Here is a 144,179-nt window from a genome sequence, read left to right as displayed (position 1 = left end):
TCCAAAGCTCGATTCCTTTCTTTACCTCACTCCATCCCAGTGCTTGGCCCCCAGGAGGTTTAAGTAATGCCATTCATCCTCATCTCTGTCGCTCTCTCCCTGACTTTCTATCTCGCTTTTTCTCCCTCATGTTCTGTCTCCTTTTCCTGGGTTCCCTGTCTCTCGCTGGCACTCTACCTCTCTGTCCCTGGCATTCTGTCTCTTCTTCCCTCTTGCTCTGTTTCTCTCTACATCTCTTTCTCTCTCCCCTCAGATTCTGTCTTTCCCTGGTTTTCTGTTTCTGCCTAGCTCTCTGGTTCTCTCTCCCCCGGCTCGCTGTCTCCACCTGGTTTTCAGTCTCTCTTTCCCCTGGCTCAATCTCTCTCTCTCTCTCTCTCTCTCTCTCTCTCTCTCTCTCTCTCTCTCCCCCTCCCCCCCCCCCCCCCTCAGGTTTTCTCTCTCTCTTCCTGGTTTTCTATTTCTCACTGCCTGGTTCTCTGGCTTTCTCTCCCCTTGGCTCACTGTCGCTTCTTGGTTTTCTATCTCTTCCCCCCCGACTCAATATTTTTCTCTCTCTCTCTTCTCAGCTTCTGTCTCTCTCTCATTAGGTTTCTGTTTATGCCTGGCTCTCTGTCTCTCCCCCTGGATCATTGTCTCTCCCTGGTTTTCTGTCTCTCCCCCCGGATCATTGTCTCTCCCTGGTTTTCTGTCTCTCTCTCCCCCTGGATCATTGTCTCTCCTGGTTTTCTGTCTCTCTTCCCCCTGGATCACTGTCTCTCCCTGGCTTTCCATATCTCTCTCTCTCTCTCTCTCTTTCTCGCTCTCTCCCTCCTTCCACATTACACCATGAGCAGAAATTACAGTGGGTAAAGTCATCCGTCATTCAGCTGATGACAATGAGGAGAGTCAGATGGGTGGAATGCCGTGCCAGGCAAAATCAGGGGAGTCAAAGAGTGGATGGGGGTAAACAGGGGCTTCTACCATGCCTGAGCCCCCTCAGGGAAAACTCCAGGTTAGCCCTGGTCAATGCTTAGGCAGGAGAATGAGGAAACCCAGCAGAGCCCAGAGGCTTCTCTCAAGGTGTGAGAAGGTAGGACTAAGGGGATGGAACAGTTGAAGATGTGAAGGATTTTCAGAATGGTGGTTCAAATGCCAAGATCACTGATGATGCAAAAGAGTGGAATCAAATTTCAATCAATCGGTATTTATTGAGCCCATACTACGTGCAGAGCACTGTACTAAGTGCTTGGGAAATGCAATACAACAGAATTGATAGACACAGTCCTTGCCCACAGGAAGCTTGCAATGTATAGGGGGAGAGAGACATTAAAATAATTTAGGGAAGGGGGAAGTGCTGACTATCCATGGGCTTTTCAGTTGAAGTTTCCAAAAGAGGAGAACTGTCAATGAAGACCCCATTTCCCAAGAAAGAGGAATCAGGTGATTTTTTTCACCACGAATGGAATGGTTTATTTTTTTGGATACCTATTGCCAAAAAAAAACCTCACCATACAGGAGGTGAGTTTCAGGTCAATTTCCCTTAACAGGTTGTGGAGATCTACGTTGACTGTTTGTATATCCATGGCCATCTCAAAAGAAGGTAGATTTTGGTCTGCAGCAGGAAGCTTTGTCTCTGCATTGGTGTTGATTCTTCAGTAACCCACGGTAGATTCCTTGGGAGCCCTCTCCAAGTGGAGAGCAGATGGGGAGGAAAGTGGAGGCAGAGGAAATGAGCATTTCTGGCCTTCCTGGATAAAGAGAGAGAAGAATAGAGACACAGAAAAAAAGCTTAAGTACAAACACACATACACACACATGCAAACATGCAGAGAAATTCAGAGAGACTCCAACTGACACATGCAGGGAGAGGCCTAGTCAATAATCATAATAATGATGGTATCAATTAAGCTTTTACTATGAGCCAAGCACTGTGTTAAATGCAGGGGTAGATTCAAAACAGAGAGGACACAATCCCTGTCCTACACAGGGCTCACTGTCTAAGGGTTAGGGAGAACTTGCATCTTACCTCCCTTTCATAGATAAGGAAACTGAAGCTCAGAGTGATGAAGTGACTGGCCCAAGGTCACACAGCAGGTAGGTGGGAAAGCCAGGATAAGAACCAGTGTCCTGACTTCGAGATCGCTGCCCCGCTAGACTGTAAGCTTGCTGTGGGCAGGGAATGTATCTGTTTATTGTTGTATCGCACTCTCCCAAGCACTTTGTACAGTGCTCTGCACTCAGTAAGTGCTCAATAATTATGATTGACTGACTAAGTTCCATGAGGAGACTGTGTCTGAACCTCTAATCAGTGACTTCTGGAAGGACAGGAGCACCCCTCCAGGGAATGCAGATGGGAGAGCAAGGACTTGAGAGAAGCAGCATAGCTTTGTGGATAGAGCACAGGCCTGGGACTCAGAAGGTCCTGGTTCCTAATCCCAGCTCTTCCAGTTGTCTATTATGTGACCTTGGTCAAGTCCCTTCAGTTTTCTGTGCCTTAGTTACCTCATCTGAAAAATGGGGATTAGGAGTGTGAACCCCATGTGCGACAGGGACTGTGTCCAATGTGATCAACTTGTAACTACCCCAGCGCTTGGATCAGTGCTTGGCATATACTAAGTGTTTAACAAGTACAATAATAATAATAGTAATTAATGCCAAAGAGCCAAGTTCCAGCAGCCAGTGAATATAGAGTTCCTGACACAAGAATTCAGTCCCATCACCTGGTCACTAAGCAGAATAAAGGAAGCAGCGTGGCCTAGTGGAAGAGCATAGGCTTAGGAGTCAGAGGTCATGGGTTCTAATCCTGGCTCCGCTGTGTATCAGCTGTGTGACTTTGGGCAAGTCACTTAACTTCTCTGTGCCTCAGTTACCTTTGCTCCCATTGTTGACACATTGGCAAGGTGGGCCCCTTGAGGCCCTGGCTGGCCCCACCGGAATTAGCTGTGGCCAGAAGCTGCATGGCTTAGTGGAAAGAGCCCAGGCTTTGGAGTCAGAGGTCAAGGGTTCAAATCCCAGCTCCGCCAATTGTCAGCTGTGTGACTTTGGGCAAGTCACTTAACTTCTCTGGGCCTCAGTTACCTCATCTGTAAAATGGGGATTAAGACTGTGAGCCCCACGTGGGACCACCTGATTACCTTGTATCACCCCAGTGCTTAGAACCGTGCTTGGCACATAGTAAGCGCTTAACAAATACTATTATTATTATTATTATTATTATTATTATTATTATTATTATTATTATTATTATTATTATTATTATTACAAAGAGCAGGTGGTTTGGCTGGGAGGAGGCTGAAAAATAATTATCTGAGACCTCATGAACCCTCATCCTATTTCCCACCGACTCAGTGGCTCCTAAGATGTGGTTTCATTGGACAGAGTGTTTACCAAGTATACATCAAACACCATTGTTCTAGGAAGTTTTATGATGGGCAACTGGGATGCTCTACTTATTGGCAGCTCACCAAAGCAGGCATTACAAACAGTGAAGCTCTGGAATGTCAGTTTTGAAGTTATAATAATAATAATAATAATGGCATTTATTAAGCGCTTACTACATGCAAAGCACTGTTCTAAGCACTGGGGAGGTTACAAGGTGATCAGGTTGTCCCACGTGGGGCTCACAGTCTTAATCCCCATTTTCCAGATGAGGTAAATGAAGCCCAGAGAAGTTAAGTGACTTGCCCAAGGTCACACAGCTGACAATTGGTGGAGCCGGGATTTGAACCCATGACCTTTGACTCCAAAGCCCGGGCTCTTTCCACTGAGCCATGCTGCTTCTCTTATGCTCACCTTAATGCAGTGGGCTGGGTGGAAGGAGAATGAGTGACAGCAGGAGACCCAAACAGCTGCTGGATGAAGAGCTGAAGTTGGGAAGATGAAAGCAAGGAGGGCAGAGGAAGCATTTTAAGGACAAGGTAAAACAAAGGCTCAGACAATGCTGCATCCCAGATGCGAATGGGCAGTCAGTTGCTGAGGTCAGCCTGCACGGCACAGTGCCATCGAGAAGGGATTGTCTCTACTTAACCAAAAGCTTCATATGGAAAGAGAGACATGGAGGCAAAAGAGAGAACAGTGCCTGCTGTGAACCTTAAGTGCAACAATACAGCAAAGGACAACCCTTTTGTGAGCCCGCTGTGGCCGGAACTGTGGGTTCCGCCTTGGCATTTTTCAACCACGCACACACATTCATTGGTGAACTTCATGGAGAGTGGATTTTTCTTTGAATACAAAGGACAAATATATATATATATATATATATATATATATGTATATATACATATATACACAAACACACACACATATATAAAATATATTTATGTGTGTATTCATTCATTCAATCATATTTATTGAGCGCTTACTGTGTGCAGAGCACCGTACTATGCACTTGGGAAGTACAAGTTGGCAACATATATAAATATACCCATGTACATGCATATATCTTCACACATAAATATATAAATCTTTCAGATATTTATTAATCAATCCAGTGGGAATTAATGCACCTTGTGTGTCACCTTATATCTCATCTGGTAGGTTTCAGAAACCATCTATAGGTATTTCTTCCAGTTGGCTAATTTGCACCAAAGACTCCATCTGTAGAAAATCTTCTTGACTAGTTACGACTAGACCTCTCATCTTGGTTATAATAGACAAAAATGGGTCTAAACCTCACAGGTTAGCTAGCACCTTTTGGGGAGTACTTTAATCCTTCCTTACTGGAAATTTAGGAATTGGCTGTTGTCCCAGCCCTGCTGTCAGTCCAGTGGAAAGACACTGGCGTTTCTAGGAATAAGGAGACCTGGGTTGTAGTCCCAATTCTGCCTGCTGGGACCTTGGAGAAGGTATCAATTTCAAGAATCCCCTGGAGCGTTCCGCCCAGCAGTGGTGGACAAGAGGGTGGCAAGGCTCAAACCATCAGCACTGCAATCACTTCCTCCATGCAGATTCTCTGTCCTGAGGTCTCAGGCCCAAAGCTCATCCGTCATCCGTGGGAGACTCCATAGTTATGAACTGAATCGGCACCTCAGTGGAGGCCTGAGGTTGGCATTGTCAAATCTTACCCAAGGATGCCCACTTGTCCACCAGAGAGAGCTGGCCCGACCAGGTCCGCCCCTCTCCAGGCTGGGCCCCACCCCAAGACTCCCTTTCGGCCTCATTTTTAAAGAGCTGGTGAATATATATCTGTTGAAAGAGTTCTCTGCTAGGGCCAGGGGGAAACGCGGAGCCATCGGTGGGGAGCTTGCAGTTCCCTGCTATTCTCCATGGGCTTGCTGATGGATTGGGAGGTACCAGAAGAGGTGTTAATCCTGCGCCTGCTGCGGAGAAGACCTAATTGATCAGTTTAAGCATCCAAACATGGGAGAGGGCTGGCCCTCTTTAGGATCGGCTCAATGCTTTCATCAGCACGAGGGGTGAATTACACAGACGGGGTGGAGGTTTATTTGTTCCTATTATGGACCACGGTGCATGCTCTGGAAAGCCTTTATTTACTGCTCCTATGAAACCCAATTAATTGTTAATGACGAGTAAGCCTCCAGCGCCTCGTTTCGGCAGCATCATTTCTGATGGATATCCTATGTTTACTTTGCACATACAGACCCCCTTGATTAAGAATTTATGCAAAAAGCTATAATTCATGCAAATAAATGATGTTCCATTAGGAGTAATTATGACAGCCATGAAATCACCAAAAGGGTATTGATAAAAAGTTAATTATGACTGAGTTATAGAAGTCAGCGGGGCTCTGGTTCTAGGGAGACAAAGAACCGAAGGTGTCTTTACGCAACGAGGGAGGGAAGTCAGGAGATAGCCCTGTTTGAATCACATCTCCTCCAAGAGGCCTTCCCTCTCTAAGCCCTCATTTCCCCTACTACCTCTCCCTTCTGCTTCATCTGTGCACTTGGATCTGTACCCCCTAATCGCTTGATATTCAGCCCACAGCACTTACGTGCATATCTGTAATTTGTTTTAATGTCTGTCTCCCCCCCTAGACTGTAGGCTCTTTCGGGGCTGTGTCTATCAGCTCTGTTGTATTGTTCTCTCACAAGCGCATAAAGAGCTCAGTAAATACCACTGATTGACTGGGAAGAGAAGCTACTGGGCTCCTCGGAGTGACGTTTCCTTCTTTTCTTTTTCTAAAATGGTGGTCGCTCCCAGAGCTAGACTGGATTGGAAAAATGCAGCTGGGAAATCACTCCTGCGGTTTGCTGCTTGAGGGTGGAGGCAGGTATGAAGAAAGGAATTTTCAACCATTGTTCTGAGGTCCAGGCGGAGAGGCTGCCCACGGGTCTGTTCCCAGACCAGCCCCGCTCCGCCCATAGATGCTGACCAGGCTGGTACCCCCAGGCACTGGCCCACCAGGACTTTCCCAAGGTCCTAGTAGGCCGGTTGTTCCCAGAGTGCACTGCTGGGGATAAACTTTATGTGGTCCTGGCCCCCCATAGTGGATCTAATTGTTTTTCTCGCTCTGCCAATTTCCTGCCTAGTTTCTCCCCTCCTAACCTGGCCTGTGGGTCAGGAATCAAACATGTGTCTGTGTTTGACAAGGTCCCTGAAATGGCTGGACACTTCTGCATTTGGGCAATCTGGTCATCGCCCCCTTCACCCTGAGCCCTTCCATCAGCTGTTGCAAAATTCAGGCCGGCCTCCCTGCCCCCACCCTGGCCCCAGGGTCTGGGCCTTCCTTTGCAGGATCTCACCACCTTTCAAAGATGGCTCTGTGAGCATGCTCCAGCATAATAATAATAATGGCATTTATTAAGCGCTTACTATGTGCAAATCACTGTTCTAAGCGCTGGGGAGGTAAGAAGCCGATCAGGATGTCCCACAGGGGGCTCACAGTCTTAATCCCCATTTTACAGACGAGGTAACAGGCCCAGAGAAGTTAAGTGACTTGCCCAAAGTCACACAGCTGACAATTGGCAGAGCAGGGATTTGAGCCCATGACCTCTGACTCCAAAGCCCAGGCTCTTTCCACTGAGCCACACTACTTCTCTAGCCTAGCATAGCCTATCCTTCCCTGGCAAGGACATGCACGTATTCCCATAATGCTGTTCTTGAAACAAGCCAATCAATCAATCAGTCACTTGGCCTAATGGAAAGAGCACTGGCCTGGGAGTTAGAGGATCTGGGTTCTAATCCCGGCTCCACCACTCAGCTACTGTGTCTACAAGTCACTTAACTTCTCTGTGCTTCAGTTCCCTCAACTGCAAAATGGGGATTCAATACCTGTTCTCCCTCCTATTTAGATTGTGAGCCCATGTGGAACCTGATTATCCTGTATTTAACCCAGCGCTGAGCACAGTGTTTAGCATAGAGTAAGCACTTAATGAACACTATTATTATTATTCAGTCATTCAATCGTATTTACTGAGCGCTTACTGTGTGCAGAGCACTGTACCAAGCACTTAGGAGAGTGAAATATAAACAGAGTTGGTAGACATGTTCCCTGTTTTCCAGGAGCTTACAGTCTAGAGGAGGAGACAGACATTAAACTGAATTACAGATATGTACATAAGTGCTGTGGGACTGAGGGTGAAGGTCTTCCCAGACTAAGCCCCCCTTTTCCTCAGCTCCCCTTTCCCACCCCATCACCCCAACTCACTTCATTTTCTCTACCCCCATCCCTGCCCCACAGCACTTGTGTATATATGTACATATCTATAATTCTATTTATTTATATTAATGCCTGTTTACTTGTTTTGATGTGTGTATATATAGCTATAATTCTATTTTTTATTGTTGCTATTGATGCCTGTTTACTTGTTTTGATGTCTGTCCCCCACCTTCTAGACTGTGAGCCCATTGTGGGTAGGCATTGTCTCTCCTTGTAGCTCGATTGTACTTTCCAACCGCTTAAACCAGTGCTCCGTACACAGTAAGTGCTCAATAAATACGATTGATTGAATGAATGAATGAAGTGACTTGAAGGGTACAAATCCAAGGGCAAGCGTAACACGGAAGAGAGAGGGAGCAAGGGAAATTGAGGGCTTAGTTGGGGAAAGCCTCTTGGAGGAACTGTGATTTTAATAAGGTTTTGAAGACTAGACTGTAAGCTTGTTGTGGGAAGGGAATGAGTCTACCAACTCTTTTATATTGTCCTCTCCCAGTGCTCTGCACACAGTAAGTGCTCAGTAAATATGATGGATTGATTTGAAAGTGGGGAGAGTGGTGATAAGCTTGTTATGGGCAGGGATGTGTCTGTCATATTGTTACTTTGTATTCTCCCAAGCACTTAGTACTCTGCACATGGTAAGTGCTCAATAAATATGATTGCCTGACTGACTGTTGGTCTGTCGGCTATGAAGGGGGAGGGAGCCAGGTGACTGGAGAGCTGGGCTTGGGGGAGTGTCTGGAGCAGGTGGGCTTCAAGTGATGATGAGAAGCAGCGTGGCTCATTGGAAAGAGCATGGGCTTGGGAGTCAGAGGTCATGGGTTCTAATCCCGGGTCCACCACTTATCAGCTGTGTGACTTTGGGCAAGTCACTTCACTTCTCTGGGCCTCAGTTATCTCATCTGTAAAATGGGGTTGAAGTGTGTGAGCCCCACGTGGGACAACCTTGATTACCTTGTATCTTCCCAGCACTTAGAACGGTGCTTGGCACATAGTAAGCGCTTAACAAATACCAACATTATTATTATGATCACAGGAGGCCATTGGTCGGGGAGTGGAGACAGGTGGTGGCTCGAGGCTACAGCGTATGGTTAAAAATGGGCAATTTCCCATCCATGAGAAGGGGTGCTTTGGTGCAAAGGAACCGGGGAGGGGAAGCAAGGGGCACTGAATTTTTCCCAGACTCATCCCAGCTAAATATCTGAATCTGACTTAGGTCAGAAGGACAACTGTTGAGATGTGTTTTGGTGGGGGTGGGGACAAGCAGCAGCATGAACATGTCAGGGGAAGCAGGGGAGAGCCCTTCCTCCACCCCAGGATGTGATTCTGGTCCAGCACAGGCTCCGGGGGCTCTTCTCCTCCCAGGTTTCCCTAATACAACTGGTTCTCTCGATACCTGTGGGGAGAGAGGGGCAGACCAGGGCAGAGGGATGGAGCAGAGAGGGGAAGCAATGTGGCCCAGTGGAAAGAGCACGGACCCAGGAGTCAGAGGACCCAGGTTCTAATCTCAGTTCTGCCAATTGCTTGCTGTGTGACCTTAGGCAAGTCACTTAACTTCTCTGGGCCTCAGTTTCCTCAACTGTAAAATGGAGATGTTCTTCCTCGTGCTTAGACGGTGAGCCCCATGCGGGACAGGGACTGCATCCAGCCTAATTAACTTGTACCTGTCCTTGCGCTTAGAACAGTGTTTAACACATGGTAAGTGCTTAACAAATACCATAAAAAGATACTCTTGGTGCATATGTGTCTCTCTTTTTATCTTCCTGTAGCCTGTGTGTCTCTGTGGGTCTGTGGGTCTCACCATCTAAGTAGAAGGGAGAACAGGTGTCAAATCCCCATTTTACAGGCGTGGAAACTTAGGCACAGAGAAATGAAGTGAATTGTCCAAAGACGCACAGCAGGAAAGTGGTGGAGCCGGCATTAGAACCCAGGTCCTGTGATTCTCAAGCTTGTGCTCTTTCCATCAGACAGTACTGCCAGTCCACGACACAGCCTTGTCAAACTGCTCTTTGGGGCCAGTGTAAAATTCTGCTTGTTTTACCTGAGTCCATGGGGTCAAAGCTGGCCTTCTTCCGGGCTGTCGAACAGATGGAGTTTGATCACACCGAGTCCGTGTGGAGAGGTGAGTGACTGAGGACCACTTAACCACTGGAGGCTGTTCCTGGGAAAGAGCAAGATCAAAGGCTCAGAGATGATTCAATCTTCCTTGGTAAAAAGGGGCCATAGGAGAGCATGGTGGTATTTAATTATCTCAAAATGAAGTGCTTCTATTGAAACAGCCGGGGACATCTTGATTCCAACTCCCCACAGTTTAAAGCAAACACCGAGCTTTGCACATGAATTTACCAAGCCGGACTGATTGCGGAGCTGGAATGCTGTCCACAGCTATATTCCTGAGGCAAGATCCCGGCCGCTGGTCCATTAGAAAGAGTACCTTTCGGAGTACCGCAAGACTTGAGTTCTAGACCCGGTTCTGCCTGGCAGGCTTTTACAACTTTGGCTTTCCTTCTGTGGTGTGGGGCCCAGCAGGAGTCATGGAAAGGAGCTAGCTGACATGGCTAGCAAGTCAACCACCTTCAGGGTCATAGTACCATGGCACTGCACTAATGGGGTCACTTTGGCTGCAGTGGTTTCCGAAATGAAAAGGAAAAAAAAAAAGCTGTACACATTTCACAGTGTCCTGCCCTCCCGCCAGCTCCTCATTCACTGTACTCTGTGTCTCAGCGGGAACACGACTAATGGGGCTAAGTAGCGGTAGACAAGTCACCGGCCCTGTAACTGATTCCTCTGTACAGATTCCCATTCCTGAAGCTGAGAAGCAGCATGGCCTAGTGGAAAGAGTACTGGGGCAGTCGGAAGACCTGGGTTAATAAAAATAATAATAATTGTGGTATTTGTTAAGAGCTTACTGTGTGCCAGGCACTGTGCTAAGCGCTGGGTTGGATACAAGCAAATAGGGTTGGACACAGCCCTTGTCCCATGTGGGACTCATGGTCTCAATCCCCATTTTGTAGATGAGGTAACTGAGGAAAAGGGAAGTGAAGTGACTTACCCAGGGCCTCACAGCAGACAAATGTGGATCTGGGATTAGAACTCATGACTTTCTAACTCCCAGGCCGATACTCTATCCACTATACCAAACTGCTTCCCATCTTTACCATTTGCCTGCTGGATGACTCTGGGCAAGTCACTTAGTAATAATGATAATAATAATAATGGCATTTTTTAAGCACTTACTATGTGCAAAGCACTGTTCTAAGTCTGGGTGGGGGGATACGAGGTGATCAGATTGTTTCATGTGGGGGTCACAGTCTTAATCCCCATTTTACAGATGAGGTAACTGAAGCTCAGAGAAGTTAAGTGACTTGCCCAAGGTCACACAGCAGACATGTGGCAGAGTTGGGATTCGAATCCATGACCTCTGACTCCCAAGCCTGGGCTCTTTCCACTGAGTCACGCTGCTTCTCTGTAGATGTCTCTGAGCCTCAGTTCCTTCATCTGTAAAATGGGGAATCAATACGTGTTCTCCCTCCTACTTAGATGGGGAGCCTCATGAAGGACAAGGGCTGTGCATGACCTGACTATCTTGTATGTACCTCAGTGCTTGACACACAGAAAGTACTTAAAGACCACAACTGTTATTAGGCTTCAGGGCTGAAGTTTCTCCATCATTCACAGGAGACTCACTCATCAATGCAGAAATGGCTAATAGCTGACCCTCTTCCAGCCCCCATGACCCGGGAAGGAATTGGGGAAGTTGGGGAAAGTGCTGGCCAGGGGGAATCCTTGGGGAGGAGCAGCAGAAGGGCCAAGGAGAGGCTGGGATTGGTATTCCCAATTTACAAATGAGGAAACTGAGGTGCAGTGGGGTGGAGCTGGCCTAGAGTCCAGATTTCCTGCCTCCCAGCTTGGACCATACTGTTAAAAAAAAAAATAGCGTCATTGTCCGGGAGGCCTGCGGCCACCCCAGGTTAGTAGTCCTGGGTCCTAGCAGAACATTGACCCTCCCCACCAGGTAAACCCAAGCTTCTTCTTCCCGATGGGTCACTGCGGGCATTGAAAGGCACAGCACTTGAATCCCCAGGCAATCTTCCTGTTAGCGACCCTCTGACCCAGCCTGCTTCCCTCAGGTCCTGGCCTCCATCCATCCGCCCCTCCTCCCCTGCCTGGGACATTCATTTATAAGTTCTATGATATTCACTGAGTGCTTACTGTGTGCGGAGCATTGTACAAAGCACTTGGGAGCATATGATACCTTATGATACCTTAGAGCTGGTAGACCCAGATCTCTGCCCTCGAGGACCCTGCCCTCCTCCATCTCCAGCTTTGGTGAAGCAAACTGATGGGGAGACATCAAGAGGAACCCATACTGACAATAATAATACAGTGGTATTTGTTCAGGGCTTACTCTGGGCCACTCCCTGTGCTATGCATTAGAGTATGAACAATACATCAGCTCAGACGCAATCCCTGTCCGGAGCAAGGTAGCAGGACACAGGAATCACCGAACAGGGCACACAGGGCCTGGGGCATGTGATACGAGGCAGGGGGCACATGGCATCGCCAGTGGCTGCCAGTCAACCTATGCATCAAGCAAAACCTCCTCACTCTCGACTTCAAGGCTATCCATCACCTCGACCCCTCCTACCTCACCTCCCTTCTCTCCTTCTACAGCCCAGCCCGCACCCTCTGCTCCTCTACCGCTAACCTCCTCACTGTACCTCGTTCTCGCCTGTCCCGCCGTTGACCCCCGGCCCACGTCCTCCCCCTGGCCTGGAATGCCCTCCCTCCGCAGAGCCACCAAGCTAGCTCTCTTCCTCCCTTCAAAGCCCTACTGAGAGCTCACCTCCTCCAGGAGGCCTTCCCAGACTGAGCCCCCTTTTTCCTCTCCTCCTCCCCATCCCCCCACCCTACCTCCTTCCCCTCCCCACAGCACCTGTATACATGTTTGTACAGATTTATTACTCTATTTGACTTGTACATATTTACTATTCTATTTATTTTGTTAATGATGTGCATCTAGCTTTATTTCTATTTATTCTGATAACTTGACATCTATCCACATGTTTTGTTGTCTGTCTCCCCCTTCCAGACTGTGAGCCCGTCGTTGGGTAGGGACTGTATATGTCGCCAACTTGTACTTCCCAAGCGCTTAGTACAGTGCTCTGCACACAGTAAGCGCTCAGTAAATATGATTGAATGAATGGCATGGGGTAGGCGGCACAGGGCAGGGCGCACTGTGTAGGGGACAGGAAGCGTGGGGGGCTGTTGTGTATTCTAGCCATGCCCTGGCTAATTGGTGCTGGTGGTGGAAGTGGCAGCAGGGGGCCGAGCAGGGGCTCCTGCCTTGGCTGGCAGCAGGAAGGCACGGGGTGGGCTGGCTCTGGGAGAGTGACGGGCCCACAGGCACGTATCGCCGGGCCCCAGGTGCACCAGCCCAGTCCCATCTCCCGGAGGAAATGCAATTATGGCCTCTTATTTCCCAGGCCTGATCTTTATCCCCTCTGTCCTCGCGGGCTCCACCGAGGAAGGAGAGGTTCACTCGGCTGCCCGAGGAACAGGTTAACCCTTGTGGGCCCGCGACGACTTCAGCACGGTCGGTGCTCCCACCCCTTTCCCTGCCCCGATGTCCAGGCAAGCACCTGGCCCGAGCCCATTGGGTGCAACCAGGGCAAGGATACCCCCTGGCGCTGCTCCAAGGGCCCTGCCACTCCCCCGGCCCAAACGGAGGGGCTGTGGGCTGCAGGACTGCCAGGCCACACTACTCTCAGAGACTCCCTGACTCAGCTGCAACTCCCAAACCTCGTCCGCTTGCACCATATGCTGGAGTGGCTGGGGCCAGAGCTGAGCATCCCAGTGCCATGGGGAGAAGCCAAGCTGAATTAGCTGACAGTGAGGGAGCCCGGAACTCAGGGCAACACGGTGTCCCATCTCTCTGCCCTAGATCCCCAGCCAGACCGGAACCTCCTTGAGGGCAGGGATTGGGTCTACTAGCTCTAAGGTATTGTATGCTCCCAAGTCCTTTGTACAGTGCTCTGCATGCAGTAAGCACTCAATGAATACCATTAATTGATTAACCATTCACCCAGGAGCCACCCCCGCCCCCACCAGACCATCTCTTCTCTTGTTTTAGCTCAGAGAGAATGCCTAATCCCACCTCACAGACAGTGCCATGGCCACACCCTCCTCCCAAGGGCTTCTGAGGTCTTGTGGGCATTTGCACCCCTCAGCCTAGAGGTGGTGCCCATTCTGCAATGACCCCATCTCAGCTTGCCAATTAAATATACAACCTCAATCCGGTTCAACCTTCACAACATTGCTAAAATCCACCCTTTCCTCTCCAGCCAAACTGCTACTACATTAATCCTAGCACTTATCCTATCCTGCCTTGATTACCGCGTGGCCTAGTGGAATGATCATGGGCCTGGTGGGGGTCAGGACACCGAGCTCCTAATCCCAGCTCTGCCACTGACCTACTCTGGTGGCCTTGGGCACATTACTTAACTTCTCTGGGCCTCATTTTCCCCAACTGTAAAATGGGGATTAAATACCTGGCCTCCACTCCACTTAGATTACAAGCCTCATGTGGAACAGGGACGGTTTATTCAATTATCTTGTATCAACCCCAGTATGTAGCCCAGTGCCTGCCACATAGTAAGTGCTTAACAAATAATAAAGGTATGATTGTATGCTTTAGCTTCCTGTCTTGGGGTGGGGAGAGGGTGATCATCTTTATTGTTCCTTGTGGGCAGGGATTGCACCTACCAACTCTGTTCTGCTGTATTTTCCCAAGCATTTAGTAAAGTGTTCTGCACAAAGTAAGTGCTCAAATACCATTAATTGATTTATCTGTTCTCTCTGGGAAAGTTAAGTCATTGCCCATGGATTTTCTCTGTGGATTTGTCCCAGGGCTCTGTTTCCCAGGGGGTGGAAAAAGATCCCAGGACCATTTTTACTGAAGAACCATGGAAAGTTCTGCCTCTCCTGCAACTCTTGCATCTGTCCCCTTCCCCCATCCCTATACACACCTGGGCAACAAAGCACATCACCCCTCCCCAGGAGAACCAGGAACCAGTGCCATTTTCTACTTGCTTAGTAACTAGCCTAGGATGGAGACTACTCAACACCCCAGGTTGGCAGCTTTGGGTTTCCTTGCATCTAAACCAGCTCTCTCTTGCTGTAATTTAAGATGCCTCTCCTCTGGCTTATTTCTTGTTCAAGATGGAAAATGGATCCCTCCCTCCTCCCTCTGCCTCCACCGCCTCCCAGAAACCCTTGGTCTAAAAGAACGGAGACAGCAGTGAAGGCCCCGTAACCATCTCCTCTCCAGGCAAAGCTGGCTGGTAAATGAAGGGCGCCTGCTTCGAGATCCTTCCGTGACCCCATGTCTCCGGGCAAGGTAAGCACACCCGGCTGGAACGAGAGGCGTGGGAGGGCCAGGCAGGAGGGGAGACTGACCGCAGAAAGGGCAGGAGAGGCCACCCTGCTTGGCATGGAACATGAGGGCAGCTACCTATTTGCACAGGGACTTTTCATCGGAGGTAGTTTTCCAGCCTGCCTCTCCTCCACGGCGGCCACAATTAAGCAGAGAAGGAGACACACAGCCCCCCAAGGCCTATGTGGGGAAAACATGCTGAAATTCAAGCTCATTCTGAAATGGTTTCATTTGTAGTCAGGCGCCTTCAACAGCCCTTGAGTGGGAAATCTTTTGCTTCCCACCTCTGGTTTCTTCCATTCACTTCCTTCTGGCAATAATACAGGTTTATTTCCTGCCCTCCACCAAAACCAGGCTGATTTCCTCTCCCCAAGTCTGATTTCTTCTCCCCGACTCCCAGTCTGATTCCTCTCCTTCCCCACCTCCAGTCTGATTGCCTCCCCTCTCCTCACCCCCAACCTAATTTCTTCCCCTCCCCCAAACCCGGCACCCCCAATCCTACTTCCTCCCCTCTTGGTGCAGAAGAGGGGACTAGATTGAAGCTGTGTATTTGGTTGACTGTAGGAGACGGCCAATGGAAGATTGTTCTGGAGACGTTTCCGCAGCTGCACCTTGATTTTGCCACTCCCTTAGTGAGGCGGTCCCTGGCTCCTTTCTCTCCGGGGAGCTCACTGATTCTCGGCTCTGAGAGAGACTGGCTCTCCACTTCGGGCCTGGGTTCTTGCATTGTAGCTCATTAGCTTCCGGATAGGGCAGCCGATCGTATTTGTTCCTTTGATCGTCTTCAGTGTCCTCCTCCTCCTCCTGCTTCTTCCAACCCTTATCATATTCTAATTAGCCTCGCACCTGCCGAATTCCCCTCCTGATTATTTAAAAAGTATTCAGGACAAAAGGACAGCATATGGAGCCCGGAATCTCCCAGGATGCCATGTGCAAAGTGTTTGGGGGTGCCTGGCCCACTTTTCTCTCCCTGAGGGCAGAACGCTTGGGTTCTGTTTCTGGTTCATTCCAGACAGATTGAATATCATCATTTGCTCTGTGCTTGGGTGCCTCTCCCCTGAGCCAAATGCACCATCAGCAGGGACTTTGTTCTGGATTGGAGTGGTTCAAATGCCCAAGATGTCAAAGTGGGACCTGAGCTCTTCTTGTCCATCCCTTTGCCTCAGGACAGCATTGCACCAAGTGGATGGATTGTGTGTCTCACTGAAGAACATTTTCAAGGCGAGACCCTACACATCTGCCTTGCTATTCATTTACCTTTTTCGTATCCTTCATTCAGGAAGTTTATCCTTACATGTAACCTTCTGTCTCCTGCTGCAGTTAAAGTTGAGGAGATCAGGGGAAAAATGTGGTTGAGCTTCTTTTTGATCAGTAACCTGATAGCTGTCAGGTTTCTCTCTCTCCTAAAGCTTTTTTAATGGTATTTGTTAGGCACTTAGTATGTGCCAAGCACTGGGGTACATATAAACTAATTAAGTTGAACACAATCCCTGTTCCATGTGGGGTTTATAGTCTTAAACCCCATTTTATAGATGAGGTAACTGAAGCACGAAGAAGTGACTTGGCCAGGGCCACACAGCAGACTTGTGGCAGAACTGGGATTAGAAGCCAGGTCTTCTGACTTTAATGTCCATGATTTTCCTCTATGCCATGCTGTTTCTTATAACTTTCAAGCCCAGAAGGGAAAGAAGGGGTCAATCCATACTTTCCTCTTTCTGTCCTGCCCACTCAAACCTCTCCTTCCTCCAGTGTTATTTATTAACTTCTACTGTGTGTGGAACATTGTACCAAATGCTTTGGAGAGTACACCAGAAGCAAAAGACAGAATCCCCAACCTCAAAGAGCTAGGAATCAAATCGGGGGAAGACAGGCATACAAATCAGTTCCAAACAGAGGAAGCAGGAGGGAGAAAGAGGATTTAACAGGTAATAGTGTATTTTAGGATGAAAAAGCTGAATAGATAACCAAATACAGAGAAATCCCAAGGATGCATATAAATTCCAAGTATTCAGGGCGCCTGTTTGGTTGATACAACCTGAGAAGTTGGAAAGGAATCAGGGGAGCCTTTCTTGGAGGAGGTGGGATTTCAAGAGGGTTTTGAAAATGAAGAGAACTATATATAGCTAGGCAGATTGGGGAGGAAAGGAAGTTCCAGACAGAGAGAAGAGAGTTGGCAAGGGATTGGAAGCAGGTGAATTGAGAGTGAGATTCAGTTAGAAGGTGTTCTCCAATCAGCGGAGGCCCCTCCTCTATATACACCAGCCTTGGAGCAGCTAACTCCCTGTGTTATCTTATTTTAGTAGGTTTGCCTTTAGCCTGATGTAGCCATAATTCAAGATGCTGCGCCTTTGTTCTGTTCTTCTATTTTGGGAGTTTCAAGAGCAGAACTTAAATTTATTGAGGCCAAGAGGGATTTGGGAGGGTGGAGGTGGTGGTGGTAGGGTTATGGGGTGGGATGGGCATGGATAGGAAGTCATGGAAGCCAAAGTTGTATTATCATGCTTTTAATTAGAAATGTGATTGTTCTGTTGGTATGAGGGGACTAAAAACTTCCAATGGCTCCCCATTCATTCATTCAATTGTATTTATTGAGCACTTACTGTGTACCGAGCACTGCGCTGAGTACTCTTCCTCTTATTATTCCTCTTCCTCCATAGAGGAAAAAAATATGTCTTCTCTCAGAGCCATGCACACACTCACAGCCAGGCTAGGTCTCCTAGATCAATTCTTGTGTATGTCTGTATGCCTAATTCCATTTCCTCATCTCTGCCAAGTAAGTGATTGCCCCACTAATAGGATTGGTGATTGGTTTTTTTACGTGGCTTTCTAGCACAATGCCTTGATTGTTGAAGTGGCTTTCAGAGAGGTTGGAGGAAAAACCGGATGTAACATAATGTATCTTAACACTGTTGGGTTTAGAGATGGTTATCGGTGAGATAGATGGTCTCACCGCTTTGCTCTGTTTCAAGTCCTCACCACCCCATCCTGGCTCTTCTGCAAAGAGGCGGCTGCTGACGGGCTGGTGGGATGAATGATACTCCATCTCCTCTGCTCTTGTCAGTGTCAGCATTTGCTGACTAGGAAGAGGATAGAGATGGAAGCCAACTTACCTTGATCCGTCTCTTCAGGGCAGGAATCAGGTCTGTAAATTCTAGTGTGCTCAGCTACGCTCTTAGTACAGTGCTCTGAACTGAATAAGTGGTCAATAAATACCATGTGTTTGTTATTAATTCTGATCCTGACTTGTCTCCCCATGTGGATCCATCTTCAGAGAGCAGGTCCTGAGGCAGAGATGTATGGCTCTCAGTCTTGAGTTTGTATTGGCTGCCTCACCACAGCCTGGGTGCATTATAATTCAGCTGAGGTGAGCCTGGGCCTCCTCAAAAGTGACCTGTGTTAGCCTGTGTGCTGGTGGAAGGCAGTTAATTAGCTCTGTATAGCTCCTGGAGCCTTATATATGTGGTGACTACTTCATAGAATCCCTTGGCCTCTAATATTTGTCTGTCACCAGCCTTCCTCTCTCCCTCCTTCTTATTCTTAGGTGGTGAGAACCTTCCCCAGTGATGAGTAGAATGAATGAAGAAATATTGAATATTAGAAGATGTCCAAGACCACAGAGAAGGTCAGAATTGAGTAGCAGATCTTTTTTCTTTACTTACAATGGAACAAAGCTACCCCTTCCATCAGATGGTCTCCTCTTGGATTTTTAGTTCTGGCTTCTTGGGAAGCCAGGTCCGAATCTTTGCCCTCTTTTCTTCCCTTTTCTGTATTGTATTCTCCCAAGAGTTTAGTACAGTACTCTGCACACTGTGAGCAATCAATAAATACCATTGTCTATGATGATGGTGATCCCCAGGGAAAAGAGCTGTTCTTAAGGGTGTCTCTCTTCCTCTTCAGTTTCCTCTCTCTGATCTATAGGCACAGGGCACGAGTCAAAAGTTTTCAGGAGATGAAGGGGAGAATGTGGACTATTGAGGCAGCTTCTCCCACAAGTCTCTCTGGAGGTTGCTTTCACTCGTTTGAGCCAGCCGGGGACGGGGTGCACAGAACATTCAGTGGCAGCGCAGACTGGCTCAGCACCCTGGACAGAACTGGGCATCTGAGAGAAAGATGCAGGACCCAGCAGAGCAGCATCAGCAGAGACCTCAAATAAAATTTCTGTCTGCTGGAGACTGGAGAATGCTGAGAGGGCAGGCTAACGTGAAAGGCTCTCTAGACATTGCCTGGCCCCAAACAGCATTGGTGTCCTGCATGATGGGTTGCTTCTTGGAAGAAGGAAGTTGAAAATACCAAGCCAGCAGAACCTCCTGCTTGATTTTTGCTATATTAAATTTTAAGATCCCACCTTATGAGCCGGGGCAACTATGGAGCCCTTGGATGCTTTTTTCCTTGCCAGAAAGGAAGCCAGTCTAATTCACTCTGGGGGCCTGAGCAGATCTGTGTATTCATTTTTTTTGCACCACACTCTTCAATCAATCATGATATTTATTAAGCGCCTACCATGTGCAGAGCACTGTACTAACCACTTTTTAAAATGGTATTTGTTTAGCGCTTATATGCTAGGCAGTGTTCTAAATGCTGGGGTAGATATGAGGTAATCAGGTTGGACACAGCCCATGTCCTGCATGGGCTCACCATCTTAATCCCCATTTTACAGATGAGGTACTGAGGCCAGAGAAGTGAAGTGACTTGCTCAAGGCCATAAAGCAGACAAGTGGAAGAGTAGGCGTTAGAAACCAGGCCCTTCTGACTCTCAGACCCGTGCTCTATCCACTTAGCCAAACTCCTTCTCACCTGAGAGAGTACATAGACATATTCCCTGACCACAACAAGCTTACAGACTCTAGGGGAAGACAGACTTTAATATAAACAATTTACAGATGTATACATGAACGCTGAGGGGATGAGGGTGAGGTGATTGGAAAATGCCCAAAGCGTTCAGAACTAAGTGGATAAAAGATGCAGAAGGGAGAGGAAGTTGGGATAAAGAGGGCTTAATCAGGGAAAGCTTTGGGAGGAGATGTGACCTTAATAAGGCTTTGAAGGTGGGAAGAATGACAGTCTGGATGCATGGAGGGGGAGGGAGTTCCAAGGTAGAGGGAGGAAGTGGGAAAGGAGTCAGTGGCGTAATCAATCAATCAATCAATGGCATTTATAGAGAGCTTATGATGTGCAGAGCACTGTTCTAGGTGCTTGGGAGAGTACAATACAGCAAGAATTAGTAGACACCTTCCCTGCCCATAATGAGCTTACAGTCTAGAGGGTGAGATGGAAATTAATATAAATAATATATAAAAATAATTCAAAGATATGATAGATGAGATGAGCTCTGGGCCCAGTGACCAAGCTGGTGCAGGAGGAGTGAAGTGTGTGGGCTGGGCTATAGTAGAATATCATTGAGGTTGGAGGGGGAAAGGTGATTGAATGCCTTAAAGCTGATGGTAAGGAGTTTCTGTTCATTACAGAGGTAGATGTACAACCACTGGAAGTTCTTGAGGAGCAGGGAGATGTGGACTCAATGTTTTTTTTTTCTTCAGAAAAAATGATCCAGTCAGCAGAGTGAAGTGTGGACTAGAGTGGGGAGAGGCAGGGAGGTCAGCATTTGGGTTTCAGTTTCTTGGGATCTACCTGCATCTTCATAGGCTAGACATGAATTGAGTTCTAGGTCGCTGGCCATAAAGAAAAATAAACCATAACACCAGGCTGCTGATCTTTGAGATAACTGAGCTAGAGGATGCATTTGTCCTAAATTAGAAACCTGACAATGAGCTCTGAACACAGCTCCGGAGGCAGGGGTGGAACTACATGGCGGAACCCAAAGGAACCTCCCTGGATTTCAGGGACTCATCCTTCCTGGAAGAGGCTTATCTAAAGTCCTTTGGGGCCCAGCCCCTGGCTCTGGAATAAATGTTCAGAGTCTCCGGAAATACTTTCATTTTCATTCTTGGAGAAAGCTTTCAACTTTTTTTAGGCAGCGATCATCTCGTGAACTGCTTGTTGTATCTCCCAAGCTTTTAGTGGCGTGCTCTATTTTCAACAGGTGCCCAGTAAGCATCACTACTATTTCTCACTTTACTGCTGGGAGGTCTCATTGTACATGCTCTAAACTATGGCACTTCAATTCCCAGGAGTATTTGGGGGGTTTAAGGGTATTCTTTCCCTCCCCCCACCCCCATGACCAGCCACTGCTCACTGCTGAGAAGGGACAGCCCACAAAATAGAATCTGGCTCAGGAGTGCTGAAGTGTTTCTTTGTCCCTTTGGGTCAAAAACACTTTCCCCTTACACTCACATACATATACAATTTCCAAGAACATTGCTATAGAATGGATAAATTCATTGGCATAAGGAGAGGGAATAAAGTGAATGGAAGAATAAGGAGAGAAAGGAGAGAATAGACCTGAAATACAGTTTCATCTGGACTAGGCAGGAGACACAAGTTTGCTTCCTGATTCCACCCCTGAGTGCTTTTTGAGGGCAAAGTATAATAGCAATAATAATAATCATCATCATCTAGTACATGTTTTTGCTCTGCCGCAATGTGGAATTTCCCTCCTTTGACATTTGGGAATTCAGAATTTGCACTAGAACATTTCTGGTTGTTGTAGATGGGCCTGGTGGGTCGTAGGTGGGCCCTTGATAGGACACCAAACTGTGTCACCTTTAGAATGTTTCTAATGGTGCTACCACAGATAGTAAAATCAAGTAGCTGATGGTTGCAGCATGTACACATTTATCCTGAAATATCAGCTCATCATCTAAAGCACTCACTAATCCCTTTCCATAGCCATAACCCCTGCCCCATCCTCAACTCAAACCCTAATGTGTTTTTAGGGGGAATTGATCTTACTGATGATTGACCTTGGATTTTTTTAAAATTATGGTATTTGTTAAGTGCTTACTATGTGCCAGGCTCTGCACTAAAAGCTGGGGTGGATGCAAAATAATCAGGTTGGACACAGTCCATGTCTCACATGGTGCTCATGGTCTTAATAAACATTTTTACGGGGGAGGTCCTGAGTCACAGAGAAGTTAAGTGATTTGTCCAAGGTCACACAGCAGACACATGGTGAAGCTGGGATTAGAACCCAGGGCCTTCTGACTCCCAGGCCATACCGCTTCCCTGTTGATTGTTGAGGAAATGTACTTTTCAATTCTTGACCATTACCTAGTTGGTCTTGGGTTAATTGAATGGCTGTAAGCTTTAACTGAATTAAATTTAGAACACCTCAGCAAATTTCACCTCAAGATAAAGCATTTTTTTTTACTTCCTGAAGCAAAGCCACCCCAGGGGGAGTGAACAAATTTACTGCCTTTAGTGAGGATGGGGGTCTTCCTATATGATACCTCAAGCACAGCTCCTACCCTCAAGGTGCTTTCAGTCTAATGGTCTTGTCAGGGTAGCAAGCTAAAGTGGCATGTTAGAAATGCTTGACACTGAGGGGGTGGTAGTGTGTGGGTGGAAGGGACGGGAGAATGACAGAATGAGGAATCTGGTGGAGAGAGTTTTACTTCATTCTTGCTTTTCATTTCCCGTAGCCATGGGCATCCCTTGCATGGGGTTTCAGGAAAGATAATTGGTCCAGTGCTGCCGCAGGAGCCCCTCTGTTCTTCTGCAAAGTCTTAGTCAGATGGGAACTTGTTTATGGTGCTCTGCGCCTCCACAGGAAGAGGATTAATGTTCAGATCTGCTGCTCTCCAGTGAGCCTGACAGCCACCACACTTCTTCCACAGCTCTTCAGCCTTGGCGGAGAGAGAAAGCCCAGAGCTTGGGCTGGGAGCTGGCCGGCTCCCCCGCCACCCCCAGAGCTGAATATAAGCAGATGGGCTAGGAATCAGCTGTGGCTAGGCTTCTCACTCAATCTTAGATCCAGTAGTGGGAGAAGTAATCTAAAACAGGATTTCCTTCCTGTATTTTGGGACAGAGAAACTTTTTCCAAAACCAACACATCATTTTAAAATACCCACAAAATAAAATGCACTAGCCTCATGTATTAGCTTTCACCATCTGGCGTGGTCATAGGAAGAGTCACCTCAGGCTCACCAGTGGTCTGCCTTTGCAGCTTGCTGACCTCTCAGGGGTGCGAAGGAGAGCACTGTGGGATGTGGTTACAGGAGAAGAAGTGTGGCTCAGTGGAAAGAGCACGGGCTTTGGAGTCAGAGGTCTTGGGTTCAAATCCCACCTCCACCAGTTGTCAGCTGTGTGACTTTGGGCAGGTCACTTAACTTCTCTGTGCCTCAGTTACCTCATCTGTAAAATGGGGATTAAGACTGTGAGCCCCCCATGGGACAACCTGATCACCTTGTAACCTCCCCAGTGCTTAGAACAGTGCTTTGCACATAGAAATGCCATCATTATTATCATTATTATTATATGGCTCCATAGAGCCTTGGGGCCTGCACAGACCTCGAAGGATCATCTGATCCTCCCTTACTTTCCTGAAGGAACTCACTTAAACTATCCCCTGAAACAAGTGAAAATGTGTTCTATTTATATATCCATAATTAATTTATTAAAATCTGTAATTTATTATATGTGTAATTTATGTTAATCCAGCACTTTGAACAGTGCTTTGCACAAAGTAAGCACTTAACAAATGCCATCATCATCATCATTATTATTATTAATGTCTCTTTTACCCCTCTAGACTTAAGCTCATTGTGGGCAGGGAATTTATCTACCAACTCTGTTATACTGAACTCTTCCAAGCACTTAGTACAGTGCTCTACAGACAGTAAGCACTCACTGATGGATTGATATTTTCAAGTCTGTCAGGGGAAGCTTTCTTGGCCACCGTTCCCGGGTTAACAGGGTCCATTTTAAGGAAGTTCCTCCTTAGATCTATTCTAAGTTAGTCTTGCTGCAGTATAAACACATTTCTCTTTGTCCTGTACTTTGTTCTTCCTGTTTGAAAGAATATCTAGCTACAAGGTTTCAGTCATTAGCAAGGGCACATTTCTCTATCCACAACATAGACAAAACCCCCTTCCTTCTCTCTTGCTTTTATCTGTTGTTTTTAAATTAGAAAATTTCTTTCTATATGCCTAGCATGACAGTGACACATCCTCTCAATAAACCGAGGAAATTTGCAGCATCTATTTATCCCAGCAGACATGAGCCTCTTAACCACCGTGCTGTGTCTGGCAAGTAGAGGGGATTAATTGCGAGCTGCCATAATGCCTGAGCCATCACATTTAGCTAGAGTGTGCTAATAAAAGGATTATTATTTAACCATTCAGCCACAGTAAGCTCACTTCTCTCCCTCCTCCCTGGGTCAGTAGAAGAATCTGCAAGCTAGAACTAAAACTGCTTTAACTTTTCCTGCTCCGAGCACTTAAATTTGCAAAGAGATGTAGAAATATGTGTGTGACTAGAGGATCTGGACTGGTTCAGTGATCTAGAAGCAATTTAGATGGAGAGAAGAAGAGCTACAGATATCCGCATCCTGTAACTTTTCTGATTTCTGGAGGCAGGGCACTGGACCAGATGATCTCTTGCAGGCTCTTTAGATATGTTTAGATAATTTTGTGAACTTCAGAGTTTTAAAAGAAAGATTCCTCTCTGACTGCAAGCTCAATTATGGTCAGGGAATGTGAGTGCTAATTCTGTTATATTGTACTCTCAAGTGCTTAGTACAGTGCTCTGCACATAGTAAGCCCTCAATAAATGCCACTGATTGATTAGTAACACCTATAGAATCTTTGACTGTAAGCTCCTTGTGGGTAGGAATCATGTCTGTTCATTGTTATATTGTACTTTCTCAAATGCTTAGTACAGCACTTTGCACACAGTAAGTGTGCAATAAATACAATTGAATGAACTATTTATTTTTTAATTCCAAATTGCAGACAGGCTCAAGGCACGACTAGAGCATTTGCAATCCCTCTTCCAGAACCTTGGAGAGAGCCAAGAATTCCCAAGGTTTCTCAGTCCTGCTGTTTCCCCTCAGGTGGTCTTTCTTAATTTCAATTTTTTTTTTAAATTAATGAATATTTCATTTCCTTTGGGGCAAAGACAGCAGTAACCGCCAGCCCTCTGATCTTTTCCTTCCTATTAGAAATGTCTCTCAGGCCAGTTGATCCTTGCTGCAGGAAAGAGAGGAGTGGCATTTTGGGGGGTTACTGGATCACCTGAGGTTTTGGGAGAGCCCTTGACCGAGAAGAGAGGATGAGGAGGGTGACATCAGCACCCAGGAAAAGAAGGTTCTGGACATGGCCCCGAAACTCGATCTGGCCCCAGTGAGGGCCGATGGGGGTGATGAGAGAGTCTCACTGTGGATCCCTAGACCCAAAGGAGTAGGGGGAAGTCCTGGGACTCTTTTTTTATGGCATTTGTTAAGCACTTACTATGTACTAGGCACCACACTCGGCACTAGGATAGGTACAGAGTAATCAGGTTGGACAAAGTCCATGTCCCACATAGGGCTCACTTTCTTAATTCCCATTTTACTGATGAGTCAACTGAGGCACAGAGAAGTGAAGTGACTTGCCTGAGGTCACATAGCAGATGAGTGGCAGAGTCAAGATTAAAACCCACACCCTTCTAGGTCCCAGGCCTGTGCTCTATCCACTAGGCCAAGCTGCACACTCAGATGCAGTAAGGAGAAACAGCAATGTTTGGATTGGCTGGTCCCACCGACACTGAAGAGCTAACTGGAACACACACTGCTGTGCTTATGGGGTGGAGTCTGACCCCTGTCACCTGTGTCTGCAGCTGGTTCAAGGATTCTTCTCAGCACCTGCTTCTCTGTCTGTTCCCTCTCCTTGCTGCACAGTTGGACTATGTGTTGTGTGCAGGAATGGACTTCCTCCTTCCTCCTTCCTCTGGAGGCCTCACAATTTTCAGACACTCCATTGTTTCTGAAAAGGCTCTTCATTCATTCATTCAATCGTATTTATTGAGTGCTTACTGTGTGCAGAGCACTGTACTAAGCGCTTGGGAAGTACAAGTCGGCAACATTATAGAGACGGTCCCTACCCAACAACGGGCTCACAGTCTAGAAGCGGGCTCACAGTCTAGAAAGTCTTCAGAAGTCACTAAATCTCTCCTCTTGCTTCTAGTCTGGGCAGAAATGATTTAATGATATTGATACTAAGCCCTTATTTGCTCTACACCCGCTTCCTTCTGTATCACCCATGGATTTGGCTTTTTACCCTTTTTCACCCCACCCTCAGCCCCTCAGCACTTATTTGTGTATCCATATTTTTTAAATTAATGTTTGTTTCCATTTATAGACAGCAAGCTCACTGAGGACAGGGAACGTCTCTACCAACTCTGCAATATTGTACACTCTGCATACAGTAAGCGCTCAATAAATATGATTGATTAATTTACCTTCCCACTCTCCTCTTTCTTGCTCAGATGTTCTGTATTTAGGAAGTGGTAGCAGGCTGTTTTGTTGTTATCATATTTATTAAGTGCTTACTATGTTCCAGGCACCATACTAAGCACTGGGATAGATATACGTTAATCAGGTTGGATGCAGTCCATTTCCCACGTGGGGCTCCCAGTCTTAATCCTTACTTTACAGATGAGGTAACTGCGGCATAGAGAAGTTAAGTGACTTGCCCAGGGTCACACAGCAGTCACGTGGTGGAGCTGGGATTAGAAACCAGATCCTTCTGACTCCCAGGTTCTATCAACTGGGCGAGACTACTTCTCTACTGACTCCATCCTCTCTTTCCTCTCCATCCAAACGGGTACCACATTAATACAATCACTCATTCCATCCCACCTGGATTACTGAATCAGCCTCCTTGCTGACCTATCAGCCTCCTGTCTCTCCCCACTCCAGTCCCTACTTCATTCTGCTGCCCAGATCATTTTTCTACAGAAACGTTCAGGACATGTCACCTTGCTCCTCAAAAAACTCCAGTGGTTATCTGTCCACCTCCACATCAAACAGAAACTCCTCACCATTGGCTTTAAAACACTTCACCACCTTGCCCCCTCCTACCTCACCTTGTTTCTCCCCTTCTATAACCCAGCCCCCACACTTCACTCCTCTAGTGCTAACCTTCTCACTGTGTTTCGATCTCACCTGTCTCGCCACCGACGCCTAGCTCACGTCCTGCCTCTGGCCTGGAACACCCTTCCTTCTCAAATCCAGCAGACAACTGCTCTCCTGCAACCCTTCAAAGCCTTGTTGAAGGCACGTCTCCTCCAGGAGGTCTTCCCAGCCTAAGCCCCACCTTTTCTCATCTCCCATTCCCTTCTGCATGGCTCTGACTTGGTGCCTTTGCTCTTACTCCCTCCCAGCCCCACAGCATTTATGTACATAACTGTAATTTGATTTATTTGTATTTATGTCTGGCTCCCCTCCTCTAGACTGTAAATTCATTGTGGGTGGGGAATGTGACTATTTATTGTTGTACTCTGCCAAAGTGCTTAGTACAGTGCTCTGCACACAGTAAGCACTCACTAACTACTACTGAATGAAAGACTGTGAGCCCCCTGTTGGGTAGGGACTGTCTCTATATGTTGCCAATTTGTACTTCCCAAGCGCTTAGTACAGTGCTCTGCACATAGTAAGCACTCAATAAATACGATTGATTGATTGATTGAATGAATGTTCCTTGCATAAAACAGAAACTCCTAACTCTGGGTTCTGTGACTATCCACCAGCTCTCCCTTCCTCTCACCAGCCCTCATTCTTTACTCCTCCAAAGTAAATTTTCTAATTGCACCTCACTCAGGTCTCTCTACCACTGGACACACCTTTCCTCCTAACCAGAATTACTTCTTACATCAGTTCCTCCAAACTGCAGACACCTCCTCTTTCAAAGCCACCCCTATACATCAATGACTGCTAGCAGTCGTTCCCTGACTAATCCGTTCATACATGTGAGAATCTTTTTATATGTTTATTACTGATTTAGGTCCTTGTACGACATTGGCCATAGATGCTCAATATCCACTGCTGCTGCTGATGACAATTATAAATAGGGATTGTTCTAGAATCCCTGTATAGCAAATGTGGCCACTTCCTGCTGAGCTTACATATTTTCAGGAGCCCAAGTTAGAGCTCAATCTTGTAATCAAAGCTACAAATCAAAGCATCTAAGCCAAAGATCCAGTAAGTAGCTTCTGACATTAAAGAGCCAAACATGCACCAGATCAGAATTTATTCAAATACAAACAATGTTGTCAAACACAATATAGTCTCTACTTAAGAAAATATTCACATTTACAATTAAAATATGGTTAGTCTCATTCTTAGAACTGGAATACCCAACATTCCATTAAACTGTTCTGTTCGCATCATACACACTCCTACTGGGCAGAGATGCTGTTTCCAATTGCAGGAATCTGCAGAAAGAGTTCAGTCCTCCTGTTTGTCTGCCTGTCTTCCTTGCCCTCTTCACCACGATGTTTCGATTCCAGGTGTTCACTAAAAAAGACAGCATGTGCTTGCTTAAATTTACTGCAGGTCCAATAGGAGGTACAAATATAACAGCGAGATACTGGGCTAGTTAACATCAGTCTTCCAAGATACGCCACAAAACCAAATATAAGGCAATAGCTTTAGTACCAGAAAACAGCAGCTCCTACATGGCAGACTTCAAAAGTCAAGGCTTCGTTTCCCAAAACTGGCCTGAAAGAAAAGGCTTCAGAGTGTTTTTTTAAATTATTTTATTCTCTTTATTTTACCGTTACTATTACTATTAGTGAGTAAAGCCCTCAAATTCACTGAAACCAAATGGTTCATGAGGTCCATACCCAGTTGGCATGACTCAAGGCCATTTGATGAGTTATACTCAGAAAACTCCAATAATTCAGTGGAATGACTTCACAAAATCAGACCTCTTTTTAAATACTGTTTATCAAAATATAAAATATAATCAGAAGGAAAACAGTCGGATTTCACAGCTATTCTATCATTATAAGAAAAGTAATAAATTAGAGCATACAGACTGCATTCCTTCCCCCAGTGGGGCATTTGTTTTTTTTTTAAATTAAAGCATTCAATTATTCATGTGTGAGTAATGCTATAAGTAGAATAATGAAATTCATATAAATATCAGGTTTCATGTTAAATACATTCTCAAAAATGAATCGCTTAATCCTAACAGGTATTGCACTTGGACTCAGTCACGTAGAACTCCAAATAACATTCCTTGTCACTAACTAGTCTTTTCAAAAATAAATAGACCTATTTCACATAGAGACCCTTTGGTTAAAATCGATTCACAAAGAAGGAATCCTCTCAAAGGGATGGTGGGACGTAGGGAAAATAGGTAGAACTCACACACACTAAAAAATTAGCAAGTCAGCAAAGAGATGATTTTTCCTTAGCCATCTGGGGGTTCACGGCACATTGAAGTGGGGTATTCTCTCCCTGAATGTTTATCACAAACGCTGTCCTACGGATGGACATCATGTGGGTGAACAAATTTAGAACTCAGAGGAAATTTTTATCCTTCTTTCCTCCTCTCCTCCCTCTTTTAGAGTGTAAGCTCCTTGGGAGCAGGGAATGAGTCCCTTCGTTATTCTGAACTTTCCTAGTGCCTTGTACGGTGCATGGCACCAAGCGGGTACTCAAATACTACTACCACTACTGCTACTACTACTCTCCTCACTTCAGAGTAGAGAAGTAGACCATTCCCTAAGTTGCCTCAGAAATTTAGGAAACATTTGGAAAACAATAGATCAAGGGTCCAATTTTTACTTGGTACTATAAAGCATCAGGGTCAGAATCTCCAGAATTGCCGTGGAAGGTACAGACTGAAAGTCATTTGATACCAGGCAAACTTAACCTTGGGAGCAGTGTGGAAAATCGAAGGGAGTTCCTAACGAGAGTTTCCTTCTTGAAATTGGCACCAGGAGCCAGGTAAACCCAGTCTCGTGTATGTGCGTGCATGTGCACTCACACACGCACGCTTGCAATTATTATCCATTGAGAAGCTCCTATTAACTGACATCGTTGTGCTAGTTTTGGCCAAGTGAGGAAACAGAACCTCATCTCTTCCCAAGGTCTGGGTTATTAGCCCAGATGTGGAGTAAAGCAATCCCTACCAGACCACCAGTCAATTAAAAATTGGGAGAAAAGCTTAAGTGATGTACTGTCCTTACATATAAGCAGCTTTCATTTCATATTTGGAAATGCCTACTGTGTGTAAGAACTCTTAGGGAGAGTTGGTGTTTCCTCCTCACCCTTGAGGGGCTCCAGTGACCGATGCCTAAATCACTGAGGCAATTTTTGAAGCCGTTTCAATTAAAGCAAACGGAGGATACCTCTACAAGCAACGTGACCCCTGGGACTCGGGCTCACCACTCTGTGTCTCCCATTAAGAGCAGGCCTGAAACTCTAGACATAAGAGGCTTGTGTGTAAAAGCTTACATCAGACTCTCCAATAACAACAATAAGCTTTTCTAGATTAAAACATAGAACACTGTAAAGCTATGGAAGTCTTCATACACAAAAGCTTATGACAAGCCTAATTAAAACTAATGGCAAGAATGTGCTTTTTTTGTTGTTCTGGGCTCAAGAATTCTTATTTTCTCCTCCCGAGACATTATCTCTGCCTTGGGATGAGGCAAATAAATAAAATTCTATCCATAATGGCAATTTGCAGAATGGCTTTTGATCCCCCTGCTCCCCTGCCTACCCCAGGCAGACGGAGGATGGAGCAGTTTTATGGAGAGCCTTTTCCAAAGAGAACCTGCTGAGGGTAGAGAGGGATAAGGGTTCAGAAACTGCCTGGGGCCTCCAAACCCAGCAGAAGGTCACCTCGGACACCAGCAGCAGATGGGTGGAGAGAGTTCAGGTCAGCAACCTTTGTATTGGCAAGTGCACACAACGCAAGTGATTCCTTGAAAAATACAAAAAGGACATTCACGTTCAGAGCTGGGCTCTGGCGGTCACATCAGCTCTTTTCGTAAAGAACGTGTTTTCAATTAAGCCCTGTTGGGGCTGAGGGAACCTGTAAAAAGTGCTGTTCCCCCACAAGGTGTGACGCTAAGATTCGAGCGAGCACCGACTTGGGAGTAACTGAACGGCACAGTCTTGAGGTCTGGGGGGGTGCATAGCCTATGTGGTGGTATGAAATGGTCGGGGTGGTAGTTCTTGCCTCGACTTGGAAAGGACCAAGGCTTCTCCTCCCATTCCTACCCACCTACCATGCTTCCCATCTATCACCCTGAACGTCTTTCAGCCGACGGAGATGCGAAATCAAATTCCCTCTCTCAGGAAGAGCAGGTTCAGCTTTGTCTAGGTGAGGTGATCACACCCCAGAAGGGGAGCTGAAGGTGAAGGGGCGGGGGCCAGCTAGCAACTGCTCCCCCCAGGTCAGGGGGATATCTTTATAGGCTTTCCATTTTTATCATACTGATAAACCAGCATTTTGATACAGTGGGAGTTGGCAGGGGAGATCCAAGGGCTACTGGTAATGGAAAAGTTATGATTCGTATAGAACTGAACAGGCTGCTTCTGGCACTTGAAGAAAGCCTTGAGGGTGCCCGCGGCCATGGTGCGGAATCGCTTGCTAATGAAACAGTAGAGGAAGAAATTAATCGCCGTGTTCAGCAGGGCCAGCATATTGGCAATGTCTGATACAATATGCACCAGCCAGCTGTTGTGGATGGGGGAGACGTAAAGGTGATACAGGATCATGATGATTCTGGGGGCCCACAGCATGGCGAAAATGGAGGTGATGGTAAACAAGATGGCGGTGGTTTTCCCCGTGGAGTATCCCCGAAGTCGGAAATTGCTTTTCCGCCTGAGCTTGTACACGATGATGGAGTTTAAGATGAAGAAAATGGAACAGGGCACCAGGTAGACGGTGAAGCAGTGAACCCAGATGAGGACGTGGTGCACGGAGGTGCTGATGTAGTCTTCGATCCAAATGTTGGGCCACCAGTAGTAGGGGATACTGGTCAAGAAGCAGGTGACGTAGACGCTGATGATGACTTTCCTAGTACGGGCCGGGTAGGAGACGGTGTGATATTTGAGGGGGTGGCAGACCGCAATGTACCTGTCTATCGTGAGGGGAACGGTAATCCAGATGGACGTGTGGATGGAAGAAAATTCCAGGACTTCGATGACTTTGTCCGGGACTTGAGGCATCTGCTTGTTCAAGATGAAGTCTTCCAGCAAAAAGTCCACGAACACGATGAAGAATAGGACCAGGATGTCAGCCGCCGCGAGGGCTAAGAGATAGTTATAGGAGGATTTCTGTCGCCGAGCCACCAGCTGGGAAAGGATGATGACAGTCAGGATGTTCGCTGTGGGGATAAGAAGAGAGGTCGTTAGTGCTGAAACCCTACTAGTCTTGTTTGTTATCCGTAATTTATTAATTAATTCATTAATTCATTCAATTGTATTTATGGAGCGCTTACTGTGTGCAGAGCAGACAATACTTGAGAAAGTCCAACACAACAATAAAAGTGACATTCCCTGCCCACATTTATGTACGCATTTATGTATTCATTTATCTTAATGCCTGTCTCCCCCTCTACAGTGTAAGCTCACTGTGCACAGGGAATATGTCTATTTATTGTTATAGTCTCCCAAATGTTTAGTACAGTGATTTGCACATAGTAAGCGCTCAATAAATACAATTGAATGAATGAGTGAATGAATGAATGGTCTCCCGAGGCCCCATAATTTTATGCCTTTTTGGATTATAAGCTCCTTGAAGGCAGTCATATCTACAACTTCTACTCTATACGTTCAGGTGCTTAGTACAGGGAGAACAGTTCAGAAGCATCATAAAGAAGGTGGGTTTGTAGTAGAGCTTCGAAGTGGAGAGTAACATGCTTGGTGAAGTGGGTTTGGTGGGGCTGTTTTATAGTATCAAACACTGCTTCACTGGAGCTAGGCAAAGCTGGATAAGGATCAACTTGAGTCCAGCTAGCCCCAGTGGACTCCGAGAGCTACTCTTACATTTTGGCTAAATAATAATAATAATAATGGTATTTGTTAAGCACTTACTATGTGCTAAGCACTGTTCTAAGTGCTGGGGGAGATACAAGGTGATCAGGTTGTCCCACGTGATGCTCACAGTCTAACTTCCCTTTTTTACAGATGAGGTAGCTGAGGCCCAGAGAAATTAAGTGACTTGACCAAAATCACACAGCTGACAACTGGCGGAGCTGGGATTAGAACCCATGACCTCTGGCTCCCAAGCCCGGGCTATTTCCACTGAGCCACACCGCTTCTCTGAAGGAATGCAGATGGCAACTGAACCGCAAGGCAGAAATTAGAAATCAGAATGAGATGAAAGAGTCTCTAGCAGAACAGTGCTCTGCCAGAGCAGTTCTTAGCTTGCTTAGGTGGTGGAACTGGTGCGGATTGGGCTGAAGGCAGAGAAACCTTTCCCACCATGACTCAGGAGGGAGGCTTTTCTATCATCTTCCACGTGAGATTGGGGGCCTGGTGCCCTCACGCTGACCTGTTCTGCTCGCCAGGATCGCTGAGAGGCTGAGCTACAACAGGCTTTCAGAATCTCCTTCCCCACCTTTTTAAAAAATGCTCTGGGAAATTTATTACGAAGTGGGGAAGGGTGGAAGTGCTCAAATCCCATTATAGGATGAGTGGAGTGGAGTGGCTCCTCTCCCTACCCACCACTTGGAAAACTTGCCTTAATCAACTTGCTAATAGCTCAACCTCTAAATTGCATGCACAATAAGGGAACGCTCAAATTTCCAGCTCCTTTGAAACTGAGTGGATAGAGAAGTTTATCCACTTGATTAGGAAGCATTCTGGGGCTTTTGTTCATGGTGTGCAAAAATGGACCCCTGGAAGGAACTTGCAGCCTAGAGTATCCCCTAAAGCAGAGAAGAATTTAACTGACGGTGAGGACAACAGGAAACTCCAGGCTTTCCAGGAGCCTGGGGTGGAATGAAACCTAGAACCACCCACTCTCTCTGCTTGGGTCAGCCCCCTGTGGCAATTGTTTGCTGAGGCAGGGCCTAGCTGTTCCTGGGTCCTTGGATCCTGACATCAACACATGGATCTGGTTGGAGCTGGGACCCTCCCCTCCATCCTTCATTACAATGGGCTGCTCCAAGCTGCTCCCCTCTAGACTGTAAACTCGTTGGGGGCAGGGAATGTGTCTGCTTTTTGTTGAATTGTACTCTCCCAAGCGTTTCGTACAGTGCTCTGCACACAGTAAGTGCTCAATAAATACGATTGGTTGACTGACTCCCCAGAATTCCAGGAGGATGGATCTGGGACCAAGCCAGATTAAAGATGTGAGCCCAGAGATGTGAACTCCATTCCTCCAGCCCTGTCCTTGGGTCGCCAAGCTCTCCCCTGTCCCCATTCTTTGCTGACCTTAATAATGGTGGTATTTGCCATGCTCTTGGCTAAGCCCGGGAGGTAGGTACAATACGATCAGATCAGACATGGTCTCTGTGCTGTGCGGGGTTCACAGTCTAACAGGGGTTGCGAGGAATGATGAATAGGTATCAAATCCCCATTTTGCAGATGAAGAAACTGGGGCCCAGAGAAGACTGGTAACATGCTCAAAGTTGCACAGCAGTTAAGCGCCACAGCCGAAATTAGGACCGTGGTCTCCTGACTCAGGGAATGAGGTGAGAGAGGGCTGGGAGATTCCGTGATGACCTCATTGCTGTCTTGGGACCAGTATTCACTGGATATGGCAGTGCTCACCCCAAGCTGTCAGGCTTTGCAGCAGTCCTGAGCAGCACTCTGGACTCCAGCAAATCCCAGAGGACCGGCCAGGCAGCTGCATTCTCTCAGGCCCCATGGGGATGACCCATGAGAAGAAGCAAGGCAGCCAAAACAGGGAACAAAATGGATCATCTTCCTCCTGTCCAGTAGCCCCACCAAGTGGCTTTGGTACATACTGTGTTCTCCTGCAATCTCAGGGGCTGGGAGCAGTTGGGCTTTAGTAAAAGTGGCTAGGATATCTGCTTAGATCCTTCCCCCTTCCTTCAGGCTGGGTAGTGGGAGTCGGGTGAGGGATCTTGGGGCTAGAGATACTTCATCATTGACCAGCCGCACAAAGGGTCCATTCGCAATGAGCCATCCTCTCTCTGAAGGCTCCACACCATTGGCCCATTTGCCCCTTCTACTTCCCAGCAGACAGTGACCCCACGTTACTGCCTGAAGGGTCCGTTATGAATCCCATCAACAGCCCCCTTTATGCCTATGGCAGTGAGGGGCTTGAACTATGATGTGAAAGATTCAGGCAAGGGAGCAAGAATTTTCTGATGGAGGACGGGAGGTGTTGTTAAATACTGTAATGGAGGTGTAGACTCCCTTCAGCCAGGAATGGTGGAACCCTCCTGGAGCCCCTTTCCTTTCTATGCAGCCTGGAATAATAATAATAATGATGATGATGGTATTTGTTAGGCGCTTAACTATGTGCCAAGCACTGTTCTGGAAGAGTGGGAACAGAAGCTTCTGGGTAAGAGGCAGACATTGCTAGCTCACCTTTATTCTGACTCACTCTCTATTCTAGGCAGCGGCAGAAGGAACCTTGTACTCCCCACTGTGTGGGTAGGAGGTATCAAATGTGAAAGCAGAGTGGTTCAGTGGATAGAACACAGTCCTGGGAGTCAGAAGGACCTGCATTCTAATCCCAGCTTGACCACTTGTCTGTTGTTTGGCCTTAGGCAAGTCACTTAATTTCTTTGGGTCTCAGCTCACCTGTAAAATGGGGACTAAGACTGTGAGCTCCATGGGAGACATGGTCTGTGTTCAACCTAATTAGCTTGTATTTACCTCAGTGCTTAGTACAGTGTCTGTCACATAGTAAGCACCTAACAAATACCATTAAAAAAAATCCCCATAGCTTGGATGTTTGTGAAATGAGGCTGCTAATGGTGGGAGTTCATTCCTGGGATGGACTGATCCAATGAACAGACTCATCCATATTGTACATATGTAGGAGGTCTTCACTCCGAGCAGAAAAACACTGTTCAGACACCATGCGAGGAGCCCAAAGACAGATCCTGCTACTTCTGTAGCCCCAGAGAGACCAATATGGGACTGTCTGTACCACAGTCCTTCAGGTTAGGTCAGGAGGAAGGAGGAAAAGTGTAACGCAGCACCCATCCAACATGCGTTTGATTGGTTTTTGCAGTCGTGTTGATGGGCTGCACTGAGCTCTTCGGTCAGTCTCCATCATTCCCTACAGAGCAGTAGCAGGTGCAGTCTGATGTCGCTGAACAGAAAATTTTTGTTCATCCTCTAAAGCAGGAGAATGACTCCCTGAGCTGTTGTCGATGAGCATGGCATTCACAGTTGGAGTGGAGGGTTGGGAGTTGCGGGCCTTCTAGAAGACCTGGAGAAGCAGCGTGGCTCAACGGAAAGAGCCCGGGCTTTGGAGTCAGAGGTCATGGGTTCAAATTTCAGCTCTGCCCAACTGTCGGCTGTGTGACTCTGGGCAAGTCACTTCACTTCTCTGGGCCTCAGTTACCTCATCTGTAAAATGGGGATGGAGACTGTGAGCCCCCCGTGGGACAAACTGATCACCTTGTATCCTCCCCAGCGCTTAGAACAGTGCTTTGCACATAGTAAGCACTTAATAAATGCCATTATTATTATTATTATTATTATTATTATTATTCTAGAACCAGTGGGATTCAGTGGCCAGTTCTCAATACCCCGCAGACAGAAATATTTGAGATCAGGGATTGGCAACCTTTTTTTTTTTTTCAGAAAAAAATAACTTAGTGAAACCTTTGAGTAGATGGTGTGAAAAAGGCCAATCATACAATTTAAATACACATTAGCACAACTTACTTCATTGAGGAAATAGCTAAAAATGCTTCAACCCAACACTCCCCTTCCCCCACTCCTTGGGATAGGATGAACCAGACAAATGATATGCACACACAAACAGACATATTCTCTCTCTCTCTCTCTCTCGCTCTCTAACCCTCTAGACTCTCAACTTGTGGGCAGCAAATGTGTCTGTTACGCTGTTACATAGTTTTCTCCCAAGTGCTTTGTATAATGCTCTGCACACAGTAAGTGCTCAATAAATACTAATGACTGACTCTCTCCCCTCTCTTCTCTCTCCCCTAATCACACCTCCTCACTTCTGTGCTATGGGAACTGATTTGTTGAAAGAAGAGACAGCTGAGGAAACCCAAGAAATTCTCATCTTATCCATTTCCATGGGTACCAGTTTTGTACTTATTTCTTAGATTTCAGAGCACAACCCCTTTGAGACATTCCGAGCTCGGAACTCAGAATGATTAAAGCCTGACAATTTAAGCATACTCTAATGAGAGAAATAGGAAATGGAGTGAAGAGAAAACAGAAAGTGATACCAGTGCAGCTTTTAGCTTAAGAAAGAGAAATACACCAAAAGAGAATCTGCGTGTGATCTGTGTGTGCATGTGTGTGTGTGAGTTTGCTTTTGTCTTTCAGCCAAAAGATGTATTTGATTGAAGGCAGGGATCAGCTGCAGGAATAGGATTATACCTGAAAAACTCCAGCCTAAACAGAAAGTGCTTGGCACATAATAAGTGCTTAACATATACCATAATAATAATAATAATAATAATAATAATAATAATAATAATAATAAACCCTAGTCACCTCTTACAATTGTACACTTTCCTGAATGGCAATCAACAAATTGTATTTATTGAGCATTTATTGTATGTAGAGTACTGTACTAAGTGTGTGTGTCATCCTTGACTCTGCTCTGTCATTCACCCCACACATCCAATCCGTCATCCAGACCTGCCAGTCTCACCTCCACAACATCACCAAGATCTGCACTTTCCTCTCCATCCAAACCGCTACCTTGCGGGTACAATCTCTCATCCTATCCCGACTGGATTACTGCATCAGCCTCCTCTCTGATCTCCCATCCTCCTGTCTCTCCCTGCTTCAGTCTGTACTTCACTCTGCTGCCCGGATTATCTTTGTACAGAAGCACTCTGGGCATGTCACTCCCCTCCTCAAAAATCTCCAGTGGTTGCCTGTCAACCTACGAATCAAGCAAAAACTCCTCACTCTCAGCTTCAAGGCTGTCCATCACCTCGCCCCCTCCTACCTCATCTCCCTTCTCTCCTTCTGCAGCCCAGCCCACACACTCAGCCGCTCTGCTGCTAACCTCCTCACTGTGCCTTGTTCTCGCCTGTCCCGCCATCGACTCCTGGCCCATGTCCTTCCCCTGGCCTGGAGTGCCCTCCCTCCACACATCGGCCAAACTAGCTCTCTTCCTCCCGTCAATGCCCTACTGAGAACTCACCTCCTCAAGGAGGCCTTCCCAGACTGAGCCACCTTTTCCCTCTCCTCCTCCCCAGCGCCACCCCTCCCTCCATCTGCCCTAACCCCTTCCCCTCCCCACAGCACTTGTATATATTTGTACATATTTATTACTTTATTTTACTTGTACATAGTTACTATTCTATTAATGATGTGCATATAGCTATAATTCCATTTATTCTGATGGTTTAGACACCTGTCTACTTGTTTTGTTTTGTTGTCTGTCTCCCCCTTCTAGACTGTGAGCCCGCTGTTGGGCAGGGACAGTCTCTATATGTTGTTGCCGAGTTGTACTTCCCAAGCACTTAGAACAGTGCTCTGCACACAGTAAGCGCTCAATAAATACGATTGAATGAATGAATAGTAAAATACAATATAACAGAGTTGGTAGATAGTTCTCTGCCAGTGAGGAGCTCACAGTCTAAGGGACAAAGATTCATTCATTCATTCAATCGTATTTATTGAGCGCTTACTGTGTGCAGAGCACTGTACTAAGTGCTTGGGAAGTACAAGTTGGCAATATATAGGGACGGTCCCTACCCAACAGTGGGCTCACAGTCTAGAAGAGGGAGACAGAGAACAAAACAAAATGTATTAACAAAATAAAATAAATAGAATAAATATGTACAAATAAAATAAATAGAGTAATAAATACATACAAACATATATACATGCATACAGGTGCTGTGGGGATGGGAAGGAGGTAAGGCAGGGGGAAGGAGGGGGAGAGGAAGGAGGGGGCTCAGTCTGGGAAGGCCTCCTGGAGGAGGTGAGCTCTCAGTAGGGCCTTGAAGGGAGGAAAAGAGCTAGCTTGGCGGATGTGTGGAGAGAGGGCATTCTAGGCCAGGGGGATGACGTGGGCCAGGGGTCGACGGCGGGACAGGTGAGAACGAGGCACGGTGAGGAGATTATTAGCAGATAACTCCAACTCTCTCTCTCTCTGCAGAGGAAAGCCCCTATGGTGGTGTTGGGTTTGACAGGGCACTGCTGAAGAGGCTTCACTGTGATGAACTGCAGCATCTCCCCAGAAAGGGATGTAGAGTTGCATTAACAAAGAGTGAAGAGTGATTGCAGTATTTGAGCAGGAATGCCCTCATGTCCCCTTTAAGGAAAAACAGAAAGGCAGCTGTGTTGTCCACTGGAGCCCAGATGGTTGGATGAGGGGCCCACTTGCCAATCCAGCATGACCTGAGCCCGGGGAAGTTTACAATGAGCTTATGGTTCAGTTTAAGTCCCTTCGCTTCTCTGTGCTCAGTTTTCTTATCTGTAAAATGAGGCTAAGATGACTCTTTTTCCTCACTTTTGTGAGCCCCGTGTTGGGTGGGCACTGTCTGATCTGGTATTATATATCTACCCCGGAGGTTAATACAGTGCTCAGTACAAAGTAAATGCTTAATAAATTCCCTAACAAATCCACCTTCCCATCCCCACCTGCCAGGTCTAAAGCCATCCACCACCAAGAATCCTCTTCACTGGAGAACACAGATCAATCATGTGTCTGCATGCTAACTCAGATAGCAAGGAGTGTTGACCAAAGTGTGGCTTACTAGAAAGTGTACTGGCCTGGGAGCAAGGGCACTGGGGTTGATTTTCCCTAACTGCTTCTGCCGATTTGTATGGCTTCAGATCGACTCGACCTCAGTTTCCCCATATGTAAAATGGGGGTAATAATTCTCATCCCATCTCCTTAGGGAAGTAATGGCCATCAATAAATAGGCATGGCCCTACTATACTGTGTTCTCCATCATAGGAGCTCACTTCAAGGTGGACTTTTTTCTGTCTATTCTTTGGAAAACACAACACAACCAGACCATTCCATATGTCACCCCATTTTAATTACTGCACTAAGCAATAAGGTCCCATCTAATGGCAGATTAAATTGCTAGGTATTTATATTAGTCATTTTCCAGATTTTATCATAATTGCCTCTCTGTTGATGCTAGCCCTCAAATACCCTACACCACACACTGTTTGTCAGGTGGCTTTCCCCCCAAGACCCTCTGAGGGGTAGGAGAAGCATCCCTAAAATTTGAGAGAGGAGAGGCGGGGAGACAGTAAGGCAGGGCTCAGATGGATTTTCTGAAGCAGGAATGTTTTTCCACTCTTATCACTTGACATTTACTGAAACTCTTGACTTCCAAATGCCGCATGAGCTTAGATTTCCATAATGGGATTTTTAACACCCTAAAGAGGAAAGATAAGTGAGCTGATGGGGTGGGGCAGGGTTGCTGAGAGCACCCCTGTGGGATCTCTCCCTGCATTTCCATTTCCTGACTGGTTCCCCAGCAAGAAAACTGTGCTCTTCAGACCACTTCCGGGGAAACCAAACCAATTCCCTCCCCACCAGCCCGACTGAACTCGGTGATCAAAATGTCAGAGCTTTCCAAAAAGCAAATCCTTTCCTCAAATATTGTCATCTAGAAGCCTTAAGCTTTCTGGTAAATATTAAGCCTAAACTTCATGATTGCAAAGTCTCCCGAACACATTCTTGGGGAAATCCAATTTCCCAAATCTCATGACTTGCTGTGCTCAAACTGGGGAGAATTTCGGTAGCAGCTGAAAGAGCAACACAGGTTGCTCTGTCAGATTTCACCACATGCTAATTGATAGCATAGCTGGTGCATGAGCAGGCAGTTTTTTCCTCTGTATCTGGCAAATTAGAACCCAAAGCAGTTTGGTCCCTTGGGTGGGGCACTGACCCTAGGCTCAATTCCCTTTTCCATTCCTCTCGGGTCTCACACTGTCACACTGGAGATGATTGAATCTTGGTCTCTCTGCCTCTCATCTCTCCTCTCTAGTCCCTGCTTCCTCTGCTCCAGCTCTCTGCCCCATCCAAGTGCTCTTGGGGGGCTTTGGACTTCCTGGCTCTGGCTTGCTGTCCTGTCATTTATTTCCCTCCCCTGTCTCCAGATTATACTCCCTCTTGCCTTTCCTTCACCTCCACCAGCCTCTCTCTGCTTGCCCCAACTCTTTCATCCCTCTCTCCCCATCACATATTGGCTTCTAAATACTGCCATCCACTCCCTACTCTGCTCTGAGAGGGTGGAGCCATGAGCACAGAAGTCCCAGCACTGGCCTGATTCATAAGTTAGGCTCTCACTGGTGTCCCTAGGCTGGAGGAGGGAGAAGGAGCTATCTGCCTGGGGGACCAGCCTACGTGTCCTCCCAGACTTTCCTTGAGAGTGATCCCTTGCTACCCAGTATGCCAGCAGTCTCTAGGAATAATCTAAAAGGGGGAAGCTTATGAGTGCAGCTGTTTAGCCACCTGCTTCCAACCTCAGAGACTCTTCATCTGATGAAATGACTGTCAGGAATCCCAGCTGCGGTCCCCACTGCTCCACCTCGCCCATCTGGGAGGGTGTGAGTTGCAATTCCTCAGCCTCCAGACTCCTAAATAAGGGGATTTCTTCTAGAATGTCATTCCGAGACTCCAGCCTGCCTCAGGACTAGCATTTGGGGATGAGGAGGAGGATGGAAAGAGAATAATAATATTACTCTGTCCCCTTCAAAGCCTTACTGAAGGCACCTCTCTGAAGTTCTCCCCGACTAAGCCCTCCTTTCCTCTTCTCCTGTCTCCCTTCTGTGTCACCCTGACTTGCTCTCTTCATTCATCCCCCACTCCCAGCCCCACAGCACTTAAGTACATATCTGTCATTTATTTCTTTATATTAATGTCTGTCTCCCCCGCTAGATTGTAAGCAGGTTGTGGGCATGGAATGTATCTGTTTATTGTTTTATTGGACTCTCCCAAGCACTCAGTACAATGCTCTGCATGTGGTAAGCTCTCAATAAATACAATTAAATGAATGAATGAATGAATGAATGAATATTTGCTAAGCACTTACTATGTGCCATTCGCTGTATTAAGTACTAGATTGTAAATACCTCATGGGCAAGAGTAGTGTCTATTAACTGTATTGTACACTCCCAAGTGCTTAGGACAGTACTCTGCACAAAGTTAGTGCTCAATAAATGCCATTGATTGGTTGGGGTAGATCTTGTCTTATGCTGTCGAGTTATCCTCAACCCCTAGCAATGCCATGGACGCATCTCTCCCAGAATGCCCCACCTCCATCCACAGTTGTTCTGGTAGTGTATCCATACAAAATAATTAACTAAGCAATCATAGTTGGGCAGGGATAGTCTCTATTTGTTGCTGAATTGTACTTTCCAAGTGCTTAGTACAGTGCTGTGCACACAGTAAGCACTCAATAAATATGATTGAATGAACGGATTGAGTGCTTACTGTGGACACAACACTATACTAAGTGCTTGGGAGCATATAGTACGACAGATTTGGTAGACACATTCCCTAGTAAGTAAGTGCTTAGTACAGTGCTCTGCACACAGTAAGCTCTCAATAAATATGATTGAATGAATTCCCTACCCACAGGGAGCTAACATTCTAGAGGGGGAGACAGATATTAATATAAATAAATAAATTATAGCTATGTACATAAGTGCTGTGAGGCTGAGGGAGGAGCACATAAAGGGAGCAAGTCCAATCCAAGGTCCTAGTGGCCCCTCAATATATACCACAGTCTGACTATTCTTTTTTATGATGGTATTTGTTAAGTGCTTACTATGTGCAAAGCACTGTTCTAAGCACTGGGGGGGGATACAAGGTGATCAGGTTGTCCCACCTGGGGCTCACAGTCTTAATCCCTATTTTACAGATGAGGGAACTGAGGCACAGAGAAGTTAAGTGACTTGCCCAAAGTCACACAGCTGACAATTGGCGGAGCTGGGATTTGAACCCTTGACCTCTGACTCCAAAGCCCGTGCTCTTTTCACTGAGCCACGCTGCTTCTCTAACTATTCTGCACTGTCTGTCTGATTCCTCGGGTTTCACACCCAGAGGAGATTAGGGTGGCCAGGGATGGTATTTGGGAATGCCAGTTGTCTCATTGTCACCCCAGAAGTAACAGCTCTGCTTTAAATTCCATGCGGGACTCAGATTATGCAACTTAATTTAATGATATCAAAGGGAATGTTTGATGGAAATGTGTAGAGCCTAGAGGGTGTCACTTCAGGGCTATCACATTTTCCCATCCCCCCCACCCCCAGACCCCTGCAAACATGGGGGCCAATCAATGGAAGGAGCTGAGGCCAATCAATGGTAGGAGTGACCTACTGGGTGAAAACCTGATTGTCCAGGATAAAACCAAGGGAATGGCCCCCCTAGAGGAGTTAGAGATTAGCTGGTTGTGATTCTCTTGAGAGGTGACCCTTCATCGACTTATCTGACTGCCCCTCAGCTAATTCCAACTCCTTTAACCTTTCCTTTTAGAGCTTATTTTCCATCTACTTGTCTGCACGGTTATCCCACAAATCCCTCTCAAAACCCTTCAGTCCCTTGTGTTGTTGTTGTTGTTGAACCCTAAAGTGGGCCCAGGTCTCTGATTAATTAATTAATGTTGGTATTTGTTAAGCGCTTACTATATGCCAAGCACTGTTCTAAGAGCTGGGATAGATACAAGGTTATTAGGTTGTCCCACTTGGGGCTCACAGTCTTGATCCCAATTTTACAGATGAGGTAACTGAGGCACAGAGAAGTTAAGTGACTTGCCCAAAGTCACATAGCTGACAGTGGCAGAGCTGGGATTAGAACCCACGACCTCTGACTCCCAAGCCTGGGCTCTTTCCACTAAGCCATGCAGCTTCTGGCCACGGCTAATTCTGGTGGGGCCAGCCAGAGCCTCAAGGGGCCCACCTTGCCAATGTGTCAACAATGGGAGCAAAGGTGTCGGGCAGCCAGGACTGGGTCTGACTCACAATTGCAGGGAAACTGAGTCCGTGCCTGCCTCTCAGCATTGGCCATGGCCCAAGATGCAGGCCAGGCAATCAATGAACCTTCTCTCGACAAATCCATCGGACCTGGTTGCTGCCCATGCACTCTGACAGTCTGGCCTGTCCATTGTATCTCCCTGGTTTCCTGACTGGGGGGAAGGTCCCCTGGGTAATCATGGCAACCTCCAGACCTAAGCAAAGAAGGGATCAGCAGATCTGTGGGATGCAAATCCCCCTGCTGAAGTCCCATTACACCTCACCTCTGGGGGCAGGGGGAATTGTTTCCCTCTGGGATTCCCTAAACTAGATTCATTCATTCATTCAATCATATTTATTGAGTGCTTACTATGTGCAAAACACTGTACTAAGAGCTTAATGATACCAATCCCATTATCAGGCAGGGAATAATAATAATGATGGCATTTATTAAGCGTTTACTATGTGCAAATCACTGTTCTAAGCACTGGGGAGGTTACAAGGTGATGAGGTTGCCCCACGTGGGGCTCGCAGTCTTCATCCCCATTTTACAGGTGAGGTAACTGAGGCATGGAGAAGTTAAGTGACTTGCCCAAAGTCACACAGCTGACAGTTGGTGGAATGAGGAGTGTGAAAAAGGGACAGAAAGCTTTATTCCTGTAGAATCATTTTCCCGTGGCCCCTGGATTATATTTGGCCCCCTCATCCATCACCATGATGATGGAGCGAGGCTAAGGTTCAGAGCACTGAGTTTTGGCCCAAGGTTCTTTACTGACGTCCAAGAGTTGGCCACTAAGGGTTCTAGGTGTGTGCTCCTAAAGGAGGTTGGGTTGAAACGGTCATATAATGATGCTCTAAATCTGTCTGGATGAACTCCTCCTCATTCCGAATCTTAAGTTTTCCACTCCAGACAGCCTCCTCTCTCACCCTGATCAGATGCTGCTGTGTTGTACTGAGGCATCTATTAGGCAGTAGGCACCATCCCATATGAAATAGCATTCTTCAAGGTTTCAACAGGCCTCCCACAACCCCGCTCCCACCCCATGAATCTCTTTCTCCTGAATTTAGCCCTTGGTACTGTGAATGTCTGATTATTTGCTGGTGAGAAGAGCAGATTTATTATGGAATGGGCCTTCCAGAATATGGTACAAGCCAGGAGTGAAACGTTACCTGTTGGAGAGCTTCAGAGAGCTGGCAAGCAAGCCAGACAGAAAACCCACAAGAAACATCACTGAAAAGACAGATGGGTTACAGCTGGAAGAAGGGAAGACATGTATGGAGTATCGCAATTCGGAGCATCTCCAGTTCCTTTTGAAACTGATCCTGTTTTTACTGAACAGGAATTACTTCTCTTTCCATTTGGGTTATGGGAGACATGGGAAGATGGAAAAGAAACCAGTGAGTTGGGAGAGAGAGAGAGAGAAAGAGAGACAGGAATAAGGTTGTGTTTGAGGTCCATTTGAAAGAGGGCCCAGGACTTTTGAATTTCTGACCATTAATGCCCGAATCAAAGTGATCTTGAGAGGTTATTTCATCTTCCCTTGTACATGCAGGCAGGGCTAATCAATCAATCAATCAATCAATCCTATTTATTGAGTGCTTACTGTGTGCAAAGCTTGGGAGAGTAACAGACTTGGTAGACACGTTCCCTGTCCACAACAATCTGACAGTCTGAAGAGGAAGACAGACATTAATATAAATAAATAAATTATGGATGTATACCTAAGTGCAGAGGGGCTGAGGGAGAATAATAATACTAATAATGATGGCATTTATTAAGTGCTTACTATGTGCAAAGCACTGTTCTAAGCACTAGGGGAGGTTACAAGGTGATCAGGTTGTCCCACGGGGGCTCACAGTCTTAATCCCCATTTTACAGATGAGGTAACTGAAGCCTTGAGAAGTTAAGTAACTTGCCCAAAGTCACACAGCTGACAGTTGGCGGAGATGGGATTTGAACCCATGACCTCTGATTCCAAAGCCCGTTGCTCTTTCCACTGAGCCACACTGCTAAAGGGTGCAAATCCACTACAAGGTGATGCAGGAGGGAGTGGGAAAAGAGGAAAGGAGGGCCTAGTCGGGGAAGGCATCTTGGAGGAGATGTGCCTTCAATAAGGCTTTGACCATACCAGATGACACTTTCTTTTGCTTTCAGGTACCTTCAGAAGACATTCTGCAATCTCCCTTGGGTACCCGCATTTGAGGGTCCGCTATCCCTCCCCCAACAGCCCTCTCCCAGTCAGGCATTCATCTTAAACCCTAAATCCAGTGCATTTCCGTCCCCTATGCTCTTCCCACAAGTAGAAAAGTTTTGTTGACATCACTCAGCTCTGAACACTCCAGCTGGCTACTGCCTGGGGGATGGGGGTGAGGAGAAGAGGTTCATTCATTTTTCAATTTCCTTGGGCACTAGAGCAAGCCCACTGGGCACCTGGCAGCCAATAGAAAGTCAGAAGCATTCAGTCTCTCCATCCTGAGTTCACTATGGGTGTCAAAGGCTAATTGTGACTCCTATCTGATTTGCGCTAGTTGATTAAACATCTTGCGCTAAGTGCCATCCATCTGTTTCTTCGCCAGTGGGTGCCAGAGCCAGGTATTTTTAGCTATGGGCAAATAGCTTATCAATTTTGCATACAAAATGTGGCCAATCCCACTCCAGCTTTGGATCTGAGTTCCTCGACCATATTCCTCTCTCCACAAACACCAGTTACAGCAAAATGGAGTTCAAATACAGCCGTTGTCTCTAATCACGAAACACATCAGCCTACTAGAGTCCTTCTGCCTTCATCCTACGCGAATCATCACATGGGCTCTCTCCAAGGATGAGTTCCTGGAGGACATTTTATTCCCTCTAGGACCAGCTATTAGGAAGCCAAATTCTCCACCCAGAGACACCCAGTGTGAGAAACGAAAACACCACCTCAGTCAGGTGATGAAGTAATGCCATAGGATGTGACCCGCTAGAGGTACCAACTGGTGATTCCTCACTCTTCACTCTTTCTGGTATATGCCCATGACTATGGCACTCTCCCAAGCTCTTCAGAGCTCTGCACACAGTACGTGCAATCAAAGCACCATTGAATGATTTAATGCCCATGTTTTGTCAAGTAAACAAAGAGAACAGAAATGAAATACAAACTTTAAAACTAAGTTCAAGGCAGGGGATTGTATCTCTGGGTGGTATCTCAGAAGGGTGTAATGTGCCACTTAGGATGTCAGCTTTTGCATCCAAAGGGAAGAACTTAGGGTTAAATATCTGCTATTTAAATTCCCCGCCAAGCTAGCTCTCTTCCTCCCTTCAAAGACCTACTGAGAGCTCACCTCCTCCAGGAGGCCTTCCCAAACTGAGCCCCCTTTTTCCTCTCCTCCTCCCCATCCCCCTGCCCTACCTCCTTCCCCTCCCCACAGCACCAGTATATACGTTTGTACAGATTTATTACTCTACTTATTTTACTTGTACATATTTAATATTCTATTTATTTTGTTAATGATGTGTATCTAGCTTTATTTTTATTTATTCTGGTGACTTGTCACCTGTCCACATTTTGTTTTGTTGTCTATCTCCCCCTTCTAGACTGTAAGACTGTTGTTGGGTAGGGACCATCTCTATATGTTGCCGACTTGTACTTCCCAAGCGCTTAGTACAGTGCTCTGCACACAGTAAGTACTCAATAAATATGATTGAATGCATGAATGCTATACAGGCCCTGGTTCATTAGTGTGCTTTCCACAGTGGCCCGTTAACTTTCCATTCTTTTCCCTACATCTTTCTTTCTCCTCTTTTCCTCCACTTCTTCTTGAGTTAGATGTGGCAAGAAAATATATCCTTTGAGGGCTTGGTCTGGCAGAGGGGCTATTGCCCAGACCTGTAATGTATCTGGCAGGCTGCCACCTGCTCATAGCCCTGCACTCTGGGACTGAGCTGCATGGCTGGAATATAGACTTTTACATTTTCAGAAGAAGCTCACGGTCACCAAAGGGGTGAACGTAGCTGAAGCCAGGCCCCGCTTTCTGTCAGTGATGTCAGTCCTCGAGGAACTTGGCTGTTGCAGTCTTAGGCCTCAACATCCTATGCGAGACACACCACGGGCTCTCTCCAAGGACAGGTTCCTGGAGAACATTTTGTTCCTCCTGGGACCAACTATTAGGAAGCTGAATTTTCCACCCAGAGACGCACAGTGTGAGACACAAAAACACCACCATAGTCAGGTGATGGGTGCCGAACCATCAGCAGCCAGATGTAGATGAGAAGGGAGCGGGGCCTCCACAGAGAAGACAATTCTGACACCCAATTATCCGGAAGCACTGAAAAGGCAATTTTATGTAGCTCGAGAAATTGTTTTTGTACATCCGGCAAAGGTACACAACAGACTGACATTTAGGTCAAGGAGATGTAATTATATGGAAGTGGTTTTATTAGCATTGGGGAATTTTTAGAAAAAAAAAAAAACCCAAACCTGAAACCTGTGGTTGTGGGACAAGAGATGCTCTAATTTACGTCAAACTGCAGGTCCCAAAGTGAAGTGTTTTTTAGAATTACAGGTCGGGCCTGTTTCTCCTTTACTGTGGACATGATTACAAGTGTCTGGGTTGACGGGAAGGTGGGAAGAGGAGAGCCTGCCTAGTGGCATCCAGTTTTCTGAGATAACAAGACAAATTCCATCTACCTGAGTTGGAAGTGAAAGAAATTCTGCTGGAGGATAAATCGGCAGGAGAATCCAGAGAGGAGAACTTCCTGACAGGGCTGGAGGCAAGAGTCAGAGTCTGAGATGGCCACTAAATGTGCTGGCCTCGGGGGCTTCCCATCTAATAATGATAATAATAATAACAACGATGATAAAAAATGGTATTTGTTATGTGCTTACTATGTGCTAGGGTCTGTACTAGGCACTGGGACAGATACAAGACAATTAGGTTGGACACAGTCCCTGTCCTACATGGGACTCATAGTCTTAAGCCCCATTTTACAGGTGAAGTAACTGAGGCACAGGAAGTGAAGTGACTCGCCCAAGGTCACACAGCATGGAAGTGGTGGAGCTGCAATCAGAACCCAAGATCTTCAGATTCCCAGGCCCGTGCTCTATCCACTAGGCCATGCTGCTTCTCGGTCTGCCCAAACTGGATCCACTTTCAATAAGTGGGTCAGCTGGGCTGAGGGCAGGTTGGAAGGAGGAGTGTTGCCAATGGGGACTGGGACAGTGGAGGGGGCAGGGAATACAGTTCCAGTCACCACCGGCATTGCTTTACCCCTCTGGCAGCTGTTAGTGCAGTGGCTAAAAGAGTTGGGGGGTGGGGGCAGTGACATACAGTGCTCTGCACACAGTAAGCACTCAATAAATATGATTAAATGAATGCAGGAAGGCACAGATTAATGATCCTGGGAGCGCCCCCATTCTAGGTGCTGCCTTTAAGGGCACCTGGGGCACTCTTTCTTGGAGGGATGGCTCACCCCCTCCCCACCCACTGGACAAAGGCACTGATGGGGAAATGTTGCCAACTTGTACTTCCCAAGCACTTAGTACAGTGCTCTGCACACATTAAGTGCTCAATAAATACGGTTGAATGAATGAAAGAGAGAGGGTGCTGGCTGAGGTGCAGCCTGCTGCTTGATTCTGGTAGGTTTAAGATTTCCACCCGTTTGTCCAGGGGAGTGTTCAAAGTTGCTTTTCTTCAAGCAACTCAATTTCCCATTTTTCGATTAGGGAAATTATCCAGCTGCTCTTGTTTAAAAATAATTTCAAATAATTCAGGAGAGGGAAATGGGGCCGAGAAGAAGAAGGAAGCAGTGGCCCAAAGTAGCTCCAAGAGCAAGGTCAGGGTGATTCATTGCGAGCGGCTCTGTGGAGAGAGGGAGAGAGAGAAGGCTTCCTTTCCCTCCTTCCCATCCCTTCTCCCCTGCCTCCCTCCACCCCAACAACAGAGTCAATATGTGTTGGCCCAGGGAAAGGGCTGAGTGTATCTAAAACCCAGTTCTGCAGGATTATAGATCCCACTCCCTACCGAGTCAGGACCAGGGCTTTCTCACATTAAGTAGTAATTATCGGTGCAGAAATTACAACTGTTGGGATCAAGAACTTTAAAATTAAACAAGTACATTCACTATGGCAACTCCCACTTCTCCAGGTATGGAGCAGCAGCGTGGCTCAATGGAAAGAGCACGGGCTTAGGACTCAGCGGTCATGGGTTCAAATCCCAGCTCTACCAATTGTCAGCTGTGTGACCTTGGGCAAGTCACTTAATTTCTCTGTGCCTCAGTTACCTCATCTGTAAAATGAGGATTAAGACTGTGAGCCCCACGTGGGGCAACCTGATCACCTTGTATCCCCCTTCAGTGCTTAGAACAGTGCTTTGCACATAGTAAGTGCTTAACAAATGCCATCATTATTATTATTAATAATAATTAAAAATAACCCCCCAAAACCAATGCAAGCCTCAGTGCTGCCCCGACAAAAATTCCATGGACACAGCTCTCATTCACGTTGGCTCCGCACCTCTGCAGGCAGAATCAGCTGGAACCACTAGCAATTATGGGGAAAAGGGTCTTTCCAAAATCATCGTATGCCCAGATCAAGGATTAAGTTCCATAAGGCAAAATACAATGCTAATTGATGTGGTAAGTTTGTAATGGCTCCGGCAACAAGCTCAGATAGTCACCTGCTGCACCTCTTCAACAAAACAAGAGCCAGGAAAGATAGACACAGCTAAGCTCTCCCCCTTTTTTTCTGGGTAATTGGTCGGGCCATCCTGAGGGAAGGTGTCTCCCTGGGAGGGCCACAGGTCCAAAGATTTCAGCTCTCCTCTCACAAGCAACCATGGCAGATGGTTACCTCTAGACTTAGGCAACCTAATGGTGTGTAAGGTGATTTGTGAATCTGGCCAAATGAGGAGAACAAGGGCAGGAGTTTCTGCTTGGAAACTTTCAGCACAGCTCCGGCAGCCACTCTGGAAAGTCATCAGAAATAGGGCTGGTGGGTTATCCGGCATTCAGCTGCTCTGTTCCCTGCACCATACAGATTTGACCCCAGACACTGTGATGTCTGGCATTTTCATCCTCGCTCACTACCCCTTGGCCTCAGGTCCTGCCCGGAGCTGAGTTCCAGAGCCAAGGGGCCTTTGGGATGAAACACAATCATTCTGATGCAAGTGGGAGGGGGCTCAGGGGTCGCTTGTGGGAAATGTTGTAAGTCCAGACAGACTGAGGGCCCTGAATGTCTTTTTTAATCCTCTCCCACTGCCTGCCAGGCTGTCCCCTCACCCTATAGCTGATCTGGCAGCCTTAGGACTGCCCAGAGACCAGGTAAGTTGGCATCAAGGTGAAGAAGGGAGAGATTTAAGGTCCCAGCACACCTCTAGGGACCAATTCAAAGACATTCCCAAAGACGGGTACTCAGTGTACAATAACCACTCTGTTTCCTTGAAGTCAATCTAACTTTTTCTTGCTGGCTGGTTTTAAGAGAACTGATGAACTCTTCAGAGCCTACCTTTACAATCGTCCCAAGTAGAAACAAGCCACCTGCCCTATTTCAGGCAAAACTTTCAAATACCATGGCAGCTTGGTTTTTGCACCTCATTCTTGCCTTTCTCTCAAGAAACAAAAAGAGAGTAACCCTGTGGTAATTTTTTCACATCCTAAAAGGAGGGATCGAAACCTGATTTTAGGGCTGCTCCCATCGAGCTGGAGGCTTTTTGTAGGGAAGGGGTAAAATGTGTCCTCAGTGGCAAGGCTGCCCACATTTTCCAACCACTTTCTGAGAAACTGTCAACGTGAGGATAGCTGAAGACCCTTCCTCCTTCCTCCCCTCCTACTCCCCCCCATCTCCCTGCTGCATTAGACCTGCTGTAGTGTCCACCCATTGAATGCTATCCAAAAATTTACACTCGAAGCAGAGCAGGAAACTACCCAGGCATAGCTTGGGGATACCAGGCAGCGTGGCACAGTGGCTAGAGCACGGGCCTAGGAGTCATAAGGACCTGGGTTCTAATCCTGGCTCTGCCACTAGTCTGCTTGGGCAAATCACTTGACTTCTCTGGGCCTCAGTTACCTCATCCGTAAAATGGGGTTTGAGACTGTGAGCCCCACATGGGACAGGGACTGTGTCCAACCCAATTTGCTTGTATCCACCCCAGTGCTTAGTTCAGTGCCTATAAGCCCTCAACAAATACCATAATCAATATCATTAGTAATCTTATTGCCGCCTGATCAGAGCTGAAGAAGAATGACCTACAGTGCACCATTTCTGTATTTTGAGTCCCAACTGCATGGTAGAAGTTTGTTGAGGGGCCTTTCGGGAATTGCTTCCAGCCACAAGCTGGAAGTGTCAGATGAATCGCTTGAGGTATATACTTTCTCTTACTGACACAGTTTAAAATTCAGATCTGCTCTCAGGCCTCGGGCTCTCTGCCCTGTCCAAAGCAGTTAAACCAATTGAGCATTGCTCCAGAAACCTTCTGGCACATCCCTTGTAACCGCCTACAAACTGGACAATGTCCATCTCCCCATGCCGCTCTGCTCTCTCCTGCTCTCCTGATCCTGGAGGGGTAAAGAAGGAAAAAGGAAATCTCTCCAAGGAGTAGAACTTCCATCCTGAATCTGGGCCAAGTATGCTTCTAAATGATATTTCCTTGCTCTGTCTTACGATAAAGGTGTGTGGCAAGGGTGAGGTATCACCTGAAGGGAGGGGCAACATAAAGACTGGTTGAGTGGAGGTAGGGGTGTGTGCGTGTTTGTGTGTGAAGCAGCATGACCCAATGTAAAGGGTGCAGAACTGGGTTTCAGGAGATCTAGATTCTAATTTTCACTCCAGCACTCGTCTTTGTAAACCTCTGTGCCTCAGTTTCCTCATCTATAAAATGAGGGTTAAATACCTGTTTTCTCCCTCTCCACATCTGATGGTGAATCTCATGTGGAACAGGGACTGTGTCTGGGCTGATTGTATTGTATCTACCCCAGGGTTTCATACAGGGTTTCATACTGAGCCCCCTTTTTCCTCTCTTCCTCCCCATTCCCCCACCCTACCTCCTTCCCCTCCCCACAGCACTTGTATATATATTTGTACAGATTTATTACTCTATTTATTTTACTTGTACATCTTTACTATTCTATTTATTTTGTTAACGATGTGCATATAGCTTTAATTCTATTTGTTCTGACGATTTTGACACCAGTCTACATGTTTTGTTTTGTTGTCTGTCTCCCCCTTCTAGACTGTGAGCCCGTTGTTGGGTAGGGACCATTGCTGTATATTGCCGACTTGCTTCCCAAGTGCTTAGTACAGTGCTCTGCACACAGTAAGCACTCAATAAATACGATTGAATGAATGAATGAATACCGTGCTTGGCACATAATGGGTGCTTAAAAATGCCAAAATTATTACCATTATTATTTTTACTGGTTGGATGAGTGTGGGATTTTTAAGGGGTATATGAGAGGCAGAGAAGACATGTTTTCATGTGAGTCTATGTGGGTGTTGGGTGGTGGGGGAATGCAGTCTTGGGAAAACTTCCCCATAGTTTTATGTTCCTATGGAAACACAAAGATAAGGTGATGCCCTTGCATGAAAAGCTTTGCCATCATGTTTCCTCATCTGGTACTCCCCGTTTCTCCCCTGAAAGATTGCTGGGTAATTCCACCCCCCAGGAAGCCACTACCCTCAATTCTGCTCTGAAAAATGGACCACATCCAAGAACAAAGGACCCTTTTCTTCCTTTGCACATCTTACAGTCCTCAGTCTGTTACCCACCTTCCCCCTCTTCCCTCTCATCATGTCCTTCTCTTCTGCAGCCAAGTAGAGGTGGCTACCTGCCTCCCTGCTGGCTTCGGGGGTCACTAGATCAGAAGGCTGCGGTGGATACTCCTACCAGCCTGTAGATCAGTCTAAATGCCTTTCATTTGTCAAATGACAACTCTGAAGGTGACTCCGTCTCTTACTGCTCTTCCAGGGCAGAGCGATGCTGGATTGGGAAGCTCTTCCCCGAGTTACCTGGGCTGTGAGAAATGACAGCTCAGTCCCCAGGTTGAATTACCTAGTGCCAAGACCATTGCAGCAGTTCTCTGGGCCCCAGTCTTCTTTGTATAGCACCCTAATAATTATGCCAATTAATTTGTGTTGACTGGGTGCCAAAGCACTGTGCTAAACCCTAGGGTAGGTAGAAAATATTCAGATTAAACACAATCGCTTTCCCCCATGTACCCCACAGTCCAAGAGGCAGGGAGAGCAGTATTCTATCCCCATTTAAAAGATGAGGACCCTGAGCCCGGAGGAGAATAAGCCACTTGTCCAAAGTCACATAGCAGGCCAGTGGCAGGGTTGGGACTAGAACCCAGATTTCTAGGCTCCCAGTCCTGTGCTCTTCCCACTAGACAACACTGCCCCCCCTATTATCAGTCTGGTGATTGCTGGCTGTTCAGCAGAACCCGTTCTCTCTCTCCTCAAGAAAGTGTAATGGGGGAATCCAACTTGAATGCTGATGAAGTGAGTTCAAAGAAACAGTAACAGATTCTGCTGCATTTTAGGATTCAACCTTTTCCTAATCAGTCGGCCTGCAAATCCAAGAGCCAGCCAATCAGCTAATCAGTCAGTCAATCACTCACTAAGTCAGTCAACTAGCCAGCCAGTCATTTAGTCATCCAGTCAGTCATCCAATCAGTCAGGCAGCCTGCCAATTATCCAGTCGGCCAGCTAGTCAGTCAGTCAGTAAGTCAGGCAGTCAGGCAGTCAGTCAATCAGCCAGTCAGTCAGCCAACCAACTAGTCAGTCAGCTAGTCAATCAGTCAGCTAGTCATTCATTCATTCACCCATTCATTTACTCAGTCAGTCAGAGGATTGGTCCCTCAGCAGCCTGGATTGAGCCTCTCCGTATGCAGAGTAGTGTATTCTGCAGTGTGCTGGACATTGTACTGCCCCTGAGGAGAGTTACAAAGAAAAAGATCCAGACCTTGCCTTCAAGGATCTTCCAGTCCATTAGGGGTTGTAGTCTGCTCTAAGGGCCTCCTGGGACTCATTGTTGGAGTAGTCCCGGGTGTTCAAACAGGGACACCCTGCCTGGGAGCCACCGTTAAGCAGAGCTCGTGGCTTTCCTTTATGGGGGTTGTAGTCCACCTTTGTGGAAGCTAAAATTCAGGGGCTACTATTGCTGCCTGTTCTTCTCAATGAAATCTGGCCTTCTGTGGATGTATATGTATATAATAATAATAATAGTAATAATGATAATAATGGTATTTATTAAGCACTTACTATGTGCAAAGCACTGTTCTAAGCACTGGGGAGGTTACAAGGTGATCAGGTTGTGCCCGGGGGGGCTCACAGTCTTAATCCCCATTTTACAGGTGAGGTAACTGAGGCACAGAGGCACAGAGGCACAGAGAATATATCTAAACCTTCTGTGGCCTTGGGTCTGCAGTCCAGACCTGATGAGCTGTCCGAGAAAAGGAGCTCTTATCATTTTTTTTTCAATCGTCAGTGGGGAAGGGGAGGAACACAGAGAGGTGGTAATGACTTCTTCAAGGTCACAGGAGAAATCAGTGGGAGAATTAAAACTGGATTTGGGAGTTTCCAGGCTGCCTCTCAGTAGCTCAGTCTGAAAACTGCAAATTGGTGAAATGCTTAGCACTCTGTTTAAGTGAGAGAATCCACAAGAAGAAAGGAGGAACTGTCCTGGCCTCTCAGATCCCCCACAACAATGGACTAGGCTAGTCTCACTCTCCCCTTCCTCTATCTTCTCCATCCCATCTTTCATTTTCTACCAGCATAAGGAGGAAAGCACCCAAGTAACATCCTGTTTCTTCCAATCCAGCAGGCCTGTTTCTACCACTATTCCAGCTCACCAGCATCCCAGCATATGAGACTCTATCATTGAAGTTTCAGCTGCTGTTTCTCATTCTTCCCATAGGGAAATTGAATTCTGCTGCTCAGGTGAAGATCATTAAATGAGTGGACAGCAGTGAACAGCAGTGGAATTCAGTCAACCCTTATCCCTGGCTGTGTAGTACTCTGTGAATGCTTGCTTGGGTGCATGTGCCTATTCATATGTGTATGTGTGCGCATGCACTTATGCAAGTGTGTGTTTCCCTCTGTCCCAAGTCAGCCACCTGATAATTTGCTCCTTACATTAGGCTAAAATGGAAAGCAATGGATGTAGTAGAAAGTGATTCCCCCGAACACTGTCTATTGTCGACATTTTGGTAAACAAGAGAAAGGAAATGCCCATTAACCCTGACACACTGTCTTGTGGCTCCTTTCCCCAGAGGATATACTTAATAAAGCTTGTGCCTGATTGCTTCTCTCCACTTTCCTGGAATGGCTTCCCATTCATTCATTTATTCATTAATTCAATTGTATTTATTGAGCACTTACTGTTTGCAGAGCACTGTACTAAGCACTTGGGAAGTACAAGTCAGCAACATATAGAGATGGTCCCTACCCAACAACGGGCTCACAGTCTAGAAGGGGGAGGCAGACAACAAAACAAAACTCCCACTGAGGGGAGTCTTTGGAGAGGCATGATGACACTTTGAACTGACTTCAAAAGACACTTTTTCTAAACCTCTCCTTTAATGCTGCTTCCAGTTCTTTATGCTTTTGAGAGGGAGACATTTCTTGGAAAGTCATCTCCAAATAATCCCGAATCACCATTTCATCCTTCGCAAGCCCACCTCTACCATGTCCCTGCCAAAATGGATTGAGTTTTAGACTTTTACCCCATTCACATTCCTCTCATACTCACCACCTATCTCACCTCTCCTGCACTGACAGAAACTCTGATAGTAGCACATTATTTGTTAAGTGCTTACTTTGTGGACAGGGAATGCGTCTACCAATTCTGTTGTATCATCATCATCATCAATCGTATTTATTGAGTGCTTACTATGTGCAGAGCACTGTACTAAGCGCTTGGGAAGTACAAATTGGCAGCATATAGAGACAGTCCCTACCCAACAGTGGGCTCACAGTCTAAAAGGGGAAGACAGAAAACAAAACCAAACATACTAACAAAATAAAATAAATAAAATAGATATGTACAAGTAAAATAAATAAATAAATAGAGTAATAAATATGTACAAATATGTATACATATATACAGGTGCTGTGGGGAAGGGAAGGAGGTAAGAAGGCGGGGATGGAGAGGGGGACGAGGGGGAGAGGAAAGAAGGGGCTCAGTCTGGGAAGGCCTCCTGGAGGAGGTGAGCTCTCAATAGGGCCTTGAAGGGAGGAAGAGAGCTAGCTTGGCAGATGGGCAAAAGTTGAGAAAGTTGTACTTTCTCAATTACTTAGTACAGAGCTCTGCACAAAGTAAGTGCTCAATAGATACCATTGATTGATTATGCACCAAGCACTGTACTAAACAGTGGGGCAAATCCAAAATAATCAGATCAGACACATCCCTTTTTTGACGTGGAGCTCTCAGTCTCCGCAGGAGGGAGAACAGGTATTGAATCCCCATTTTACAGATGAAGAAACTGAGGCCAGAGAAGTTAAGTGACTGGCTTAAGGTCACACAACAGACAAGTGGTGGAACCAGGTTTAAAACCCTGGTGCTTTAGCTCTCAGGGCTGTGTTCTTTCTATTAGGTCACACTGCTCCAACTAGAGAGCAGGCTCAGTGACTAGAGCTCTGGGTTTGGAATAAGAATGTTTGGGCTCTAGGTCCAAATTTACTACAGATTCACTGTGTGACCTCGAGTAAGTCAGTTGGCCTCTCAGTGCCTTGGTTTTTACCACATCTGTAAAATATCTGTCTTGACACATTTGTGCTGTTGAGTAAGGGCCTGGCCACGAGGTGAACTGGAGGAGTAGCATCAAGAGATCTGGATAAACCAGCCCCAGCAATAAACTGAAACTGGACCATAAAAGAACAGTGGAAATCAGAGAGGCATAAAGCCTACCAGGTTATCCCCTGTGCCCTTCTGAGACAGGCTGGCTTCCCATAGTGCTTTTCAGCTGACAGAGTGATTTGCTGCTCTTCAGTAAGTGAAACCATCATCCCCTTGCAGCTCCTGGGAAATGATCGCTTTTTTGGGAGGAGACACTTGTGTGTATGTGTTTGTGTGTGTGTGAGTTGCGGGGGAGGGCAGGGCTGCCATTAATTCAGAAGTCAGACACCTAACATTTTCCTCCCATGATGAGCGTCTGCAAAGGGAGAGATCAGCATTCCACCCCTCCCTTCTGTGACCTTCTGACCCAGACCCAAAGGACACTGGCTATTTTCCTTCTCTTTCCCTTTGCAAACTCCCATTTGATAAGCTGCACCTGCCCTGAGGTGATTCGTGGTATTTCTGTTTTCCAGGTTATTCCAGCTCCCTGAATCTGTCTGTTGGAAGATATTTTTCCCCTAGGTATAGATCCCTACATTCTCTCCCTGCTTCACTCCTCCATCCCCAATAATCCCATTTTGTTACTTTGTGTAGTATAAACCTCAGAAAATCCATTTCAGCTTCTCTGTCCTCCCTGTGATGCTCCCCCAGTTAGCAGTGCTGCCAGATTCAGTACCTGGTTATCTATTTCCTCTTCCAAAAGAAGGACGACACAGCTATTACCGATCTCCCCAGCCCCCTCCAAACCTCTCTGGACCGCTGGAGAACTGGTTGTTAATGGGCTTCGTTACTCAATTCTGAGGTCAGACTTAGAGATGGTAACTGCTAGACTCATTTTTCTAACTTTCTCTGAAGATGAAGAACATTTCACATTCAGTGCCATCTCTGGAGATTTCCCCAAACCATGTACAATTTATTTAGAAAAGAAATCAGTAGGCTTGTGAGCAAATTCTCCTAGCTCTATATTTAGGATTCAGTCATTTGCGTCTGCTGAGATGCATGATGTATGTTGAAATTTACAAATATTTTCATCACATTCCATTGAATGTTGTGTCCCATTGGACTTTACAGTTTCCCTTTTCTTAACACTCTTTTAAGGAAAGAGTTTACAATATCCCAAATTCCAGTGAAACATTCCGTTTTATCATATTCATCATTAAGCACCCATTTCCACTCTTTCCTCTAGATTGTTCTTAAACTCCTTCTCCCTCCTTACTCATTCTGGGTTTGGTGCTTCCTCTGTCTTTTCCCTTCAGCTCCTTGCTGTTCATTCCCCTCTGACAGAGAGGATTTCCCAGACTGTCCTTCCAGAGGCCATTCTTGGAAATTCTTGTTATTATCCGAGTAGGGGGAAGAAGAAGAGAAGTAAGGAAGGAGAAGGAAGCTGTGTGACCTTGGGAAATTGTTCTCTGTGCCTTGGTTATCTCATCTGTAAAATGGGGATTAAGAGTGTGAGCCCTGTGAGAGATAGGGACTGTGTCCAACGTGATTGTCTTGTATACAGTAATAATAATAATGGTATTTGTGAAGCACTTACTGTGTGCCAAGTGCTGTTTTAAGCGCTCAGATAGATACAAGGCAATCAGGTTGTCCCACGTGGGACTCACAGTCTTAATCCCCATTTTACAGATGAGGTAACTGAGGCACAGAGAAGTTAAGTGACTTGCCCAAAGTCATACAGCTGACAAGTGGTGGAGCCGGGATTAGAACCCATGACATCTGATTTCCAAACCCGTGCTCTTTCCACTGAGCCACACCACAGTGCGCAGTATAGTGCCTGACACTCTAATACCATTATAAAAAATGAGGAAGAAAGGAAGCAGCTACAGAAGAAAGTGCTGAAGAGGTGGGGACTAAGTGTACTAGATGTCCCAGGTCTATGAAAGGCAAACTGAGACAATGGGGTTAGACTGCAGCAGGAGGGATTCCACTTAGACTAAAAGAAGACATCCTTGACCACGCGGGGTTGTTCTATACTGGAATGGGTGATGAGAGAGGTTGTGGCATATTGAGTTGGTCTCTTCCAGCCTTATGTGCCATGGAATTCCAAGAGTCTACGTTCAATGATGGAGGCCGCTCCACCCAGCCTCCTTGGTTTCAGCCACAAAATCCAGCCAGGCTTTGATCTATCTATACCACCTTACTTCCCAGGATTCGACTAGGGGCCCTGGAAGAAACATTCCTCAAGTCTCTTTCCCCTCTGAACACAAATCCTGATCCTCAGAACAGGGGCCCCAGAAGGTAGTAATCCTCCTTTGTCCATGGACCAGTGAATCCCCGGCTGTTGCTCAGGTCATCTGCGACAGGCCCCGGCAGGTCGATGTGAGGGATCCAGTTTTTGCCTTTCGCAGATCCAATGTTCAACACCCACCATCTCTCTCAGGGTCTCCAGAGCAAAGAGGTTTGTCTTCTCTCTGAGCTCAAGGGGGGACCCTGGATCTCCCACGTCACCTGATTCTCAACCTAATTGACCCCATCAGGATCATCCATTCTACCTCAGGCCCCAGGAGAGTTTCCAGGGGTCCAGGGTCCAGCCCGGAGACAGTTGCTTCCATCCAATCACGTTTCCCTGCAGCACGGCGTGGTTCTCCCCATCCCTTTCCAAATTCTCGTAAACATTTCCTCTCCTCCAGACTCATCTTTGGGTGAGCCCACTGCCAGGAATGGCAATTCAATTAAAATCTCAGTTTTCAACAACATCATCTAGCCCTGTGGTCTGTTACTTCACACCCAGCTTAGCTGTGTGTTCCTGTCAAGTGCAGAATAATGAGAGTTTCCTAATTAGGGGGGGAAATGTATTACAGTGAAACTCTCAGCTAGGGGAGGGTTGTGCTGAGCCCAGCACTTTCCTGACCTCTGCTTCCCAAGGCTTTCCCCTGGCAGGATGGATGGAATTGGGAGTTCGCTGGGCTTCTAATGACCACCTACCCTGACCGTGAAGCACTTCATCATCATCTATTCATCCATGAAGGCTGAAGGTCCACTGGTTGCCAGGCATTGAACCTGGTGATGAAACTTTCCTGCTTAGTCAGGGACACCACCCATTTGACCAACTCGGCAAACTTCAGCTGGTCCCTCAGGCTTACATTTTGGAGGGACCCCCCAGTTTCCTATGCTACCACTTGTAGCATACCCAACTCCGCCACTTGTCAGCTGGGGCAAGTCACTTAACTTCTCTGTGCCTCAGTTCCTTCATCTGTAAAATGAGGACTAAGACTGTGAGCCCCCCGGGGGACAACCTGATCACCTTGTATCTCCCCCAGCGCTTAGAACAGTGCTTTGCACATAGTAAGTGCTTAATAAATGCCATTATTATTATTATTATTACCACCTTCCCCCCAGAAACTCCCATCTCCTTATGTGTGTTTGGGGGGTGGGTGGGTGTGGGTGTGGGTGTGTAGATACTTATATAGGTTTGTATGTGTAGCTATATGCATATACAGTTACACACACACACACACACACACACACACTCACACACCACATGCTGTATATACAGTCATGCTTCCTACTCAAAGAAGTCCCAGCTCCCGATGAAATTCACTCCAGGGTGCTTGCAGGCTAAAAGAACCAATACAGGACCACAGAACCTACCACGTTGGGCCCTCACAAAGTCCATCCTTGGCTCTTTCCCCCACTTCCCATACCACTAGGCTGAGACCCCAGGCATTCCCTTGCCTAAATGGCTCTCAGTATCCTCCAAGATGTGGGACTTCCCATAAGAACTAAGAGACTGGGCAGAGGAGGCAGGGTACATTCTATTGATTTTTCAGTCTGTGGCCTGATTTTCACTGTGTGATTCCTTCTCATGTCCGAGAAGCAGTGAACTGGCAGATTTCTCAGGGCGTTCCCCCAGTCAGGCACTTTCATCTGTGGAGCGCTCATTTCCGTGGGTCTCAGGAGGTGGGTTTAGTTGGACCAGATAGGGCTCAGTGACTCTGAGGGTATCAGCATCCCTTCACCCTGAGAGATGGGACTGCCTCACGGGGGTCAGTAGAAGTGAAGCTGGACTGAATTCCCGAGGCAAAGAACACCAGACGGTGTTTGCCGCTGTTTCTGGCTGAGCAGTACGTGCTCTTTGGACAGACAGGAGATTGGAGTTCCCAGCGTTCTCCACTGGGCCCTCTGAGCAGCCTGAAAACTCACTTACCCAGTCGGGGAGTGCAAAGCGGGTGAGAAACCTGTGTCCGCCGAACCCTAATCAATCCCGATCCCAAAGTAATTCAAGGACATGTGCAGGAGCCATGGCGGAGAGAGCCCCCTCACCTCTGGCTGCACTTCCCTCCCAAGGTAGCCAGAGTCATTAGTTGGGAATACAAAAGTCTAATCACTTGCTGGGTCTCATTTAGATTCAAGGAGGGGAAGAGCCTTCGAAATTAGTAAACTTGTGCTTTCTTGTGACTGCCAGTTTGGAGGGAAAATGATATTAAAAACCCAGCGGGGCCCTCTCTGGGACTGGGGCTGGGCCTGCCAACTCTGTGGGCATAACGAGTTTGGTCCCAGCTGGAGCCAGGTAGCATCATCAGGCAGGGCTCTGGGAAGAGGTGGAAGAGGAAAGCGGAGCTGGGAGGAGAGGATGGAAGCTCTTTCTTCCAAATATTGCAGGTCCACCCGGTTCATGACCTGGACCTTCTGAGAGTTGCCCTCTCAGGGAATGTACCTCCCCCCACCACTCCCCACCCCGTCACTTGTCTCCCTCCTGACCGATGCTTAGGGAAGAGAGAGAGAGGAAGCCAGGGTGAGATCTCTTCAGGAATTCTGCAAGTCTCAGCATCTCTGTTCCCAGGATTGCCTGCCCCTCTACTGCCCATCCCCTAGGTCCTCTACAGGACAGTGGAGGCTGTGGGGTGTGTGTGTGTGTGTGTATATGGTATGAGGAGGTTTTTTTTCTGGGGGGGGGGGGGGGAGATAGAGGCCAGGGGTAGTGGGTGGAGGGCTGGGGCTGGATGGGGTAGGGGGCTGGCAGTGTGACGTAGGGGATAGAGCATGGACCTGAGATTCAGAAGGTCATGGGTTCTAATTCTGACTCCACTATTGGTCTGCTATGTGACTTTGAGCAAGTCACTTCACTCTGTGCCTCAGTTACCTCATCTATAAAATAGGGACCATGACTGTGAGCCCTACAGGGGACAGGGACTGTGTCCTACCCAATCTGCTTGTATCTAATGCAGTGCTTAGTAGAGTATAGAGCACATAGTAAGTGCTTAATAAATACCATAATTATTAGGATTATTATTGCCTCGTTCTCTAGGGTCGATCCCCAGTCAACCTCTCTCCTCCTGTTACGGCTCCCGGCATTCCAGCTCCCAGATCCCGGTCTCGGATCCCTATTCCTGGCTCCGGGCTCCCGGTGGCCAGGGGAAAGGGGGTGGGTAGCCCTCACCACCCTCCCTGCCCTCCCAAAGCCTGAGCTGGGCATCACCCGCAGTGGTAGCCGCCCGGACCCCACTTGAAGGGGGCAGAGACAGAGGGACGGGATCCTCCGGGTTGGGGCTCTGAGAAGCAGCGTGGATTAGTGGAAAGAACCCGGGCTTGGGAGTCAGAGGACCTGGGTTCTAATCCCGGCTCCACCACTTGTCATTCATTTATTCATTCAATCATTTATTGAGCGCTTACTGCATGCAGAGCACTGTACTAAGCGCTTGGAAAGTACAATTCGGCAACATATACAGTCCCTACCCAACAACGGCTCACAGTCTAGAAGCTGCTGTGTCTGCTGTTGACTGCTGTGTGACCTTGGGCAAGCCACTTCACTTCTCTGTGCCTCAATTCCCTCATCTGTAAAATGGGGATGAAGACTGTGAGCCCCACATGGGGCAACCTGATTACCTTGTATCTACCCCAGAGCTTAGCACAGTGCCTGGCACATAGTAAGTGCTTAACGAATACTATCATTATTACGATTGGGGAGGCTCAGAGCCGGCAGAGGCTGCGGGGGCAAACGAATCCCCATCTCCCGGGGTCTGGGCAATTCAAGGGGTGGAGAGAGCCCCTCACCTGTAGCTGCACTCCCTCCCAAGGTAACCCTCATCTGTAAAATGAGGATGAAGCCTGTGAGCCCCACGGTGGGGAGGGGAGGGGGGACGGCACTGTGTCCCTCCCAATTTGCTTGTATTCACCACAGCATTTAGCGCAGCACTCTGCACCCAGTAATCTCTCAATCAATAGGATTGAACGAATAGATGGGCAGGGGGCAAGCCCCTTCCATTGTCCTGAGTGGCAGCGCGGAAGACCCAGGATCTCCTTCCCCCCCCCTGCTCCCCTCCTCTTCCCCGCCACCCTCCGGGATTAAACTTTCGGTGTGAGTTTGGGCAAATCACTTCAATCAATCAATCAATCAATCAATCACTCGTATTTATTGAGCACTTACTGTGTGCAGAGCACTGCACTAAGCACTTGGGAAGTGCAAGTTGGCAACATATACAGTCCCTACCCAACAGTGGGCTCACAGGTCACTTCTCTGGTCCTCAGTTCCCTCGTCTGTAAAATGGGGATTAAGACTGTGAGCCCCACATGGGACAACCTGATAACCTTGTATCCCCCCTAGCGCTTAGAACAGTGCTTGGCACATAGTAAGCGATTAATAGTAATAATGATGATGGCATTTGTTAAGCGTTTACTATGTGCCAAGCACTGTTCTAAGCTCTAGTGGGGATGTTTTGTTGTCTGTCTCCCCCTTCTAGACTGTGAGCCCGTTGTTGGGTAGGGACCGTCTCTATATGTTGCCGACTTGTAATAATAATAATAATAATAATAATGGCATTTATTAAGCGCTTACTATGTGCAAAGCACTGTTCTAAGCGCTGGGGAGGATACAAGGTGATCAGGTTGTCCCACGTGGGGCTCACAGTCTTAATCCCCATTTTACAGACGAGGTAACTGAGGCACAAAGAAGCTAAGTGACTTGCCCAAGGTCACACATCTGACAAGTGGTGGAACCGGGATTTGAACCCATGACCTCTGACTCCCAAGCCCGTGCTCTTTCCACTAAGCCACGCTCCTTCTTCTTGTACTGCCCAAGCGCTTAGTACAGTGCTCTGCACATAGTACGCGCTCAATAAATCCGATTGAATGAATGAATGAATACAAGGTGATCAGGTTGTCCCACATGGGGCTCACAGTCTTAATCCCCATTTTCCAGATGAGGGACCTTAACAAATGCCATTATTATTATTGTTGTTGTCGTTGTGGGACTTGGTGGGATTTCAGGGGCGCGGAGGGAAGGCCGGAGACGACCCCTGGCCCAGACGGGAGCTTTCTGCTCCCCCCGGGCCCCCTCCCCCGGGCCCCCCCGGGTCCCCCCGGGTCCCCTCCTCACCTGGCAGGCCGAGGCCGAGCAGCAGGCTGTAATAGACCACCGGCACGAAGCCCAAGCCGCAGCCGTAGCGGGGGTAGGAGAGCAGCGAGCTGTTGCGGAGGTGGAGGTGCGTGTGCTCCATGGGGCCGGGGGCTCCCGCACCCTCCGCCGGCCGCCGGGAAGGGCCCGCGCCCGCTCCGCGCCCCCAGCTCCTCCTCCGCGCCCCCAGCTCCGCTCTGTCCAGCCCCACTCCTCCTGCACGGCTCCTCTCCGTCCAGCCCCACTCCTCCTGCACGGCTCCTCTCCGTCCAGCCCCGCTCTACCTCTACTAGTCTTCCGTCCAGCCCCTCTCCTCCTGCACTGGTCCTCCAGCCCCGCTCCTCCCGCACTGCTCCTCCAGCCCCACTCCTACTGCACTGGTCTTTCAGCCCCGCTCCTCCTGCTCTGGTCCTCTGTCCAGCCCTTCTCCTCCTGCACTGGTCCTCCAGCCCCGCTCCTACTGCACTGGTCCTTCAGCCCCGCTCCCCGCTGCTCTGGTCCCCCGTCCAGCCCCTCTCCTCCTGCACTGGTCCTTCAGTCCCACTCCACCTGAACTGGTCCTCCGTCCAACCCTTCTCCTCTTGCACTGGTCCTTTAGCCTCTCTCGCCCTGCACTGTTCCTTCAGCCCCTCTCTCCCTGCACTGTTTCTCCGTCCAGGCCCCACTCCACCTGCACTGGTCCTTCAGCCCCACTCCACCTGCACTAGTCCTTCAGCCCCACTCCACCTGCACTGGTCCTTCAGCCCCTCTCCCCCTGCACTGGTCCTTCAGCCCCACTCCACCTGCACTGGTCCTCCGTCCAGCCCCTCTCCCCCTGCACTGGTCCTCCGTCCAGCCCCTCTCCTCCTGCACTGGTCCTCTGTCCAGCCCCTCTCCTCCTGCACTGGTCCTCCAGCCCCTCTCCACCTGCACTGGTCCTCCGTCCAGCCCCTCTCGTCTTGCACTGATCCTCCGTCCAACCCTTCTACTCCTGCACTGGCCCTTCAGCCACTCTCTCCCTGCACTGGTCCTTCAGCCCTGCTCCTCCTGCACTGGTCCTTCAGCCCCTCTCCCCTTGCACTGGACCTTCAGCCCCTCTCCCCCTGCACTGGTCCTTCGACCAGCCCCTCTCCTCCTGCACTGGTCCTCCAGCCCCTCTCTTCCTGCTCTGGTCCTCTGTCCAGCCCCTCTCCTCCTGCACTGGTCCTCTGTCCAGCCCCTCTCCTCCTGCACTGGTCCTCTGTCCAGCCCCGTTCGTCCAGCCCCACGCTCTGGCTCCCGGTGGCAGCGTCTGTGCCTCTCCAGCTCCTCCCTCCCTCCCTCTTTCCCTCCCTCTTTCCCTCCCTTTCCCCCTCCCTCTTCCTCTCCTCTCCTCTCCCCTCCTCTCCTCTTCTGTCCCCTCTCCTCTCCTCTCCTCTCCTCTCCTCTCCTCTCCTCTCCTCTCCTCTCCTCTCCTCTCCTCTCCTCTCTTCTCTTCTCCTCTCCTCCTCTCCTCCTCTCTCCTCTGCTTCTCTCTCCTCTGCTTCTCTCTGCTCTCCTCCCTCCCTCCCGTCCTCCCCCCGCAGGGCTAGTTCTCTCCCCGCTCGGCCCCGCACCTGCCGCGCCCCGGAGTTCCCGCTCTGCCCTTCCCTCCCCTTAGCCAGCGACCTGGATTGCCCCCCTCCCCTCCTTCCCCCATCCCCTCCTCCCTTCTCCCTTCCCGGGAGGGCGGCGGAGGCAGCGGGAGGGGAGGGGCGGGGGGTTTCTCCCGCCGGCTGCGACAGGGAAACCGATGACCCCCAGGCCCGTCCTATCGTCCCCCCCCAATCCCCCGGGCAGATGAAGGGGCCCGGTGGTCCAGAGCGGGCTCCGACCCTCCACCCATCCATCCTTCCCCTCCGTGCTCCAGGTCACCTCAGCCTCCAGGAACCCAGCCTCCGGGAAGCTAGGAACACCAGGGAGAAGAGATTGGTGTCCTCTTCCAAGCGCTTAGGACAGTGCTCTGCACACAGTACGTGCTCCAAAAATGCAAACTGAGCAACTGGTTTCCTCTCTGGGGCATCAGTTGATCAATCAATCAACCAAGCGAGCAGATGAAAGCAAGAACCTTATTCCCAGAGCTCCAGTTTTAGGGGAGGCTGTTGCAAAGAGACAGCTTTGCTTGGTGTTTCCATCTTGCTTCGTCCCCTCCCTTCCTGCCCATAGTCTACGGTCCGAGCTTCACAGGCAGCAGGCTGGACTGACAGATCTCTTCTTTAAATGCCTGAAGCAGCATAGCTTAGTGGAAAGAGGACTGGCCTGGGAATTAGAGGACCTAGGTTCTAATTCTGGCCCTGCCACTTGTCTTCTGTGTGAACTTGGACAAGTTATTTAACTTCTCTGTACCTCAGTTGCTGCATCTTTACAATGGAGATTAAGGCTGTGAGCCCTATATGAGTTAGGGACTGTGTCCAACCCAATTATCTTGTACCTTCTTCAGTTCCTAGTAGAGTGCCTGGAATGTAGCCTTAAAAAAACCCAAAACTGAGTGAGACAGCCCATCCAGAGCTTTATCTAACCCACTCTTGGCCAGCCTCCTCATTCCATAACTGGGTCCAGATTTGGGAAAGGCATAGTAAATGCTGGAGGAGGTCCAGAGAATCAATCAATCAATCAATCAATTAAATTTACTGAGCACTTACTATGCGCAGAGCAGTGCATTAAGCACTTGGGAGAGTACAATATAATAGAGTTGTTAGATACGTGTCTTTCCCCTAACAAGCTTACAGTCTAGAGGAGAGCAGAAATGAGTCAAGGGATAGGAACTATCTACCACAGGAAAGGTGAGATTGGTTAAGGGATACTAAATGCTTGTCTCCAACATCACGAGAGATTTTCAGACTTGCAAAAGGCATCCACATTCTTAGAGGATTGAAAACTCTGAAACAGTGCAGAGTACAGTGTTTGGCTCCCTTGTCTTGTCTTATGCTGTCAAATTGCCTCCAACTCATAGTGACTCTATGGACACATTTCTCCCAGAACGCCCCACCTCCATCTGCAATCATCCTGGTAGTGAATCCATAGAGTTTTCTTGGTAAAAATATGGAAGTGGTTTCCCATTGGCTTCCTCTGCACAGTAAACCAGAGCCTCCATCCTCAACTCTCTCCCATGCTGCTGCTGCCCAACACAGGTGAATTTTGACTTGTAGCAGATTGCCTTCCACTTGCAAGCCACTGCCCAAGCTAGGAATGGAATGGCTATGCATCTGCTTGACTCTCCCTTCTGCAACTAGGACTGGTAGAGTACCAGAAACTCTCCAGGTGTGATCCTGAGATGGGATTTGCTCACAGTAAGCGCTAAATGAATGTCATTGATTGATTGATTGATTGATTTTAGCTCTAGGAGTCTACGGGGAACTTAAATGTACCCCTTCCTGGGTTTAATACAACAATACAGGAGAGAAATCTGGGGAGACCCCGGGCCCTATCAGCACTCAGACCCCAGGTCTGACAGTTGCGCTTAACGCTTCCAGTAGGATTCAGCTCTCGCAGGATATGTAACCTTGAATAATAATAAATGTGATATCCTTGAAGCTCTTACTATGTGCCAGGCACTGTACTAAGCGCTGGAGTAGATACAAGCAAATTGGGTTGCACACAGTCCCTGAACCACATGGGGCTCACAGCCTTCATCCCCATTTTACAGATGAGATAATTGATTCCCTGGATCCCTCGGGTCTCTTTGTGGGGAGTGGTCCTCAGGCAGAAGCAGACTGAATGGGAACAACTATGATCCCTTCTACAGACTCCCTGAATTCTTTGACCATTCAGTGAATTCTCCAGAGAGGCTTCTCCCCACCAACCTCTGACCACTCCACCATTATCATTTGGGGAAACCCAAGAGCCTCTCACTCTATTCAGGACACTTGGACATCCTCCGGAAAAGGAGGATGTCAGTCGAGTGGAGGAGAAATACATCCTTCCTCAGGGGAGAAATGGGAACGAACTGGGTTATTGGAATCCTTAAATATCAGGCAAGTGGTCACCATTTAATTTCATGGTTAGGCAGCTTCCTTGCTGGAAAAAAAATATCTAGTTTATTCCAGGGAGGAAATATGTTATGGCAGGAGAAAATAGACAAAGGATTTCCTTCAGGCTCTGTATTCTATTCATGGTCCCTGGAGATTGCACCATTTGTGTATTCCTGGCCTCTTTAAAGAGGATAAATAGTCACCTAGTTTTCAAATCTCTGAGGCTCTCTTGGACCCACTTATCACGAATGACTGTGGTTCTTCCATTGCCATAATTCAAAAGCTACTGTATTGTTTTCAAGGGCTAGCCATTTGCGAGGGTTAAATTGGAAGCTGAGCCTTTAAAACAATAGGGGAGCAAAAATAAGTTGTCCTCATCTGTTTCAAAGACAAAGTGCACATAGCATAGTTACACACTTTTATTTTCCCTCCTATATGCTTCAGCTTTTTCATCTACAAAATGGGGATTAAAACCTCCTCCCTTCTGCTGAGACTGTGAGCCCCATGTGAGATAGGGACTGAATCCAACCTGATTTTCTCATATGTTTCCCAGCACACAGTGCAGTGTTTAGCACAAAGTAAGTGCATAACAAGTACCATAAAAAGGGCCTGAGGGCACCACCTGGGGGGATCCTGAAGGCAGCAAGCCAGGGGCAGCCAGGTTTATAGAACTTTGGCCACAGACACTGCTCTTTAGGTCCATTTTGTCTTTTTTTTTTACTACTTGTGTGGTTTCTCTGACTAACCTGCTTCCTAACAGGTTGATTAATGCCATGGCTCATGGTCCTAAATTTGTTACTTCTTGTTTCCTGTATCTGTGATACTAGACCTTTAGATCGGACTCTGGTTGTTGGCCTATGTGACAGACAGCCCAAGGGGTATTGGGATGCAGGCGGGAGTCAGGAAGAGAGAGGTGGGCCGCTTCTGGATTTGAATCCTCCACCTGGTGTTCCTCTACCATTCCTTAGTCTTCCCACTGCTCCTCAGCTTGAGACCATCAAGGGACTGAGAGAAAGGAGGCCGGGAGGCACTGGAGGAGGCCTGGGAGAGAGGACTCACATGCAGAGTCCTTCCTAAATTAATTATTATGGTATGGTTAAGCGCTTACTGTGCGACAAGCAAGAAAAAGTCACTTCAGATGTGGGCAGGGAATGTGTCTGTGATATTGTGCTGAACTCTCCCAAGCACTTAGTACAGTGCTCTGCACACAGTAAGCACTCAATAAATATGATCGATTGATTGATTGATTGATAGACACCTTAGCAGTTCTTTTCTTCAGGAAAAGTGAAAACATATTCCACGGTAGTGGGGTGGGGGTTGGGGTGTTTTCCAGAGTAGCAACCCCCGCCTCCCCACCACCAGCTCTCCTATGGCTTCATCATTAGAGCTAAACCAGATCATTGTCCACAGAGTGGTGGCCCACTGAATATTGTCCCTGGGCAGTGAGAGAATTCTTTGCGGTGACCTGGATTTCCCAGATGACCTCCCTCTTCCCTTTCCCCACCTACCAGCCTCCCCTTGATGCCATGACCTCTGACCACCCTCCACCCCCCCACCAGTCGTGGCAATAAATTGCTGTGCCCTCTTTCTTTCTACTTTTACAGATTCATGGGAGAAGCAGTGTGGTCTATTGGAACAAACACAGGCTTGGTAGTCAAAAGACCTAGGTTCTAATCCCAGCTCTGCCAATTGCTTGTCTTGTGACCCTGAAGCAGCATGGCCCAGTGGATAGAGCTCGGGCCCGAGAGTCAGACAGTTATTGGTTCTAATTTCTCTCTGGGCAAGTCTCTTCACTTCTCTCTGCCTCAGTTACCTCATCTGTAAAATGAGGACTGAGTGTGTGAGTCCCATGTGGGACATGGACTGTGTCCAACCTGATTAGCTTCTATCAACCCCAGTGCATAGTACGGTGCCTGGCACATAGTAAGCTCTTAACAAATATAATTATTTTTATTAGTACCCTAGGTAAGTCATTTAACTCCAATTTTTAGTTGATTCCAAAGTATATCCATGGGGTATACTGCTTTTCAATCTTTTTGCTGGAAGAAATGGGAGGTAGATAGGTTTGTGTTGAGGAAAATGAGAATCTGGGACTTTTTGAGGAAAAGGGCATTGGTTTTGCCTTATACAGGTGTGACTGATATCTCCGGCTTCTTTTCTGGACAGCAACCTTTGTGAAGTCTGCTGAAGGACTCAGAACCAACCACTAAAACAATAAAAAATAAAAGGACTCTGCCCACCCACAGGCTGTATATCTGGTTAGTTGGCTTAGGCAACATCAGTCCCATGGAGTTCCTTGAAGTGAATCCAAAGGGGATAATAACTCCTAAAAATCTGGGTTCACCCTCAGGAAAATGCAACACTAGCTCAACTACTCAAATTACTGGGACCCAATGAGTCACTGGGAAGAGAAGGAAAGAGAAGAGAGGAGAGGAGAGGAGAGGAGAGAAAAGAGAAGAGAAGAGAAGAGAAGAGAAGAGAAGAGAAGAGAAGAGAAGAGAAGAGAGAAGAGAAGAGAAGAGAAGAGAAGAGAAGAGAAGAGAAGAGAAGAGAAGAGAAGAGAAGAGAAGAGAAGAGAAGAGAAGAGAAGAGAAACATCATGGCTTAATGGAAAGAGCACGAGCTTGGAAGTCAGAGGTCATGGGGTCTAATCCCAGCTCTGCCACTTGTCAGCTGTGTGACTTTGGGCATGTTGCTTAACTTCTCTGGGCCTCAGTTACCTCATCTGTAAAATGGAGATTAAGACTGTGAGCCCCATGTGGGACAACCTGATGACCTTGTATCTACCTCAGTGCTTAGAACAGTGCTTGGCACATAGTAAGTGCTTAGCAAATACCAACATTATTATTATTATTATTATTATTTACATTCCTGAGTTAGGAATGGTATCAGGGCCAAGTGCAAGTATCATGTCATAGTAGATAGAACACAGGCCTGGGAGCCAGAAGGTCATGGGTTCTAATACCTGTTCCACCACATGACTGCTGTGTAGCCTTGAGTAAGTAACTTACCTTCTCTGGACATCAGTTACCTCATATGTAAAATGGAGATTAAGATAGTGAGCCCCAAGTGGGACAGGGACTGTGTCCAACCCGATTTGCTCCCAGGCTAATCCCCCTTTTTCTCAGCTCCCCCTCCCTTCTGCATTGCCTTGACTCACTCTTTATACTCTTTGCCCCTTCTCCCCCGCCACAGCACTTACATACATATATATATATACATCTATAATTCTATTTATTTATATTGATGACTGTTTACTTGTTTTGATGTCTGAATCCATCTAATAAATGCCATCATTATTATTAATCCCCCACTCTAGACTGTAAGCCCACTGTGGCCAGGGATTGTCTCTCTTTAGTGCTGTACTGTACTTTCCAAGTGCTCAGTACGGTGCTCTGCAAACAATAAATGTTCAATAAATATGATTGAATGAAAGTATCCCTAATAAAAAAATGAAGAATTGCTGACATCAGCCTGTCATTTGCTGATTGTATGCTTTGTCTGGATTTTTTATGTTATTTGTTAAGTGCTTACTATGTGCCAGGCACTGTATTAAACACTGAGGTGGGTTCAAGCTAATCAGGTTGGACACAGTCCATGTCCCCACATGGGGCTCAAGCTTATATCCCCATTTTGCAGATGGGGTAAGTGAGGCATGGAAAAGTTAAGTGACTAGCCTGAGGCCACCCAGCAGGTAAAGCCAGGATTAGAACCTAGGGTATTTGACTCCCAGGCCCAAGCTCTTTCCAATAGGCCATACTGCTTCAAGATAATAATAATAATAATAATAATAATGGCATTTGTTAAGTGCTTGCTATGTGCAAAGCACTGTTCTAAGCGCTGGGAAGGTTATAAGGTGATCAGGTTGTCCCACGGGGGGCTCACAGTCTTCATCCCCATTTTTACAGAGGAGGTAACTGAATCCCAGAGAAGTGAAGTGACTTGCCCAAAGTCACACAGCTAAAAAGTGGCGGAGCTGGGATTTGAACCCATGATCTCTGACTACAAAGCCTGGGCTCTTTCCACTTATCCACGCTGCTTCTCAAGATGCCATGAAACCCCGCCTACCCAAGTCTTGACCTTCAGGACACAGAAAAAATCAAATCATCTTCTTTTAGAGGTGGGGGAGTTGAAGGAGCTGCTTAAAATGTGTCATAAATGTTTTCTCAGACACAATAATGGAGTCCATTAAGCACTTGCTCTGTCCCAAGCACTGGGGTAGGCACAATATAATCATGTCAGATACAGTCCCTGTTCCAGGTAGGGCTTGCAAACTAGGAAGCGGGGGAACAAATATTGAATCTCTATTTTACAGATGAGGTAAGTGAGGCACAGAGAAGTTAAGTGACTTGCCTAAGGTCACACATCAGACAAGCGGAGGAGCTGCTTTTGGTATTTGCACTGTAGTAAGGGGGACAAGACTGGTGGAAAGAACAAAGGACTGGGAGTCAGGAGATCTGAGTTCTGATCCCGACTCTGCCACTTGCCTGTTGTGTGACTGTGGGCACGTCACTTGAGCTCTCTGCTCCTCCACTTTCTCATGTGTAAAATGGGGATGTAGAATGTTCTCCCTCCCCATTAGACCGTGATCCCTAGGTGGAACAGGAATGTTGATCCAATCAACTTATATTGTAGCTATCCCAGTACTTGACAGTGCTTGGCCCATAGGAAGCAATGAACAAATACCACAATTATGATCATTACTGTCATTATCATTATTGTTGTTATTAATGATAATTAATGCTCCAGACCTCCTCTTTACTCCCTAGAAGCTGCTGCGTGTCAGCCTGGTAGAACTAAATGTTTCATCAGCGAAACCATCTTCGAGCTTAAGAAATATAGGCATTCTAGCCTGAAAACTATCAAAATTATTGCTTCTATACACACACATACAACTCCATCTCAGGAAAAAGCATGCCTACATTTCTAAGGCAACCTCTTCTGATTTTGGTGTGTTAATAATTAATTGTTCATAATTCATTTTATGAAATGAATCATGGAACAAAGCATTCCTTCTGAAGTGAAGTTTTAACAAACCTCCCTCATGGAATATCATCCCTTTTCTTTCAGTCAGCTTCAGTAAGGAACAATATCACATGCTTTTTCACACATCAGCCTTCCTCAGAGGACATTTGACAATATCCCTCAGGGTGGGGGTCAAGGCTGTAGTCACTTCATCACCTCTATTCCTGCCCTTGCCTTACTTCTGATCCCCTGAAGCCCTCTTTAGGAAACTTTAAGGAGTTTTTTTGGGGAATATTTGTTATACACTTACTATGTGGTAGGCACTGTAATAAGCACTGAGGAAGATGCAAATTAATCAGAGACCCAGTCTATGTTCCACAGGGGGCTCTCAGCCTTAATCCCCATTTTACAGGTGAGGTAACTGAAGCACAGAGAAATGAAGTGACTTGTCCATGGTTACAGAGCAGATAATCGGAGGAGCTGGGATTAGAACTCAAGTCTTTCTGACTCCAGGGCCTGTGCTCTTTCCACTAGGCCATGCTGTTCTTACTATCTGAGTGGATGAATGGAGGCCATCTGACCCTAACTATGGAGTGTTCTGGGGGAATCATTCCTCTGAATTTCCTTCTTGTCTTGATGTTGTCCAACCTCCCATCACCAATCTAGTGTTCTTTTCAGAAGGTTTGGGACCACTAGGTTTAAAGGATTCTGTTGAGCATATAATGCTGGGTCATGTTAGCAAGGGAGAACTACTCTGTCAATAATTACTATTGTCTGAGATGATTCTATTTATTATTTGTCATTTATTTGCTTGGCTCATTACCTTTATGTATTCTCAGGCTTTTCTAAGTATTGTGGTTCCTGTGTCTTATATGTCCTCATCTTCCCCATTGTATCAAATGCTCCTTGAAGACATGGGTCTTGTTTTAAATACATAATAACAGAAGCAATGACTATTAGTCTGAATCAGAGCAATGGTCCATTATTCTTTCTGACTGCAAAAACAGAATGCTTGGAAGAATGTGTGTTTTTTGCCCTCCTTTGATGTTTATGGATGGATTTTCCAACATCCTCAACTTTTCCCCTCTTCATATCTAACTTCCCCTCTAGTAGCCTATTATGGACCACTTAATGTGGTCATCTTAATGTTCAGGGTTGGATTTTCTAACAACTTCAACTTCTCTTCATCTCTAACCTTCCCTCTAGTAACTCATTATGGGCCACTTGGTGATGAATTTTTCCCAACTTCTCTTGAATCCACTTCTCCCATACATTCCCTAAACACCAACTGCACTAGGATCTCAAGGACGTTTCTTAGGACTTGATTTATTTTTATCATTTTGATCTTTTAAATTATACCCTTTGCAATAGTTGCCCTGGGGCAGCAGCACAAAATTAAAAAACATCCAGTAAGATATGCACAACTCTAAAAACTGTCAGTAGCCAAATAAAACTAGATGAATAAAATGAGAAGCAGAGTGACCTAATGGAAACGGTAAGGAACTAAGAGCCACGAGACTTGGGTTCTGATCCATGCTCTGCCACTTACTTGCTGTGTCACCTTGGGCAAGTCACTTCATTTTTCGGTGTCTCATTTTCCTCATCTGTAAAATAGAGATTCAATATTTGTTCTCCATCCCCTTTGTATTGCAAGCCCTACCTGGGACAGGGACTGTATCTGACTTGATTATCTTGTATCTACCCCAGTGCTTGGACAGAACAAGTGCTTAATGGAGTCCATTCTTATGTTTAGAAAAAAAACAATTTATAACAAATTTTAAGCAGCTTCCTCAACTTCCCCACCATAAGAGAAGATAAGTGGTCTTTCGCTGTGTTCTGAAGGTCAAGATTTGGCTGGGCAGGTGTTGCATAACATCTTGAAGCAGCGTGGTTTAGTGGAAAGAACACAGGCTTGGGAGTCAAAGGCTCTTCATTCTAATCCACCACTTGCCTGCTGTGTTGCCTTCGGCAGGTCGTTCAACTTCTCTTTACCTAAGTTCCCTCATCTGTAAAGGGGGGATTCAATGCCTGTTCTCCATTCTACTTAGACTGTGAGCCCCATGTGGAACCTGGTTATCTTGTATCTACACCAGTGGTTACAGTAAGCGCTTACCAAATACCACAACTATCATAATTATTATCTCAAAGGATGGCGCTTTGGGGTTTATAACTGCCATGGGATCATCTGTTCCTCTGTCCCCATTTGTGAACAAGGTCAACATTTGGACAAACGGTGCCAACTGTTGAGATGATGTCTGACATCTCTTCCTGCGTTTTGCAAGGAATACAACTCTCGGATAATATTTTTCTCAAACTCTGATCTTCGTAACTATTAGGGGCTGATTATGCAGCCTGGAAAGGCCCTTCATTGGGCTGAACTTTCTTTCATTAGATTGGGCAGAGGAAGTATGTGACGATGGAGTTCACGTTACCCACGAGGCTTCTGGTGAGCAGCTCTACACAAAGGTCAAATGGGATAGGAAGTGAAAATCCATGCCTAAATTGAAGTGTTTGGGATGACCATGGATTTCAGTTGTCCATACTCCCCATCTCCATTTCCACGGGCAACTGAGGGTTGGCAGTATAAATGAAAAACTAGTGTTAGATCTATGCCTTTCTAGGGTAACATGGTAATTGTGGACACAGGCTCACCGTGTCTATTTTATTAAAACTCCCATCTCGTCATCTCCTAGATGGCAGGGATCACATTGCCTGTATTTCTGTAGAGTACCCAAAACCTTGCGTGAATTCAGCGAACAAGATTGAGAAAGCACCTGCGGTGAAGGGTTACAATGCTATTTCCGACTGGGTAATTCATCATCATCAATCGCATTTATTGAGCGCTTACTGTGTGCAGAGCACTGTACTAAGCGCTTGGGAAGTACAAGTTGGCAACATATAGAGACAGTCCCTACCCAACAGTGGACTCACAGTCTAAAAGGTAATTATGGTAACAGGGTAACAGGGTAATTATGACTGCAGTCTTTGATTTTTCAGCCTTTACATTCAAATACCAAAAGAAAAGAGAATGCAGGTTTTTTTTCAAAAGTTGGAGGAATAGAACCAAAAGGGAGAGATACATCACTAAGGACTACTACAATGGAGTTGGTTGCAGACATCTTCCCCAAAGGAATAAACCATAGAAATGGACAGGAAAGCATGACTCATCAATGCACAGATAATCCAGCTTTAGCATCCCATAAAAGGTACGGGGTTATTTGGGATTAATATGCAAGCAATCTTCTGGGCCAGGCAGTTGGGACAGAATAGAGGCACTCTGATGACTGGAGAAGATTCAGAATGTTCTGAACATCTGAGCTTAGAAGTCTGCCTGCCCATGGGAGCAATTTCCAAGTCCTTGTATGTTGAGTCACTGACACCAAAAAATGGGTATACCACCTCACTGACCAATTTCTAGGTGAACAGTTGGGGTAGGGGTATTAAAGGAACATTCCCAGAGGTTTCCGTCTCAGAACTACATCTTTATAACTTTGGACTGCGCTTTTCACGTGCAATGCTGATTTCCACAAACCTCTAATTCAGGCACATTGAAAGAGCCCCTAGGCATTACCCCATCCTCCCTGCCAGCTGAGAGCTTTCACTTTCCTTGCAAAGGTTTCCTGAATTGCTGCTACTTCACAGTTGGCACTGAACTACATTTGTTCAGACTTTTGGAGTGCCAATGGAGTTTTGGAAAACACTGGGGCAAAATGGGAGGCAATGTGACAATGTTTGACACAAAGTAAGCACTTGACAAATACAAAAGAAACACATAAATTCTTCAAAAAGCTCAGACCAGGGGTCTGAAGATCTGGAGTCTAGTCCCTGTCAGGTGACTGTGGGCAAGTCATTTAACCTCTCTATGCCTCGGTTTCCCCATCTGCAAAACGGGGGCCAAATGCCTCTCTTCCCTCTTAGACTGTGAACTCTGTGTGGGATGGAGACCGTATCTGTTGTGATCATCCTGCTTCTACCCCAATACTTGGCACATAGTAAGCACTAAATAAATTCCATTATTCTTAATAAATGTTAGGGCTGTTAAGATGGTGACACCATTTTCAGATATGTACCCAGAGTTTAGACTTTCCTGTTTGAAAGTGTATCCCGCCCTCCCCTCAACAAAGTCCTTCAGATTCTAGTGTGGACCCAAAGCTACTAGGTTTTGAGAAGATTGGTGAACCATTTCTACCTCAGTAGTCTGACCACTGCTCCCCCAGATTTTCTTGTAAGAATCAGGTAATGAGAAAATGACCAAGATATAATTAACATTCACATTTCTGGATTCCCCCTCTGGGCTTCTTTATGTTATACAAGTATAGGAGAAACCTGGATTAATCTTTTAGGTAACTAATGAGAATATTGGACCCTACAGCACAATAGATCCACACTTTGCCCTCTATTAATTGTTCCAACTTCATAGGTAAATTCATGGGAATTGCATCCGGATCAGTGCAGATGACTTTAAAATTATATTTCATTGCTGCAGATTGAAAATCACTTCCACTGGAATTTGTCAGAAGCTCTTAAATTTGTTCCCTGAAGGACTCGCTTTCATTTTCCAAATAGCCCAGTCTTAGCAGAGGTCTTATTTATTTGGGGATAGTTCCTATACTTCTGCTCGATAATAATAATAATAATCGTGGAGTTTGTTAAGCACTTACTATGGGCCAACCACTGTGCTAGACACTGGAGTAGATACTTTTTCAACAAGGATCTTCAGGCTTATCCTTCAGTGACTTTGCAGATATAATTGGCATGTGGAATTGCTACAGCACCCAAAACATCTGCCCTCAGCTGAGGTTTCCTGGTTTCTCTTGCTGCCTTTCCTCCGTTGCCCTTGCCTGGGCTTCTAATGTACCACAGAACATTCCACTTTGGTTCTTTTTTGCTTCTTAGCCTGTTGGCGTAGCCTGGGATGACCATGGTTTCTCCTTGTTCTTTTCCTTGACTGCTGGCTGATTTCCATTCCTCTTCACTCTTTCCAAACTAAGGCCAGACTCTAGGCCAAGGGGGCATTTTCCCAGCTTGCCTTGCCAGAGGGCCTGATCTCAATCTGGAAGCCCTGAAGAGGAAGGATCCCACACCCATGAATTTTCCTTGATCCTTTCCGTTCGACACTCCACACCTTGACCCTATCTATTCCCCATAAAAGGCCTTCGCCAGTCAACTCAGGGAAGAGGCAGTAGCTCTGGCAGTCTGATCCAATTTACCAGTTCTCTGGAAACTTCAACCTTCCTCTTCTTCCAAAGTTACCCTTTCAGGGTAGTCCAGGGAAGCAGCTTGGCCTGGTGAAACGAGCATGACCTTGGAGTCAGAGGACCTGGGTTTATTTATTTATTTATGTATTTTATTTAATTATATGGTATTCGTTAAGGGCTTACTCTGTGCCAGGCACTGTGCTAAGCACTGGGGTAGATACAAGCTAACCAGGTTGGACACCGTTCAACCAGGGTTCCAATCCCAGCTCTGCCAAATACCTGCTGTGTGACTCTAAGCAAGTCACTAAACTTCTCTGTGCCTCAGTTCCTTCATCCAACTTGATTGAAGCCCCATGTGGGATCAGATTATCTTGTATCTGCCCCAGAATTCATTATGGTTGTTGGCATCTAGTAAGTGCTTAACCAATAATTATATGGTATTTGTTAAGGGCTTACTCTGTGCCAGGCACCGTGCTAAGCACTGGGGTAGATACAAGCTAGCCAGGTTGGACACCATTCAACCAGGGTTCCAATCCCAGCTCCGCCACATACCTGCGTGTGACTCTAAGCAAGTCACTAAACTTCTCTGTGCCTCAGTTCCTTCATCTGACTTGATTGAAGCCCCATGTGGGATCAGATTATCTTGTATTTACCCCAGAATTCATTATGGTCCTTGGCATCTAGTAAGTGCTTAACCAATACTGCGATTATTAACTCTGTGCCTTTCGATAGTCTGTATTGCACAGCCCTCTTCCTGGTCCTGGGAGTCATGCCTTAGCCTCCACAATAAGCAGCGTGGCCTATTGGAGCACTAGTCTGGGAGTCAGGGGACCTGGGTTCTAATCCCAGAACTGCCGATTGCTTGCTGTGTGACCTTGAGCAAATCACTTCACTTCGCTGTCCCTCAGTTTCCTCAGCTGTAAAATGGGGATTAAATCCTATTACCTACTACTTAGACTGTGAACCCCTTGTGTGGAATGGGGCTGTGTCCAATCTGATAAACTTATATGTACCTCTCTCTCTTACTGGGGTTGGAAGGGCTAGTGAATCCAAAATGTCCTTCTCACCAGGACTGCAGCATGCTCCTCCATGACCAAGACCAGTACTTGACATACAGTAAACACTTAACAAATACCACACAAAAAAACTCAATGCCTTGGGGTGGGGCATGTGTGCTGCTGCTGCTGCTCTCTCTGTGTGTGTGTGTGTGTGTGTGTGTGTGTGTGTGTGTGTGTGTGTGTGTATTGTAACTTTAGGCAAGACACTTAACAGGGCTCCTGTTCCCTCCTCCTTCCACTCCAAATAGGAGAAGTGCTTTCTTTGACAGGCTCTAGGTCATTTTTCAGAGGTGGAAGGATGTGCCCCCTTCCCTCCCCCACAGGAGACTCCCATGCCTGGGCACAGGGATCTCTAAATTGGCAATAACTGAGAACAACTAGGGCCCATATTTGTATTTCAGAAGATTTATTAAAAAGGCTATTGTTTGGCAGCTTATTTCCAAAAAGGTGTAGCATGAAAGAGGCTCTCCTGCCGGGTAATATGTTTTGATATTCTGAGAAAAAAGAAACCCTGTTATTACTACATCCCTTCATTCCAGGCTCTACCCTGGTGCCTTTGGAAATGATGGCATAACAGTTGTGAAGCAAAGAATCAGAAGGTTATTGTTCCTACCACCTTGCTAACTGAGACAGAAGACACCATTTATTCCCCTTCTCTGAAGAACAGTCGGCTGTTACTCAATAATATGGCCCATTAAATTAGAGTGGACAGTGTTCAGGAAATTGGAAACTTGCTTGATCTTTGTTTCAGATTGCTGCAGGGCGATGGAGGGGTGAGATGGGGGTAGGAGGGCATGATAGCTCATTCAGCTCCATCGGACCAACAGCATGAAGAGGGCAAGAAGAAAGATTCCCCAGGAATGGGCTGGGGAAATGGAGGCATAGGGGAAATTGGAGGATTTCTGGGTAAATAATACAGTAAAGATCAATTAAGTTACAGGGTCGAGGGGTGAGTTGGAGGGAAGGAGAAAGGGAGAGAGAGAGAGAGAGAGAGAGAGAGGTAGAGATAGTGAGAGGAAGGGAGAGAATGAGGGAGAATGGGGAGAGAGGCAGAATGAGGAAGGGAGAGGGAAAGATACAGAGGCAGAGAGAAAGAGAGAGAAGAAAGGAGAGAAATGTGAGCATGGGGGGAAGAATGGCAGAGAGAAGAAGGGAAAGAAAGAGGAAGAGAAAAACAGACATAGAAGAAAAGGGAAAATTTGAGAGTGGCAGGGAGAGAAAGGCTGAGAGAGACAGGGAGAGAAAGAGGGAAAGAGACAGAGATAGTGGTTGATAGAAATGGAGATAAAGGAAAAGAGAGAAGAATGAGAGAATGAAGAGAGACAAAGGCAGACAGAGAGGAAGGAAGAGAAAGAGGGAGAAATAGATAGTGGCTGATAGAGGAAAGGAGAGAAAGTGAGAGAGTGAGAGAAGGAAAAAGGCAGAGAGGAAGGGAGAGAAAGAGGGAGCTAGAGAGGCAGAGAGAGAAAGCATGCAGGAAAGGACCTTGAAAGGTCAAATGAAACTGCTTCTATCCCACTATCTCCAAACATACATATAAACGTAAACACACACACACACACTCCAGTTAAACAGGTAGGAAGAGATCTAATCATTCATTCAATCATATTTATTGAGCACTTACTGTGTGCAGAGCACTGTACTAAGCGCTTGGGAAGTACAAGTTGGCAACATACAGAGATGGTCCCTACCCAATAGCGGGCTCACAGTCTAGAAGGGGAATTTTATCCTGTTGCCAGCATCAGTGGAGCTGTCCTTAGAGGCAGGAGGGAAGGAGTGGAGTGGGATTGGCTTGTCCCTGAGCACCACCGCTTCCTGGGCGAGGACAGGGTGATCCTCTCTCTCTCTCACTGGGGTTGGAAGGACTAGTGAATCCAAAATGTCCTTCTCACCACGACTGCAGCCTGCTCCTCCATGACCAAGAAGAAGAGAGAAGTATTGGTTTGGTTATTTTCTTATTTGAGATCACCGTTGGCTCTTTATTCAAAGTGAAGGATTGTTTGCTGTTTGACCCTACCCTGTCCCTGGCAGTATTGTTTTACCTCTGCTGTGCTGTATCAGCCTCAAGACCAAATTGAAGGTCTAAAGAGCTTCAGGGCTGTCCAATCTTCTTTTCCGCTGGGATACCAGGACTCCCCCAACCCGAGGGCCACAGAAGGGATTAGGACTAAGGGATGAGTTTTTGTGTATGTGCAGTGCAACTGGGGACTGAGGGGTCTGGATTGACTGTTTTAGTTACACAGGGCACGCATACGTGAAGTTCACCACTAGTGGCATCTTCTTCAGTGATTTATTCACCCCTCCCTCAGCCCCAAAGCACTTATGTACATAACCAAGTGCTTAGTACAGTGCTTTGCACACAGTAAGCACTCAATAAATATGATTGAATAACAATAATTTATTTATTTATATTAATGCCTGTCTCCCCATCTAGACTGCAAGCTTATTGTGGGCAGGGAATACATCTATTGTTGTATTGTATTCTCCCAAGTGCTTAGTGCAGTACTCTGCATACAGTAAACTCTCAATAAGTATGGCTGATTGATTGATTGATTGATTGCTGGTCGCTGTTCTCCTAGGAAAGCCCCAATGCTGTGATATCATTTAGCACAACCTCACCCAATTCACTTTCTCCCAGTTCCATTCAATTTGGGCTTGTGAGTCAGAGGTCATGGGTTCTAATCCCGGTTCTGCCAGTTATCAGCTGTGTGACTTTGGGCAAGTCACTTAACTTCTCTGGGCCTCAGTTACCTTATGTAGCACTTAGAACAGTGCTTGGTACATAGTAAGCACTTAACAAATGACATTATTATTATTATGAATAAAATGGGGATGAAGACTGTGAGCCCCACGTGCGACAACCTAATTACCTTGTATTTACCCCAGGGCTTAGAACAGTGCTTGGCACATAGTAAGTGCTTAACAAATACCATCATCATTATTATTATTATCGTTATTATTAAATGCCCTTGGATTCCTGGATTTTATCTCTGCCTCTCCCCGGCCCCCGACACCCAGTTTCCCCCTACATCTCCTAGACAGAGGGATTTCCAGGCCCATTCTCATGCCCAGCAAGGCAATCAATCAATCAATTGTATTTATTGAGCGCTTACTGTGTGCAGAGCACTGTACTAAGCGCTTGGGAAGTACAAGTTGGCAACATATCAGTGCCCGTTCCAGCATGAGAAGGTGGCCTGGGCAGCTTGGGCTTCCTGTACTCTTCCCTCTGGAAGATAACAACAGTTTGTATAAGGCTAAAACAGACTGATCTTGAACAGACATTCCATGGCAACTGAGGGTGGCAGTGAGGACAATGATTAGGGCATCTCTCTCCGGTACCCTTTGAAGGGATACCAATGAGAGGAATATCATCACTTCGGTGGGTCTCTGAGGGGAAGACAAGAGCAGAAGGGCCTATTGGCGGTATGTTTTCCTTGTGGGACAGAAAGGCAGGAAGAGGGTGAGCTGTATGGCTAATTGACCCTGGCTATTAGTGGAGAGGTCTTGAACAAATCCTATGCTTTACCAAGTCTTTGTTTTATATGAGACCATCCTCAGCTCCTCCTTCTCCAGGCAGGATGATGAGGAGCAGCTGTAACTTGGGGCCCTCAGCTGGCTTTATTACACTGGGCAGGGAGGGCACATAGGAGAGAGGCCAACCTGATAACACATACCACTGGGACTCCTATCAGCCCCTTCTCCGGCCAGAAGGGTGAGGAGCAGCGGAAGCTTGAGATCACCACTGCTTTCATAACATCGGGAAGACTACGACTGTTGTCAAGGCTGGGACTGATGAACTCGGAGCTGCTGCATGGTCAGTCAATCATATTTACTGTGCACTTACAATGTGTAGCTCACTGTATTAAGCACTTGGGAGAATACAATATAGCACTATAACAAACACATTCCCTGCCCACAATGAGATTAAGTAACCTGAAACTCTGCTCCTCTAGCCACAGGGCTCCAACCTGTTTGTGGTATATATGTTCTCCTTGTCTTTCATGTTTCGTTATTCATTATTCACCTATCAATCAGTAACATTTACAGAGTGTTTACTGTGAGCAGAGCACTGTACTAAGCAATTAGGTGAGTAAACCTTAGGGAGAGTACAATATAATGATAAGCAGATAATTCCCTGCCCACAATGATCTTACATATATGCATAGTATATTGGAAGCAGTGTAGCTCAGTGTAAAGAGCATGGGCTTTGGAGTCAGAGGTCATGGGTTCAAATCCCGGCTCTATCAATTGCCAGCTGTGTGACTTTGGACAAGTCACACAGTGTAAAATGGGGATTTAGACTGTGAGCCCACCATGAGACAAGCTGATCACCTTGTAACCTCCCCAGCACTTAGAACAGTGCCCTGCACATAGTAAGTGCTTAATAAATGTTAGCATTATTATTATTACACCAGAATTGAAAGACATATTCCCTGACCACAAGGAGTTTGCAGTCTAGTTTCATTCTTCATTGTGTGTATCTGTGCCTGCCATGCCCCTTAGTTTAAGGTTGTGAGCCTCTTAGAGTCTAGGAACCGTGTCCAGTTTTCACCTGTGTTTTTTATCCCAGTGTTAAGTCCAGTGCTCTGCACACAGTAAGTGCTTAATAAATACCATCACTACTACTTCCACTTTCATGTGGGGAAGTACTCCAGTTGTAAATACTTCTATGTTTTCTCCCCCTTTAGAGTGTCAGCTCCTTGTGGGCAGGGAATGGATCTCTTCTTCATTTTATACTTCCTAAGCACCTACCACAGTGCACCACACTAAGTGGGCACTCCAGTGAGCCCCCTGTGGGACAACCAGATTGCCTTGTAACCTCCCCAGTGCTTAAAACAATGCTCTGCACATAGTAAGTGCTTAATAAATGCCATAAAAAAATAAAAATAAATACTACTACTACTATTACTACTACTGTTACTACTACTACTAATTAATAATTGTGATACTTGTTAAGCACTTACTGTGTGCCGGGCACTGTGCTAAGCCCTCAGTAGATACAAGCAAATCATGTTAGACACAGTCCCTGTCCCACATGGGGTTCAGATCCCCATTTTACAGATGAGGTAACTGAGGCTCAGAGAAGTGAAGTGACTTGCCCTCAGTCACAAAGCAGACAAGTGACAGAGCTGGGATTAGAACCAGGTTCTTCCAACTCCCAGGCCCATGCTCTATCCACTAGGGTCCTGCTTCTACTGCTACTACTACTAATTGTGGTATTTATTAAACACTATGTGCCAGGCACTGTACTAAGGACTGGGGTAGATACAGGATAATTGGGTTGAGCACAGTCCCTGTCCTACACAGGGCAGACAGTCTTAATCTCCATTTTCCAAATGAGGGAACTGAGGCAGAGAAAAGTTGAGTGACTTGCCCAAGGTCACACAACAGACAACTGGCAGAGCCGGGAATAGAATACAGCTCCTTCGGACTCCCAAGCCCATGCTCTATCCACTAAGCCACACTGTTGCTGCTTCTACTACTGCTGCTTCTACTACTACTAATTGTACATGAGATTGGATGTACTGAATCCAGTCAGTCGGAGATAGTGATAATGAGGTTTGGGGCCCTTCTTTCTCTCATTGTCTCTCTGTCTCTCTCCATCTCTCTGTCTCTCTCTCATTGGCTCTTAGGATGGACTGGATGGGGAAGAGACCGGTGAGGGGGTGAGGAAAGGTGAAGAGATAAGATGGAAGGCTATTTCAGTTGTTTTGAGAGTGGGTTGATGAGGACCTGTATCAGTTTCGAGGCTGAAAAACTAGAAAGTAACCAGTGGTTCAGTGAAATATTCCAAAAGAAACATTGGCAGGTCTGCCAATACCTTCTCCACCTTCTGGAAGCTTCCACAGAGGCTCAGGACAGCACAACCCTTCTCACTCTCAGTAAATCCTGATTGAGTTGGAATTCAGGAGGAAGCCCCCAGGTAGGGGTTTCCAACAAAATTCCAAGGACCAATTGGAACTTCTTTTTAGCAACAGAAGCAGACCCAGCCCCCCGAGGACCCCAGGGGTAGGGTGGCAGGAGGCAGGGATAGCAGGTCTTGGGCAGTGCATTCAGGGAGGTTAGATCAGAGGGTAATTGTGAGCTTTTTTGTAAGCAGACACTGCGGTGGCATTTCTTTCTCCTTATCCTGACTCTACCAATCATCCCACAGGTCAATCAGTCAGGCAATCCATGGTATTTTTTGTATGCTTACATGTGCAAGAGTATCATACTAAACACCTGGGAGAGTACAATGCAGAAGATTGGGCATGTTCCCTGCTCGCCATGAGCACAAGGTCTCAGCTGCAGGAGGGCATTACTCTCTGGGGCTGAATAGCTGTGGAGAAGAGAATTAAACTGAAATGATCATTTTTACCAGCAAAAACAGTTGTTGTTACTCAGGAACTGAGCATCAAGAGAGCGATGATAGTGGAATGAGCTTCTTTGGATATTATAATGGTTAGAAAGTGCTTTTCTTTTGGTACCATGTGACGGGTTTTGTCTTTGCTCTTTCTTAGAAAATGTCTGAGAGTCCTTGCAATTTTGAGTAAAAATGACTTGCAATTTTCCGGTGGCTACCAGTTGAAATATTTCTCCACCTAAGTTATATCAGTTCTCCCAAATCCATGGTTACTCAGCATCTGGACTTGAACTTTGGGCCCTATTGGTCTGCAGTATCATCAGCAGTAACAAACCATGGGCCTGGCACCAATCAAAGCAAAGCAGATACAACATGGATACGTTTGAGCAAGAGTGAACACCATCGACAATTCTGTGTTGGATGATGCTGAATGGGTTGAAGGTGAGAACCTAGCCCCATGTGAGGTGGGGGATATAATCAGCACTCCAGTTCATCTCTTGAGCGTGTTTAGATTGCCCTTCGGCCTGGGTGCTGTCCTCATTTCTGAATCTGCCTTTAGGAGCTTTCAAGCTTCCCAAATTCTCTGTTCAAGGAGGTGGTCTGTCTCATCTAGTTGTGGAGATTATGTGGAGCCGTAGAAGTTGGGGCCTGGAAGAAAATTCCCATCTTTCTGGGCATGGTGTTTGTCTTTCTTGCCTTCCTCTTCTCCCCATATCTCTCCATCTCCACCCTCTCCCTCAGTCCTAATGATAATAATTATTATTATCGTAGAGAAGCAGCATGGATTAGTGGAAAGAGCACAGGCTTGGGAGTCAGAGGTCATGGGTTCTAATCCCAGCTTCCCCACTTGCCAGCTGTGTGACTTTGGGCAAGTCACTTAACTTTTCTGTGCCTCAGTTACCTCATCTGTAAAATGGGGTTTAAGACTGTGAGCCCCATGTGGGAACAACCTGATTACCTTGTGTCTACCCCAGTGCTTAGAACAGTGCTTGGCACATAGTAAGCACTTAAATACCATTGTTATTATTATTTGTTAAGTGCTTACTATATGCAAATCAATCATATTTATTGAGCACTTACAGTGTGCTGAGCACTATTCTTAGCACTTGAGAGAGTATAGTACAACACTATAGTAGAGTTGGTATACACATTCTCTGCCCACAACAAGCTTACAGTCTATAGAGGGAGACAGACATGAATATAAATAAATTATGGATATGTACATATGTGCAGTGGGGCTGAGGAAGGGGTGAATAAAGGGAGCAAATAATAATAATGTTGGCATTTGTTAAGCGCTTACTATGTGCAAAACACTGTTCTAAGCTCTGGGGGGGATACAAAGTGATCAGGTTGCCCCACGTGGGGCTCACAGTCTTCATTCCCATTTTACAGATGAGGTGACTGAGGCTCAGAGAAGTGAAGTGACTTGCCCAAGGTCACACAGCAGGCATGTGGCGGAGCCAAGATTCGAACCCATGTCCTCTGACTCCAAAGCCCGGGCTCTTTCCACTGAGCCACGCTGCTTCTCGTGCAAATCCAAGTGCAAGGGTGATGCCGGAGGGAGTGGGAGAAGAGGAAATGAAGGTTTAGTCAGGGAAGGCCTCTTGAGGAGATGTGCTTTCAATAAGGCTTTGAATTTGGGGAGAGTAATTGTCAGTTGGATATGCCACGCACTTAACTTAAGTCCTGGGGTAGATACAAGATAATCAGGTCCCACATGGGACTCAAAGTCTAAGTAGGAGAGATAATACGTATTGAATCCCCATTTTGCAAATAAGAGAAGCAGCGTGGCTCACTGGAAAGAACACGGGCTTGGAAGTCAGAGGTCATGGGTTCTAATACCATCTCCACCACTTGTCAGCTGTGTGACTTTGGGCAAGTCACTTAACTTCTCAGGGCCTCAGTTACCTCATTTGTAAAATGGGGATTAAGACTGTGAGCCCCATGCGGGACAACCTGATTACCTTCATTCATTCTTTCAATCGTATTTATTGAGTGCTTACTGTGTGCAGAGCACTGTACTAAGTGCTTGGGAAGTACAAGTTGGCAACATATAGAGATGGTTCCTACCCAACAGTGGGCTCACAGTCTAGAAGGGGGAGACAGAGAACAAAACAAAGCATATTAACAAAATAAAATACATAGAATGAATATGTACAAATAAAATGAATAAATAGAGTAATAAATATGTACAAACATATACAGGTGCTGTGGGGAGGGGAAGGAGGTAAGGCAGTGGGGATGGCCACGCCATTGCTTAGAACAATGCCTGGCACATAGTAAGCACTTAACAGATGCCATCATTATTATTATGTTTAGAGAAGCAGCGTGGTTTAGTGGAAAGAGCATGGGCTTTGGAGTCAGAGGTCATGGGCTCAAATCCTGGCTCCACCGATCGTCAGCTGTGTGACTTTGGGCAGGTCACTTAACTTCTCTGTGCCTCAGTGACCTCATCTGTAAAATGGGGATTAAGACTGTGAGCCCCCTGTGGGACAACCTGATCACCTTGTAACCTCCCCAGCACTTAGAACAGTGCTTTGCACATAGTAAATGCTTAATAAATGCCAACATTATTTTATTAAGAGGACTGAGGCAGAGAGAAAATAAGTGATTTGCCCAAGGACACACAGCAGGTATATGGCAGGGCTGGGATTAGAACCCAGGTGCTCTGAATCCCAGGCCCGTGCTTATTCCACTAGGCCACACTGCTTCCACATCACTGTTTATCCTCTATACTCCCAGTACGTCTGACCCCATGGTGCTCAGTGGTGGCCAAATGAGGGGCTACTCTATTCATCTCTGCCACTTCTGGAATCCAGCTTACCTGTTCACCCCTCTCCCCTCTCTGCTATCTCTGTCCTAGGCCCTGGATTCCTGTCAAACAATTCTGGGTAAGGTGTAATTGTAACTAGAAAGAAATACAAATGTTCAAGAGCCCCAGAAGGGCTGAGAGGAAGTTATGATGGTTCTGCATTAATTAGGGAAGAGGTCCCTGTGGAGGGGTGGGATTTGAGTTGGGTCCTGAAAGAAGGGTGGGATGTAGTTTGACCAAGGGAGAAGAGAAGCTGAAAGATAGTCTCTTCTCTCTATATATGTATATATATGTATGTATACATATATACCATTTGTACATATTTATTACTCTATTTATTTATTTATTTATTTTACTTGTACATATCTATCCTATTTATTTTATTTTGTTAGTATGTTTGGTTTTGTTCTCTGTCTCCCCCTTTTAGACTGTGAGCCCACTGTTGGGTAGGAACTGTCTCTATATGTTGCCAATTTGTACTTCCCAAGCGCTTAGTACAGTGCTCTGCACATAGTAAGCGCTCAATAAATATGATTGATTGATTCTCTGAAGGAGGGAAAGAGTAGGAAATGTACATCTACCTGGGATGGTTTATGTGCAGTTTTGTTTGAAGGCAGGGGAAGGGACCAGTTGGGTTCTTCTGGTCCCTCCTGGTCTATGCAACTCAAGAAAGCTCTGAGATTAGGGTAACTGTGGAAAGAGAGCAATTTTAATTCAGTTCTGATATATCAGTGATTTTTCAAAGCCAGCTTTGTTACCTCACTTGGCAGGGTTCTGTGTAGATGAGAGAAATTACTGGCATTTTGGTTATTCAATAAGGGTCACAAGATTTTGTTCGGAATTGGTCCCTGAGGGCTCTCTGTTCTATGCCAATCTCCTTGCACAGTAGCTACATTGGAACTCTGAAAATCTCTTACCCAGCCCCCACAGTTCTTATGTACAAATCCTTATACTCTGTTTCTTCACTGTCCATAATTGATTTTACTGCCTGTCTCCCCCACCACTACATTGAAAGCTCTTTGAAGGCAGGGATCATGTCTACAAAGTGTATTGCACTCTCCCAAGTAGTTAGAACAGTGCTCTCCACACAGTCATCAGTAAATATCACTGACTGATCATTTGACTAAGGGCTCCTTGAACAGCAAATAACTATCGCTATTTAGATTTTCAGCCAGCTGCTTCTGGTCTGGACCACTCCATAAACAAAAGCACTGAATGTCTGGGGTGGAAAGTGTCACTGGGAGGAAGGTCATGCTGATTAGGGAATTGCATTTAAGATGCCGTGTCTGATTGGTGAGGGCAAACAGCAATTCCCACAAAATGGATGTGTCTTTAGAAAGGTGCTAGTAATTTGATGGGGTGAACCTGAGGTGAATAAGTGAAGTCACCCTGTTCTGTATTCTAGTTCTCGCTTTGGAAATATCCAGACGGTTTGACCCTGAGGGCATGTTTGCTCTAATATCACCAGCTTCAGGAGAGAGTTTGTGGCAGAGGAGGGGAAGATCAGAATCAAAATAAATGATTGTTATAGAAATTGGAACTATGTTTCTTCTGAGGATTGTGGAATCCCCATTTCTCTTAAGCCTAGAAACAGCTGAAGAATCACCATGGCAACGGAAGAACCCCTTTCTGAAAGGCCAGGCATTCCTCGGTCCAGGTGACCTCCACTCTCCTCCTGTTCAGCATTTTCTAATTGGCCTCTGGTTCACACGAGGTAGAGGGCAGAGAAGGAAGTGTGTGTGTGTTTGTGTGTGGGGAGGGGAGGAGGGAGGTGAAGTTGGGGGGGGTCAGGGAAGCCCCTGCCCCTCAGAACTGGGGAGGAGGGGGAGGAGGTCCCCTGGTCCATGCATGGACTGAATCCATCTGCACGCGGTCCTTGGTTGCCATGGCAACCGGCCCATCTGTTGGTTATATTTAAAGAAATATCCCCTCTTCATTCTCCTTCCTCCTGGGGAACTCGGCCGCGGTGTCTGTTTTCAGTGAATATTGAACGAAATGGAAAGTAGCTTGTGTCTAAACTGCTTGTAATCAGCAACAACAGATGTTCTGCAGGCAGAACTTCCTCTGGATCATTATTTCAATAATGTTCTAATGACTTTAAACATTTCTGCTAAGGTAATCTCCGCGTCCCCGCTTGCATGGCTAGGGGTAGCGCTGACTACGGCAGGGCTTTCCGAAGCCTGACACACAGCCTTAGGAGGCAGCTCAGGTCGCTGGTTTCTTCTTTCCTGGAGGTAGGAGCTGGAAGCTGCCTGGGAATGGACTTGTGGAGGAAGCCAACAGGGTGAAGCCGAGGGTGGGAGAAACTTTAAATCAAAGCATCCTCATATCTTCAAGCTACCTGTAAAAACCTCCTCGAGGTTAGGGATTAATAATGGCATTTATTAAGCACTTACTATGTGCAAAGCACTGTTCTAAGCACTGGGGAGGTTACAAGGTGATCAGGTTCTCATAGTCTTAATCTCCATTTTACAGGTGAGGTAACTGGTACAGAGAAGTTAAGTTACTTGCCCAAAGTCCCACAGCTGACAAGTGGTGGAGCGAGGATTTGAACCCATGACCTCTGACTCCAAAGCGCATGCTCTTTCCACTGAGCCACGCTTGTGTCTACTCACTCTACTTTCCCAAATGTAGAGTAAATGCCCAAATAAATACCACTGATTGAATGAATCCTTTATGGAACATTTGGAATGCATAGTGTCTAACAGAAGGGATATCAGAGGAACTTTTAATTAATTATAAAAAAGCAGTTGGCTTCCAGCTCACACCAGGCTGCCTATGAGATAATGGTGATGATGGTATTTACTAAATGCTTACTCTGTACTAAGCACTAGGGCAGACTCAAGCTAATTCAATTGGACACAGTCCCTGTCAACATGGATTTCCCAATCTGAGACGGTGGGAGAATAGATATTTAACCCCCATTTTATAGATAATGAAACAGAGACACAGAGATGTTAACTGACTTGTCCAAGATCACCCAGCAGGTAAGTGGCAGATGGGGACTAGAATCCAAGACTCCAGACTCCCAGTCCTGTTTTCTCCTTAGGCATGGGCTGGGAGATTGGAACTGTCTGGAGGTGTTAGAGGCAAGGGGGTTCTTTAAAATCCCTCCTCCCTCTACTTATCTTTTGCTAGCATAAGTGTTTGCTTGCTTGCTGTGGCTGTTAACATTTATTGAGCCCCTGCTGGGTGTTTTTCACCTCCCCCAGCAGGAGAGGTAAAGGGAGTCCTTTTCCTTGTTTCTACAGAAAATAACCCCTGGGGACTGGGGGCCTATCTCCATCAAAATATTAAGCTCTCAATCTCCTTTAACCTTTCAATTGTAGATAACTCCAGCCTTTCTAAGCTTGTTTACCAGCTGTATGCAGGTGGTGGGGATCATTTCACCCACCTCTGAAATACCCCCACGGTTAAACTAGAAGGGAGCAGCTGTTAAGCAGCCGCCCTGTTATGGTCAGTGAGGAAAGTGGTTATAAGACTGAAAAACTCACTGTTTCGATCTGATGATGATGATGGTATTTGTTAAGCACTTACTATGTGTCAAACCCTGTTCTAAGGGCTGGGGTATATTCAAGCTACTCAGGTTGGACACAGTCCCTGTTCCACACAGAGCTCACAGTCTTACTCCCCATTTTACAGATGAGGTAACTGAGTTGCAGAGAAGTGAAGGACATGCCCAAGGTCACACAGTAGACAAGGGGCGGAGTGGGATTAGAACCCAGGACCTCCTGACTCCCAGTCTCTTGCTTTATCCACTAGGCCATGCTGCTTCTTTATTCATTCGTTTAATTGTATTTATTGAGTGCTTACTGCATGCAGAGCACTGTACTAAGTGCTTAGGAAAGTGCAAAGCAGCAGTAAATAATGACATTCCCTGCCCACAATGAGCTCACAAAGTAGGGGAGACAGACATCAGTACAAATAAATTAAATTACAGATATGTACATAAGTGCTTTGGGGCTTGGAGCAGGGAAGAGCAAAGAGGCTTTTCTATGCTTGAAAGAGTTGACCATGAGGACTCTAATCTCACAGGCTATCAGGCCACATTTCTGTGAGCAGTTTCCCCTGCTATCCTAACATCCCCTTTCCCCCGAGCCCGAGTCTTCTCCAGGGATTTTCTACAACACCCTAGTCCTGCCAAACTCAAGTCATGCTTAGTAATTGTGTATTTGTTAAGCGTTTACTATATGTCAGGCCCTGTAGTAAGTGCTAGGGTAGATACAAGACAATCAGGTTGGAACCAGTCCATGTCCCACAGGGGGCTCACCTTCTTAATCCCGATTTTACAGATGAGGTAACTGAGACCTAGAAAACTGAAGGGACTTGCCCAGGGTCACACAGCAGACAAGTGGCAGAACCAAGATTAGATCCCAGTTCCTTAGACTCTCAGGCTCATGTTCTTTCCACAAGGCCACAATGCAGCTTGCCCCACCCTACATCACCTCACTAATTTCCGCCATCAGCCAAGCCCCACATTCTGCTCCTCTAGCACCAGCTTAGTACTCTCTGCCCTGATCTCATCTATCTCACCACTGACCCCTTTCCCACTACTTCTTTCTAGCCTGGAACTCCCTCCTTTTCTATTAAAAAAAAAATGTGGTACTTGTTAAGCACTTACTATGTGCCAAGCACTGTTCTAAGCACTGGGGTGCTTCCTCCTCACTGTGCCTTGTTCTCGCCTGTCCCGCCGTCGAGCCCCGGACCACATCCTTTCCCTGGCCTGGAATACCCTCCCTCCACACATCCGCCAAACTAGATCTCTTCCTCCCTTCAAAGCCCTACTGAGAGCTCACTTCCTCCAGGAGGCCTTCCCAGACTGAGCCCCCTTTTTCCCCTCCTCCTCCCCATCCCCCCGCCCTACCTCCTTCCCCTCCCCAGAGTACTTGTGTATATTTGTACAGATTTATTACTCTATTTTATTTGTACATATTTACTACTCTATTTTGTTAATGATGTGCATATAGTTTTTATACCTGTCTACATGTTTTGTTGTCTGTCTCCCCCTTCTAGACTGTGAGCCCATTGTTGAGTAGGGACCGCCTCTCTATGTTGCCGACTTGTACTTCCCAGGTGCTTAGTACAGTGCTCTGCATACAGTAAGTGCTCAATAAATACAATTGAATGAATGGGGTAGATTCCACTGTCACACTGCTTTGCTAGTATATTCATTTATTCAGTCATATTTCTTGAGCGCCTACTGTGTGCAGAGTACTGTACTAAGCACTTGGAAAATGTAAGTCAGCAACATAGAGAGACGACCCCTACCCAACAATGGGCTCACAGTCTAGAAGGGGGAGACAGACAACAAAACAAAACATGTGGACAGGTGTCAAAATCATCAGAACATATGCACATCATTAATAAAATAAATAGAATAGTAAATATGTACAAATAAAATAGAGTAATAAATCTGTACAAATATATATACAAGTGCTGTGGGGAGGGGAAGGAGGTAGGGTGGGGGGATGGCGAGGAGGAGAGGGAAAGGGGGGCTCAGTCTGGGAAGGTCTCTTGGAGGAAGGTGAGCTCTCAGTAGGGCTTTGAAGGGAGGAAGAGAGCTAGCTTGTCAGATGTGTGGAGGGAGGACAGTCCAGGCCAGGGGAAGGATGTGGGCTGGGGGTCAATGGCGGGACAGGCGAGAAAGAGGTACAGTGAGGAGGTTAGTGGCAGAGGAGCGGACGGTGTGGACTGGGCTGTAGAAGGAGAGAAGGGAGGTGAGGTAGGAGGGGGCAAGGTGATGGAGAGCCTTGAAGTCGAGAGTGAGGAGTTTTTGCTTGATCTGTAGGTTGACAGGCAGCCACTGGAGATTTTTGAAGAGGGAAGTAACATGCCCAGAGAGTTTCTGCACAAAGATGATCTGGGCAGCAGAGTGAATTATAGACTGAAGTTAGGAGAGACAGGAGGATGGGAGATCAGAGAGGAGGCTGGTGCAGTAATCCAGTTGGGATAGGATGAGAGATTGAACCAGCATGCCAGACCATCACTCTCTCCACCTTCAAAGCATTATTAAAGTCATGCCTCCTCCAAGAGGTCTTCCCTGATTAAGCCCTTCTTTTCCCCTGCTTGCTCTCCTTTCTTCATTGTCAATGCACTTGGTGGACCTTTAACCTTCAGACATTTGATATTCTGCCACCCCAACCCCACAGTACCTGTGTACATATCTTTAAATTGTACATTATAAATTATTTATTCATATTAATGTCCATCTTCCCCTCTAGTCTCTAAGACCATTATGGACAGGGAACATGTCTGCTAATTCTATTGTACTGTACTGTGTTCTCCCAAGCACTTACTGCAGTGCTCTACACAAAGTAAGCTCTCAATAATGTAATTGATTCCATTATTTTTCACCTTCATCAGTCAGTCATATTTATTGAGTGCTGACTTTGTGCGGGGCACACAGAGAGCCTGCAATAGAGACTGAGAATGAGCAACCTGTATCTTTTGTATCTTTGTTCACCTTTCCTTTGTTCACAGCAGATTCTATGTCTCTTTTATTTGTTTACTTCCCAGGGCTTAGAACAATGCTTTGCAGGTAGGTGCTAAATAAATTCTATTACTACTGCTACTGCCTGAACATCATTTTAAGTCTTCATTTAAGTGTAAGCTCACTGTGGACAGGGAATATGTCTTGGTCTTCTGCTTTACTTTCCCGAGTGCCTAGTGTAGTGCATTGCACCCTGTGGACACTCAATAAATGTCATTACTACTATTTTTGTACAAGTGGATATTCAGCAATTTCATTCTTATGAAGGCAAGAGAAATACTCTATGCTCAGTTAGGATTGAGCAGACCTGACCCAAGTTTTGAAGAACAATAATTTAATATAGCACTAAGATATGGACTTAGTTTGGGGAGTCCCATTTTTATTCTTCCTCTGGGCTCACTTGAAGTAAGTTTGGATAAAAAAAAGTGGATTGGAGTCATCTCTTCAGCATAAGGATCAGCCCCTGGGCAGAGGCTAAAATCAAAAACGGAAATTTCTTCTGAAGTATTTTCTTGGAGAAATGTCTTAGGGATGGGAAGACCTGATTACATCATGAGGTCTGTTTGTTTACTGGAGATAAGTTGGGCTCTACCTGACCTTGTCGATTCCAGAAGTGGGCTACCAAGAGAGTCTTCCTCAGGGAAGAGTTTATAGAATCTGTCAGGTTCACACCTGGCTGAAAAGGGTGAATGAATTCCTACATGGTGGCAGAGGAAGGGAATAGATGGCTTCTTCTGGTCAGAGAAACTCTAGGATTCACCATAGCACACTAAGGCTGAACTCAGTATGAGCAATTCAGAATTCAACTATTTGAAGACATGGTGAAGCGTGATATCAAATGACAGGACTCAGCTATGGAGGGTAGGAAGGCCAGTGCAGCAGACATTTCAGCCTGATGTGCCCCAATATGGAAATTGGGCTGCTTTCCACCAGCAAAGCCTTGGGGAAAATCTGGAGGCAGACTCACAGACATGCCCCTCAAAGGACAAACCTATTTAGGCAGTGAGGATGTATCTATCCGGGCAAATGATACAGCAGAGAGTGGCAGTTGGCCAACTGTCTTTTCTACCATTTCCCCATCCGTTGATAAGATCTTATGTCAGGAGCATTATCTTCAAGCATGAGGAATAGCTTCAGTATAGGGAGCTTCCTTTCCCAATGTCAAGTAATCACTCTTGAAAACAGGTGCAAAAAAATCTCCAAAACACTTGCTCAGGGACCAGGAAGCCGAGACAAATCTCCCATCCTGGAGTGTTTGGTTTTTGCTCAATCTCCTTGGGTTTGAATCAGAATCAGGTAAGCTTGGGGTTGTAATCGATCTGGCCCGAATCTCCCAGGAAACAGTGACTTGAGTGGCATTTAGCTTCTCAAACTTCTGTCCAGAGACTGGAGTCGCTTGGTTTCTTCTCCAGATTTTCCAGAATACTAACCAGGTCCAAAGCAGAGCTGCCCCATGGTCATTTATCTCTTGTCCTGGTAGCTTCTTTACAGCTGTGCTTCAGTGCCCGGAAAAGTGATTTGCTGAAGACTTGTCGGTGGGGCAGGGTTGAAGGGACCCATTTTATTTGCACTGGTCAGACTGGGCACCTTAGGAAGCTGTTGCCTGTGCTGCTCTCTGGTGGTATTCTTAGTTCACTCTGACACTTTTCAGTCTCGGGCCTTATCACCAAGTCCCAGCAATACCATGGCTGAATGTTCCTCCAAGCAAAATATAATTGATTTTTTTTTCTAATCAGCTGCGGAAAAAGCAATTAATGATCCAAAATGTTGAATTTTAAATGAGACAAGGTGGCATTATAAATGGCTCAGCTAATCAGGATTAGGCAGGCAGGCATATTGAAATGAAAAGCACTTTTTTTAAAAAAAAAATAAAGCTTAATACTCTAAGCTACTTCATTTAAATTTTGAGGCTTGAAGCTTGAGAGGAAAGCGATGAGTCTCTTTTTTTTTTTTTGCTTTAACCACATGTCCATTGTGGACCCAGTCCAGTCTGAGAAACCTTTGACTAATTCTCGCCTCCTCTTCCATGGTTGCGCTCTCTGCTTCTGACATTCCTGTTTTCTTCACTCACTTTTACCCAGTTCATGCTTTTCAGTCCCTGCAAGCTCATGTTAATGAATTTTGCTCTCAACTGCTTTTTCCCATCCACTGTTCATGCCCTTCCCTTGCCTTGGCATTTCCTCCCCAACAAATTGGCCAGCCACAATTTTCCCTTCCTTTCAAGCCCTCCTGAATTATTATCTTCTCCAGGAGGCTTTTCCCAACTAACTTCTACCATGCCATAGTGTCATCTCAACAGCCACCCTAAAAATTTCAGTGTATATCAAATTTCAAACCCTGTACAGTGTTCTGCTCCCCATAGTTGTCAATAAATATGGATGAATGAACGTTTGATTGTAGAGAAAGGGTCTGCCTCTTTCAGTTTCTTGATTTCTGCTACCTTTTGTTTCTTCACCTAGAAGAAGTGTCCTGGTCCTCCAACTTGATTCTGATACAATTTTGTAACTGTAAAGAAGAATGTTTTGACCAGAAGGCTGATTAAGTATGGGAATAAGATGGCAAGAAAGATTGTGGAATCCTCTTTCCAGGCAATTTAGTGCCCAACTGTCTTGGGGATCTGGGCCTTCATCCCCTGGAGTCTGGGCGCTGGCCCCAATGACTAATGATATTCTTTCTAATAATAATCATAATATTATTGTGGTATTTGTTAAATATTTACTATGCTCCAAGCACTATACCAAGCCCTGTGGTAGATACAGGATTAACTGTCCCACATGGGGCTTGCAGTCATAAGTAGGAAAGGAGAACAAGTCCTGAATCCCTATTTTGCAGATGATGGAACTGAGGCCCAGAGAAGTTAAGTGACTTGCCCAGGGTCACAGAGCAGATATGTGACAGAGCCAGGATTAGAACTCACGTCCTTTGACTCCCAGATCTGTGTTCTTTCACTAGGACACTGTGCTTTTTACATCTCTGTCTCTAGGTCATAGACATATGTCTATTTCAAAGACACATTGGTTCTCTATGACATATGACATGGAGAACCACTAATCTGCTAGCAGTATTCTTGGGTTTTTTAAAAGCCACCTACTAGGTTGCAAGCTCCTTGAGGGCAGGAACCATGTGGTTGTCTCCTGCTATACTCTCACAAGCCCTTAGTCAAGTTCTAGGTAACCAATTAATACCCCTGATGAGGATAATGACAGCCAGAGAGACAGAGAGAGACCGACCCAGAGAAACAATAAGAGAAAGAGTCAGGGGAATAGAGACATGATAAAGAGACTAAGACAGGGAGAGAGAAAGGAAGACACAGACAAAAGAAGCAGATGGACACTGTCCTTGACCCAAATAATAATAATGATGATGACTTTGGTATTTGTTAAGCACTTACTGGGTGCCAGGTACTGTACTAAACACTGGGGAAGATACAAGATCATCAGGTTGGACAAAGTCCATCTCCTTTGATATAATGATGATGATGACAATTCATGGTGGTATTTAAGAGCTTCAGTCATATTTAATGAGCGCTTACTGCATGAAAAGCACTGTAATAAGCACTTGGAAAATACAATATAACAATAAGCAGACATATTCCCTGCCCACAATGAACTTACTGTGTGCCAGGCACTGTACTAAGCGCTGGGGTGGATACAAGTTAATCAGGCTGGACACATCCCTGTCCCACACGGGGCTCAGTCTTAATCCCCATTTTACAGAGTCTTCTAGACTGTGAGCCACTGTTGGGTAGGGACCGTCTCTATATGTTGCCAACTTGTACTTCCCAAGCGTTTAGTACAATGCTCTGCACACAGTAAGTGCTCAATAAATACGATTGAATGAATTTTACAGAGGAGGGAGCTGAGGACCAGAGAAGCCAAGTGACTTGTCCAAAGTCACGCAGTGGGTAGGTGGCGGAGCCGGGATGAGAACCCAAGTCCTTCTGACTGGGTAGACATGATCCCTGCCCACGAGGGAGCATTCAATCGATGGTACCTATTGAGCACTTGCTCTGAGCGGGGCGCTGTATTGAGCGCTTTGGAGAGTCTGATACAACAGAGAAGCAGTTTAGCCTAGTGGATGGAGGCTGGGCCTGGGAGTCGGAAGAACCTGGGTTCTCATCCCGGCCCCACCACATGTCTGCTGTGGGACCTTAGGCCGTTCACTTCACTTCTCTGGGCCTCAGTTCCCTCATCAGGAAGATGGGGATGAAGACTGTGAGCCCCACGTGGGACAGGGGCTGTGTCCCAATGCTGTTAGTAATTATGGATAGTTCAAGCTTCATTGTCTCTTGCCTCTCCTCCGTGATTTTATGAACAGTCTCTTATGAGTTTCCAGGCTGGCAATCACCCCTCTTTGGCATTGTCTTTTCCCTGCCAACTCCACCCGAGACTGGGAGGCTGGACTCCCCTTCCCTCCCTTTCACCCGTGGGGAGAGGGATCGACACCTAGTATTGATACCTGTCTACTTGTTTTGTTTTGTTACCTGTCTCCCCCTTCTAGACTGGAAGCCCGTTGTTGGGTAGGAACCATCTCTATATGTTGCCGACTTGTACTTCCCAAGTGCTTAGTACAGTGCTCTGCACACAGTGAGCGCTCAATAAATACAATTGAATCAATGCCCCCCTTAAGATGGGAGTTGGGAATCAACTTCATGAGGGCAAGGAACACATATATCAACTCTGTTATATTGTAATAATAATTATAATAATAATGGTATTTATTAAGCGCTTACCACCTGCAAAGCACTGTTCTAAGCGCTGAGGAGGTTACAAGGTGATCAGATTGTCCCACAGGGGGCTCACAGTCTTAATCCCCATTTTACAGATGAGGTAACTGAGGCACAGAGAAGTGAAGTGACTTGCCCAAAGTCACACAGGTGACAATTGGTGGAGCCAGGGTTTGAACCCATGACCTCTGTCTCCAAAGCCCATGCTCTTCCCACTGAGCCACACTGCTTCTCAAGCAGCATGCACACCATAAATGCTCAATAAATATGATTGGTTCATTGAGCCCCTGGCTTAGAAGTTCTGGGGAAGCTACTCCTAGCACAGACACTGGCATGCTAGGAGTCCCTGGGGAGTTCACTTGACCTCTCCCTGTCTCAATTTCTCTGTCTAGAAAATTGAGATAATTACCCTACTAGATAAAAAGAAGGGGCCTCAAAACCTGTGGAAGAAAAGATGTTATTTGAATGTCATTTAGTATTGTTCAGGTACGTGGCTCAGTGGAAAGAGCCCGGGCTTTGGAGTCAGAGGTCATGGGTTCAAATCCTGGCCCCACCACTTGTCAGCTGTGTGACTTTAGGCAAGTCACTTAACTTCTCTGGGCCTCAGTTCCCTCATCTGTAAAATGGGGATTAAGACTGTGAGCCCTCCCATGGGACATCCTGATCACCTTGTAACCTCCCCAGCGCTTACAACAGTGCTTTGCACATAGTAAGTGCTTAATAAATGCTATTATAATTATTATTATTATCATTGTTGTTCAAGTGGTCCCTGGCAACTTCAGCAGTCATGCCCACCATAACATTCCTCATCTGGGAGCCCGGCGTTCCCCGAACCCATCCCCCCAGGCTTGCCCCCTCCCCTCGGGTAGTAGCCATGTCGCAGCACTGTTCTGCTCGTGGACTGTAGTGCCTCATTACAGGGAGAGATTAAATGGTTATGGCTTCCCTAGATGGCTTTGTATTGTCTCTGTTTTTAACTTTATTCTTTAATTCAATCTGTGCTGGAAGCTGAGCTGTGACTAAGCTATTGACTCGCTTCTTTTATGGCTCCAATAAGGCCAGATGTAATGAACACAGATGGGAAATGAGCCACCAGCAGTAGCCAAGACCCCGATCAGACCCACCTGAAGATCTGGTGCCCCAATCATCTACCGTTCGTGCTCTTTCCATCCTCACTGAGGGGGACGGGAAAGGCCACCCAGCTGGTATCAATGTCTGTCTCTCCCAGGTCTGAGGGAGGAACCCAATCATGGGGTCTGGCCATTCAGGAGAGTTTAGAGTAGATTTTTGCTCTCTGCCACAGCCAGTAGTAATTCTGTTAATTCCAGATAAGGACAGTCCAAGGCTTAGGCAGCAATGGAGATGTTTTTTGTTTTTTTTTTTTAAAGTAGTGTTGGTTAATGGCTTACGATGTGTCAGGCACTGTACTAAGTTCTGGGGTAGATACACGTTAACAACGTTGGACACGGTTCATGTCCCATTTGAAACTCCCAGTTTAAATCCCTATTTTACAGGTGAGGTAACTGAGTCACAGAGAAGTAGAATGCCTTGCCCAAGGTCATACACAGCAGAAACATTCTAGACTGTGCGCTCAGTTCTAGACTGTGAGCCCGTTTCTAGACTGTGAGCCCTTTGTGGGCAGGGATTGTCTCTACTTGTTGATAAATTTTACTTCCCAAGCACTTAGTACAGGACTCTGCACACAGTAAGTGCTCACTAAATACGATTGAAAGAGTGGATCTGGGATTAGAACCCAGGTCCTGTGACTCCTAGGCCTACCTCTTTCCACTAGACCCCACTACTTCACTTGTTTACTGGCTTCACTTTTTACTTGTCTCTGAGGGTTTTGCAGCTTCTCAGGACACCAGGACTCAGTGGGAATTGTAGCCAGACTGTCTCTCCAGCAAGTGATTGAGAGCGCTCTTGGACACTTAGCTCTGCTACCCCATTTATATTTACCTTGCGAGAAGTGACACCTTAGCTGGTTTCTCTAATTTTTCCTGCTGTCTATTCCAAGTGCTCAACTCTTCTTCTCTGACAATTTTCCCCATGTCATTTTATTTAGGCAGCTCTCTAAGGGCGTGGGGCTGGCAGGAAAAAGCCCTCCAGAGAGAAATTATCCCCTCTGGGGTAATTTTCCCCAGAATGGTGAATTCTCCAGTGGGTTAGTGAGGGCTTGACTGGCTCCCCTTGGGAATTTCAGAGGGTTGACAGGCTCTTTCTATCTGGCAAGTACCTTTGATTCTAGTTGGATTAGAACCCACTGCAGCTGTGTGGTTTCTGGAACTTTCTGCAATTTGGATGGCCATTCCCTCTCCCTCGTTTAACATGAGTGTACTGATTTCACTTAGCAATCCCAAGGATATACCAGTTGTCCAACTTTGGTTTCAGTCGTCACCCCCGAGAGCACTGAATAGAGCTCATTACACTAACAGAACGGGAAGCGGAAAAATCAGCACTGAACAACCAGCAGCCGTGGCCATGTATTGTCACTTGAAAGCAATGGGGTGTAGGGGAAATAGTGTGGGCCTGAGAGTCAAAGGATCTGGGTTTGAATCCTGGTTCTGCTGCTTGGCTGCTGTGTGACCTAGGGCAAGTCACTTAACTTTTTGGTGCTTCCATTTCCTCATCTGTAAAATGGGGATTCTATGCGTGTTCTCCCTCCCCCTTAGACTCGGAGGAGCCTCATGAGGGACAGGGGCTGTGTCGTACTTGATTATCTTGTATCCACCTTAGTGGTTAGTACAATGCTTGGCACATAGTAAGTGCTTAAATACCACAATTATCATTATTAAAGTAAGCAGGGCCTGAGAATCATTGGCTTCTTTCTTGGTCCTCCTGCCCATTGGGATCCTCATCTGTGAGATGATTTCATCCTTGTACATATTTACTATTCTCTTCTACACATTTACAATTCTATTTATTTTGTTAATGATGTGCATATAGCTTTAATTCAATTTGTTTTGATGATTTTGACACCTGCCTACATGTTTTGTTATGTTGTCTGTCTCCCCCTTCTAGACTGTGAGCCCGTTGTTGGGTAGGGACTGTCTCTATATGTTGCCAACTTGTACTTCCCAAGCGCTTAGTACAGTGCTCTGCACACAGTAAGCGTTCAATAAATATGATTGAATGAGTGAATGAATCTCTTTAGTATTCATGTGTGTCCAGGAGAACATTCAACCTGGTGTTTGAGATTAGTGAATGATTGCTAGCATTTGTCTCCTTTAAGGAATGGTTATAAATCAGAAATTTCCCAAAGTAGAAATTTGGAAAGAGAGAAATCTTGCCAAAGTGAGAGGATCTTGGAAAGACAAGGGTCTTTAACTCTTGTGAGCCTCCAGTTACCAGGTCTGTACTAAGCACTTAGGAGAGTACAATTCAACAGAGTTGGTAGTCGTGTTCCCTGCTTGCGACTTGCTTATGGTCTAGAGGACTGTAGGAAACCATCAGCTGGACCTTCTTGGTGCACTTCGGTTGCCATTTTCCATGGTAAATTCACCTTCAGAAAGATGTCCTGATCAGACCTTCCCTGCAGTCTGACCCTTGGACAAAAACCAAGGGATGTATATGGTCAGCGTTCACTGGTTTTGGTCATAAACTGTGGAATGAAGAATAATGTGTTGTCTGGGCAGACGCAGCCACTGCTGAAGCCTCCAGCCTCATCATCCTCACAAGTTGTCACCTCTTTCAGGCCCGGGACAAAATCCAAAGGCTCATATATAATGGTTTCCATCTGAGCTCCTCCCCTTGGGGTGCTTTCTGGGGTGTGCTCTGTTGACTGCCTATCTTAATTTTTCATCGCTGAAAACCAGCTTCCTACATTTCTAAAATCAATTCCTCCTTTGAGCAGCATGAAGATGGTCAACTGAAGGGCTCTCTTCTCCTTTTCCCTCTCTCCCCTTTTTTAAACCCCTTGCCAAGACTAACTTCTTCCAGAAGCCCTTTCCTGAGCTACTGGAGGATCCAAAGACAAGCACATTAGATAGCTGACCCTGGATATATTTCCCAGCTTGATTTCAGCTCAGCCCCCAAACCCAGTTTACTGTTTGTTCAAATCGAGTACCTTGAACCTGCAATCCTCAGGGAAGAGTCACCCTGCTTTTGGTCTTGTGATTGGGTTCAAGGGAAGTAAAGCCCCTTCCCTGTCTGAACCTGTAGACCACCACACTTTCTAACAGGAAAGGCTTTAGCATGAGGGAGGAAAGGCCCAAGGTGAGAATGTTCCAGGAAAGACTTCTCAGGAAACTGATCCTCCCTTGGCTGAGAACGGGCTTAAAGAGCTTTCTGCCATTGTCATCAGGGGCCGGGGATGTGAGGAGGAAGCCCGTCTTAGAATGGGGCCAGTGGGGTCTGACTGAAGCCCCTGATGGAATTGGCTTGTTTAGGATGTGGGCCTTGTGTTTTCCTAAACTCTCTGGATGTCACTCAAATGCTCCTGCTTGGGCAAATTTGTTCACGACCACCTGGCCGGCAGATTCCTATGAATCAAGCAAAGACTCCTCACTCTCGGCTTCAAGGCTGTCCATCACCTTGCCCCCTCCTACCTCACCTCCCTTCGCTCCTTCTACAGCCCAGCCCGCACCCTCCGCTCCTCTGCCGCTTACCTCCTCACTGTGCCTCATTCTCGCCTGTCCCGCCGTCGACCCCTGGCCCATGTCCTTCCCCTGGCCTTGAATGCCCTCCCTCTGCCCACCCGCCAAGCTAGCTTTCTTCCTCCCTTCAAAGCCCTACTGAGAGCTCACCTCCTCCAGGAGGCCTTCCCACACTGAGCCCCCTTTTTTCTCTCCTCCTCCCCATCTCCCCTGCCCTACCTCCTTCCCCTTTCCACAGCACGTGTATATATTTGTACAGATTTATTTATCTATTTTACTTGTACATTTTTACTATTCTATTTATTTTGTCAATGATTTGCATATAGCTATAATTCTATTTGTTCTGATGATTTTAACACCTGTCTACATGTTTTGTCTTGTTGTCTGTCTCCCCCTTCTAGACTGTGAGCCTATTGTTGGGTAGGGACCATCTCTATATGTTGCCAACTTGTACTTCCCAAGTGCTTAGTATGGTACTCTGCACACAGTAAGCGCTCAATAAATACGATTGAATGAATGAATGAATTTCAATCTGGAGAATCTGATCCCAGCTCTTCCTCTTGCCTTTCATGTGACCTTGGGCAAGTCACTTAGTGTCTCTCTGCCTCTGTTTTTTCATCTGTAAAATGGGGATTCAGCATCTGTTCTCCACTCTCCATTTAGACTGTGAGCCACAAGTAGGACAAGGGACTGTGTCCAACCTGATTACTTTGCATCTACTTCAGGGTTTGGCACATATTAAGCCCTTAACAAATACCTCAGTTATGATTATTATTCATTCATTCATTCAATCATATTGAGTGTTTACTGTGTGCAGAGCACTGTACTAAGCGCTTGGGAAGTACAAGTCGGCAACATATAGAGGCGGTCCCTACCCAACAATGGGCTCACAGTCTAGAAAGGGGATAAATGCAATTGAATGAATGAATTTATTAAGCGCTTACTATGTGCTTCTGTTCTAAGCGCTGGGGAGGTTACAAGGTGATCAGGTTGTCTCACGGGGGGCTCACAGTCTTCATCCTCATTTTACAGAGGATTAGGATTAGGATTAGGTAACTGAGGCACAGAGAAGTTAAGTGACTTGCCCAAAGTCACACAGCTGACAATTGGTGAAGGCAGGATTTGAACCCATGACCTCTGACTCCAAAGCCCATTCTCTTTCCACTGAGCCATGCTGCTTCTAGCATTAAGAGTAGAGCTGATCCTTGCTGATTTCCTACTACAGCCTAACCATTAAACTTTACTCCTCTAGCCCCGGCTTGCTCATTATGCCCTGCTCTCATCTGTCTCACCCCTGACCTCTTGCCCACATCCTGCTTCTGGCCTGGAACTCCTTCCCCATCCTTATCTGACAGACCATCATTCCCACTACCTTTAAAGCCTTATTAAAATCATATCTCCTCCAAGAAGCCTAAGCCCTCATTTCCCCTACTCCCTTTTCCTTCTGTTACCTTTGCACCTCAGCCCTGCAGCACATATGTAGATATCCATAATTAATTGTATTATCTGTCTCCCACTGTAGACTGTAAGCTTCCTGTGGGCAGGGAATGTGCCTACCAATTCTGTTATATCATACTCTCCCAAGCATTTAGTCCAGGGCTCTTCATACAATAAGTGCTCAATAAATATAATTGATGATTGAGTGTCTTTAGGCACTCACTCGACTCTCTCCCCATTATTTATCCCTTCCCCTCTCCTACTACAACCCAGCCTGTGCAGTTCACTCATCTAATACCAACCTACTCCTCGCTCTCATCTTTTATGCCATCTACCTCTTATTTCCATTCCTCACTCCTGCCTGGAATTCCCTCATTTCACATCCTACTAACCACCACCCTCTCCCTCCCCAAAGCTTTACTATAAACACATCTCCTACAGGAAGTTTTCTCTATCTTTCATCTCCCCACCCGATTTTCCTCGTTATTCCGTCACCTGCACACCTGAACTTTAGTACTGCTTAAGGCTGCAGTTATATCCATAGCTTTAAACTCTGTTGCTTCTCCCTACCTGTAATTTATTTTAGTGTCTGTCTCCCTGACTAGATTGAAATGCCTTGAGAGCAGGAGTTATGTCAACTAATACTATGCTACTCTCCTGTGTGCTTAGTACAGAGTGCTGTACAGAGTAAGCACTCAGTAAATTCTACTGATGAATTGAGAGAGCACATGTAAGATCAAATTTATTACTCTATTTTACTTGTACATATTTACTATTCTATTTATTTTGTTAATGGTGCACATCCAGCTTTATTTCTATTTTTTCTGATGACTTGAAACCTGTCCACATGTTTTGTTGTCTGTCTCCCCGTTCTAGACTGTGAGCCCGTTGTTGGGTAGGGACCGTCTCTATATGTTGCCGACTTGTACTTCCCAAGCGCTTAGTACAGTGCTCTGCACACAGTAAGTGCTCAATAAATACAATTGAATGAATGAATGAATGAACTACAGCCATTAGATAGATAATCATAATATTGGTATTAAGTGCTTACTATGTGCCAGGCACTGTATTAGGTTCTGGGATAGATACAATGTAATTGGGTTGGTTACAGTCCCTGTCTCACACAGGACTCACAGTCTTACCTCCCATTTTACAGATGAGGTAACTGAGGCACAGGGAAGTTAAGTGACTTGCCTAAGGTCACACAGCATATTGGCAAAGTTAGTAGTTCACTAGAAACAACAAAAAGAGGCATGGATAAAAGAGAAGGAAAACAGGAGGAAGGAGGGCACGCAGCGTAGTCTGGTGGGAACAGCATCATACAGGGAGTTATAAGACCTGGGTTGATTCAATCATATTTATTGAACACTTACTGTTTGCAGAGCACTGTACTATGTGCTTGGGAAGTCCAAGTTGGCAACGTATAGAGATGGTCCCTACCCAACAGCGGGCTCACAGTCTAGAAGGGGGAGACAGACAACAAAACAGATTAACAAAATAAAATAAATAGAATAAATATGTACAAATAAAATTAATAGAGTAATAAATACATACAAAGGTATATACCTATATACAGGTGCTGTGGGGAGGGGAAGGAGGTAAGGCGGAGGGGATGGGTAGGGGTTTTAATGCCAGTTCTGCCACTGGCCTGCTCTGTGATCTTGGGAAAGTTTCTCAACTTCTCTGAGTTTCATTTATCTCTCTGTAAAATATGGGTAAGATACCTGCACTCCCTACCTCTTGGACGGTAAGCCCCATGTGGGACAGGGGCTGTGTGTGATCTGACCATCTTGTATTTACTCCAGTGCTTGGCATAGGATTTGGTGCATAGTTTAAGTGCTAATACTTACTTAAAAAAACATAATTGGGGGTAAGAAAACTAGGACAAACAAAGGACTGGATAATCAAAAAGAGATAAGAGAAAGAAGGCAATAGGAGAGGGGAGAAACATGGGGTAATAAAATGAAAAAGAAAATGGCACATAAGGAGGAAAAAGGAGTCCTTTGAAGGGAAAGCACAAAAATCCTCTGATTGTTTTATGGATCTCAGCTAGAAGAAAACTTCACAAGAGGTCAAGAAAATTCTGGAAGCAAAGTTGACAAGTAGACACTGTTTTAAGTTTTTGAATATGTAGAATATTTGACTGTAAAAACCCCAGTACCAGTCAAATGACCATCTACGTACAAATTCTTTGGGTTGAGTCTCTTGAATGGCTCAGAGAGTTACTAAATCAAAGAAAGAACAGATGAATCCTTTGATAAAACTAATGAGAGTTTAGAAACAAGAATGGAGGAAACAGAATGCGGTGGAATAAGTGAAATAGCAAAAGGTGAATTAAGGATTTTGAGAGCTGAAGGAGGGATCTAAGGCTGGGGGGGTGGTGGTGGTGGTGTGTGTGTGTGTGTGTGTGTGTGATTAGCAATGGGTCTCTAAACGTAGTCACAGAGGAAGATGCAGGCATTAGGGCTTTTGTGATGTTTCACTTCCTTTGGACAGGACAATTGTTTCACAGAGGCTCAAACAAGGAGAAGTAGGTTGAGTTTTAATATGAGTTTGTTTATCAAGAAGAACCTTTTGATGATTCTATTAATAATATAATAATTGATGATGATGGCATTTAAGCGCTTACTATGTGCAAAGCACTGTTCTGAAAATAGTCTTGGGAGAGAGGCTTTGGTAACAATAATAATAATAATAATGGTATTTGTTAAGCACTTACTATGTGCCAAGCACTGTTCTAGACACTAAGAGTAGAACCAAAGTAATCAGGTTGTCCCACATAGGGCTCACAGTCTTAATCCCCATTTTACAGATGAGGTAACTGAGGCACAGAGAAGTTAAGTGACTTGCCCAAGGTCACACAGCAGACAAATGGCAGAGCCGGGGTTAGAACCCACATCCTCTGACCCCCAAACCTGTGCTCTTGCCACTAAGCCATGCTGCTTCTCTATGGTGTGTCCCTCCCTAGAGGTGGCGGGCCTTAACTGGTGACCCCTTGGCATTCCATGATTCCTTATTGCCCATGAAACCTTTCCCACCATCACTTCTAATTGTTATGTTAGTTTTGGCATTTGTTAAGCAAGCATCGTATTAAGTACTGGGATTTATTCAAGGTAATGAGGTTAGACACTGTCTATGTCACACATGGAGTTCACAGTCTAAGTAGGAAGGGTAATAAGTATTTTATCCCCATTTTACAGATGTGGAAACTGAGATGCAGAGAAGCTAAGTGACTTGCCCAAGATCATACAGGAAACAAGTGGAGCAGCATGGCCTAGTGGAAGGAGCATGGGACTGGGAATCAGAGGACCTGGGTTCTAATCTCGGATCTGCTAATATTTGCTGTGTGACCTTGGGCAAGTCACTTAAGTTCTCTGTGCCTGTTACCTCAATCATAAAATGGGGATTAAATACTCCTCCCTCCAATTTAGACTGTGAGTGCCACTTAGGACAGGAACTGAACAGAAACAAGAATGGAGGAAGCAGAATGTGGTGGAATAAATGAAATAGCAAAAGGTGAATTAAGGATTCTGAGAGCTGAAGGTGAGAGCTGAAGGACAGGAACTTTGTCCAACCTGATGAACTTGTATGATAATAATCACAGCATTTGTTAACTGCTTACTATGTGCCAGGCACTGTACTAAGTGCTGGGGTGGATACAAGCCAATAGGGTTGGATACAGTCCCTGTCCCTCTTGGGGCTCCCAGTCTCGATCCCCACTTTACTGTTGAGGTGACTGAGGCACAGATAAGAGAAGTGACTTGCCCAAGGTCACACAGCAGACCTTCTGACTCCCAGGATCATGTTCTATCTAGTATGCCACGTTGCTCCTCACCCCAGCACTTAGAAGAGTGCTTAACCCTTAGTAAGTGCTTCAGAAATACCATTTTAAAAAAGTGGCAGCTTCGGAATTAGAACTCAGGGCTTCTGATTCCCAGCCCATGATCTTTCCACTAGGACTCACTGCTTCTCAACTGTTGACATCTGGCCCACCAGAAAGCATCACTCTATTCTCTCCATTTGAGAGGTGGAAATATGTGTTAGTGAGATTAAGAGGACTGCCCAAAGCCAGAAGATCATCATCTCTTCCCTTGCCTCACCAACTCCATCTTCAACTGGGCTGGGACCACCTTTCCTTGTTCCCACTGTAGCTAATTGGACAGTGAAGAGTTGGGGAGTGTCGGCGTGGTGTCCACCAGGATAGAGTGAAATGTTTTTGGGTACTTTATTGAATCCAATCATTTATATCTCATTGAATCCAATCAAATTAGCAACCTATCCCATTAAAATTGCACAAGAGAGATTGTATCAAGCTGTGCTAATTCAATACCAAGGAACAATGTGCAATACAAGCTCACCACATAATTTTAAATGTTATTTGCAAGAATTGAGTTAGGTGTCCCAGTTAGAATCTATGTCTTTCTCGCCTCCTTTAAAAGAGGTTTCCCAAAGCAGTTCTGCTTTGCTCCTTCATCATTTGGGTCAGAAAAGGAATCTTCATTGACTGCTCCCCTTGCAGTCAATTTGATTGAACCGTGAAACCTACATGGAGCTCAGAAGCAGACTTTTGGATGGAGATATTTTATCTGTAGTAGGCAGAGGAGTAATAGTGATAATTGAGCATTGGGTGCAGTACACTATATTAAGCCCTTTGGGAAGTGCAAAACAGAGCGGTGACACATTTCTTTCCCAAAAGGAGCTTGCCTGTAGGATAGGAAAGAAAGTAGTGAGAAAATTAGGAGGAAGAGTGTGTTTAAGGGGGAAGATGAATAGTTTCAACTTAGGCATTTTGAGTTTGAAGTGCTTATAGGGCATCCAGGTGGAGTTGTCCTGGAGGCAAGAGGAAACATGAAACTCATGCTAGAGAGACAGAACTGGGAGTCGTCTGCATAGAATAAGGTAGCTGAAATCATATGAGTGGATGAGCATTCATTCATTCAGTTGTATTTATTGAGCTCTTCCTGTGTGCAGAGCCCTATACTAAGCTCTTGGGAGAGTACAATATAACAATAAGCAGACACATTCCCTGCCCACAATGAGCTTACACTGTAGAGGGGGAGAAGGACATTACTATAAATAAATAAATTACAGCTATGTACATAAGTGCTGTGGGAATGACTAAAGGGAGCAAGTCAGGGAGACACAGGAGGGAGTGGATGAAGAGGAAAGGGGGAGCCTTAGGGAAGGCCTCCCTGGGAAGGGGAATGGTGAAGGAACAGAGCAGGGGAACCAGAGCAGAGCTTTGTGGAATGACTTCAGGAAGAGGACAAGAGACAGAAAAGAGGAGCCAGAAACTGAAATGATAAGTAATGGCCAGAAAGGTAGGAGGAGAATCAGGTTAGAGGTGTCGGCAAACCTGAGGCTTTTTAGGGTTTCTAGGAGAAGGGAGTGGTCAATCAATCAATCAGTGGTACAAAGCACTATGCTGTAAGCTCATGGTGGGTAGGGAATGTATCTACCAACTTTGTTGTATTGTACTTTCCCAAGCACTTAGTACAGTACTTGGCATACAGGAAGCACTCAGTAAATACCATTGAGGATGATGATGACAGGAGAGTAAAATAGAGGTGGTAAACCTGGTCCCTGACTACAAGGAGTTTACAATCTAATGAGGGGACAGACATTGAAATACAAGTAGGGGAAGCAACAGATATGGATATGTACTTTATTGCTGTAAGGATGGAGGTGGATAAATATCAAAGTGCCTAGTGGATGCAGTCACTTCACTCCTCTGGGCCTCAGTTATCTCATCTGTAAAATGGGGGTGAAGACTGTGAGCCCCATGCGGAACAGGGACTGTGTCCAAAACAATTGACTTGTATCCATCCTAGCACTTAGTGCAGAGCCTGGCACATAATAAGTGCTAACAAGTACCAGAATTATTATTATTATTATTGTTATTATTATTATTATTATTATTATTGTTATACAGACTCAGTGCACAGGCAATGCAGAAGGGAAGGAGAATAGGGTGGAAAAATGAGAAGTTAGTCGTGGAAAGTTTCCAAGCTGAAAGATTGAGGAAACTGCTGACAAAGTACAGGCATATTCCATGTTACAGCCACTCAGGATACAGGCAAACTAGAGATACGGCATTTTAGGATTTGATACCTTACCCTAGCTTACAACCACTCCACAAGAGATCAAACAGAAATACAGCAGTTGTTGTTTGACACCTCGACAGTCTGATGCTCCATTGAAATAAATTAAAACAGATGAAGAAGTTATAGTCTCCCCAGTACTGACTAAAATTTTGAGATTGAGAAGCTTCATATCAATTTTAAAGAAAGATGATGACTTTATAAAAATGACTGAAGCATGTCCTGGAAGAGAAACAAGTTCACAGGTGTTCAGAGCTGTTTAGATGGAGTTGGTCTGATATAAGGAAACTTATGAAGACCAGAAGACAGTTTTCATCCAGTAATAATGATATGTTATGCGCTTACTATATGCCAAACAATCAACTAAGTGTTGGGATAAATAGAAGATAATAGCAGCATGGCTAAGAGAAGCAGCATGGCTTAGTGGAAAGAGCATGGACTTGGGAGTCAGAGATCATGGATTCTAATCCTGGCTCCATCGCTTGTCAGCTGTGTGACCTTGGGCAAGTCGCTTAATCAATCAATCAATCGTATTTATTGAGCGCTTACTGTGTGCAGAGCACTGTACTAAGCACTTGGGAAGTACAAGTTGGCAACATATAGAGACAGTCGCTACCCAACAGTGGGCTCACAGTCTAAAAGGGGGAGACAGAGAACAAAACCAAACATACTAACAAAATAAAATAAATAGAATAGATATGTACAGGTAAAATAAATAAATAAATAGAGTAATAAATATGTACAAACATATATACATATATACAGGTGCTGTGGGGAAGGTAAGGAGGTAAGATGGGGGATGGAGGCTTAACTTCTCTGTGCCTCAGTTACCTCATCTGTAAAATGGGGATTAAGACTGCAAGCCCCATGTGGGACAACCTGATTACCTTGTATCTCCCCCAGCACTTAGAACAGTGCTTGGCACATAGTAAGCGCTTAACAAATGCCAACATTATTATTGTAATGAGGTCAGGCACAGTCCCTGATCCATGTGAGCAGGGAACATGTCTAACTCTGTTGTACTGTACTCTCCCAAGCCCTTAGTATGGTGCACTTCACACAAAGTGCTCAGTAAATACCATCGATGATGATGATGAATCTCATAGTCTAAGGGAGAGTGAGAACAGTTATTGGATCCCCATTTTACAGATGAGGAAACTGAGGTACAGATAAGTTCAGTATCTTGCCCAAGGTCATGCTGCAAGTAAGTGGCAGAACCTGAATTAGAACCCACATCTTGGGACAGTCTGATCACCTTGTAACCTTCCCAGCACTTAGAACAGTGCTTTGCACATAGTAAGCGCTTAATAAATACCATCATTATTTATTATTATAATCTTCAGACTCCCAGGCCCTAGTTCTTTCCATTAGATCATGCTGTTTTCCCAGTTTATTGGACTAATTCTTCAATAAGGTTGGAAAATCACTATCACAGTTGGCAACCTACTTTTGCAGCCTTTCCACAATGATTCATAATGTAACAACAACTCATTTAGTTAATGATATGATGTTATGCTCTGAACTACTTTAACAAAGTTTAAATGATAGGGTAGCGATTCTTAATGTAACAGTATTTAGCACATAAAGGAGTTTCACATTATTTTCCCGGAGATTTTGGAATGGATTTCAATTAATAACATGCATATCTACTGGAAACCATACCCCAAAGTGGAGCTGTTTATAATACATCTATACTTTCTATTTTTTAAAAAATGTTTTTTTTTAAGTGCTTATTCTGTGCCAGGCACTGTTCTAAGCATTTGGGTAGATACAGTGTTATCAGGTCGGACCCAGTCCACATCCCTTATGGGGCTCACATCAATCCCCATTTTATAGGTAGGTAATTGAGGCACAGAGAATTTAAGTGATTTGCCCAAGGTCACACAGCAGACAAGCAGCTGAGCCAGGATTAGAATCCAGGTCTTTCTGACTTCCAGGCCTGTGCTCTATTTACTAGGTCTTGCTACTTCTCATGTGTTCCTCATTTTTGAGAAAGACATGATGGCTGTATTTTGGGATATGTTTTAACAGCCTTTGAACTTGGCTAAAAGGAAGTCACTAAGGATCTTACAATGTGTTGTGACTCACCAGGGCTGCGGATCTCAGCCCTTTAGGTAGCCTAATGGTAAAAGCACAGGGCTGGGGTTCAAGAGATCTGGGTTCTGGAGACCTTGGGCAAGTCACTTAACTTCTCCGTGCCTCAGTTTCCTCATCTGTCAAAGGAGATTAAGTACCTTAGACTGTGAGACCCATGTGGAACAGGGACTGTGTCTGATATGATTTCATTGTATTGACCCCCCAGTGCTTAGCACATATGGTAAGTACTTAACAAATACCTCCAATACTATTATTATTAATTGCTTTCCCTACCTCCAATACTATTATTATTAATTAAGTGCTTTCCCTAATGGGTCTAAATAGTTCTCAGGAGTACTGAGCATCTGTAAGCCTAGACAAATGAGTGGAAAGAAAAACGTGGAGGGAATGAAACAAAAGTAAGCCTAAAAAAGGCAAACTGCAGATGGATATAGCATGTACAGTCACATGCTGGGAGAAACTGGAAACTACTGGATAGTGACTGGACTCCAAGAGCCTTCCCAGACTGAGCCCCCTTTTTCCTCTCCTCCTCCCCATCCCTTCTGCCCTACCTCCTTCCCCTCCCCGCAGCACTTGTATATATGTTTGTACAGATTTATTACTCTATTTAACTTGTAAATATTTACTATTCTATTTATTTTGTTAATGATGTGCTTATAGCTTTATTTCTATTTGTTCTGGCGACTTGACACCTGTCCACATGTTTTGTTGTCTGTCTCCCCCTTCTAGACTGTGAGCCCATTTTGGGGTAGGGACCGTCTCTCTATGTTGCCAACTTGTACTTCCCAAGCGCTTAGTACTCTGCACACAGTAAGCGCTCAGTAAATACGATTGAATGAATGAATGAATGGACCTCTGAGCCCTTGAAAATACCCTACCAGTGCTTGTCCCTGCAGAAAGGTGTGTCTTTTCAGCTGTAGGTCACAGACACCTCCTTAGGAAGTAAAATGTACAGAAGAAACTGTACCTGATTCAGACCAGTTGGAGCTTCTGATGGAGTGTTAGATGGAGCTGAAGAGGACCTATCAATTTGCACCTCACAATCAAATGACCAGCAGGAACCTGGTTCTGGAGGATGCTGGCTTGTTTCACTGACTTTTGACATTTTATTTGTAGAATGAGTTTGGTGAAACTTAATGCTTCCCCTCCACAGGTTTGGCAGATCACAAGAGAAAGTGGGGAAAGGAAAGGGTAGCATATGCCATGGGGGAGAAGCCAGTAGTGCTAGACAGAACCATTCACAGTCTTGGTTGGTGACCTAGGAAAGGATAAGTGGTTGATAGTGTCCGGGTAAACTGGAAATGGAGGAAACATTGGTCAGGACCTGGAGCTGAGACTGTTGAGCATGGAATCATTGGGTAGGATAAAACTTGGAAAAATACAAAGTGATTTGGAGAAAATCCTAGGGACTCCAGTGATAATTGTGGTATTTGTTAACCGCTTACTATGTGCCAAGTGTACTGCTTACTATGTGCCACTGTACTAAGTACTGGAATAAATAAAAGATAATTAAGTTCCACATGGGGTTCAGACTCCAAGTAGGAGGGAAAGCAAGTACTGAATCCTTGTTTTACAGATGAGGAAACTGAGGGCCGGAGATATGAAGTCACTTGCCTAAAGTCATACAGCCAAGAAGTGGCACAGTTAGGATTAGAATCCAGGTCTTCTGACTCCCAGGCCTGGGCTCCTGCCAGTAGATCCTGCTGCTTGGTTAACAATAATAATAATAGTAATAATGGTTCTTGTTAAGTACTTACTATGTGCCAAGCACTCTTCTAAGCACTGGCATGGATACAAGTTAATGAGGTTGGACACAGTCCCTGTCCTCCAGGGGTCTCACATTCTTAATTCCCATTTTACAGATGAAGTAACTGAGGCCCAGAGAAGTTAAGTGACTTGCCCAAGGTCACACAGCAGACATGTGGAGGAGCCGGGATTAGAACCCATCCTTCTGATTCCCAGCCCCATGTTCTATCCACTAAACCATGCTGCTTCTCACTAAGCTATGGTTCTTTGGCACCTTAAAGTTAAGATGGGCTTAATTATCGGTCCCCTCACTCCCCTTCAAATGTAATTCTCAGCAGAAGGAGGTTGCTAAATTGACACTTAGCCATAAAGAGAAATACACTGGATTAGAGAGTTTAATGTTCCTCTTGCTGACAGTGGATAGAATTTCTGTTAATAGTAATTTTGGTATTTGTTAAGCACTTACTATGTGCCAAGCACTGTTCTAAGTGCTGGGGAGGTTACAAGGTGATCAGGTTGTCCCACGGGGGGCTCACACAATTTTAATCCCCATTTTACAGATGAGGCAACTGAGGCCCAGAGAAGTTAAGTGACTTGCCCAAAGTCACACAGCTGACAGCGGAGCAGGGATTTGAACCCGTGACCTCTGGCTCCAAAGCCCGTGCTCTTTCCACTGAGCCACACTGCTTCTCTGACCTGTTCCTCTCGGACCTGACAAATGACAGCAGAATCCTAAGGCTTTCCTCATGTCACTTTCTCAATCTCATGACCTCTGAATACTATAGAGTTGATGTATTTGGGACCACTGAGATTTTTTCCGTTTCATATTTTAATTGCATTTTTACATTGTTCTTCTGTTGTGGGCTTTTTATTCTGACTTAGACTGTGAACCCCTCGTGAGTCAGGAATCATCCTGCAACTGAGGGCTGATCCGACCTCAATCCTCTGTTTTGAAATCAAATAACGTGGAACTGATCTCTTACTACTTGTCTAACCAAGTAAACACATCTTATTTAAAGCAATTAAGAAATTGCAAATTGGCAAATGAAAATGCACCCTAGAGAAACAAGAATATTGGTTCATTTAAACATGTGACATTACTAATGTGTGTCAAAATGTAGAATAGAAAGAAACAGTATCCTATGGTCCAGGAGGTGGTGAGATACAGACTATTTTTCAAGAACAGTGCTTCAAGCCTTCTTTATCACTTGAGTTATTCTGTTCTTCAGAAACCCTTACATATGCAGTTCAAAATTCTCCCTAGAAGGTGATTAAATAATGCTTTTCTTGGCTTAGTCGCAGATTAGAAATCCCTATAGAACAGCTTTAGTTCCAACACTCACCTCTGTGTACATAACCAAGCAGTTTTGCAAATCTGAAAAAGAATGCTATTTTGATAATGGACTGATTTCAAAAGGTGTTTCCATAGGGACCATATGTAGCAGCCAGTTTGAAGATACACATTTTAATTTAAACATATTTTTACAGTCCTTTATCTTGATTTCCAGCTGCTTGTTGATTTAGTTTCCAAAAATCCGTAGACCTGATTTATTTTATTTTTTCCCCTCGTGTTCTGAATTTGGCTTTAGTTTTCAGCTTGGCCCTTGCTCCAGTGGAGAGAGTACAATGTTTGGAACAGCTTGTAGGACACTGCCTTGAAACCTCCACCAATCCTAGAAATTGGTTGAATATATATATATATATATACACATACATATATATATATATATATATATATATATATATATATATATATATATATATATAAGCAGAGTACTGGGCTTTTGGCTGGAGAACTAAGCCAGAAAATAAAGCTGTTGTCACCTGAGTGTGGATTTTTAAAAAGAATTTCAGCAAGCATGAGGAGAAAAATATTCCTCTTTTTGAGGAATATCTCATTAGTAACTTACCCTCTGTAAACAGAATGGGCAGAAATGGGAAGATACAAAATCTTCTTAAACCAAGGCGATGTTTTTTCTTTATTATAAACAGATTAGTTTCAAGCTGGTCTTGTTAAAGGGAAAAAAAGAGAAAACGAAGAAATGAATACCTATGGGCTGTGACAAGATCAATTTAGAGGTAACTGGAGAGTGGCATGCGGACACACTTTTAAGACTTGAAAGAATCTCGTTCTAATTAGAAAAACAAAACTACCCACTCATTAATGGTGAGTAGTAGTAATAATAATTATGTTATTTGTTGAGTGCTTACTATGTGTCAAGCACTGTACTAAACACTGGAGTGGATATAAGCAAATCAGGTTGGTCACACCCCCTGTCCCACATGGGGCTCACAGTCTCCTTCCCCATTTGACAGATGAGGTAACTGAGGCATAGAGAAGTGAAGTGACTTGACCAAAGTCACACAGCAGACAAGTGGTGGAGGCAGGATTAGAACCCATGTTCTTTTGTCTCCCAGGCCTGTGCTCTGTCCATTACACCAAGCTGCTTCCCAACATCCTTCCATTCAAAAAGGTCACTGCTGACATCTATGAGTGTTCATGGTGTGTTTGGTTACCCAGCAAGATGATAACCATGGAAGATGAGAAGAAGCATGGCCTAGTGAAAAGAGCACGGGCCTAGGAATCAGAGGACCTGCGTTCTTATCCCAGCTCTGCTGTGTGACTTTGGGCATGTCACTTAACTCCTCTGTGCCTCAGTTATCTCAACTGTAAAATGGAGATAAAGACTGTGATCCCAATGTGGGACAGGAACTGTGTCCAACCTTCTGTGTCTATCCCAGAGCTTGGAACAGTGCCCAGCACATAGTAAGGGCTTAACAAATATTATGGAAAAGCAAGAGATTCATTCATTCATTCCTTCATTCAATCGCATTTATTGAGTGCTTACTGTATGCAGAGCACTGTACTAAGCGCTTGGGAAGTACAAATCAGCAACATACAGAGACGGTCCCTACCCAACAACAGGCTCACAGTCTAGAAGGGGGAAACAGACAACAAAACAAAACATGTAGACAGGTGTCAGAACAAATAGAATTATAACTATACGCACATCATTAACAAAATAAATAGAATAGTAAATATGTATAAGTCAAATAAATAGAGTAATAAATCTGTACAAATATATACAAGTGCTACGGGGAGGGGAAGGAGCTAGGGCAGGGGGGGTGAGGAGGAGGAGAGGAAAAAGGGGGCTCAGTCTGGGAAGGCCTCCTGGAGGAGGTGAGCTCTCAGTAGGGCTTTGGAGGGAGGAAGAGAGCTAGCTTGGCAGGTTTGTGGAGGGAGGGCATTCCAGGCCAGGGGAAGGATGTGGGCCGGGGGTCAATCGTGGGACAGGCGAGAATGAGGTACAGTGAGGAAGTTAGCCGCAGAGGAGTGGAGGGTGTGGGCTGGGCTGTAGAAGGAGAGAAGGGAGATGAGGTAGGAGGGGATGAGGTGATATCCTTGAAGCCAAGAGTGAGGAGTTTTTGCTTGATTTGCAGGTTGACAGGTAGCCACTGGAAATTTTTGATGAGGGGAGTGACAGGCCCAGAGCATTTCTGTACAAAGATAATCCAGGCAGCAGAGTGAAGTATAGACTGAAGTGGGGAGAGACAGGAGGATGGGAGATCAGAGAGGAGGCTGATGCAGTAATCCAGTCGGGATAGGATGAGAGATTGAGCCAGCAAGGTAGCTGTTAGGATGGAGAGGAAAGGGTGGATCTTGGCGATGTTGTGGAGGTGAGACCGGCAGGTTTTGGTGACAGATTGCATGTGTGGGGTGAACGAGAGAGCAGAATTGAGGATGACACCAAGGTTGGGGGCTTGTGAGACGAGAAGGATAGTAGTGCCGTCTACCGTCAGGGGAAAGTCAGGAAGAGGACAAGGTTTGGGAGGGAAGATAAAGAGTTTAGTCTTGGACATATTGAGTTTTAGATGGCAGGCAGACATCCATATGGAGATGCCTTGAAGGCAGGAGGAGATACGAGCCTGGAGGAGGGAGAGAGAGCAGGGGCAGAGATGTAGATTTGGGTGTCATCAGTGTAGAGATGATAGTTGAAGCCGTGGGAGCGAATATGTTCACCAAGGGAGTGCGTGTAGATAGAGAACAGAAGGGGACCAAGAACTGAACCTTGAGGAATCCCTACAGTAAGGGGATGGGAGGGGGAGGAGGAGCCCGCAAAGGAGACTAGGAATGAACGGCCAGAGAGATAAGAGGAGAACCAGGAGAGGACGGAGTCTGTGAAGCCAAGGTTGAATAGTGTGTTGAGGAGAAGGGAGTGATCCACAGCGTCAAAAGCTGCTGAGTGGTCGAGGAGGAATAGGATAGAGTAGGAGCCATTGGATTTGGCAAGAAGGAGATCATTGGTGACCTTTGAGAGGGCAGTTTTGGTAGAGTGTAGGGGAGGGAAGCCAGATTGGAGGGGGTCGAGGAGAGAGTTGGCCTTGAGGAATTACATTGAGGAGATGGTGGTCAGCTTTTAGAAGACTGTGATTTTGCATTCCAGTTGATATTACTGCATTCCCCTGCTGGAGATACAGAACTGTGCCAAGTGATTACAACCCTGAAAGACAGATACCTTGTCCATTGCTATGGCTATTCACACTTTATGCTCCCAATCTGATTATTATTAGCTCAGTAAAACTTCTTTATGAACTCCCTTCTCATGCTAGCCTCTAGATAATTCAATTTTTCCTTTCATTCATTCATTCAATCGTATTTATTGAGCGCTTATTGTGTGCAGAGCACTGTACCTAAGCACTTGGGAAGTACAAGTCAGCAACATATGGAGACAGTCCCTACCCAACAACAGGCTCACAGTCTAGAATGGGGAGACAGACGACTAAGCAAAACATGTAGACAGGTGTCAGAATCGTCAGAACAAATAGAATTATAGCTATATGCACATCATTAACAAAATAAATAGAATCCTTAAACTCTGTTATTTACCCTCCCTGATATGTAATTTAACATCTGTCTCCTCCACTGGAGAGTAAGCTCCTCACAGGCAGGAATCATGTTTACAGTACTCTACCAAGCACTTAGGATAGTGTTCTGCTCAAAATAAATGCTCAGTAAATATCATTGGTGAGTTTTCTCTGGTTCCAGGAATTCCAGGTTTTATTGTCTTGAGTCATAAACTCTCCATTGGAGACTCCTTGACTTGTTTTGGACTGGGGAGCCCCTTTCTGAGTTGACGGGTTTCAGTAACCTTTATCTGGGGCGTGTTTCTGTTCGGTTTGAACACATACAACAAACATCACTTCAAGATGTTTTCATCTGAAATAAAAAGGCAGTTTGGCCAATTGCTTTTAGATTTCCTCATTTCCCTTTCACCTCTTCCAGACTCCAGGAATTGTAGAGTGGATCTTTTTATTATTGTTGTTATTGTTTTTGTTTTTGTTATGATTGCATGATATTCTTGGGTTATGGGTTCTTGCTCTGTCTGAGATTGTGAGGGCCCAGGTCAGGATTTGTTCTGACCTTTATCCTGGGTCCTGAGAGGAATGTCTGACACATTTTAAGTGATTAATAAGTGTGAATAATAATAATAATAGTATTTGCTAAATACTATGTGCCAAGCACTGTTCTAAGTTCTGGAGTAGATACAAGTTAATCAGGGCAGACACAGGAACTGTGCCTTTTGGGGCTCACAAGTAGGATGGAACACAGGTATTGAATGCCCATTTTCCAGTTGAGGAAACTGAGGCAAAGAGAAGTTAAGTGACTTGCCTAGGGTCACACAGCAAGCAAGTGGCAGAGCTGGGATTAGAACCCAAATCTTCCGACTTCTAGACCCATGCTTTTCCCCTAGGCCATGCTGCTTCTGCTTAACAGTAATAGTTAAGTTTCTTTTACCTTGCTAGGACAATGCACTGCATACAAGTAGGTGCTTAATAAACTCGACCACTACTACTATTGTTACTACTATTACTACTACTATTGCTACTCTTGGCACAACTTGGGAGCTCAGTAAATGCTGTTGACTGGCTGAGTTCCTCCCCATTAACTCTGGCTAATGATTTGTAGACCCATGCTGTTATTTTCTGTTATTAGAACCATTTAGGTGATTCATTAGTTTGCAAGTTCTACTGGCATGGATTATGTCAGCCAACTCTACTGTACTGTACTTGCCAAGTGCTTCTTAGTACAGTGCTCTGAGTTCAGTAAGTGCCCAGTAAATACCATTGATTGATTGATTCATTCATTCAATCATATTTATTGAGCACTTACTGTGTGCAGAGCACTGTACTAAGTGCTTGGGAAGTACAAATCGGTAACATATAGAGACCGTCCCTACCCAACAACGGGCTCACAGTCTAGAAGGGGGAGATAGTCTTGGGGTCCTAAAGTGGAATGGAGAAGGGACAGGGACACTGAGTTCAGAAAGAGAGAACTTGAGGAAGGGGGAAGGCTCCAATTCAAAAAGCCATCCTCTGATGCCACCAATCACTCCATCTAATGCTACTACCACCGCCATCACTTTCTGGGTTGAAGAGCGTTAGGAGTGGCAGTGATAGCCATCATTTAAGCTGACTGGGGCCTTACTGGGATTTTCTTTAAGGCCTCCAGCCTGGCAGCAAACATGTCCTTTGGGTATATTATTATTATTGTTATTATATTTATTAAGTGCCTACTATGTGTCAAGCACTGTTCTAAATGCTGGCATAGATATAAATTAATCAGGTTGGACACCATCCCTGTTTTACATGGGGCTCATAGTCTAAGTAAAATGGGGATTGAGGCTGTGAGCCCCACCAGGGAACAGAGACTGTGTCCATTGCAATTTGCTTCTATTCACCCCAGTGCTTAGAACAGTGCCTGGCACATAGTAAGTGCTTAACAAATACCATCGTTATTATATTTATTACCATAATTATTATTAAATAGGAAGGAGAACAGGAATTCATTCATTCATTCAATCGTATTTATTGAGCGTTTACTGTGTGCAGAGCACTGTACTAAGCACTTGGGAAATACAAGTTGGCAACCTACAGAGATGGTCCCTACCCAACAACGGGCTTACAGTCTAGAAGGAATTGAATCCCCTTTTTACAATTGAGGAAACTGAGGCACAGAGAACTTAAGTCACTTACCCAAGGCCTCACAGCAAGCAATTGACAAAGCAGGGATTAAAATGAAGGTTGTCTGACTCCCAGCCCTGTGCTCTTTCCACTAGGCCATGCGGCTTCTCTGTCTCCACCAGAAACTCTGACTCAGGGCCTGAAACCCTAATGGGTTTCTCTTCAGGAGGTATTTCAAGTGGGCTGATGGAACCCCAAAATGGGCATGGCCAATGGTGGGTTGCCCAAAAGGCCTGATAAGGGTTAAAAGGTTGGATGGCAGGTAGAAGTTTTTCAGGGGAAAATATTATAAACTCATAAGTTTTCTTAGTGTAATTGAAGTCACATATATCTATTTTCTTTCAGTTGCTATTTACATACTACCTGAGCACAGCGAAACACCGTAACCAATTTGGTGGATTCCTCATGTGACACGGTGGTTGCTCAGAAGCGAGCTCACCCCAAGAACAGGGTCGTCGCCCAGGTGAGAGACAGTAGCTTTTGTTTAGACCAAATGAGCAATGAACCAAGGGGACATTAGGCTTAGTGTCAACATGAGGTAAAACGGTAAACCCAGCCCTGGCTCAGGTCCCAATATTAACCATTCTCTCCTTCATATTTGCTCTCCCACCTCGGGCACAATCGTTGAACCCAACAGGTTTCAGTTCTGCCTTTTAAAGGGATTTGGGCAGTGGGGAATTCTAGGGTTTTACTTCAAAAGGAAAACTGGGAAGAAATGGAGATTCCTAGCCCCAAGATGAAACACGGGAAGAATGAACAGTCATCTTGAAGAAGATACATTCCAGAAATAGAGTGTCATGGTTAGATTATGTATTTAATGTTCATGTTCCCTCTCCTGTTCCTCAAGCTCAGTTCTGCATGCACCTTTCCAGGTGGAAATTTATGGCAGTGCTCAGAGAATAACTTGGAACTTCCTTAGAGCACAAGCTCTGGCAGGCCATTAATCCGACTGGCTGTGGGGCTTGGAGGGTAAAATACTTCTCTAATATTTTTCTCCTCCTCTGCTTTTGCTTTTCCTGAGGGGCGACGGAAGTAACAGTTTGCCAAAAAGCAGGGTATACGATTTTGAATGGGACCATCTCCTTTTATACTTCATCTTTACAGAAGTAAAGGCCTATAATGTCTTTTCAACTTCTCCCAAAAACTGCATCACTGTCTGCCTCCAGAAACTCTGAGGCCATTAAATAGCCTTCTCTCTTGTGCAATTGATTTTCCCCTCACTACTATCCCAATAAAAATAATATCTGCCTTCCCTCATTTCACACATGTCACCCAGAGCTAGGTCATGAGAAACAAATAGGCATCATTGGGTAAGTTTAAGGGGCTGACCTCTGGGAACAAGCTTAGGGATGAAAAAAGCAACGGGCTGAAGTCCTGGAGTGGGGTTGGGTAGAGGAAGTTGGGCATTGATCAGTGAGTCTGAATCTCTACCCCATTTCTGACAGGATGTATAAGCGTAAGGAAATAATTCAACACCCCTGGGACTCAGTCAAGGTTTTTTATGGTCAAAAAGCACTAGAAAATGAGCCCAACTGGGAAGTCACTGTGATATGAAAACCTCTAAAAGTCCATGAGATAAGCCCCATGTTAAAGGATCCTGTCTGTGTGATGTTCATTCATTTATTCAGTCATTCAATCATATTTATTGAGCGCTTACTGTGTGCAAAGCACTATAGTAAGTGCTTGGGAAGTACAAATCGGCAACATATGGAGATGGTCCCTACCCAGAAATGGGCTCAGAATCAAGAACGGGGAGACACACAACAAAACAGAACAAGTAGAGAGGTATCAATGCCGTCAGAATAGATAGAGTTATAGCTATATACACATCATTAATAAAATAAATGTAGTAAATATGTACAAATAAGATAGAGTAATAAATATGTACAAATATATACAAGTGCTATGGGGAGGGGAAAGAGGTAAGGGGGGGGGAAATGGGGAGGGGAGGAGAAGGAGGAGAGAAATAAAAGGGGGGTTCAGTCTGGGAAGGTCTCCTGGAGCAGGTGAGCTCTCAGTAGGGCTTTGAAGGGAGGAAGAGAACTAGTTTGGCGGATGTGTGGAGGGAGGGCATTCCTGGCCAAAGGAAGAACATGGGCCAGGTGTGTGTGTGTGTGTGTGTGTGTGTGTGTGTGTGTGTGTGTGTGTGTGTGTGTGTGTGTGTGTGTGTGTGTGTGTGTGTGTGTGTGTGTGTGTGTGTGTGTGTGTGTGTGTACATGCATGTGAGTGTATGTTTCCCTGAATTGGCCATGGCTGAAAGCAGTCTCATCAAATCCGAATTATTTTCATCAAGCAAAATTAAAGCTGAAAGCTTCCACATCTGGGATGCTGGAATCTGTAGTGTTCAGTCCACCCTGATCAAATGGCCGAATCTATTGAATTGGCCTCATAACCTTTAGGTATTGGGTGGGGTTTTTCCCTGGCCAAGGCCATTTGGAATGGCAGCAGGAGAACATTCTGGCAACTGAGTTGCACAAGAACTCCATTTTCAGCTTCACAGGGAAGTTTTCTGCTTTTGGCTGTTGGACCTAGGTTAGTTGAATAATAATAATAATCATCATCATCAATCGTATTTATTGAGCGCTTACTGTGTGCAGAGCACTGTACTAAGCACTTGGGAAGTACAACTTGGCAACATATAGAGACAGTCCCTACCCAACAGTGGGCTCACAGTCTAAAAGGGGGAGACAGAGGACAAAACCAAACATACTAACAAAATAAAATAGAATAGATATGTACAAGTAAAATAAATAAATAAATAAATAAATAAATAAATAAATAGAGTAATAAATATGTACAAACATATATACATATATGCAGGTGCTGTGGGGAAGGGAAGGAGATAAGATGGGGGGATGGAGAGGGGGACGAGGGGGAGAGGAAGGAAGGGGCTCAGTCTGGGAAGGCCTCCTGGAGGAGGTGAGCTCTCAGTAGGGCCTTGAAGGGAGGAAGAGAGCTAGCTTGGCGGATGGGCAGAGGGAGGGCATTCCAGGCCCGGGGGATGACGTGGGCCGGGGGTCGATGGCGGGACAGGCGAGAACGAGGTACGGTGAGGAGATTAGCAGCAGAGGAGCGGAGGGTGCGGGGTGGGCTGTAGAAGGATAATGGTATCTTTTAAGCGCTTACTATGTACAAAGCACTGTTCTAAGTGCTGGGGAGGTTTCAAGGTGATCAGGTTGTCCCAAGGGGAGCTCACACAATTTTAATCCCCATTGTACAGATGAGGTAACTGAGGCACAGAGAAGTTAAGTGACTTGCCCAAAGTCACACAGCTGACAGTTCGCAGAGCCAGGAATTGAACCCATGACCTCGGACTCCAAAGCGCATGCTCTTTCCACTGAGCCACGCTGCTTCTCTAATCATATCTGAATTTATATCTGAATTTATATGACAATTTATCTGACGCCCTGACTGATTTTTTTAATGGCATTTGCTGAGTGCTAACTATGTGCCAGGCACTCTAATAAGCATCGGGGTAGAGATATGAGAATTAGGTTAGAAACAGGCCATGTCCCATGTGGGGCTCATGGTCTTAATCCCCATTTTACAGATGAGGTAACTGAGACATGGAGCAGTTAAATGACTTGCCCAAGGTCACATAGCAGACAAGTGATGGAGCGGGAATTAGAACCCAGGTCCTCTGACTCCCAAAACTGTGCTCTTTCCAGTAGGCCATGCTGCTTCTGACTATTGGCCTTGTCTGCCAGGTTCTTGTGTGTGGAGCCTGATGTCATCTCGTTGTTTGAGAACTGGGCTAAGGCAGCTAAGTGAAGACAGGGGCCCCAGCTTTCTGGGAACTTTCTACTTTGGCGGTGGCAACTTACTACTAACCTATCAGCCTTCCCTATCCCTCAGATGCCATCTCTTCAGTTCCAATTCTCCCTCTAATCCGTATGAATCAAGAAACAGCATGGCCTAGTGGAAAGAGCATGGGCCTGGGAATCAGAGGACCTGGGTTCTTTCTAATCCTAGCTCTGCCAGTTGCTTGTGGTGTAACCTTGGGCAAGTCACTTAACTTCTCTGTGACTCAGTTTCCTCATCTGTAAAACAGGGATTAAATACTTGTTCACCCTCCTACATAGATTATGTGGGACAGGAAATGTGTCCAACCTGATTTACCTATATCTACCCCAGCACTTAGAAAAGTGTTTTTCACATACTAAACATTTAATGTCTCATTGTTATTAGCAAAACCCACTATTTTAAATTGAGCATTATAAATTATTTATATTACTGTCTGTCTCCCCCTCTAGTCTGTAAGCCTGTTGTGGACAGGGAAAGTGGCTACCAACTCTGTTGTATTGTTCTCTCTCAAGTTCTACATCCAGTACATGCTCAATAAATATCCTTGATTGATAGACTATTATTATTTTTATCCCAGAAAATCAAGAATGCTCACTGAATTGCTATGGTTACCAGAGAACAAGGATGCCACAGATTCCAATTCCACGGTCATGAATGATCAGTGAACCCCACTGGGTGAGTTGCTCCCTTTTTACAAACTTAAGGCCCAACCAATGACCAGTATCAAGTTGGTCATGCATCTCTCTTCTCAGCTAAATTCTCCCACTAAGAAAGTAATCATCACTAATAGCAGCTTCCATCTATATGAAGGATTACTCTTCCCTCTCCCTTAGTAGCTATTTGTGGAATGGTATGAACCATTCATGGGGCTCTGAACTCTGTATCAGGGATGGAGCTTTGTACAGTGCTCTGCACACAGTAAGCACTCAATAAATACGATTGAATGAGTAGATTGTAGGGCTGGGAGCCCTGGGGCCGATTTTCAAATGTGGTAGAGCAATGGTCTACTGCACTTCTCTCCACAGTAGGTGTTCATTAAATATTATTGCCTTTTTGCTTATGTTTGTTTTGCATTTTTCCCTGTCCTCGTCTTTTACTTGGTTTAATCTTTTGTATTATTTTATCTTTTTTATATGTGTATCACCAATCTCCTCCCCACCTTTATTCTTAGCTTGTGACCCTCTTGTCAGTCAGGGCTCAGGACTAATTCTCATCACTAATTCTTTCCCAGTGTTTAGAACAGTGCTTTGCACATAAAAGGGGCTTACTACTAATTCTACTACTACTAACTAATTAATAAGCTAATGAATTCTAATACTACTAAATACTAGAGAAGCAGCATGGCTCAGTGGAAAAAGCATGGGCTTTGGAGTCAGAGGTCATGGGTTCAAATCCCGGCTGTGCCAATTGTCAGCTGTGTGACTTTGGGCAAGTCACTTAACTTCTCTGGGCCTCAGTTCCCTCATCTGTAAAATGGGGATGAAGACTGTGAGAGCCCCCTGTGGGACAACCTGATCACTTTGTAACCTTCCCAGCGCTTAGAACAGTGCTTTGCACATAGTAAGCACTTAATAAATGCCATCACTATTATTATTATTATTATTATTAATTCAACAGCAGCAGCAGACAGGACAGCTTGGCATGCTGTCAGGAGAGCAGTGGTGTGACTCTCCTTTAGCAGGGACTTAAAGAACAGCAGGAAACTATGAGGCAGGCATCTCTAGCAGTAAGTAGCCAAACACACCAGCAGAGCCAAGACAATCTTTCCATGCACACAATGTAGGCTGGTGTGTTGGCAGCTCACAGGTCCTTTCAACCTCAACTTTAGGAAGGATTTCTTAGATACAACGTGGCCTAGTGGAAAGTACACAAGACTGGAAGTCAGAGGACCTGGTTCTAATCCTGGCTCCAATTCTTGTCTGCTGTGTGACCTTTGGCAAGACACTAAATTCTCTGCATCACAGTTCCCTCACCTGGAAAATAGGGATTCAGAATCTGTTCTCCCTCCTACTTGAGGTCCATGTGGGACCTGATTATCTTGTATCTATCCCATGCTTAGTATGGTGCTTGGCACATAGTAAGTACATAACAAATTCTGCAGTTATTAGTATTATGGAAGTAACATCCTCTTCAACAACAAAGGACTGCTCAGATTAAAAGAGGCCATCTTTTCTCTTACCATGGAGGCCCTAAACCCATATGTCGGAGTTCCACTGCTTCTTTCAAACAAAGATTTTATGGCCATTCCTTTATGGACCATTTACATTTTTCAGAATGAATTTGTGGGTAGTAAATTCTGAGGTTTTTTTCCCCAAATCTGCCCAGGGCTTAGTTAATATTAGAAGCCAAATCAATCTCAAACTAATAGAGATTGTGCTGTGCTTACATGCCATCAGTTCCATGTCTAAGTCTGCCTGGAAATCCTGGGATCAGCATGTACCCCTGATTAACAGGTTCATTAATAGTTTGCTAAGGCTGGGAGGAAGGGGTAAGGAATGGGTGGTTGGGAGAGGGGAGATAGTACGGTGATCTCAGAGTCTAAGCAAAAGGGAAGGAACACAGCCCACCCCTGACACTAGATGATTCTCAGGCTGACTTTGGTTCATTCAGGAGGCCGGCACAGTAACTCAACCTCAGAGAAAAAAACAGTCCTGCCTGTTCAACTTCACTCTAGTGCTTTTCTCCCTGCTATCCTAACTGCAAGCATCGTGGCCTAGTGGGAAGAACACAGGCCTGAGAGACAGAGGACCAATTCTGGCTCCTCCAGTTGCCTGCTGTGTGACCTTGGGCAAGTCACTTAACTTCTCTGTGCCCCAGTTTCCTCATCTGTAAAATGGGCATTCATTATCTGTTCTCTCTTCCCACTAAGATTCTGAGCCCTGCGTGGGACAGGGACTGTATCTGATCTGATTAACTTTTATTTACCCCAGGGCTTAGAACAGTGTTTGACACAAAGTAAGAGCTAAGTTCTAGCAACAAATTCCCTAAATGCTAGTGGCTAGAAAGTCAGTAAGGATCTCTATCGTTAAAATACAGACCAACTTTATGATACTTTTTTCCAACTTGCCATTCCATTTGCCCCATACAGACCCTGCCCGTGAATTTCAAGGTACCCCTGATTTCCTAGACAGGGCTAGTTCTAAGCTCTTTACACCAGATCTGCCTTTCCATAATTTCAGACATCTCTACTGTTAAGCAGTAAATGTCTTGCAAAAGATACCACAAAGCCAGAGAGCTGATTGAATGAAGAAATAAAACCAGGCTATAGAAATCCCAGGAGCTGAGACGTATTGGAGTTTTCATTGTTCGAGATCCCACACATCACATCAGTGCATCCAGAATGTAGCAAGCCCTGCAGTATGCTGGGTGCCTCTTCTCGAAGATTGTTTTATGTTCCTCGCATCCGCAGCTGAATTTTCCCAGCAGGGCCAATTAAACAGGCAATTGATATCACAAATTACAACATTTGGAATGCCTGCCAGCTGTTTAGCAAAAACGTGGTCATTACTCCACGGTCACCTGGCATCAAGATGAGGACCCATGGTTACGGGTGAAGGGGAAAGCTTGGATAAATGAAACCCACCAATAATACAAAAAGCTCTTCTGAGCCACTGGTATTAACTACCCCCACATCGATTTCACTCCCCTCTAATCTTTCCCTCCCTCCAAAACCTTTTTCAGAGATGCCAAGGAGGAGTGAAACTGGTGGATGCTGCAAAAAGCAAATAAATGGTCAAATGTTGGGCAGAAGAAAATGAGCTAGAGAGGGGAAGAGAGGTATCAAATAATTAACTATGCTACAGTTTGAAAGACACTTCTCTGGATAGAAGAGAGAATGCCTTATATTCAAAATTCAAGAAAATGCCTTGAGTCGGGGGCAAAGAAATCCGGTTGAAAAGATTAAGCTATGAACATCATATTTTAGAGAGCATTCGCCCTGCCAAAATTATGGGAAGAGGCTCTCTTTTCAGCTGACATCTCTCTGGGACCATAAAAAAGCTACAGCCAATTGTGTGGTGCAATTTAGCTGAATGTATGGCAATCCTCTAATCAAGTTCCAAATGACTTGAGTTAGAAGCCGGGGGAAGTGGACTTGTGTATAAGAATGAGTAGAGAGCTGCTGTGGAACTCAAACTGGGCAGTTGGATTACGATCCCTTACCTCGTTCATCATCAATAGCATTTATTGAGCACTTACTGAGTGTGAAAGACTATACTAAGTGCCCGGGGGAGCACAACAAATGCAAGATGCATATTCCTCACCTTCTAGAAACTGACAGTTTAATGGAGTGGACTGACAGACAAAAGTGATTTACACACTGTGGAATTGGAGAAGCAACAAGGTTATTACAGGAAGTGGCATCAATGTAGCAGGAAAAAATAGCTGAATAAATAATTGGAGGTAAAAATTATGATGATAGTAAAACTCCTTGAGGGCAGGGATTGTGTCCACCAACTCTTTCAAGTGCTTACTACTGTGCTCTGCACACCTAAAGTGCTCAATTAATACTATTAATTAATGGGGTCCTCCACTGGGACCTTGCGTGGAGAAAGTGATTATAGGGATAGTGGTTTATGCAGTGCCACTTAGGTTCTCTCTCCTCCACCAGTCATTCCCCCTCTGCAGTGCAACAAGCAAGCAAGTGGGCAGTTGCAAGCGCACTGAAAAGTGAACACAAAGCTTTTTTTTTTTTTAGGCGCAGAACACAAGTAAACCTGAAGTGACTGCAGGGTAGCGCCATGGCCTAGGAAGTGGTTGCCTTGGTAGCAGTGGGGCTCAGTGGAAAGAGCACAGGCTTTGGAGTCAGAGGTCATGGGTTCAAATTCTGGCTCTGCCAATTGTCAGCTGTGTGACTTTGGGCAAGTCACTTAACTTCTCTGTGCCTCAGTTACCTCATCTGTAAAATGGGGATGAAGACTGTGAGCCCTATTTAAAGATGATGCTAGTGACAGGAAGATCCTGCCCATGCGTAAGCATACAGCCGAAGAGACCGATGTAGATTGTAACCCACTCCCATATTAGTTTCGAGAAAAGAAAGATCTTTGTTGATTGAGATCTCCCTCTGTAGACTGTAAGCTCCTTGTGAACAGAGATCTTGTCAGTCAATTGAATTTATTGAGCACTTACCATGTGCAGAGCACTGTACTAAACACTTGGGAGTATACATGATGACAATATAATAGTCACATCCCCTGCCCACAGTGACCTTACAGTGTTGTCTAACAACTCTAATGTATTGTACTCTTCCAAGTGCTTAGTGCAGAGCTGTACACACTGTAAGCACTGGATAAATTCCAATGATTGATTGATTAATTGATTGTCCTACATCTAGCCTGTCTGTTTTTGACTGTTGCCATCTTGTACTTCCCAAGCACTTAGTACAGTGCTCTGCACACAGTAAGAGCTCAATAAATGCGATTGATTGATTGATTGACTCTGTCCCAATTTTCATGAAGTCCTCACCTGACTTCCTCCCACCAGACTTGTCTGCTGCAGCAGTCTCCCATCTGTCTGCTGCAGCAGTCTCCCATCTGTCTGCTGCTATGTTGTGTCAAAACTGTGTTTCCCCAGTTCCATTCAATCGTATTCATTGGATGCTTACTGTGTTCAGAGCACTGTACTAAGCGCTTGGGAAGTACAAATTGGCAACATTTAGAGACAGTCCCGACCCAACAACGGGCTCTAAAGCAGTTTTTATCTGACCTCTGGGGTTGCATTTGCCCCTTGTCAGGGCCCCCTAGAGTAGCTATTAGGGTATCTCGATGTCATTCTTTCTCTTCACAAGTCCTGCCCAGCAGAATTGTGCTGCTCTGGATATTGCTTTGATCCTGATAAGGACCTCTTTATTGGTAATCTTGCCCTGACATTTGATGTCCATTATGATTCATAGATGACACTAATGAAAGCTAGATGCTTCTTCAGTAACAGGTCCAGGTTTCACCGCCATATAGGAGGATGGATACCACAGTGGCCTTGTAGACTTTCACCTTTGTATCATGCTTGGAATCCCATTGTTGCTGGTCTCTGTCATGCTGGTCTTTTTGATTCCATTTTCTATATATTAAATATAGATGTGCTAAGGGTTCGAGTTGGGATGATGTTCCTGGGGTTTTGTGAGGGATGGCTTCCCAGAGGAGGTGGGGTTTTGAAGATGGGGTGCTCAAAGCAGAAGACTTTGGAGATGGGGAGAACTGCTGACTGGTGTAATTTGGAGGGGAGGCAGATCCAAGCTGAGGGAACAGCACGACTAATGACTGGAAACCAGAGAGTGGAGGGAGAGTTACAGTAGGGTGAGCTTGGGAGAAATGAAAAGTGGGAGCTGAGAAATAGCAGGTGAAGAGCACAGAAATGTAAGATGGAGAAACTTGGTGGAAAGCCTTGAAGCCATTAGCAGGGAGTTGCAACTCGATGCAGAGGGAGGTGGATAGCTATTGCAGGTTTTTGGAAAGGGGAGAGATGTGCATGGTGTGATCCTTCAATCAACGATAGTGGTATTTATTGAGTGCTTACTGTGTGAAGCTCTGAATGATGCAATCCCTGCCCACAAACAACTTATCATAATAGTAATAATGATGGCATTTATTAAGTGCTTACTATGTGCCAAGCACTGTTCTAAGCCCTGGGGAGGTTACAAGGTGATCAGATTGTCCCACAGGGGGCTCACAGTCTTAATCCCCATTTTACACATGAGGTAACTGAGGCACAGAGAAGTTAAGCGGCTTGCCCAGTCACACAGCGACAACTGGCGGAGCTGGGATTTGAACCGACGACCTCTGACTCCAAAGCCCGTGCTCTTTCCACTGAGCCACATTGCCCCTCCCCTCCCCTCCAAGTGCATAGTCTATCCAGAGAGGAGGGTGGATAGAGGAAAAGAGGGCTTAATCAGGGAAGGCCTCTTGGAGGAGTGATCCTTGCATTAGCATGCCATATAGACTGGAGGGAGGAGAGGATGGAAGCTGGGAGCCATGGCAGTTTTGCCAGTAGCTGACTAACATGGGGGAAGACCAAACATGTCCCTCTTTCCCTCCTACTTGCTTGTTGCACTCTAGGCCTCAGCAGGAACATGACTGACAGGGACAAAAGAGTTTGAGTCAGGCTGTAAAAGACACTGGCAATCAATCAGTGGCATTTATTGAGAGCTCACTGTGTTCAGAGTGCTGTACTAAGCACTTGGGTGAATACAATAATGCAATAATCAATTCCTCTGTGCAAATTCTTGATTCTGAAATGTTAGGAAAATGGTGCATTTGTCATTCCTGATGGAAGATGCCTCTGTCATCGATTTCCACGTCATTGGTCAGCGGGTTGCTGAGGTAGCAGAATTCAGTGGCAACTCTGGGTGGTGGACAGGAATCTTTAACCAGATGAAGACTTTCCCAATTGCACACTGATACATAAATTCAGTCTTCCTCAGGCTCAGCTTGGTCCAAAATGCTACACTAAACTCTGCAAAGTGGTTCATAAATCTTTTGCATGTCATCTTACAAGGGTGCTTCCAAAGAATATTCGATAATATTTAGTAGCTCTTAGTTGACTGTCTCCAGGCCTTTGGATGACATTTACAGCATACAGTTTTTGAAGAGTTTTCTGGAAGATCGGAGCAGTTTCTGACTCTGACTTCAAGGCCCATGCATAAAATGGGCTGAACAATCCCACTTCACTTGGGGACTGGTGGTTAAAATTTGTTTAATAGTTGCCAAATGAATGTAGTTTGGAAGTCTTCATGCTTTTTCTGATGTTTCACCTATAACTGATTCACCTAAAGTTCATGCCCATAACCATGGCTCCAGATTTGATTCATAGCTACCCTAAAAAGACCCCAGCAAAAGACGTTGCATTGTGTATCAATGATGTTAACTGTTCCTGCAGATCCCATTGATAATAATAATAATAAGAAGAAGAAGAATGGTACTTATTAAGCACTTACTATATGCCAAGCACTGTTCTAAGCAGTGAGGAGGTGTCACCTTAACAATTCATTTATTCAATCATATTTATTGAGTGCTTACTATGTACAAAGCACTGTAATAAACACTTGAGAGAGTACAAATTAATCAGGTTGGACACAGTCCCTGTCCCATATAGGGCTCACAGTCTTAATACCAAAGACAAGGCAATCAATATGGTTCCACTGGTAGAACTTCCTTGCTTTTACAATAAAGTTCCTTGGTCTGGAAAGAGTAAGAGGTGTTGGTGATCGCGAGTTGATTCCAGGCTGCAGAAGAGGTCATTTTTTTTTTTTGAGCAATCTTATGGGTTTCCCTCTCAGGACAGTTAGCTTACTGGATGTTGATGCTACTGATGTCCAGACCCTTGAAGAATTTTTCTTTCCTTCCTCACTGTATGAACCCAGGTATTGATACTCAATCCATTCTACCCCCTCCCTTCCTCTTGCTCTCTCTCTCCCTCCTACTTATCCTCTTTCTTCTCCCCACTCACAATCATCACTCTTCTCACACTAACCTACTCACTTGTCTCATTCTCACCTCTCCCACCGCTGACCTACTTGTTCATGCTCTCCCCCTCTGCCAGGACCTTCCTCCTCCTTCATATCCAACAGACTACTGCTCTTCCCATCTTCAAAGTCCACTGAGATATCTTCTTCTCTAGGAGATTTTTCCTGATTACTCTTGACTCTCCCACACTTTATACACTCAATCAATCAATCAATCAATCGTATTTATTGAGCGCTTACTATGTGCAGAGCACTGTACTAAGCGCTTGGGAAGTACAAATTGGCATCACATAGAGACAGTCCCTACCCAACAGTGGGCTCACAGTCTAAAAGGGGGAGACAGAGAACAGAACCAATCAGTGATCATTTCTGCCCTTCTGCATCAGCTAAGCACTTAGGTTTCCACTTATGTACATACCTTAAATACTCTATTACTCCCCTATAAATATATATATAATTTTAATATGTATAAATTATAATATGTAATTTAATTAAGGGACTATCTCTCCTGCTAGAATGTAAACTTGAGGGATTTTGCCTTCTAGCTGTACTATATTCCTCCAAGTGCTTAGTACATTGCTCTACACACAGTAGGTGCCTGACAAGTGCTATGGATTGATTGGTGATCATAGTATATCATCTAGAAAACTACTTTCAAGAAAATATACACCTATAGACTTACAGAGGGGACAATAAAGTCAATGCAGAGGTCTACTTGGGTGGGAAAGGAAGTTGAATTTTCTTAAGTGTTTAGTAGATTGCTGTATACACAGTAAACACTCAGTAAAAGAAGTTTGATTGATTTCTGCCTTGCTAGAGAAGGGTTCTTGGAAGATGTGGGCTCTGCTTTGCATTTTGAATGATTCAAATAATTCAGTCTGGTGTAGAGTGAGGGGTAGAGCAGATGAAGGGTAAGAAATGGGTAAGAATTGACTGATCGATTCCTCTCGGGCAACTTCCTTGCTAGGTGCAGCTGCTGTACATAGCTGCCTTCCATAAACAAGTATTGTGTTGTTGAGTGTCTGAGGCTTTGAGAGGTGGGGTCAATCACTGGGACCAATAGCTTTCTTTGACAGTTGCTTAGGATCAAATTGAACCAGCAGGTGTTATCTCTGGATCATTAGATGACTCTAAAGTTGTTCCAGCCTATAAAGAATACCACTTTAGTGTTTGAGGGGAAAGATAAATATCTTGAAGACTATTACCTGCTATTAAGTTGTTGGAGGCAGTTGCTGGTGGCTGCCTGAAGGCTATTGTTCTGGTTAGGATTTTCAACCATCAAAGAGAGAATAAAGTTTCCAGCTTTGACAACCTGGGGGAAGGGAAAAAACATGTGACTGCTCCAACTGATCTGTGCATTTAGAATGAATAGCCCACATTCTGAGGGGCTCCTGTTTCCTGCTCCCATTCACAAGTACAGTGAACATGAGGAGAAGCAGCAAGGCTTGGTTAGTGGATAGAGCACAGGCCTGAGTCAGAAGGACCTGAGTTCTACTGCCGGCTCCGCCACATGTCTGCTGTGTGACCTTGGGTAAGTCCCTTAACTTCTGTGGGCCTCAGTTACCTCATCTGTAAAATGGGGATTCAGAGAGTGTGCCTCATGAAGGACAGGGACTGTGTCCAACTTGTATTAACTTGTATCTACCCCAGTGCTAAGAACAGTGCTTGACACATAGTGAGCGTTTAACAAGCACTTTAATTATTTATTTATTATTTACAAGGGGGTTGGATCTTTTTTTCAGGATTTTGGGTCCCAACTTCATTGCAGTGCTGGAAAGTGGATCTTAAAGTCAGATTAGCACTAAAATCAGTTTAACAAACAAAGACATCATGAGCCCGCAGAAAACCAAATTTAGCCTTCGCCAAGGGTTTTGCTGTATCACCAATCAGTAAGAAACAAAAATAGTGCTACTGATAGAAGCAGTGATCATCATTGTTTTGAAGGTAATCACTGTTGCTGCTACTGCTGCTGTATTCATCCTTCCTCCCATCCCCACAGTGTTTATGTACATGATCTGCAGCATGGCTCAGTGGAAAGAGCATGGGCTTTGGAGTCAGAGGTCATGGGTTCAAATCCCTGCTCCACCACATGTCTGCTGTGTGACCTTGGGCAAGTCACTTCACTTCTCTGAGCCTCAGTTCCCTCATCAGTAAAATGGGGATTAAGACTGTGAGCCCCATGTGGGACAACCTGATCACCATGTATCCCCCCCAGCGCTTAGAGCAGTGCTTTGCACATAGTAAGCACTTAACAAATGCCAACATTATTATTATTTGTAATTTTATCTATTTATATTAATGTCTGTCTTCCCCTCCAGACTGTAAGCTCATTGTGGGCAGGGAATGTGTCTGTTATAATTATAATAATAATGATGGCATTTATTAAGTGCTTACTATGTGCAAAGCACTGTTCTAAGCGCTGGGGAGGTTACAAGTTGATCAGGTTATCCCACAGGGGGCTCACAGTCTTAATCCTCATTTTACAGATGAGGTAACTGAGGCACAGAGGAGTTAAGTGACTTGCCCAAAGTCACATAGCTGGCAATTGGCAGAGTTGGGATTTGAACCCATGACCTCTGACTCCAGAGCTCATGCTCTTTCCACTGAGCCATGCTGCTTCTCTGTTACACTGTTATAATATACTCTCCACAACACTTAGTACAGTGCTCTGTACACAGTAAGCATTCAATAAATACAATTGACTGATGGACTGACTAGCTGTTGCTGGTATTCTCATTCTCTGCTAATCCTTCTAATCCTCATCAGCCACTCCACGCCAGCACCTCTGCAACAGTATAACATCAGTCAAGATATATTTCTAAGGCATGGCTTTGGACTCAGGAAAGCAACACATTGTTGAGAGGAACAGAAAGGTATGCTGAGCTCACTTAACATGACATTATTATTGTATTGAGCACTTACCGGTTGCTAAACACTGTGCTTAGCCCTGGAGTGGATTCAAGATAATCATATCAGATACAGTCCTGGTCCCACATGGAAATGAGTTTAGACAATTTATGTGCTGCAATCTAAGGAAGTAGGCCTAATAAAAGCACATTTTATTATCTAATGTTGTAATCTTTAGTAGGTTTTTGGTTGTGTAGTGAATGAGTTTCCTGCCCTGACTTTACACGGTTGCTTCATAGCTGGTACAGTTGAGTCACGGTTAGCAGGCATCTTGACACTGCAAGAGGGACAGAACGATGGAATAAAACCAAACAAACAGGTATTTACCAGCTAAACCTGTACCTTTATGTGACGATGCGAAGAGCCACCATTACTTATCCACATTTGTGATAATCTGATCCCCTGGTCCATTGTCCAATCCTGGACATTCCAAATTTTTCTGCCAGGATCTCCCTCCCCTTCTTTCAAGGAAATGTTCCCTACCAGGATGTGAATGGGGAGTAGGCCCAGGAATCACCAGTGAGGGAAGGCAGGTACCTGCCTAGAATCTCTTGAAAAACCCTTCCTTTTCCCAAGTGAACACCATCTTGGAGTAATCGGTGAGCACTTAAGGGGTGACTAATCTATAAACTAAGCAGACTGTGAGCCCGTTGTTGGGTAGGGACCGTCTGTATATGTTGCCAACTTGTGCTTCCCAAGCGCTTAGTACAGTGCTGTGCACACAGTAAGTGCTCAATAAATATGATTGAATGAATAGAGAAATGAGCCAGGTTGAGAGCAAAATACTGAGTGATTTATTATGTGAGGCTGTTTATTTTATCCTTGCTTTGTCCTAAGGTGACCTTAAGTTTATCTGCTTTGAACGGAGTAGGGGGACAAGGTATAGTTAGTCTGATGCTTCAGCGGCAAAATTGGCTCAGATTAACTTCGTTTATCACAGAGCCTTGCCATAGAACTGTGAGTCTCCTTCTCAACTTGGAACTGTCAAATGCATCTCAAATAGCAGGGATGCGGTGGTAGCAAAGGGAAATTCATTCAATCATATTTATTGAGTGCTTACTGTGTGCAAAGCATTTGGCTTCTATCATGAAAGAATCCATTGAGAAGCAGCATGGGCTAGTGGAACGAGTAAATATCTGGTAGTCAGGACCTGGGTTCTAATCTCAGCTCTGACAGTTGCCTGCCATGTGACCTTGGACAAGTCACTTAACTTCTCTGGACCTCAGTTTCCTTATCTGTAGACTGGGGAGTCAATGACTGTTCTCCCTCCTACTTAGACTGTAATCCCCACATGGGACAGGGACTGTGGCCAATCTAATTATCTTTTATCTACCCCAGCACATAGTATAGTGCTTAACAAATAGAAGGTGCTTCACAATTACCACAGTGCTTATTATATGTCTTCACATCAGGCAAAAACTCTTCACTCTCGGCTTCAAGGCTGTCCATCACCTTGCCCCCTCCTACCTCACCTCCCTTCTTGCCTTCTACAGCCCAGCCTGCACCCTCCGCTCCTCTGCCACTAACCTCCTCACTGTGCCTCATTCTCGCCTGTCCTGCAGTCGACCCCCAGCCCACGTCCTACCCCCGGCCTGGAATGCCCTCCCTCTTCACATCCACCAAGCTAGCTCTCTTCCTCCCTTCAAAGCCCTACTGAGAGCTCACCTCCTCCAGGAGGCCTTCCCAGACTGATCCTGCCCTACCTCCTTCCCCTCCCCACAGCACCTCTATATATGTTTGTACAGATTTATTACTCTATTTATTTTACTTGTACATATTTACTGTTCTATTTATTTTATTTTGTTAATATATTTTGTTTTGTTGTCTGTCTCCCCCTTCTAGACTGTGAGCCCGTTGTTGGGTAGAGACCATCTCTATATGTTGCCAACTTGTACTTCTCAAGTGCTTAGAATAGTACTCTGCACACAGTCAGTGCTCAATAAATATGATTGAGCGAATGAATAAATGAATGTCTTAATCCAGGCAAGCACTGGCTCATGTGTCTCCAGGAAGAGTTGAGTGGCAGGTGGGCTTAGGGATCCTGCTAGAGACTTTGGGATTGTGGATCTGGGACATGGCTCCTGGGCAGATAAGCTGCTCTTTGGGAATGCTCGTGTTGAGACTGAGTGACCTCCTCCCAGGCTCCAAGAAGCTGGGAAGAACAATTCCTCCGAAGAGGTATTTCCAACAGTGAAAATGAGAGAGAAATTTGGTAGAACAAAGCTCTAGCATGGCACCCTGCCTGCACTGCTGCTGTTTGCCACTCAGTTTTTTTAAAAAATTTCCTTTTTATGGTATTTGTTAATTGCTTACTATGTGCCAGACACTGTCCTAATTGCTGGGCAGATACAACTAATCAGGTTCGAGACAGTCCCTGTCCCACATAGGGCTCACAATCTTAATCCCCATTTTACAGATGAGGTAACTAAAACACAGAGAAGTGAAATGACTTGCCCAAGGTCACACAGCAGACATGTGGCGGAGCTGGGATTAGAACCTAGGTCTTTCTAGGACAGACTGCTTCTCACAGTATTTCTGCAGAACCACCCAAGCCAAGATGTCTAAAGGACCAGATGCAGGCTCTGCCTCCTCCCCCCAAGTCTTATGGAAGAACATTATTTTAGAGAGCCAATCAATAGTATTCATTGAGCACTTTCTGTGTGTGAACTCTACTCAACATTTAGAATCCAGGCTGCTACAGCCAGAAAATAAAGGTACAGTATTTAAATGTGCAAGAGGTGGAAGGGATTGTTGATTTTCTCGATCATTCTCCACAAGAATAGTCACCACCACAGCCCTTGATCAAATCCGAAGCAAAAGTGTGCATTGATACTATATTGTCTATTCGTTGTCTGGATATTGTATTTGTACTTCATTTGAACTAAACTGCAAGCTCCTTGGTTGAGTGTAATCCTTTAGGGCATAGCTCTTGTTCTGTTTCCCGAGGGCTCACACTACAAGTGCTTAATAACTACTATTGACAGATAGATTGATTCATCTTACTGTTTTTGTTTCATTTTCCCAGTGGGCCTGGGACAAGTGCTATCTCTCTAGCAAGTGCTCCATAAATGCTGTTTGAATTGAATTTAAGAATTATTTTGCTCTTTATTTTCCACTCAGGATTCCCTACCTTCTTTAATAATTATGGAATTTTTAAAGGGTTTATTATGTGCAAAGGACTGGGATAGAATACAATCAGAGAAACAGTGGAAAGAGCACAGATCTGGGAGTCAGAGGACCTGGGTTCTAATCCTGACTCTGCCAACTGCTCTGCTGATTGCTTGCTGTGTGACCTTGGATGTCACTTCTCGGTGTCTTGATTTCCTCAACTGTAACATGGGGATTCAATTCCTATTCTCCTTTCTACTTAGACTATGAGCTCCATGTAGGACAAGGATTGTGTCCTACCTAATTAACTTTTACCTACCCCAGAACTTAGAACAGGGTTTGACACATAGTAAGCACTTAACAAACACCATAAAAAAAAAAACAGATCAGATCCAGTACTGCCTTGCATGGAGGGTGTAGTCAAAGGGGAAGGGAGAACAGGTATTTAATCCCCATTTTGCAGATGAGGAAAATGAGGCATTGAGCAGTCAGGTGACTTTCCAAAGATTGCAGAGCAGGAAAGTGGCAGAGCCAAGAACAGAGCCAGCATCTCCTGACTCCCAGTCCTGTGTTCTTTTTTTTTTTAATGGTATTTGTTAATCACATACTATATGCCAGGCACTGTACTAAGTGCTGGGGCAGATACAAACTAATCAGGTTGGACCCAATCTATGACCCACATGGGACTCACAGTCTTCATTCCCATTTTACAGATGAGGTAACTGAGGCACAGAGAAGTGATGTGAGTTGCCTAAGGTCACAAAACAGACATACAGCAGAGCCAGAATTAGAACCCAAGTCCTTCTGATTCCCAGGCCTGTGCTCTTTCCACTAGGCCATGCTCGTCCTGGGGAGCTCAAAAGTGTTAGGTGTTTCTGTGCTGTTACGTTTAAAAGCCTGTGTCTAAGGTTAGGTTTTGTGCCTGGTTTATCATATTGATGTTCAATAAATATGAACAACCACTTGCATTTCTGCTAATGTACTAAGTTATTGGGCAGCTCGATTTAATCACCTGAGAGAATGAAGAATGAAGCTTTATAAATATTCTCCCTGGCATATTTTTTTTTTAAATAAAAGCTCATGGTAATAATTAAATTTGATAGCTTTTCATAAGGTCTCTCTTCCTCCGCCTCCATAAATAGCCACCCCACCAAAACAAGCCAGGGATGGTTCTTGTTGTTGTTGTAGAGGTACCATCTGTTTTCCACATGACACTGAATATAGCTGGGATGTAAACTCCAGTGCCACATTCTTCCCAATCAGAGTGCTTGGCCACGGTAACAAACTACCCCACCCACCTGTGAAACAGCAGCCTGGTCAGCTAACACCGCAAATCATGCTCCCGGCTAAAGGTTCCCAAGTTCCTGGAAACTGATTCTTTTCCCTTAGAGAGAGGATAAAATCTGACAGGAGGTGAAAAAAAAGTTACCTCAAGGTTTCAGAGCAATAGGGGGTGAAGAGAAACCCGAACCATCTTTGGTTCTAACTTGGGATGCCACCTTTTGGGATACCAGTTCTTGATTAGTCAGAGAGCTCTCTGGGGAAGTCCTTTTGGTCTTGACTTAAAATCGATCGATCCATCAACTCATAATATTTACTGAGAGTTTACACTAGTCTGGAGCACTATCCTAAGTACTTGGGAGAATGACAATAGAGCCTAAAGGCACAATACCTGCCCTTGAGGAGCTTACAATCTATCTAGGGAAACATGTTAATATATATATTATGGATAGGAGAAAGCAGTAGAGTTGAAAGAAATGTACAGAAGGACTACTGGGGGAAGTACCCAAGGACATAACGGATGAGTACTTTAGTGTGTAGGTGGTGTGGAAAAGCTGAAGTGGCAACATTAGGTGGAGAAATAAGAGTTAATCGGAGAAGCCCTTGGGGAGAGACTCTAAACTGTAAACTAGTTGTGGGCAGGAAAGTGCCTACCAACTCTGTTGTATTAGTACAGTGCTCTGCACACAGTAAGAACTTGGCAAAAACCACTGATTGATTGATTGATAGGAAAAATGATATGGCCTAGTGGGAAGACCATAGGCCTGAGAGTCAGAGGATATGGATTCAAATCCTAGCTCTGTCTCTTCCCTTCTGGGTGGCCTTAGACAAGTAACTTCTCTGTGCCTTAGTTTCCTCAGCATAGTAAATACTAACCAAGTACCAAAGTTGTTATTTTTAGGGGGAGATGCGATTTGTAGAAGGGGCT

The 144,179-nt window shown here is 45.6% G+C and overlaps 1 protein-coding gene, 1 long non-coding RNA gene and 1 other non-coding gene across 4 annotated transcripts; 1 reads left to right on the top strand and 2 right to left on the bottom strand.

The window, feature by feature from the left end:
* Window positions 1-28,138: 28,138 nt before the first annotated feature.
* GPR139 (G protein-coupled receptor 139) lies at window positions 28,139-65,240 on the bottom strand. The gene is made up of 2 exons (XM_038763296.1): window positions 65,120-65,240; window positions 28,139-32,252 (listed from the first exon to the last, which is right to left on the bottom strand). The coding sequence occupies exons 1-2, from the start codon at window positions 65,238-65,240 to the stop codon at window positions 31,318-31,320; spliced, it is 1,056 nt and encodes a 351-aa protein (XP_038619224.1). The 3' UTR covers window positions 28,139-31,317.
* A 3,035-nt stretch (window positions 65,241-68,275) lies between these two features.
* On the bottom strand, window positions 68,276-68,413 carry LOC119943109. The gene has a single exon (XR_005455589.1). It is a non-coding gene; the product is annotated as a small nucleolar RNA SNORA7 (small nucleolar RNA).
* Window positions 68,414-91,117: 22,704 nt separating this feature from the next.
* On the top strand, window positions 91,118-130,960 carry LOC119942905. Of its 2 annotated transcripts, none has more exons than XR_005455415.1 (4): window positions 91,118-91,195; window positions 124,042-124,159; window positions 128,078-128,175; window positions 130,680-130,960. It is a non-coding gene; the product is annotated as an uncharacterized LOC119942905 (long non-coding RNA). The 2 variants fall into 2 exon arrangements; XR_005455416.1 differs by lacking the exon at window positions 91,118-91,195 and adding an exon at window positions 91,459-91,596.
* Window positions 130,961-144,179: the final 13,219 nt, after the last annotated feature.

This window comes from Tachyglossus aculeatus, chromosome 21 (assembly GCF_015852505.1).
Source record: "Tachyglossus aculeatus isolate mTacAcu1 chromosome 21, mTacAcu1.pri, whole genome shotgun sequence".
Lineage (NCBI taxonomy): Eukaryota > Metazoa > Chordata > Mammalia > Monotremata > Tachyglossidae > Tachyglossus > Tachyglossus aculeatus.
This window is presented reverse-complemented; position numbering and strand designations above follow the sequence as displayed.

Excerpts from the sequence above, each read along its gene's own strand:
- GPR139 (XM_038763296.1), bottom strand. The coding sequence starts at position 65,240 with ATGGAGCACACGCACCTCCACCTCCGCAACAGCTCGCTGCTCTCCTAC. Across the intron at positions 32,253-65,119 it reads GCTCGGCCTCGGCCTGCCAG|CGAACATCCTGACTGTCATC; the intron begins GTGAGGAGGGGA and ends TTATCCCCACAG.